The sequence below is a fragment of the Peromyscus eremicus genome, chromosome 20 (assembly GCF_949786415.1).
Source record: "Peromyscus eremicus chromosome 20, PerEre_H2_v1, whole genome shotgun sequence".
Classification (NCBI taxonomy): Eukaryota; Metazoa; Chordata; class Mammalia; order Rodentia; family Cricetidae; genus Peromyscus; species Peromyscus eremicus.
In genome coordinates this window covers 24,214,250-24,356,121 of record NC_081436.1, presented here as the reverse complement: position 1 = coordinate 24,356,121, position 141,872 = coordinate 24,214,250, and the positions used below count along the sequence as shown (strand labels likewise).

General features: G+C 54.4%; 3 protein-coding genes and 2 long non-coding RNA genes across 5 annotated transcripts in view; 2 read left to right on the top strand and 3 right to left on the bottom strand.

The window, feature by feature from the left end:
- Positions 1–1,410, bottom strand: part of Rac2 (Rac family small GTPase 2) — a 13,879-nt gene extending 12,469 nt beyond the window's left edge. The window contains exon 1 of the mRNA XM_059247418.1: positions 1,266–1,410. Coding sequence (XP_059103401.1) covers positions 1,266–1,300 — 35 coding nt within the window. The 5' untranslated portion in view covers positions 1,301–1,410. The remainder of the gene's footprint in view (positions 1–1,265) is intronic.
- A 22,976-nt stretch (positions 1,411–24,386) lies between these two features.
- Positions 24,387–51,507, top strand: Cyth4 (cytohesin 4). The gene is made up of 13 exons (XM_059247171.1): positions 24,387–24,485; positions 30,180–30,262; positions 32,177–32,241; positions 33,343–33,409; positions 34,734–34,852; positions 35,788–35,868; positions 37,354–37,466; positions 38,969–39,117; positions 44,822–44,933; positions 47,589–47,665; positions 48,778–48,849; positions 49,217–49,371; positions 50,037–51,507. Exons 1-13 carry the CDS (start codon positions 24,467–24,469, stop codon positions 50,107–50,109), a joined length of 1,185 nt encoding a protein of 394 aa, XP_059103154.1. The 5' UTR covers positions 24,387–24,466; the 3' UTR covers positions 50,110–51,507.
- Positions 51,508–91,522: 40,015 nt separating this feature from the next.
- Positions 91,523–97,617, bottom strand: LOC131896282 (uncharacterized). Its single transcript, XR_009375427.1, has 3 exons — positions 97,107–97,617; positions 96,772–96,833; positions 91,523–94,802 (listed from the first exon to the last, which is right to left on the bottom strand). It is a non-coding gene; the product is annotated as an uncharacterized LOC131896282 (long non-coding RNA).
- Positions 97,618–102,312: 4,695 nt separating this feature from the next.
- LOC131896281 (uncharacterized) lies at positions 102,313–107,109 on the top strand. Its single transcript, XR_009375426.1, has 2 exons — positions 102,313–102,591; positions 106,474–107,109. It is a non-coding gene; the product is annotated as an uncharacterized LOC131896281 (long non-coding RNA).
- On the bottom strand, positions 103,679–106,174 carry Elfn2 (extracellular leucine rich repeat and fibronectin type III domain containing 2). Its single transcript, XM_059246849.1, has one exon. It carries the CDS (start codon positions 106,172–106,174, stop codon positions 103,679–103,681), a length of 2,496 nt encoding a protein of 831 aa, XP_059102832.1.
- Positions 107,110–141,872: the final 34,763 nt, after the last annotated feature.

Genomic DNA, 141,872 nt, shown 5'->3' with positions numbered 1-141,872 from the left:
CCATCTGTCTCCCTGCCAATCCAGGAGGCCACCAGGTCACTCAGCAGGAAGCTGAGAGGCCAGAGGGACAGCTCTGGGCCTTCCCCAGCTCTGTTCCGTTAGGTCACTTCCCACTGCCTTGCCTTCCTTCCCCTACACGGCTGCCCTCAGGCCCCAGGCTGCCACCAAGGTAACTTTGAATGAGTAGGACCACTGACTTCCGGCCACCCCCCCTCCTCCCCTCCCCCCCAGAGCAGACACAAAGCAGAAGTGAGCAAGGCAGCTGCGGGCAGATAACGGCTGTCAGCCACACACAGCGATAAAGTCAGCTGAGCAGGAGATGATAGCCTTTGCCCCCAGCGAGACCAGCAGAGCCCAAGAGTGGCCTTGGGACCCAGGTCAGGAACGGCCTCAAGGCCTCAGCCACTCCCCCTTTCGAACTGAAGCTGTGCATCTTGAACATGTCAGGGTGGACCTGGCAGGACCCCAAGATGTACCTGAGGACTGCCCCCGAATGTGCTGGAATATATGAGAAACTGACCCACTCACGGCACAAGGAGGAGACTGAGTCCCTGGGTCACGGTAGCCTGTGGTCCCAAGATCTGACGGTGTACGTGAACCCTCAGCTGGGGTGCAGCCAGTCTGCCCCCTGGAAGTCCCCACAATGCTATTTCACTTTCCTCCTTCCCTTACACTGGCCTCCGCGTTCCCCCTTGCTCCTCACTGACATCCCCTCACATCCTCCGCGCCACATGGAGTGGAGTCACACACTAGAGGCAGGACAGCCAGGAACCTGTCTCAAGCGACCCCAGCCCACCCCCTGGGGGCAGAGAGTTTGGCCCAGATGGCTAGATAAGAGTCAGAAAGAGTGGACATTCTCAGGAGTCCCCCAGCAGCAGCAAGTCGGTCAGGTCAGCCTGGAGAACAAAGGTCCAAAGGTCAAGTTGCTGGGTTTTTGGGTTTTTTTTTCCCACCTCACACCTGCACCCTGAATGGGAACCTGATTCCAGGGACCTCCAATGGAAGCCTTGCCCCAGCTCTCAGGGTACAGGCAAGGAGCAGCACCCCACCCACAGTCCCAAGCCCTCTACCCAGGTGGCTTCCGGGGTAGGGGTGGGCTGAGGACAGAAGAGCAGTCCAGGCCCACCCCAAATGCTCCTTGTGAGCCCTAGGAGAGGAAGTGACTATCCCAGGACCTTCTGGGAGCCCTGAACCTATGAGTATGCCAGGGAGGGTCTCGGCGACATCCTGGTAGGGGGTGGGAGACAGTTCAGCCCAGCACTTACCCATCACCCACCACCACACACTTGATGGCCTGCATCGCATCCGAGACCCAGCAGCCAGGGATGACACTTGGGGGCCAGGAGCGTTGCTGTGGACACCAGCGGTACGGAGTGGCTGGGAGGTGCCCCGCAGTGAGGAGCAACACCCCAGCTCAGGAGGCAGGAGAAAACGGAAGAGGAACTTACCCAAGCTGCTGCCCCACAGCCTTGAGGGGGTGGAGCATGCGGTCTGGAAGAGGACCTGGGGCCCCTCAGGTGCTAGGTTGGGCCCTGGCCACCCATGGGCACCTGACCCAGGCTCCAACAGGAACCCGGGCACCCTCTGGGCTTGGAGGTTCACTTTCTGACCTAGGGCAGGGCCAGAATGGATCTCTAAGAATCTGCATCCTCCCAGAAGTCAGTCGGCCTAAATCCTAAGTGTAAGCACTTAATGAGTACCTACTACATGTCAGACATTGTGTTGGGAGCTGGTGGAGGAGGAGGAGGAGGGAGAGGAGGAGGGGGGAGGAGGAGGGGGGGAGGAGGAGGAGGAGGAGGAGGAGGAGGAGGAGGAGGAGGAGGGCTCAGATGCAGCAAGCTCAAAGAAACTGGGCAAGCCATCTGTCAAAACCTACTCACAACATGGAGGTTCACACCTGCACTCCAAAGAAGCTGAGACAGCAGGATTGCTGTGAGGCTGAGTCTGGGATACAGAGTGAGTTCCAAGCCAGTCAGATCTATATAGCGAGATCCTAGCTGGAAAACTATCCCAAATCAAAATCCCTACCTACAAACTGATGTAGGCGTCTTACCATTTTGATTATATCAGCCGATTGCTAGGGATACTGAGACACTTGCCATGTGTTTAACATTTGTGTTTGAGGTTTTTTTGGGGCATTTGTGTTTGGGGTGTTTGTTGAGCATTTGTGTTTGCAGGTTTTTTTTTTTCCTGGGCATTTGTGTTTGTAATTGTTCATTGGACTTCTGAGTTTCCTATTGCATAAGTTGCCTATTTATGTCTTTGTCAATTTCTCTGCTGGGATTTTTTTCCCCTCTCTTATATTTATTTGGAGAAGTTCGGTGTTTGATTTTCAAGTGTGGATTGCTATAAGCTTTGCCTCGCTCATTCCCAGTCTTGGGATTATTTTGTATAAGCTATGATATTTATAAATGTTTATTTATACGTGGTCAATTTTGAATTTTCTTCCCTAATGACTTATACTCTGTGAGTCTTTCTTCAGCATGCCCACCCAATTTCACAAAGATATTCTATGAAGTGTGTAAGGCTTCTGTCACAGATGGTGGCCTTTACACGTGGAGTGGAATTTAGATAACACAAGGACTGCTTGTAGTTTTTGTGGGGTGTTGATCTCTCTAGTGCTTTCTAAGTTTCTTTTTCTATCCCTGTGAGAAAAATACTCTGACCAAAGCGGCTTCAGGGAGAAAGGGTTTATTCCAGTTCAAGGTTATAATCCATCGTGGAGGGGAAGCCAAAGCTGCAGGAGCTTGAAGCACCTGGTCACCCACAGTCAGGAAACAGTGAACACATACTGCCACTCAGGTCCTTTTCTCCATTAACACAGTCTAGGATTCCAGCCCACAGGATGGTGCCACCCACAGTGGGCTGATCTTCTCACCTCAATCAACATCATCATGATAAACTCCCGTAAACCCGTTCAGAGGCCCTTCTCCCGGCTGATTCTAGAGTCTGTCACGTTGGACATTAACATTGGCCATCACAAAGTGCCATCTATTAAACAAATTCCACCTATCTTTTCTCAGTGAGTGGCCATCAAGCCATCTCCTGTGCCAAGACTGTTACCTGCAAGCTAAAAACCCTGGCCTCTCCATCTGCTGGTCCACATGCCTACCCGGGAGCAGCACAAGCCTGTCTCAGTCACCCCAGCTCCAAGCCTTTACATGCAATGGGGAACCCGCCTCTTCTAAAACTCCCTCAGGATTGTTCTCGTTGTTGATGAACCTCTGCTCTCCCATCTACGTTATGGGACAAGCGTAAGCCGATGGCATCAGAATCCTGGGCAATGGCGCATTAGCTACAGCCGCGAGTGGGGACCTGACATCTTTGTAACATCCGATCTGCCTGCCTATCAGTATCCTCTCTCTCTCCTTTATATCCTTCAATAAAATGTTGCCATTTCCTCCCAGAAAGGTCATGCACATTTTTCAAAGGATTTATTTCTTGATTCCTTATTACTGTCAGCACTATTGTAGCTAATAATTCTCAAACTGAATTTCCTATCTGCTCCCTGTGTGTAAGGGAAATGTCAGCCTTTGCATATTGGATCTATGCATGTGGGAAACGCAGGGGAAAGTCTCATGACAGCTTTTTAAACTTTTTTAAAAAAACAATTATTTGTGTGTGTGCGCCCACGCAGGCATCTGCCAGAGGACAACGTGTGGGAGTTGGTTCTCTCCTTCTACCGTGTCAGATCCTGGGGATCAAACTCAGGTTATCAGGCTTGGCAGCAAACCCCTCTACCCTCTGAACCCTCTCGCCAGCCCTTTTACAGCTTAATCTGAGATTTGCTAACAAGCCTGACAGTGGTTTGCAGACATTTTATCACTAGTAAAGAGTGACAGTGTGTTTCTCCCTCCCAGTTTTACAATATTCATTCCTTGGCTCGTCTGGGCTCTTCATAGACAGCCCGTGAAAGCCCGCATAAGCCTACAGTGCCAAGTGTGGAGCCTCAGCCCCGGCTTAAAGGAGATGCTTCTGATGTCTTAACATGAAACACAGGAGACCTGTTGCCCACTAAAGATATGCGCTGCTGTTCTCCAAAACAGCGGCTTTGGGTTTTATTCTCTTTAATTTTACTGAACACTTTTCCATATGAACAGAGATGTTATAGATGATGGTGATGTCTTTTCTGATATCCTGTCATCCTGATTAGTCAGTCCTGACAGTTTGCTAGACTGTCCCCAGCCATTCTCCAGTCCATGCAACACTCTTGCTCGGCCTCTGTGTGTGCTCACAGGGGGAATGTGAACACACACTCACAACTGCATGCACACATACATATACATACGTGTACACACACTCACACATGCATGCACATGCATGTATACACACTCGCATGTATGTGCGCACACATATACATGGTGTACACACTCATGTCTGCACAACTCACGCATGTAAACACACGTGTACACACACGTGCATGCACATGCACACACATGCATATACATACTCACACGTGTAAGCACACACACTTGTACACACACTCACACATGTAAGCACACACATATGTACACACATACACATTTTGATATTTTTATATGTTTGTGACTTTCTTTTTCATAATGTGCCATTTGAAAGTGTATCATGCATGTCCACGAGTCCAGGAAAGGCTGCTGCCACACTGCGACACTTTTCTCACGAAAGACCATGCACCACATCCTGCTGACTCCTATTGGTGGGACAGGCTTGAGAGCCTGGCTTGTGGGGTTTAATAGACAGATGTGAGTTGATTCCATTCCGTCTACCATCAGAGACGCGTGCCGAGGCTGCCTGGTCTTTTGTAACGGCACAAAGAAGACTGTCTGGCTAGAACTTGCTACCAAGGCCAGGTGTGGAATCTCCACTATGGCGGTAGCTCCGGCTGAACGCCTGTCCAGTCTTTGCTTTCTAAGCCCCGAGGCTGTATCGTCAGGCACACACAACTTTAAAACTGTAATAGCTCCCTAAAAATGTTCACCTTAAACAGCCAAGTCTTTATCCCACAGCTAGTCAGAGCTGATGCTTAAATTGTTGTGGAAATAAGAGGTTTAAAACCATCACCTGGGGCAGAGGAGACCACTCGGCAGGAAGAATCCTTGCCACACGGCCTGAGAACCTGAACTCCAATCTTCTGAACGCACATAAAAGCCGGGCGGAGTAAGGTGATTTCGCAATACGGATGCTCCTACTGTGAGATGGGAGGTGGGGGCAGGAAGACCCTGATGCTCGCTGCCAGCCAGCCTGGCACAGGAGCAGTAGACAAGAGACTCCACCTCCAGACAAGGGGGAGATGAGGGCTGACTGACTCCTGAGCTTGTCTTCTGCCCTCCACATGGTCACCCTGACACACACACACATGCACACACACACACACACACACACACACACACACACACACAGAAACTAAAAAAATAATAAATAGGGCTGGCAAGACGGCTCAGTGGCTGAAGGTGATTGCTGCCAAGCCTGATGATCTGAGTTCAATCCCCAGAACCCACACTGACTCCCAAAAGTTGTCCTCTGACCTCCAGACTTGCACATGGTATGCACAGGTACATATACACATAACAAATACATAATTTTAATTTTTCCATTTTTATGTATTTTTGCCTGCATGTATGCCTGTGTGAGAGTGTCAGATCCCTTGGAACTGGACAATTGTGAGCTGCCGTGTGGGTGCTGGGAATTGAACCCAGGTCCTCTGGAAGAGCAGCCAGTGTTCTTAACTATTGAGCCATCTCTCTAACCCCACAAATAAGTAATTTAAATAAATCATTTTAAATATAGTAATTTAAAAAGTCCAGGTGGTGGTGGCACACACTTTTAATCCTAGAACTCAAGAGGCAGAGGCAGGAGGATCTCTGTGAGTTCAAGGCCAGCCTGGTCTACAGAGCAAGTTCCAGGACAGCCAAAGCTACACAGAGAAACCCTGTCTAGAAAAACCAATAAGTAAATAAATAAACTTTTAAAAAATGGAAAGCTAACCTACTTACCTAACTTCCCCTAACCGTGATGCGTGTGTGATAGAGTTAGGGCTGGGTGGTATATGGATTAGAGTCCCTCTACCTTGAATGATCAATTCAGAGGATTAGAAAAGAGGGCAGGCACCAGCCTGGCAGGATCTTCCCCAGAGTGCCTGAGCTGTTCCTCCTCACCCCCTACAGCATCATCGGCCTCCCTCAGCCACTCTGCCGCTCCAGTCACTCTTCCCATCTGCAGATGAGCAAGAGACCCCACCTGGGAGGCTCCACGAGGTACAACCAGGGCTCGGTGAGGGGACTTCCTCCAAGGAGATCCCCCCCCCCAGAAGAATTCAGGCCCTTCTCTTCATCAGGGACTTTCCTGACCAGAAACCTAGACATGTAGCAGAGCCAGGATTTTATATCCTGGTCTCAGGGCCCTCTTGGCAGTTAGGTCCCCTAGCCCATCTCAGGTGGATGGATATGAATGGACTTATAGATACACAGATAGATAGATAGATAGATAGATAGATAGATAGATAGATAGATAGATAGGTGATAGATAGATACACAGGTAGATGGATGCATGAATGGATGGATAGATGGATTTACAGATGGATAGGTTGCATTATGGTGTGTATGGATGGATGGGTGCATGCATGCATGCATGATGGACCAGATAGATGATGCACAGATGAATGAATACATGTATGGATGGATGGATAAAGGGATGGATGAATGGATAGACTGATGTATAGATGAATGGATGTGTGAATGAATGGACAAGTGGATACACAGGTGGATGCATGGATGGCTAGATGGATATATAGATGTATGGATGAATGGATAGATGCATGGATGGATGGACAGATGAATGCACAAGTGGATGGATACACATACGTATGTTTATATGTATATATGAATGGATGGATTCATTCATGGATGGATGAATGATACAGAGATGGATAAATGGATGGATGCCTACATGGGTGGCTGAATGAATGGGTGGATACACAGAGATATGAATGGATGGATGGATGGATGGATGGATGGATGGATGGACAGACGGATGGGTGGGTAAGGGAAGCTCCCCTCTTCCAGATACATCCCCTCTCTATTGGCTGCATCTGCTGCTCTAGAGGTCCCAAGCTCTTCCCACTCTCTGAGACTGGTTCAATGTGGGGCTCTGAGACCTCTCCTCACTCAACCTTAGGCACCCCATTGGCCCTTCACACTAGCCTTCGGCTCATCCATCCTGTTAAGGACACAGTCATCCCAGTACCCTAGCCACCCCTAAGCAGCACGTTTAAAGCTTTTGAAGCTTTAGGTAACGTTCTGATACTTCCCTATTACATTTGAATGGGAAATATGTTCGCACAGTCCAAACTCTAAAGTACTTAAAGGGCTTGTGTTAAGAATGCTTTCTGGGATCTGGAGAACAGCTCAGGGGTTTAGAGGGAATACTGACCCTGCAGAGGACCGGAGTTCAGTTTCCAGCGCCATCAAGTGACTCACAACCACCTGTAACTCCAGTTCCAGGGGGTCTCACCCTCTTCTGGCCTCCAGAGGCAACTGCATTCATGTACGCGTACTCGGCCCCACATACACATAACTTAAAAGTAATAAAATAAAATCTTTTCAAAAGAATACCTCCGGCTAGTGTCCCTGCTATCTGGGTCCCATCTTCAGGTGGCCTCCATAGCTGATTCCTCTTGTTCCCATCTAGACTAATACAGGAGAATAAAGCACTCTTTACTTCCTCTCCACATTATCCTCTGAACCTCCTTGGTTTCCATTAATTATTCACCCCTGAACTTTGTTCCCTATTTGTGAATAGCTTCCTCTCTTCCCATCCCCAAGTACCAGCAAGGGAATGTCTGAGGGGTTCCCGCTGGGCGAGGAGGTGGGTCCCCGCCTCTCCCAGCTGCAGGGCTACAGCTGTGCGCATGTGCATTCTGGCAGGCGGGGCTTCTGGAGGCGGCTTTCCCCCATCTTCTGGGTCATTGGATCGGGCCTAGGCCCTTGTTCTTAACTGCCCTCCGAGACTCATTCAGGTTCCCGCAGGCAGTGCCTTAGCCAGCCCCTCCTCTTCCCTCTCACCAATTCAGAGGTCCAGGCACGACTGTTTTTGACAGTCGGGCAGGCAAAAAAGAAAGAAAGAAAATGCGAGTGGGTTGATTGTGATTTGCATTCGGCTTCCTCTCAGCTAGCATCTTTCCAGCCGGCTTGGAGCTCACCCAGTTTCCGCCCCCATCCCACCCCCCTAGCAGTGTTTTCTTATGCTCTGCCCTTTATATTCTTCACGTTGGCCTTTCCTACTGATTTCCTTCCTTACCAGGGAGACTCGCTCTTTTTTATCGCGAAGTGCAGGCACGGTTCTAGCTTCATGGAGTCTGGGCTGGTTAACCTATCTCTTCCTTCATGGTTTCTGGGTGGGAGCTTCCCGGAAAAGCTTCTGCCGTTCTGGGCCATGTTTTAGAAACATCCTTCTGTGATTGCTTCTCCCAGGTTCCTGGTTTAACATTTCACACTCGCTTGCCTGGGACAGCTCATATCATCCATCCGTGTGGAGCGCATCCTACGTCCTATTTTTCCAGATGGCCACCCATTAGCCAGCCGTTCAACCTGGTGATGTGTGTCTCCACAGTGACACGCTTCCTGCCTCCCACTAAACCACACTTAAAGTCAGGCTGGCCTGGGCTGTCTTTCTTCATAGTCTTCCCTCTGAGTCCCAGCACCCAGGGCTCTCGGGGCCCTTAAAATGTCTCTTCTTAAAACATTTCATTTCATTTCTTTCTTTCTTTTTTTTTTTGAAGGGGGGTGAAGTGGAGGTAGGGAGCAAGGTGTCCCCATGAAGTCCAGGCTAGCGTCAAACTCATGACTCTCTCACTCAGTATCCCAAGCGTTGGGGTTATAGATGTGCACCACCATACCCAGATATAAATATTTTGGAAAATCCTCACTGTGCCCCTCAAAACGTGGTGGGGGACAGGAGAGGTGTCATCAGGTAAGAGCAAGTATTACTCTTGCAGAGTACCTGAGTTGGGTTCCCAGAATCCACATCAGATGACAACCATCTTAACTCCCTCTCTGGGGGATACAGTGCCCTCTTCTGGCCGGCACCAGTACCTTCATGCATATGCACACACACACACACACACACACACACACACACACACACACACACCCGCACCCAGGCACCATTTAAAAACAAACAAAACCCCTTTAATCTGGAATAAAGCTTTTCTGCGAGGAATGTGACTTGGCGCTGAGGAGAACGAGCGTTGAGTCTTCTGGGTGGCGGTGACCCTGCCTGTGAAGGCTGCCCTACTGTGGCCCCATCAAGTCTCCCAACTGACTGCCTCTGGCTTCCCTCCCCTGGCCTTAGCCAGACCCTGGGACAGGCCCTTATCCAACACCCGGCCTCTTCCCAGCACCATGTCCCTACTTCCTGCCTAGTTCTCCAAGATTGTTTCTAATGCCCTCTCTCACTCTCACTTTTACTCCAGCCTCAGCCAGAAGGTGACCCCCCGGGGAGCAGCAGCCTCACTCCTAATCTGTCTAGCCACCTGGAAGCCCACACAAGAGCTACAGGAACACACTGAACCCAGGGACCGTCTGGATTTGCCTGTGTGCAGTGGAAAGCCTGGTGCCCGCATGGTCTCCAGTGCACCCCTCCTTCCCTCCATCCGAGGGAGGTCTCGGGTACTCTCCCCCGCCCTGTGTCCCTCCCTGGGGATGGGGGGGGGGGGCTTCAAAGGCTGGAGGGGAAGGGACCTGAAAGGAGAGCATGGATTGGTCCCCTACCAGCAAATCCCACATGCACTCTATACCTAACATGCTGTGTGTCTCCTGAAACATATTTAAACAGGCTTGCGCAGGCTCCATTTGGACAAAGCGACGTCCCTGTCCCAGGGAGCTCTCTGAGAGACAGACAGAAATTACATAGGTCCATCTAAGGAACCTCCCTGGGAAGGAGAGATGGGAGAGCTGGCAAAGGGATATGAGGATTCAGCTGGAGGTCTCACGGTGTCTCCAGGTCCACCAAGAATGCAGTGGGGCTGGAATGAATCACTCAGGGTGCACAGCACCAGGTCCCAGAAGCACGCACTTAAGGCTTCTTTGTATTCTTTTCTGGCGCAAAGTGAAAAACCACAGGATGCGAATTCCACTGGCGCCCTCTGGTGGTCATATGAGGAGTAGGCCAGGGTGGGTGGGGCAGAAATCAAGGGAAAGGCTGGGGCTGCTACAGGATGGGTAGGGATGAGCTGCGACCAAGGAAGAGATGTGGAGGATGGGTGATGTGGACAGACTGGAAATATGGATTCTAGAGTCTGTGGGACTTGATAGTGGTAGAATCTCCTATCTGGTGTCCCAAATGCCAGGCTCTCACTGGGTAACGGCACTCACTGCCAAGCCTGACTACCTAAGTTCCATGCCCAGGACCCACACAGTGGAAGGAAGGAACTGACTCCTGCACAGTGCACCCACACACAAACACAATAAATAAATAAAATTTGAAGTGTAATATAAATTTTTTAGTGCCAGGCTCATCATCCTTAGCAACGAGTCAGGTGTGGCGTCATTTAGCTCTGCGAGGGTAACCAGAAGGGAAGGGTTGGACCCCAGAAGAGCTCTTCTTTCCTGGACATTTCAGCTGAGAAACCTGTCAGACAGATAAGTCTAGAGAAGGAGGAAGGTCCAAGCCAGAGATGCAGTGTGGACCCGCCCCTTGCCATTCTCTAGGGACTGAGAGTGAGGACCCGAACTCACGTCCTGAACCTGAGCCCAGTGTGACGGCATTTGGAGGCAGTCCTTAGGAGGTGGCGAGGTCTCAAGGGTGGTGTCCTCATGGGTGGAAGTAAATTTTTATGGTACAGTCCCCTCCACCACATGGGGACACAGCAGGAGGATGGTCTCCATGAGCCAGGAAGCAGCCCTCCCCCCAGATCCTGACCTGGCAGAGCCCGGACTTCCAGCCTCCAGAAACACAAGCTGAGTTTCTATTGTTTATAAGTCATTCAGTCTGCAGCACTTTGTCATAGTGACCAAAAGAAACAGATTGAGGACCGACTGGCTCTTTGGCTGACAGGTTGTTTGATTGGTTGACAATTGATTGATTGATTAGTATAGTATAGTGTAGTGTAGTATATTATCATATCGTATCGTATCGTATAGTATACTGGTATAGTGCTCAGATTTACTTTAACGCACACAGTTACAGTAAGGTATGATCAAATAAGAATTATATACACTTACCCAGCCTGTTGGGGTACATGTATGCATTGTGGCATGATGAAATCAAATTAATGAACATGCCCATCACCCACATGGTGTTTTGTTTTGTTTTGTTTGCAGGGGTGAGAACACTTCAGCTCTTGGCAAGTTCCAGATACACAATGCATGCTGCAGAGCACACTCTTCCGCTTCAAAGGCCTCACCCCGCTCACCCCGAGCATCTGTTCCCAGCTCTCAGCTCTGTCTTGGCTGCAGTGAACGGTGCCGTGGTGCCTGGTTCCTGACTGCAGATCTGCGACCAGCTGTCTTGTGTCCCTTGCGAGCCTCTGAAGACGTGAATATTGCTGGATCATACGGTTCCGTTTTTAAGTTTTGAGGAAGCCCCGGGCTGTTCTCCACGATGGCTGCTCATTTGCATTCTCACCAGTACTTCGGGGCAACCTTCCTCTCATCCTCCACCACAGATCTTCCACAGGCTGCCCTCCCAGTCTGATGGTGGGGGGCTGCCTTCCCAGGCTGATGGCGGAGTCCCCTTGCAGCTCTCATTTGGATTCCCCTGGTGACTTATGGAAATGAGCTTTGTGTTCACGTGTCTGGGACCACTCTTGTTTTGTTTGGAGACGTGTCTGCTCAAGCCTTTACCAGCTTTAAGATTAGATTCTCCTCCTGCTATTGAGTTGGGTTTGCTCTTTATATATTCTGGATAGCAGCCATCTGACAGATGTGTGCCTTGCGAATCTATCTGGCTGCGTGCACTCTCTCCATTCGGTTGATTGCTGGCTCTGGCACCTTCCGATCTGATGCATCCTGTATGTCTTTCTTGCCATTGTTTGCTGTCCCTTCAGGACCACATTTTAAAAACATCACTGTACGAGGCAATGCCAAGAACTCTCTCCGCTTTTCTCCTACCACATTTACAGTCCCACATTCGTGGCTTTTATCCATTTTGAGTCCATGATGAAATGTTGTGTGAAATATGGGTTCATTTATATGCTCTTTATTATTATTTTATGTGCACTGGTGTTTTGCCTGTATCTGTGTCTGTGTGAGGATGGAACATCACCTGGAACTGGAATTAAATTACAGACAGTTGTGAGCCACCATGTGGGTGCTGGGAATTGAACCTGGATCCTCTGGAAGAGCAGCCAGTGCTCTTAGCCTCTGAGCCATCTCTCCAGCCCCTACTCTACACATGTGAATGTCCAGCATTCCCAGGACTGTGTAGTCAAGAGACTGCCCCGACCTCCTCACATGTTCCTGAAAGCCGATTGGCTATAGATATGTGTACACTGATTTCTGAGCTCGCTGCTGTGTCCTGTTGGTCTGTATGTCTGCTTTTAAGCCAGCACCATGCTGTTTTGACTACAATAGCTTTGTAGTATATTTTGCAATCAGGTATTTTGATGTCTCCAGTTCTTGCTGCTCAAGATTGCAGCATGAGGTACAGGCCTGTAATCCTAACACTGAGGAGCTGAAGCAGGAGGATCACAAATTGAGGGCCATTCTAAACTACATAGTGGAAATGAAACTCTATCGTGTGTGTGTGAGAGAGAGGTTGCTTAGATAGTCTGCTCTTCAGGCTGTTTCATGATTCTATACATATTTTAACAATTTTCGTTCCTGTGAAAGATAACACGTAAATTTTGACAGGATCACTACCAATTCTATAGAGTGCTTTGGTTAGCGGGGGCATCTTTGTTTGATTGATTTTTGAGACAGGGTCTCGCATAGCCCAGACTGACCTCAAATTTCCTATATAGTCAATGAACTTGACCTTCTGCCTTCCTTGCCAAGTGCTGGGATTGCAGATATGTGCCACCATGACCGGTTTATGGAGGCTAGGGATGGAACCTAGGTCCTTGAGCATATCCAGAGAATTACTCCAGCAACTGAGCCACATCCCCAGGTCAGCATGGGCATTTTAACAGCAGGAGAACTGAGTCACAAACTCAGCGGTGATCATAGGCTAGCTCTCCAGTTACTGTGTCTTCTTCCATTTCTTTCCTGACTCCAGAGGCTAAGATCTGCAGAACTCCCAGGTGGCTCCACCTCTTAAAGGTGCCTAATGTGGGCCTAGGAAGAACCAAGCTTCCAACACACCTCACACATCTTACAGAGAATCAGCTGAGGCCTCATTTCCAGATCACTGGCTGGAAGTGGGGGCAGGGTTGAGGTCAGTAGGGTTGGCCCTGACCCAACTTGACGAGTGTCTTATGAAAGGAGATAGGAACACAGACAAGCACAGAGAGAAAAGTCATGAGATTTGGCCATGATGGCTTATACCTGTTGTGCTAGCATTCAGGAGATAGAGGCAGAGGATCCAGAGTTCAAGGCCAGCCTTAGCTAGGTACATGAGACTTGTCTCGGGCTCGGGGGGGGGGGGAGGGGCAGGCATATAGAGAGACAAAGAGACCAAGTTGTAAGCATGTGAAGATCCAGGGGGGAAATCTGCCGTGAGCCACAGAGATGCCTAAAACAATCCAGGGCTGGTGAAATGACTTAGTGGGTTAGGTGACTGCCACCAAGCCTGATGACCTGAATTCAGTCTCTAGGAACCATGTGGTAGAAGAAGAAAACCGATTCCCAAAAGTTATTTGACCCTTGACTTCCATATGTGTGTGCTGTGACACACCTGCACACACACAGAAACACACACACACACACACACACACACACACACACACACTACACTTGGGGGAAGGCTCCGGGGCAGTCCTCCAGGAAAGCTTCCGGAAAACCGTAGGATGGACCAAGGGAACTACTGCCAAGACATAACCAGGAAAGGAAGGAACCAGGGTCAAGCCGCCACTGCAGCTGCCACCAGAGGTCGGACACTGCCACCACCACTGTTTCTGTCACTCATCCCTCAGAAAGCATGTGACACAGTGCCCAGTGCTGCCACCTACTGTCACCTCTTTTCCACAGTCACAGACCCCGCTGGCTGGCGGCTGCCACCAAGAGCAGCCAGAGCACCCCTGTGCATGACACAACTTACTGACAGGATAGCTGCAAGGGATCCAGGACACAGCATTGTGACTGCCTATCAAGGCCTTGGCCACACAAGTCAGGGTGCTCCCCCACCATCACTCTCTGGCTGTGTGATTCAGGGAGACTCACAGAACCTCTTTCAGGCTCAGCCCCACTCACAGGCTGGACGGGGTTCCTGCAGGGTCTCAAAGGGCTTTGGAGACAAAGGTGTGAAAGCCTTCACCCCACTGAGGATCTGGCTCGAGAGAGGTTTCTCCACAAGGCAGGTCCTTCTTTGTCTGTCAGGGGAAACAAGAGGTGTAGATGGGTCCTAGTGCCTGGCCTCTTAGCCCACTTCCTTTTGAGACTCATTCCTCCCCCTGCCCCTGAGGCCACAGGCACACACTGACCTACATGCACGTGTACACCGAGGTCACAACTTTACCACATGGCTTGCACAGGTTGTTCCCACCCACTCTTCCCCCTCCCCAAAAGGCCCTCAGACCCCCTCCAGCCCATAGCCCCTTCCTAGGTTCTCCCCAGGGAACTGTTGATGTTGTCCCCTGATACTGTCCCATGTGGTAGTGGATTAACCCAAGGACTGTCTGCTCCCAGGGTAGGGTGGACCTCACTACACCCCAGGTGAGGCAGGGACACTGTCTCTCATGTGACTCAGATCAGCATCACTCCCACAGAACCTGAACACAAAGTTTTGTTCTCTGGTAACAAAGAGAATCTCTGGCTACAGACAGTTGTGAGGACTAGAGAGGAAGAGCAAGTGGGCGGGCTGATGGTTGTCCATTGTGTCCAGAAGCACAGGGACACTGCCCAAGTGACTTGTACCCCCATGGGGCATGTTCTCACAGGTGAAGTAAGGGGCAGTTGGCCACAGAGGACAAGCCTAGAGCCACTGTGGCCTGTGGACAGACGGACAGAGAGGCAACAATGGATGGTTGGGGGATGGTCAGAGGTGAGGGAGGGAGGGATGAGAGAAGATAGAGGGATGAACAAAGGTGGATGGAAGGAGGGAAGAGGATGGAAGGGAGGAGAGGAAGGAGCTAGGGTGAGCAGATGTGCACACTGGAGGACTATCCCAAGACTCCCTGTGAGAGCTTTGCATTTTTACTATACCCACCATTCCTACCTCCCTCTATGGGGCATGGGGGGGGGTGAGTGACCCCAAGGGGAAGCTAAAAACTCACAGACAGTGATAAACAGTGCCCATGCCATATCACTAACTATCAGAAGTAGTGAGGGGAGGGGAAATGTCAAGACACATAAAATTCTGAGTAGAGAGTGATAGGATCTGACCCAGAACATCAAAGGCCTACATCATCAGCTCTAGTCAGACCTAGCCTCCACCCCTGCAGCTCCTGACTCCACACAGCCCTCGGGCCCTAAGGCCCTGGCACCCTTCACTCTGAGACCAGCGATGGAGATTCAGGAGGATTCATGGAGAAAGCAAGACAGAGGTGGAGCCCAACCCCAGGGTCCCTTGGGTGAAGGGTGAAGGTTAGCATGAACCTGGAACCCAGCAGTATTTCTGTGTGTGGTCCCCACTTCAGCCACACGAGGGCGCCAGCATGCCAGTGTGCTCAGAGTAGATTAACTGCCTCCCTGGCTTCCTTCCCTGTGGCCTACCTAGACTCATAGGTGCCCACAGAGCCCAGGCCTAGCCCTCCCACTGCAGCTGGCCGTGTTGGCTAGCTGCTAACTCTATTCCATGTACATTGTTCACAAGATCCTCCAAATGCCCCTTGTTAAAATAATCACCTCCCCTTGTGGGGCTATTGTCAATCATTACTCTCATTCTCACAGAACAGGAAGCTGGTACCTGTCCTTGGAAGCTGGAGGAATCAAGGGAAGAGCTAGCAAAGGAAGAGGACCCCAGTTCTCAGTTTCCATAGCACCCCCATCCCCACCCCAAGACCACAGAGCACCCTGAACCTGTACAGGGGATAAATGAGTGATTGTTTCCACATTACAACAGCTCCATTTTTTTTTCTCCTTTTTTTGGAGGCAGGGTCTCATGTAGCCCAGGCTAGCCTCAGACTCACTATGTAGCCAAGCATGACCTCCGATGATCTTCCTGCTTCTACTTCCCAAATGCTGGCATTACAGGGTGCACCTCCACACCCCAGTTTCTGGGGTGCTGGGGATGAAACAAGGGCTTTGTTCCTTCAAGATAATCACCCTACCTCAGAGCCACGTCGGCAGCCTACAGTACCTCCACTTTGTGCAACATGATTAACAAGCTCGGCTTTCACCTTGCTGCTAGGGCAGAGGCCTGGTGGAGGCCTGGGATGTCTGACCCCAGTCCCCCGGCCTCACGTTCCTTTCTGGAGTCCTTGTCCCATACCTGTGAGGCCCACAGTCTCCTGAGGGCCAAGTAAGGATGGCTTCCGTCCGTAGATAGGTCATAAGTTCTCATCCCCTTTGATGCTGAGTGGGCAAGATGTCCCCCATGTCTGTGCCAAGGCTGTGGTGGACCCTGTTAGCCCAGGAAGTGTTTCTCAACCCGACGCCTTTGGAGGTCACACATTAGATATTTAACATCATGATTCATCACAGCAGCAAAATTATAGTTATGAAGTAGCAATGAAATAGTTTTATGGTTGGAGGTCACCACAATATGAGGAACCGTATTAAAGAGTCACAGCGTTAGGAAGGTCGGGAACCACTGGCCTAGGTTGACACTGAAGAGCTGGGTAACTGTGGTCCTCAGTGTTCTGACAGTCTGGCGGGCCCAGAGACAAAGGGCAAGGACCGCACTGAGCAAATAAACCTCGAAGTGGTGCAGAGCCCGGGGCCACAGAGGAGGACATGAAACTGGCCGGGGCTGGCAGTGCTGGGCCGAGCCCCCGACCTCGCTTCCTCTTCTGTAGTTATAGAGGAGACACTTGGGCAGCTGTCAGGGCTCCTCCTGTGGGCTGCCCTGCCTTCAGAGGATTACAAACTCATTGCCTGCACATGGTCTTAGTTATTTTCCAGCTGCTGTAATAAAATACAAAAGCAATTAGATCACAGTTTGAGGGCGCAGTCCACGGTCGTGGAGGATCAAAGAGACCAGAGCTTGGTGTATCTGTTCACACAGCATGCACAGCTGAGAAGCAGAGAGCAAGCAACACTTACACCCTGTTCTCTTTCTCCTTTTTGTACGGTCCAGGATCCCAAGCCAGGGAATGGTGCCACCCACAGTGGGCAGACCTTCTCCTCACTTCAATTTACCTCATCAAGGTAATCTCCCACAGGCACACCCAGTGGCCGTCTCCCATATGATTCTAGAGATCATCAAGTTGAACGTAGATATCAACCTTCACAAGCTACCTTCTCGCCGCCGCTGAGTGGGACTTCCTCCACCCAGCCCAGGCAAAGAGGCAGGCTTTTCAGCAAGCAAGAGCTGTGGAACTAGCGGCCTCGGAGTGAGGGCATAGAACCCCACCTCACACCAGGAAGTACGAAACCTGTGGCTTAGCCCAGGGCCTTGTTGGGAGGGAGTGTCACCACCTCCAAGTGACTAGGGAAGAGATCCCAACCTTTTGAAGTCACTCCTTGCCTTTTGCTGGGGTGGAATGTGGCAGCTGTGGGCTGTGGGAAACCCAGGGCCAAACGGCCTCAGAGCCATGGGCTCATTCAATAGACACTCCACATCCCACAGGCAATGAGCTAGCCAGACGGTCCCAGAGCCCACAGCGAGGAGTGTGGAGAGAGCAGAGAGTCTTGTAGGGGGTGTGGGAGCCACTGAAGGGATTTTGTTCTGTTCCCTTTCAGGAGGCTTATTGGAGTTTTGTTTGTTTAGGGCCAGCAAGAGGGCTCAGCAGGTAAGGGTGCTTGCTGCCAACCCGGACGGCCTGAGTTCGATCCTCAGGACCCACGTGGTAGAAGAAGAGAACTAAGTCTTGCAGTTGTCCTCTGACCAGGTACCCACATGTTCCTCAACACACATGCACACAAGTAATTTTAAATGTAATAGAGTTGTGTTTGTTTAAATTGTAGTAAAATAGGCATAAAGTTTACCATTTTTACCAGTTTGAAATGTGTGCTTCCTCATCAGGAGCATCCACAAAGGCAACCAGCATTTCCAGCCCTCTCTAGAAGGTCCTCATCTTTCAGAACTGGAATTGCATTCATTAAATAGCAACTCCAACCCCTCCCCTGAGGCAACCATGGATCCCGGGTCTCTGGATCTGATGCCATAGGGATATCCTTTAGTGGAACCCTGCCGTTCTGTCCTCTGCGGCTGCCTTACTTCCCCAGCTTAGTGTCCGCATGACTGATCCGTACCATAACCCGTGACAGGATGCCTTCCTTTTGAGGGGTGAATAATATTCCACTGAATATGTGCGTACCACCTACCGCAGTCCATACATGCACTCATTTAGCCGTGGACACTTGACTCCACCTTCTAGCTACTGTTAACATCGATGGCCGGATAGCCGTTGGAGTCTTCCTCTGGTTTCAAGTCTAAATCATCAGATTTGAGTTTTAGACAAACACTTCAGACACTATGGAAGTGGGTGGGGGGCGAGGTAGGATTGGAGGGGCCAAGGCTAGGAGCCAAAGGGCTGCCACGGCTGGGAAGGTGGCAGTGGCCCTCGGAGGTGGCGTGGCAGTAATGGCAATCAAATTGTGTCCTGGGCCACTCAGTTTTATTTTTGTTTAAGGTTTATGTTTATTTGTGTGTATGTGTTTGTGCGAATATGGAAATATGTATGCGGTGCCTGCAGAGGCCAGAAGGGGGCATCGCGTCCCCCAAACTTTCAGAGGGTTGTTAGCTGCCACGTGGGTTTGGGAATCAAACTCGGGTCCTCTGGGTGCTCTTAAGCACTGAGCCGCTGCTCAGACTGCGTGGCCAATGCATTCTGCACACACCGCCCTTGTGTGGTGAATCTTCGTCTTCTCATTTTCTCTCCACCCTGTGTCGTCAATTCTGAGGAGAAATTATCTGAACGGCCAAAGACACTAAGCGCTGGAACTGCTGATTCCAGGGTAAGCAGCCAATGAGCTCTGCCCCAAGCCTCTCTGCCAGTCATCTGTCCCTGTCGCCTCTCACAGCCCGGTTCATCCGATGGTCTCCAGATGACATTGAAGTGTGGCCCAAGGGCTCCCTAATCTTGTTCTTTAATTAAGAGTAGATGACGCGCATTGCAGAGGGATGGTGTGTGGGTCTGGAGAGTTCTAGGGGACTGGCCTAGGAGCTGAGAGTTGATTGCATCCCAAGGACACTCCAGATTAAGGACAAAAAAGATACCGGCCCTGAATAATAATGACCCGCTCAGACTTGCTGCCCAAGGTCTCCGGCACCCCCTTCTCCCCAAGAGAACCTCCTGCAGACCCAGGCCCTCTTAGATGCTCTTTGTTTCTGGGGGCAGCCTCTTTTGTTCCCATCTTCTGGGGCCATTGAGTAAATGGGATTTCCCCCCACACACCCCGACTTCATAGATATGTGTTGGGTGATCACAGGGCCCAAGAATACACAGCATGTCGATGCCTGGAATTTAGGTCTGGCTTCCTTTGCTGTCACCGCCATACTTCATCTAGCCAATTTTTCTTCCTCTTTCCTTCCTTTTGAAACCGAGAATCTGCCTCCCTAGGACCACACTGCCTACATCCACAGAAACCAGCCACAGGAAACTTGGAGGGAGCTATGCCACACTGTGGGGGGTGCTGCAGCTGACCTTCAGATTTGCCTGAGCTTCCTGGCAGCTGAGGCAAAAAGGGAAACAGAGCAAGGGCCTCAGTTCTCCTCGCTGCAAAAGGAGAAGCATGCCAGAGCCTTGGTGAAGCCCATCTTCCAGACAGCCCACTACTCTGAAGAGAGTCCTGGTGTGTGCGGTTCCGGGTGATGTCATACCTCTAGCACAGCACAGACGCGGCTTCCTCATGTCTTCCAGTAATTTCATTGCTGAAGGCTACAGCCCAGAGTGTGTGTTGGCACCTCCACGGGGACAGGAGGACATTTTGTCGCTTGAGTCCCAAGCATCCCAGCATATGGGTGAAGGGGCCCCAGACCACCTCACAGGGTCCCCATGGGATCCAGCTGCAGCTGTGGAGAGTCCTCTGCCCTGACCAACCTTCCTAAATCCCAGCAAAGGCAAGCAAGACCCTACCTATGCCCAGGCTGGAGCAGCCTGGGAGCCCAAGGAGGGGACAGTGGCGGCAAGGAGCCAGCATCGTGTTCCCACCACTCCCCCACCCCCAAGCTTCAATGAGATACTGCTGTGTCCCATTTTAGAGAGAGGTATGCTGGGCCTGGAGGCAGTCACCATGGCTCAGAAGCGGGGACACTGAGGCTGGAGCATGGGAAGTCCTCAGGGTCCCATGAGCTGCAGCTGCCACCCTAGTTGTCCCTCCCCACCAGCCACCACATTCTCGACCCTCCACAGACAACCTGAGCTTCGTTCCTCCCAAAAGCAAGTGTTGGGAACACGATGCTGGTTCCTTGCTGCTACTGTACCCTCCTTGGGCTCCCAGGCTGCTCAGCAAGTGAAGGCCAGAGGTATTTTCCTCAGTCTCTCTCTACCTTATTTTTTTTTGAGGCAGTCTCTCTCTCTCTCTCTCTCTCTCTCTCTCTCTCTCTCTCTCTCTCTCTCTCTCTCTCACTAAACCCCACACTCACTGATTCAGCTAGGCTGGCTCATGAGCTCTGTCTCCACTGCCCAGTGCTGGAGTCACAGATGTGCATCACCATGCCTAGCTTTCACATGGTGCGATGGATTGGCAAGAACGGCCCCATAGGCACATATGTTTGAATATTTAGTCTCCAGTGGGTGGAAAACTGGTACCATTCCCAGTCTCTCTGTCTTGCTCTCTCTTTTTCTCTCTCACCTTTGATATTTGGGGATGAAGATGTGAGCTCCCTGCCGCTCCAGAGCCACACCTGCCTGCCTGCCGCCATATTCTTCACCACGATGGGGATGAACTGGAACCCTAAGCCCAATAGATACTTTCTAAGTTACCTTAGTCTTTTCTCCCAGCAATAAAGAAGTAACACAAACACATGGGATTGAACTTGGGTCCTTATGCTTGTGTCAAAAGCTCTTTACTGACTGAGATGTCTCCTCACATACCTAGTTGTTCACAGGCCATGGTTCCTTCATCTCTGGGCCTAACATGTCTGAAGGAAAGAAAAGTCCTGGGCACATCCTAACACAACACTGTCCTCAGAGCCTGCAGACCCAGTGTGTGCAGTTGATTTTGAAGCAGAGGTCTTAGAAGTCCAACACTGCCCTGAGGCAGGGTGGTGGCCCAAAGCAAGGCCCTGAACCCAGGATGGGCGGCTAGGCAGCCCTAGCTTTCCCAAGATTCAGGGGGTACAACAGACACTGAAGTGTGAATCCACAAAGGCCATGGGGGCAGCAGGAGCGGGCACACATGTAAGAACCACTATTCTGAAGGCTCTACCATAGGGTTTCCCACTGTGGCCTGAGACTCCAGCTGACAAGTGTCACTGACTAGACCCCGTGTCTGGACAGGTGGCTCCACGGAGAACAGCAGTTGGTAGGTGAATGTCAACAAGAAGGTCCCTAAACCTCACTCTCTGGGTCCATGAAATGGGAGCTTCAGGACCTCAGCTCCCAACATCCTGGCCCCATGATGGTCCTCTGTCTGCCCATTAAAGCCACTTCCTCCTCCAAATCCTCTCTGTGAGAAATACCCTGGTGACACGCAATAGCAATGGGATAGCTGTGGCTTCTTTCCGACCACTCCCTCCTTTTTTTTTTTTTTCTTTTTCTTTTCTTGAGACAGGACAGCCCAAGCTGCCCTCAAACTCACCGGTATAGCCAAGAATGACTCTGAACTCCTAATCCTCCTGCGTTTACCCCCTAAGTGTTAGGATTCCAGGTGTGGGCCTCAGTGCTCAGCTCTTCAGCTCTGGTACCGATAGTCCCCCGTCCAAACCCAGCCCTGACCCTCTAAGATTGAGCCAATCACTTCCCCCTTGAGGCCGGGTTTGGTATCAGGGCCGGGAGATGGCTGAGTTGTAGTTCACCACCATCAATGTCTTAGACTCTGTCCTAGGGTTGGTTTGTTTTCCTGTTGCTGTGACAAAGCACTCTGACCAAAGCAGCCCAAGAGAAAGGGTCCGTTCCGCTCACAGCTCCACGGTCCAGTCCACCATGACAGGGAAATCGAGGCAGCAGGAGTTTGAAACAGCCAGTCAAATCCCACCCACAACCAGGAAGCCGAGGAATATGAACACATGCTGTCCCTCATCTCCCTTTCTCTGTTTTTACACAGGATCCCCAGGATCCCAGCCAGGGAGTGGTGCCACCCACAGTGGGCAGGTCTTCCCACCTCAATGAACAAAATCAAGGTGACCCCCCGCAGGTATGTCCGGAGACCTGTCTCCCATGTAGCTCTGGACTCTGTCAAGTTGACAGTTAACAGTAGGCATCCTGATATTATCACCCTAGCCACAGTCCCTTTAATGTCAGGCACTGACTCCTCCTACACAATGTAACTGGTCTGCATTGCCCTATCGACAAACCTTCTGATGTGTCCCACATTAGCTAATGGCCAGTGATGCTGGGAGGAGTCTCAGGGGCAGGGGCAATTCCTAAGAGTTAACTTAGACACAGCAGTGGGACCTTTGACCCCTGACCTCTGCTCCTCCTGCAGCTCCTGAGTCACCCCACCCCCCAGCTCTCAGCTCCCAGCTTCCTGCTATCTATGGTCCTAATCCCGCAAAGTCCTGTGGCCAAATTTGGAAGTGGCAGGTATGGAAGACACAGGGCATCTGGGAAACCAGAGTGCTGCAGAGCCCAGCCTGCTCTACTCCACAGGCCAGTTGAGTCCAGGCCCCCAGGGCACCCCCTGCTGTTGATCCACGGGACTGTACCATCCCCTCTGCTAGGTTCTGTGGGTTAAGAGCTCAGACTCCAGAAGAGCAGACCCCACCTCCCTACCTCCTTTCATTTTTAAAATTTTTATTTATTTATTTATTTATTTATTTATTATTTAGTGCAGGGCCTTGGATATGCTAAAAAAAACTCGCCACCCATGAGCTATGTCCCCAACCCTCTTTTTGCTTCTCCTTTAAAGATAGGTTTTCCACTAAGCTGCCTGGATTGGCCTTGAATTTTCAGTCCTCTGCCTCAGTCTCCCAAGAAGCCAGGATGACAGGTCTATGCCACCAGAAATGTCTGCATCACTGGAGGAGGGAACTGCATGTGGGCTCTGTATCTTCCGCACCACCTCCCCTCAGTTCGTTCGTTATTCATTCATTCATTCATTCATTCATTCATTCACCCTCACTTAAATACTCCCATTCTCCTCACATTTTAAGAGCTACTAGGACACAAAGGTGACCTGGCCCTCAGATCAGTAAGCCAAATTGTGGCCTGAATTCCAAGGAGTAAGCGTTCATCTGATGGAAGTTTCTTTGTGCCACCCTGCTTCCTCTGTGGGATTTAAACCAACACACCAGAAAAGATCTAAGCAACGGTGTTGTGGCTTTCAACCAACAATGGGAAAAAAAAAAAAAAAGCTAAAGCCAGAGAGAAAAGCATTTCTTGAGCACCTACTATGTTCCAGGAATCTCACGCTGCCCTTTCTACATTCCCAAGATGGAGTGTGGCCACTCCCTTCACAGGCAAGCAAAGTGAGACTCAGTGCCGATGCACAACTAGCCCAGAGTCACATGAGTCCTGAGTGGAGGAGCTGACAGAGTCACACCACTGAATCTGGCCCCAAAGTCACACGGAATAATTGAACAGATTTGATGGTGAGTTTCCCAGCAGCCTGGGGAGAAAGGGAAATTAGATACTTCATGAGATGGGGCCGGGGGAGGGAGGGCGAGGGTGCACATTTCTTTGAAGGGAGGAAGCCCTGCCCATCACTGAATGAATTTGTCTTTTCTCAGGTAAGAATTGATTAAGAGTTCAGGGATGACCCTGGAAGCAGGAAATCCTTTGGCTTGTATATAGGGTGGTGGCTGGGTAAAAACACACACACTCCCAGAGAAGGTCTATCCTCAGCACTGTGTGTGTGTGTGTGTGTGTGTGTGTGTGTGTGTGTGTGTGTGTGTGTGTGTTTCTTTACCAGCTCCCACCCCAGGTCTGTCTTTTTTCCACTTCCCCGCCTTCCGAGTACTCAGATGCCAGGGTCTTGGCTAGCTGGAGAAACACAACTGTCTCTAGGAAGTGTGTGCTGTGTTAGGAGCCTGCGCACAGACCCCTGTGGCCAGGGCTGGCTTCCTCCCACAGGGTCTGGGCGGGGCGGGCAGGAAGGTGCGGTGACCAGCCCTGTCGGCCACCCACCAGAGCAGCAGCTGGGCTAGCAAGACAAACAGCTGGACCACCTTCCCCCAGGGCTTCAGAATGGACCTGTGTCGTGCAGGTAAGTGAATGGAGCCCAGCCATGGGCCTCAGCGTTTCCTCCTGCAGAACAGGGAAGCAGTGAGAGCCTTGAAGGGAGGGCCCTGGACGGCCCAGAAGTAAAACTGGTTTGAACCAGTCCCAAACATCAAATCTTGTGTGCAGAGGCAGGCACCAGGCTGGGCTACTGGTCCCAGGGTCTCACAGGGATCGGAGTGGCCGCTGACCTCCTGGGTCAGCTACGGGATGGACGGTGATGTAACAAGTGGGCTTAAGAACAAGACAGGACATGGACGAGGGAGGAAGGTATCGAGAGGCCTCCAGGGGACACAGCTTGAGCGCAGAGAGGATCCTTGGGAGTTCTGAGCAAGAGTATTCAGGCAGAGGGAAGAGCCTCCGCAAGGGCCCAGAGGCAGCTGGAAAGAATGGCTTCTGATGAAGGTGAATACTGTTGGTGGTGACGTGCATCTGGATGGTGCAAGGGCCCTATAGCACTTTTTCTGCTCTTGGGTCTGGTGGCCTTTGATGGGGGCTGGGGACATTGTCTGAAGGAGTAACATGTACAGTGAGGCCCTGATGTGGTAGGCGTCATTCACTCAGTGGCCAGGGTGGTGGGTCTGAGGGCCAACAAAAGGAGGCTGCCAAGTTGATACAGGAGGGACAAGCTGGTGTGGTTCTCCAGGGGCAGAGAGCAGGGCTGTGGAAGGAGCCATGCCCCTGTACCCTCGGCCTCAGAAAGTCGCCCTGGAGCTCTAGGCTCTGAGGGACAGTGGCAGCTATCTGAATCCCCAGGTCTATGTAACTCTGAGGTGGTCCAGACTGATGTCTTTCTCCAAATGAAACCTAACTCTGAGCAGCCTGGCCCCACCCACAGGCACCGGGCACCCCCAGAGGCTATGTATGCCTAGTGCTCGGGATCCCAGAAACCCGGAGACCCATCAGGCTCTTTCAGCAGCCATTCATTTATGGACCAGACACAGGAAGCTGTGAGGGATGTGATATAAGGGGAGGCTGGGGCTTCGGTCCCCTTACCCGAGGATCTCCTTAACCTAGACTCTCTCTGTCTCTCTGCGGGTTCGTGGGGGAGGGGAAGGTGAGTCCAGTCCCTCAGAGACTGAGTGACTAGGCTGAGGTTCAGGGCCACTGAGAAGGCAAAGGGTGACAGTTGACAGGCGGGTCCCACCCCAGGTCACTCGGGGGCAAAGGGAAAGACAGAGTCCTTTACTCATTGAGGTCCTGACATCATGGGGTTACAGGACAGTCCACACCTGTGTAGAGAAGGAAATTGAGACTCTCAGAAGTTAAGGGTGAGACCTGACTAGGCTCAGGTCATAAGGCCAATAAACAATCTAGCAAGAAGAGCCTAAAAGAAGGGCCCACCTTAGGCAGGGGCTGCAGAAGGTGGGATGTACTTCAGGCCAGCCTAGGACAGACGGATGGACAAGGGCCAATCTGTGGAAGGTTTGGCGTCTCCACGGACTGGTTTGTCTTTCGGTTCCATTTATTCGGTCACTTTACAAACAGCTTCAAAACACAGGAGCTGAACGGGAGCAAACACTCCAGGGTGTTGGGTGGAAGGAAAGGGGACTGTGACCCACACCTGACCACACCCGCCTCTGGCACAAACGGGGAGAGGGGGCTGGGACTTCCTGGAGGAGGCGGCTGGGAAGGGTCCCGCAGAAGTCCATGGTGGCGGGGGACTCCCCTCAGATTCACTGTCTGTGAATGGCTGGCCTTTGGTCCTCCTGGCCTGCCTCTGAGAATGTGGAAGTCTGTCCTGCAATGCTGGACTTCCTCCTTCAGCGGGCCTCAGTCTCCTTGGGATGTTTACGGATGGGGATGGTGACAAAGACTCTCCCAAGCTGTCCCACCCCACCCCAGCTCCTGCCATGGGCCTGGAGGGCAGGGCAGCAGGTCTGAAGCAGGTCACCCTCTGAAGGTGAGCCCTGAGCACAAGAAAGGCCGGCCTGATGAAGGCCAGCGGTGGACAGAAGGAGGGGGTGGGTTAAACACAGGGGCCTCTGGGGGGGGGGGAGGAAGCTGCACTCGTGGCCCCCACTTGCTGCCCCGTTTCCCTAGTGTCCCTCAGAAGAACCCTCCCTGTATGCCCAGCGGTACCCCCTCCGCCGAGAAAGGGGAAGTGGAGCCAGCTGTCCTGGAAGCAGGGCGGCAGGCACTAAAAATAAGATGGAAAAGAGGAAGGGCAAGGGGGAAGTGGTGAGGAGCGGGGGCGGGGGCTCCAGGGCACTAGGCACGGGGCACTCACTGGCCGAGACTGGAGCACAAAGGTAGAGCGGGCAGGGGTGAAGGGTGACGGGAGGCTGGGCAGCACAGAAGGTAGAACGGGCAGGGGTGAAGGGTGACGGGAGGCTGGGCAGCACAGAAGGTAGAGCGGGCAGGGGTGAAGGGTGACGGGAGGCTGGGAGCACAGAAGGTAGAGTGGCAGGGGTGAAGGGTGACGGGAGGCTGGGAGCACAGAAGGTAGAGTGGGCAGGGGTGAAGGGTGATGGGAGGCTGGGGAGGCTGGGATGCTCATGCTATGGTGGTATGTCTTTATGTTTCCAGTGTTTAAACAGCTTCAAAACAGCCCCTCCCAGGACCCTAACCAGTGCCTGAACCCCACGCTTGGTGGGTCCCGTCAGAGGTGGCCACTGCCTGGCAGTGTCTTCATCGCCCTCTGATCTTAGATCTTAGATCCTTAGATCTGGAGCGGGGGGGGGGGGGGGGGGGGGAGGGGAGAGAGGGGGAACCTCCGCTTTTTGACAAGCAGCTTGACAGTCAGAGGGTCCTTGTGGCCCCCACGACCTGTGGAGATCATGGCCTGCTGTCTTTGGGGTTCAGATGTACGTGTACAGCCGAAACCCACTGACGTCAGGGCTTGGGGAGAAGGGGACAGTTTCCTCTGAGGGTCTCTGAATACTTGGCCACCGCAGAGCCTGAGAACAGCTGAGCGGGGAAGGTTCAGGCCACACCTCACAGCCCCTGCACTGTCCACTCCCCTAGGAACCCTATTTTGTTGTATCTATTTCCAGCCACTCCTGTGCCTCAGTTTCCCCAGATGTCCACTGACTTGTAGGACAAAAGGAGGTCCTGCTGCTGGCACCTTCCTGCAGCTTCCTCCTCCTCACACTGTTGTGGTTGGCGCAGGGTCGGAACACCCGGGCTTGTGGGGTTCACAAGGTTACAGAAGGGTTGTAGGCTCTGGCCCCAGGTGGGTGGAGTGTGAATCCCAGCTCCACCACCATCCAGCTGTGCTGGCTGAGGGAGGTCATCGAACCTCTCTGAACCCCAAGAGTATCACATATAGGAGGAAGTTAGAAATCCCTTCTTCAAAGCAGTGGGGATTGAGAGACAGAAGAAGTGCACACAGTGGGTCCTCAGCTGAGCACTCGGGAGCACTCGGGGCTGGCACACGCAGGGAGGCAGGGTGGCACTGGAAAGCCCAGCTTCCACCGTGGTAGTTGGATGACGATCGGGGCCATGAAAATGGAAGAGTGACCGGACCTGGTGATGGCGGGCGGGGTCTAAGGGTTAGAGGGAGGTGGCGTCAAGGTGCTTGGGGTCAGGGTGCCACCCCTAGAGCTTAGGAAGAGGTTGAGTGGAGGGGAATTCCCAGAGTTGTTTGGGACCCAGGTGGGGCTTGCCAGTCTGGGTTTGGTGAGAGACGCTGTCTCAACAAAGGAAGATAGACAGTGATAGAAGAACATGCATGCTGTCAGCCTCTGTTCTCTACATAGGTGAACATGCATGCGCATTCACTCTCACAACACACACATGCATGTGCGCGTGCATGCACACACACACACACACACACACACACACACACACACACACACACACATGTTGGAATCCCACACTGCCTCTTCCCAGCTGTGCGACCTGGGATATGTCACCTCATCTTCCTGAGTCCCTGTGTCTTAAACTGAAAACAATCCCTATTAAAAAGAAATCACAAGGACTAAATGACTTGGTTTCCTCGGGTGTTTGGGGGCTTGGACCTCAATGAGACTTGTGTCTCAGCCCTTTCTGGCCCACCTTGAACAAGACCTCTAGCCTGGCCGGGACAAAAAGAAAGTCCCATTGAGCCACCAGGACAGCACTCCTGCTTAAGGAGCCTGCAACCAGCTGCATGCGTAATGGGGAGGGGCAACAAGTGTCCTGGAGGGGCCATCCAAGCAGGGGACCTTCTCCGCTACACCTCCCCATGAGGCTGCTCCGTTCTCCAGCAGGCCTTGGTGGTGACAAGTGCGGGGGACAAGCAGGTCCCACTGCACACAGCCTTTGCTGGGAAAGAAGCCCTTTGGTTTCACGTGGTCCCATGGTGTGTGAAAGCCCTCAGGTAAAGGAGCAGAGCTACCCATGTCTACATGAACTTCTGTAGACTCCAGCCAACATGAATAGCTGGGCCAGGATGGGGCTCAGTGGTCGAGAATCTGTTTGGCATGTTCAAAGCCTTGCGTTCTATCCTTAGCAATACAAAAATAAAAATAAAAAAGGACTGGCTAGTCTTTGCGAAAGCAAACGTTCAGGTCCATGGACCTGCCAGAGAAATCGTGGCTCAGTGCCAGTGTCTGCAGCTGGCTGGTTGGACATTGATGAGTGGTAGTCAAGGGACCCAGGAAGGAGTTCAGCTTCTCGCCACACCATGTGGCCACTTCCTTCACTGTGGCAGGGCCAAGGTGGCCCAGTAGGAGGCTGGTGACCAGGCCATTAGTGGTGTTGTTTTCACACTCTTCCTGCATGCCTGCCTGCTGGTGACCCTTGTAACTCTGTGCCCACCCTCCTCCTTAAAGCCACCCATGTCTCCTCCCAACCTGTGCCCACCATCTTTCCACTGTCCTTTTGCTTGGCCTTGGCCTCAGCTAGTCACTACTGCCAGGAACTCAGGGGCACCCTCTCTTCCTGAACCACAGGAAGTGGTGAGCCAGGTACCTTGACCGAGATCTTCAGTGTGGTCTTTCTGGGAAGGTCTGGAGTTCCTTAGCTGCCCATATTGTTGGCCATAGTTGGTTGTTTGCTTTTGCTCTTTTTTTTTTTTTTTTTTTTTTTTTTGAGACTGTGTCTTACCCTATAACCCAGGCTGGCCTCAAACTTGTAATCCTCCTGCCTCAACCTCCCGAATGTTAAGATTGCAAGTGTGAGCTGCCATGCCTGGCTCTGTGTGAGTGAGCATTGTCTTGGTGGGGGAGTCAGAGCCACACTAGCTCCAGCACCATGGGTCTCACTTTGTTTTGGGGGCCAGTGGGATGGCACAAGATTGGAAGCCTGTCCAATCCAGGGTCCCAGCAGACGCAGTGGCTTCACCCCTGTGAAACCTTAGCCAGTTTTACTCCTCTTTTCTGAGCCACAGTGTCTGAGAGCAGAGACTAATGTTCACCCCCCATTCTGTTTCCCCTTCTTACAAAGTCAGGACAACAGGATAATCTTAGTAAAGTTCATTTGCCAGCCTCCCTTGCAGCTAGGTGTGGCCAGGTGACCCCACAAAAGCCAGAGGAAATCTCTCTCCAGGGAACAAAAGGAATTATGATGGAGAAGTGGGGCTACCCTGGACAGGGATATCCAAGAGTGCCTCTCGGTGGTGGTAGCATTCAGTCAGGCCCCAGGGGTGACTGCAAGTGACTCACTAGCTCCAGCACCATGGTCCTCACTTTGTTTCAGGGGCCTCCCCGGGAGGAGCCCTGTAATGCAGAACCAAGCAATCTTCCTCTCTCTCCAGATCCAGCTGAGCTCAGCAGTGGGGAGGTCAAGGAGCTACAGCAGATCAAATGGCACCGGAAGCAACTACTGGAGGACATCCAGGTATGTGGACACACATGTGCACATTCATAGACCCACACACCCTCACATGCAATAGACTCATACATGTTCACACTCAGACCCACATCTTCCCACTCACAGACCCATACATGCTCTCTCTCTCTCTCTCTCTCTCTCTCTCTCTCTCTCTCTCTCTCTCACACACACACACACACACACACACACACACACACACACATATTTATAAATCCAAACATGCTCATACTCACAGACCCATGCACACTCATATTAATTGCCAAACTAAACACACTCACAAGCCACTAAACACTATCATATTGCCTACTCTCCTGACCAAATGCTCAGAAAGCCAGTCAGACCTTGTCTTCTCCCCCACGCAAAGGCCCAGGCACCAGTCCCCACTTCCACCCCCAAGACCCAGACATCAGCCCCCTTGCCCACCAGTCCCAGACCACCGACTCTTCTCATCTCAACTCCAGGTCCCAGAGCCCCTCACCCTAGCTCAGACCCCAGCCTTACTCCCACCTTTGGACAAGGTCACTCCCACCCTGGGCTCAGCTCTTGTGAGTTTACCAGTTTCTTAAGATGATCACTCCCATGATTATCAGGGACCTTCAGATTCCTCAACCGTGCCTTGCTCAGTCCATCCTCTGGGCCTTTGCATACACTCCTACCTCCACCTGGGGTCCCCCCTCCCAGTTCTCACATTCCTGCTCGTCTCCTTCCCAGACAAGGTTCTACCTCCTCCTCCTCCAGGCCGCCTGCCACCTAGACACACATGCACACTTGATTCCACACCAAAGCACCCACTCTGCTAGTATCTTAGTGAGCATGTGCATGTGTCAGGCTCTTTCTCTGCCACTGCTGTGGTCACTTGCTGCAAAGTTACTTCGTTCGCCCCTTAGCCACCCGCCCATGATCCCAACGTCCCCAAACTCGAACTCCATGAAAACAGAGTCTGGGCCTTGCTCACCGCTGGATCCCAGCCCCATAGCTGTAGCATATAGGTACTCATTAGCACTAGTGAGTGTGCCCCCATTATATCTGTGGGTGGAAGCCAGGCCAAGATCCCTGGGAACAGGATCTGTGTGACCCCAGAGCAAGGGGTACTGTGCCAGTTCTGATTTCCAGGAACAGCCCAGGAGTACCACATCCCAGAACCCCTCATCCTGGGGAGAGGGTGGGTGCCTCTTGGGCCACTTGCCCTGTTCATCTACTGCCTGCAGGGGGTACCAGGACATCGGCCCTCCTAGCGGTCCAGCAAATGTTGGTTGGTGGGCAAACTGGGGGCCTCCTCTGCACTGGGCAGTCCCTGGAGTCTGAGGCAGGCTGGGGTGGAATTGAGAGCAGCGCAGGCCTGGAGTCAGCACAGCAGACATGTGGTTGCTTGATCGGCCATGGCCATTTCCTCTTCCCTTTGATCCATGGAAGTGCACAGGTTCTGAGAGGCCTGTGCTGCCCAGGCCCTGAGGTACCCATAGCACCCGGCATGTGACAAGCACTTACTGACAAGTGACAGAGAAGATGTGGTGCCAGATGGGAAGTGTGTGATCTGTTCCCTAGGTGGCCATAGAGAGCCACGGAGGGATTCTGAATGAGGGAGAGCCGTGCCATGCTTCTATGGGAAGCTGCCAGCCAGGTCGAGCGAGGGCTTGTTGGTGGACATAGAAGGTAGTGGCTGGCAGTGTGGGAAGTGAGAGCAAGCTGGAAATAGGGTTAGGTGTGGGCATAGGGACTCCCACCCCTGAGGCAAGGGCCCGTGGAAGGACAAGGGCACACAGGGGCACTGAGCGCCTGCTCTGAGGGTAAAAAGGCATGGGAAGGAAAGGGTCTGAGAAGGCTGAGGGAAGCACACAGGGAGCGGCCCGAACCACAGGCCGAGTGGGGACTGCGGGGACATCCTGACCTCCAGGCTGACCCTTGAATGTGTATCCACAGAAGCTGAAGGATGAAATTGCAGACGTGTTTGCCCAAATCGACTGCTTTGAGAACACCGAGGAGAGGTGAGGGGCCCGGCCTCTGGGAAGACAATTCTTGGGTACATCTCACTCCCCCTGTGCCACGGGTGGTGGGAGGACCCAAGGAGACACCACAGCCCCATCCAGACTGTCTGGACCACTCCCCACTGACTCTCAAGCGACCCCCATTCTCTCCCTCTCCACCCCACCTCCCCACACAACCACCCTGGTCAGGGGCAGCTGGAACCAGATGAGCAAAGAAACTTCCCCTGCATGAGGGTGAAGTAACTATGGTAACTGGGGACCAGAAGCCTGGCCTGGAGTAGGCTCCACTGGCCCACTTCATCCCACATCCATCATCCCTCACACAGGAAGGGTCCTGCTGATTCTTTGCCTAGGACAAATGCCCATTCGTATAAGGAGAAGGTTAGGTTCTCACACAACCTCCTAGACCACAACCTCTCGACACTGTAAAACCAACAAAACGACATTGCAGCTACAAACTGGAAAAAAAAAATCTCAGTGTTTTAAGTAAGTTTGCCTTTGTGTTGGGTGGCATTCATAGCTCGCCTGGGCCAAATGCAGCCAGGTGTGGCCAGTAGGCTGGACGTGCTTGCTAGGACTCTAGGGCACTGAACTATACAGATCTACGCACGGTGTGCAGGTTGCCTGCCCCACCTCCAGGACCTCTGCCTCTCCAGCATCTCTTGTGCATGCACACCCATGCATGCACATGAACATACACTTACCCTGGGTGAGGGCTGCAGGTGGTTCTTGCAGAGAAGGAAACTCAGGCCTGGGAGGGATGAAGGGACTCACCTCTAGTGGCCTGGCCCAAGAGTATAGCAAGACTTATGCTCAGGAGCAGCCTACGTCCTTGCCGGCCCCATTATGTCCCAGCCTTCTGCATCCTCCCCAGTGAACTCTGCTGGGCTCCTGCGGGGCTCAGAGTTCAGTGCTCAGCTTGCAGCCCTGCCCCTCGGCACCTCCCACCCCATTCTTGCTTTCCCAGGTGGTCCAGATACAGGGGCTGGGGATACGTGTGGAGTTCCCAAGGCATGCTGACTCTCCTGAGGAGGGCCCCCTGAGGGCTTGTGGGGGACGGTGGCATCCGAAGTCACCATGTTGATATGCCCCCTTTCACAGCCGGATGGCGCAGAAAGAGAAGGAGATGTGTATCGGGCGGAAGAAATTCAACATGGACCCTGCCAAGGTACATATCCAGGGGAGGGGACTTGGATCCCACCAAAGTGGGCAACTGGGTGGCCACAGGAGGGGGGCATGGGCCTCATCAAGGTGCACAGCTGAGCTAAGGGAGGAGGCTGCCTTCTGGGTACCTTTGTAGCTGATCCCACAACCCACCCAACGGAGGAGCAAGCTGAGACCCCTCAGGGCCAATCCTTTGGTTCCCAGCTGAGCCTGGCCTTTGTCCACTCCACAGCAGTGCAGCCCAAAGATGGGAGGCTGTGGAGGTCCCCCCCCCCCCGTTCCCTTTCTTCCCTGGCCCTATGCCCTCCTCTGGAACAGGGTTGAGGCAGTCAGGCCCTTAGACAGTCAATTCTGTCCCTAGCATGTCTTCCAAGCCCAGGCTGCAGAAACCCACTCTGAAGCTTGGTTGCCCATGACCTCAGAACCAGCCTGTAGCCCTTCACTCTGCCAGGTGGCCACAGGCTCCCTCTCCAGCAGGGGCAGCCACAGGAGGAAGCCACACACTGTGTGCTAGGGCAAGGGTCCAGGCGGCCACAGGGAATGTCGAGCTCTGGCTGAGACTCCCTCGGCTGCATGTGTTCACTTGTCACAGCCACAGATCCTGGACCACGGCTCCACTTACCTCCCCTCAAACAAATGTGCACTTATGTCCCCAGCTCTGGCCGCAGGATGCCCTGCATCCTCAGCCTTCCATCTAAGAGCAGCAGGGACACAAGAACCCAGAACACCAGAGACCAGTCCATGACCCCCACACATCAGAGGGGCGATTCTTTGCGCCTGGGTAGCAATGAGAGGGGGTCATGAGCCTATGAAATGAGCAAAGCCAGCTTCAGGGTGACAGGAGGCGTGGTTTGCCCTCCCATCTCCTGGAGAAGGGGAGTGAAGGTCATCGCCATGGAAGCTGGCTACCTCCCAGGTGGGGTCTGTACAGTCTCCTCCCCTTTTGATTTAGCTGGTTTGTGCGACTTTCACACAATGGGCCTAGATTGCTAGTGTGATGAAATGAAACTATTGGAAATAATAAGAGTTTGGAGGGAACAAAAGGAGAGGCCGAATCACCAAGTCTTAGCACTGTGACTCCCAGCAGCCATGGGAGGGTGCGGTCTATGCATGCCAGACTGGAGAGACCCCGCCATGAACATACTTCACTTAGCGCTTCTCTTAGCATACCTCCAGACACGGGGAGCTCACCACCTCCCAAAGGCAGCTCGAGGGCACTGTCCCAGAACAGGCTGTGCAGAGTCCAAATACCAGCCCCCCCTTCCCCTCCTCCCCGACCAGGGGCCTATGCTATGGGGGCTGCACATGAGGCTCTGTGTTACCTCCAGGGCATCCAGTATCTCATTGAGCACAAGCTGCTGACCTCTGATGTCCAGGACATCGCCCAGTTCCTGTACAAGGGTGACGGCCTCAACAAGACGGCCATTGGCACCTACTTGGGAGAAAAGTAAGAGGACCCCAGACAGGGAGCGGGAAGCGGGGGTTGTGGGGGTGGAGGTGTCACTCAGGGTGCTTGGAAAGCCATCATGCTTGGGATTTGAGCCCTGACTCTCAGGCTGGCATATTCATTCATTCATCCACTCACTCATTCATTCATTCATTCATTCACTCATTCATTCAATATGTTGTTTGTGTCTGTTGTGCTCTGAGCTCTCTTCCAAATGCTAGCTGTATAAGACAAGACGGTCAAACTCCTATCTTCAGAGACCGGTGCTTTCTGCCCGGGACAGGGACAGAAATGAGCTCTGTCCGGTTCACAGAAGGCGGCAGAAAGGAGGCCAAAGAGCGCAGGGCTCTGAGCGGGGGCTCTGGTTTCAGTTCATGTGGAAGTGGGGGCAGTGCCCACTGGAGGGTTCCAGGCAGTGAGAACAGTCAATGCCAAAGGCCCGAAGGCAGAAGCAGCTCAACTCACAGCAGGCTGAAGAGAATGAAGGACCGTGAGGGAGGAGAGGGAGGAAGGGGGCGAGGCAGGGGGATCCGTGGAGGCTCTAGACAGGAGTGTCTGACTGGTGGAAGGGACGGGCCACAGCGGAGGAGGCTCAGTGAGTCACCCGCCCTTCTCCCACACTTTCTGAGTGAGGCGGCACACAAGCCCCTGACCTGAGAGCCGGGGAGAAGGAGGGAACAGACAACCCTGCTTCTCCTGCGGCCGATGAGGAAACTGGAGTGTGGGGGTGTTCAGGGGCTTGAGTAGGGTCACCAGGCAGGAAGTGACCAAGGGAAAACTTGACTCAGGGGCCCAAGAGGTCCAAACCCAGAGCTTACCGCCCAGGGCTGGTGTGTGTGTGTGTGTGTGTGTGTGTGTGTGTGTGTGTGTGTGTGCATGCATGCGTGCATGCATGCAAGTTGCCAAGTATCCCCCCTTCTCCTGTCCCTCTCCAGGGACCCCATCAACTTGCAGGTCCTACAGGCCTTTGTGGACTGCCACGAGTTTGCCAACCTCAACCTCGTTCAGGCCCTCAGGTGAGTGGTCCAGGCAGGAGACATGGTGGCCGTGGGGGTGGGGATCCAACCCAGGGCTGCATGCAGAGGAGGAAGCTTGAGCTGGGAGAGCACAGCCCTGCAGAGCTGAGGCAGGAGAATCCCAGGCTTGGAAGCCTGCAGCTGCCTCTCATTGCTCCACCATTTTTAAGGCCTGAGATATTTGCAACACCCTTCCTCTTGGCCGTCTGGAGACTCTAGTGCTGTGTGCTAGCACTTTCTAGACAAGCACGTGTGCACTTTATCCCCGCGTCCAGCTCCACGTAGAACATGGTTGCTATTGCTTATGATGGCCTGATTCCAAAACTGGTCACTATGTGTGTTTTCACATTCACGGGCACAGCATGGTGCCCGAGTCAGCAGCACGTGCCCCCAAACCATAATGTCCTCTCCAGACCCTAGCTTTACCATTCATTCCCCATGTGACCCAGGGCAAGGCACAAATAAGAAACCTAGGGGTTGAGGATTTAGCTCAGTGGTAGAGCGCTTGCCTAGCAAGCACAAGGCCCTGGGTTCGGTCCTCAGTTCCGGGGGTTGGGGGGGGGGTGGAACCTCAATGCTGGGTGTGGCACTTCACACCCGTAATCATGACACTTGGGCAGGAAGATTGCTGTGAGCTCCAGCCAGCTTGGAATACGTAGTAGGTTCCAGGCTAACCTGGGCTACTTCCTCTTAAAAAAGAAAAAAAGACGGGGCTGGAGAGATGGCTCAGAGGTTAAGAGCACTGTTTGTTCTTCCAAAGGTCCTGAGTTCAATTCCCAGCAACCACATGGTGGCTCACAACCATCTGTAATGAGATCTGGCACCCTCTTCTGGCCCGCAGCCATATATGCAGACAGAACACTGTATACATAATAAATAAATAAATCTTTAAAAAAAAAAAAAAAGAAAGAAAGAAAAGGAAGGAAGGAAGATTCCCTGAGCCAAATCAGCACCAAATCCAGCAGACAGAAGCACTAAACAAGGAAGGAGTTGTAACCAGCCATAGCTGGTCACTCCCATGTGTCATCTCTAAGTCTTAGTAAAACTTCATGTCGCTTAGGGAGTCTTAAAGCTGCTGCTGGACGTTTGCTCCCAAGAGAGGCATTTGAGCTGGGCTTTGAAGGATAAGTAGGAGTTTGCAAGGCAGAGGAGGAGGAGGTCACTGCCATCCATCCATCCAGGGAGTATGGACTTCCTGGGGGAAGAGCCTAGGAATCACTCATCTCCAGTCATTCATTCATTCATTCCTTTACTCATTCAATAAACTGTTGCTGAGCAGGTTTTAAGTGACCTGTGGAGACAAGAAAGCTTGGCTGACACCAAGTCACACTCTGTCCCATTCATTCACAAGGACAGAGGCAGAGCACCCCATGTTGGGGGCCTAGAGGAGGTCACGGGTTCTCATTCACAGGGACAGAGGCAGGGCACTGCCCAGTGCCACTGAGAGCCCCACCCACTTCCCTGACCATGGCCCTGTTCCCCTAGACAATTCCTGTGGAGCTTCCGGCTGCCTGGTGAGGCCCAGAAGATTGACCGAATGATGGAGGCCTTCGCTGCTCGCTACTGCCTCTGTAACCCAGGTGTCTTCCGGTCCACAGGTGACAAGCTCCTCACGCTCCATGCCTGTCTGGAGCCCGGTCCTCGGGGGAAGGAGCAGGGAAAATTGGTGCAGAGTGTGGGAGTGTGGAGTACAGGAAGGCTTCTGGGAGGAAACGAGGTCTAGCGAGGTTTTTAAGAATAACTAGGAGTTCTCTAGGAAGTTATAAGGGGAGAAGCTTTAATGTCTCACTTAAAGACCCCAGTGCATCCTTGGAAGGGCAGATATGGGGCAAGTGGCATGGCGGTGATCCACAGGTGCAGTCTCCCATACCTCCATCTCCAAGGGTCACTAAATATTGGGATAGGGACAGGATGGGGGGGGCCACCACGGCCCACCTGCCATGCCTCTTCTTTGGCTCAAGAGTTACCACACAGCAATAGCCAAGCGTGTGAGGGGGTTCCCGTGTTCCCGGCACTTCATACGCAATGTGCCTTTGGACCTTCTTGTCAGGATCATTAAATCCCAACATCACTCTCTAAGCTCAGCAGCAGATTGTCCCTGGTGAAGCAAGAGCCAGAGTCCGACGGGAAGCCACTTGTCCCAGGGCAGACTGCTCCCTCTCTGCTGTGCGGAGGACAACAGAGAGCTTTTGCCACACTTGGCCACGACCTAAGAACCGGCATTTGCTTGCCTGCAGGTTTCACGCACCTAAACACTCGATGAGGGCAGGACATCAGTTCCTCTTGGTCGCCTGCGACTTCCAGGGGTGGTGGCACACACCTATAATATCAGCATTAGGGAGGCTGAGGCAGGAGGATTGCTGCCAGTTCAAGTCTTAGCCTGGGTTTCAAGTGAGACCCTGTGTCAGGCAGTCCAGTCAGTCAGGCTAGGTTGAATGGAAGGCATTTTAGTCAGCCAATCAGTTTGTCACTGCGTGACCTGGAGCATGTGTCTCATCTTTAAGATGGCGGTGTAGCCGCCGCACCTGTCTCCCAGGATAGGCCTGGAGGTGCCGAGAGCTGAGCACAGGACGGAGCCACTGCTGTGGAAGGGAGAATCATCACCGCTTCCTATAATATCAGCTTTCGAGAGTCACGTGGGCAGGCTGAAGGTCAGGGGGTTGGAACTGCCCCCTCAAGTTCTGGATCCTCAGAAGACCCCGAATGGCAGCCACACCCCCCAAGCCTGCACACACGCACGCACGTCTGCACAATGCAGCAGACTGCTGGCAAGGAGACCCACCAGGCAGCTTAGAACAAGCCACTAACTAACGGGGCGGCTGACAATGAGCTCCTGTTCCCAGGAGGCAGAGAACAGAGTGGGCGGGCCTGGAAGGGCTGCAGCTGACGGCAAGCAGGGTCTGAAAGGGAAGGAGGGCAGAGCCGCAGGGGGCAGAGCTGCAGCTGAAGTTCGCAGGAGTGGGAGGAGAGGCTGGGCCTTGAACGTCTGCCGCCACGCTCAGCCGGGGGCGGGGCGGACCTTCAGGGCCTTGCTAGGACTGGGACAGAGGAGGGGGACAGTGACCTGGGCCAGGACTGTGACCAGTGCCAGTTTCCACAGACACCTGCTACGTGCTGTCCTTCTCCGTCATCATGCTCAACACCGGCCTACACAACCCCAACGTCCGGGACAGACCGCCCTTCGAGCGCTTCGTGTCCATGAATCGCGGTATCAACAATGGCAGTGACCTGCCTGAGGAGCAGCTGAGGGTGAGAACATAGTATCGGGCGGTGGTGGCGCACGCCTTTAATCCCAGCACTCGGGAGGCAGAGCCAGGCGGATCTCTGTGAGTTCGAGGTTAGCCTGGGCTACAGAGTGAGTTCCAGGAAAGGCGCAAAGCTACACAGAGAAACCCTGTCTTGGGGGGGAAAAAAAAAAAAAAAGAGAGAACATAGTATCTTACTGGTCCTCTGGGAGTCCCATCCCGGGCGCGAGGGTCCGCCAGGCTAGTCACTACTGTGAGGTGGGCCTCTTCAACATGGCCTCATCTCGACAAGGATGACTGCAGGTGGACCCCAGGAAGTCCTTCAGATTTAGATTTTGGGGAACCCTGGCCAGCCATTATTTACACTTCCCCCAAATAATACTTGAGGCTGGGAGTGTGGCTCAAAGGCATGCACAGGCCATAGGATCCATCCTGAGCCCCCCAGGAAAAGAGGACAGTGCCTCCTAAGCATAGAATCCCAGCTTCTCTGCAACTCAGGAGAAAATGCTTGGCTGTGGTCCTCAGAGGGAGAAAGCCAATCTCCCAAAAGTCCCCACTAGCTCTACAGCAAGGCTAGTCCCAAGTCTCTTGTCCCCTTACCCCAACACCCCATCCCCACTACACTGCACCAGTGTTCTGGGCACAGGGATCCAGGGATGACTCCATACAGGTCCTGCCTAGACCAAGTCCAAGGGATCTACACATGAATTACACCCACACTCAACCCCCGAAGCCCACTGATGTCACCCATGCTGACTGTGGGAGCTTTACTACAGAGAGGGGACAGGCAAAAGTGTCAACCAGAAGCCCGGCTGGGGCAGGTGGCTCCCATACTGGGCTTAGACAACTGGATAAGATTTGTCTTAGGGTTTCTAGTGCTGCAGTTGAACACTATGACCAAAAAGCAAGTTTGGGAGGAAAGGGTTTATCACCGAAGGGAAGCCAGGACAGGAACTCAAGCAGGGCAGGAACCTGGAGGCAGGAGCTGATGCAGAGGCCATGGAGGGGTGCTGCTTATTGGTTTGCTTGCCCTGGCTTGCTCAGCCCACCTTCTTATGGAACCCAGAACCACCAGCCCAGAGATGGCACCACCCACTTTGGGCTGGGCCCTCCCCCATTGATCAACCATTGAGAAAATGTCTTACAGCTGGATCTCATGGAGGCATTTCCTCAAGTGAGGCTCCTTCCTCTCTGATGACTCTAGCTGTATCCAGTTGACACACAAAACCAACCAGTACAAGAGTCTTCCTGGAGAAGCAAGGCAAGGGCATCCGGGAAGGAGAAAGCAGAGTGTAGCTGGGAAAGGAGTCAGCATCCAGTGTGCTGCCCTGAGATGGGGTAGACGTGGGCAGGGTGTCTGAGTGCTGAAGGCCAGCCTCAGGAGCGCACAGAAGCAGGTGGTACAAACACCAGACGCTTGGCCTGGTGAGAAACAGTCATACCATCCAACAATGACGAGAGACACCTGGTACTCAGAGCACCAAAGTCTCCCCAGGATCACGGTCATCAGAGCGGTGAGCAAGGACACAGCCCGCAGATCAGAGCTGGGCCCCTCAGAGTTGAGCACTGCATCCCCGTAGCCCACAGAACACAGGTCCTGCAGGAGCCACCTGGAGCTCTGGTCAGCCCCATCTCCTTTATGCAACTGCTGGGTGGCCTTGGGTGGTTCCCCGGGGTTCAGTCCACTGCTCCCTCCTAGAGTGGGGGTGATCAGCCTGAATCACGGCTGCTGTGAGCAGTCTTTTTTTTTTTAATGTTAAGGGCAAGGCCTGCCCTGCTCACAACCCAGGCTTAAAGGCAGCCCAATATCATCAGAAAGAATAATTAAGAACGGACTGGGGATGTGGCTCAGTTGGTAGAGTGCTTGCCATGCCTGCACAAGGCCCTGGGTTCAATCCCCAGCATAAACCAGGCATTGTAGCACACACCTATAATCCCAGTACTCAGGAGGTAGAGACAGGAGGATCAGGAGTTCAAAGGCAGCCTTAGCTACATAGCAAGTTTGAGGCTAGCTACAGAAGATGCCGTCTCAAAACAAACAAGGAAAAAAGAAGCCAAAAAAGACAAAAAAAAAAAAAAAGACAAAAACAAAGAACTGGAGCCCTCCAAGCAGACTGGAGCATTAGAGGTATGACACTTGGGGGCATCACACATTAGAGGCATCACACTTGGGGGCAGAACCACCATGCCTCCCACAGGTGCCCTGAATGTGCAGGGCCTCCCGCTGACCGATGGTTCCTGCCTTCCACCCAGAGATCCTTCCTCATGTGCCCAGGCTGGAACTTTCTTGCAGGTGACCTACTCTGTCATCTCCATGTAACTTCCACCCTGTCCAGGAGGCCTGGGAGGGGTCGGGCGCCCTGGTCGGCAGCACAGAGCCAGGCAGAGCCTCAGCCAGCTGGCTGTCTTTCAGCCTGCAGCTGGACTCCGGGACCCCTCCAGCAGGAGTTAGCAGAGCTCCTAGGCAGTGGCTGGTGAACAGAGAATCCTCCCCAACTATGTCACAGAGTGCCCAGGCCTGCTCTGAGAGCCATCCCAGGTTTTCACAGGCAGCCACCAAGATCCTCTCACCTTCTCCCTGGCTTCATTTGAATGTTTTTAAAAAGCCAGAACCCAGTGTCACGCTGTCTCTTTGCAGAAGTGAGTTCTCCATGGACCACTGTTGCTCAACTCTCTAGGAAGCCCCAAAATGCTTTAAAGTACACCAAGAGGCAGAAGTAAATTTACACAGATGTATGCCCCAAGAGAGGTCACCCCAGGGCCACACAGCCCTGGAAGGCGTTCTTGTAGCAAAGACTATGAGAGAGATACTGTGGTTATAAGGAACAAGCAGGCTGGGTGGGACACAATACTTAAAAGGTTCTAGGTGAAGAGTTAGGAGCTGGGCACAGGGATGAATCTCAGCTCCCCCAGGGCCATTCTGGACTTCCCTGTCAGAGCAGACTGTGTCCTAGGCATGCTGTCCATTGTGCCCCCCGACACACACCCTGTTCCCAGGGTCCAGCTAAGGTCACAGGGTGCCACTGGAGGTAGCTAACCCGAGACTTCATGTCTGTAATAAGAGAGTCCCAGCTTGAGCTGTGTCTGACTCCAGAGCTCCGCCCCCTGCAGAGACCAGAAAGTAAGATTTTTGAGGACAGAGGGCCTGAGCATGCTACCACCCCCTGTCACAGATGAGGAACTGAATCCAGAAGGGGTCCACTGAGGTTTCCAGGCTCTTGTGTCCCGGAGCACAGAACTGGGCCAGGGACACACGGATCGTGATAGAAATAGAGTTTATTAAGGAAGAAAAAAGCATTTCTGGGAATGGAGGTGGGCAAGAGAGCTGGGACAGGACTGAGAGTCAAGAGCTACAGGCCACCAAGTCCTCATCCTTCGGGGTCCCTCACACCTTCTCCAGCATTTGGAGATGGAGGGTCTTCTACAGGTTCTGTACATGTAGGTCAGAGGACAACTTTCAGGAATTGGTTCTCTCTCTCTCTCCAAAGAAACGAACTCAGGTCTTCAGCTAGGCAGCAATCGCCTCTACCTACTGACCCATCTTGCTGGTCCATCATATGTAATTTTTTTTAATTCTTTTTTTAAAATTTTTATGTGCATTGGTGTTGACCTGCATCTTTGTGAGGGAGTCGGATCCACTGGAACCTGAGTTACAGATGGTTGTGAGCTGCCATGTGGGTGCTGGGAATTGAACCCAGGTTCTCTGGAAGAGCAGCCAGTGCTCCTAACCACTGAGCCATCTCTCCAGCCCCATATGTAAATTTTGATGTCTCTTTCTTCATGCCTTTCTGTCCTGCCACACTGACTGGGAGAATCACAACTAATATCTCTAAGAAGAACGGGGATCCCTTTGCCTTCAGACTGTTGGCTTTGAGTGTGGCTAGATCCAGGGGCTTGGTGGCCTGAGGAGTCTGCATGTCACAGGAAGCTGGACTTGCACACTGGCTGTCTCTTAGACCCTGGCTACTACAAAGATGCCCAAGTAGCTCTAGGCTGCTAGCTTCTCCCAGAAAAATTAAACCCCTGGAATTAAGTCCTATTGACTGGTTGGGGTCACGTGTTTCTATCTAAACTAGTCCCTGTAGCACATAAGATGCAAGGCTCTAAACAGCCAAAGGGGAGTCACTGTCCCCTCCTGGCACCTGGGAGTGGAGGAGGGTGCCCAACTCACTGAACAACCTAGACAGAAAAGAGAGAAGGGATCCTGGGACAGGGCACCAGAGCCCCAGGGAAAGAAAGGCCATGCTGTACACCCAGGGCCCTGAGAGGTCTCTATGCAGTGGTTTGTTCAGTGACAGGGACTTCAGGGTGTTTTCAAGACACAGGAAGTGTGGGTGTGCTGCTGTTTCTGTGAGGCGGAATACACACGATGATACTGTGACCGCAGAAACTTCCAGGTACTCCTGTGGGTTTAGCAGAGGCTGAGGCCCCGTCTGCCACCCTGAAGCCTCCTTGGGCCTTGCTAATACTTGTCTGAGCAGACAGCTCACCTCCTGCTAGGGCCTTCCTGTCTCAGACGCTTATTCCACCAGCTAGGCCACCTGGGGATTCCCAAGGTAAAGACTGCCACCCCCACATCCATGCACCCCTACCTCCACCCCAGCCAAAAAGAAGCTGATCCCCACTTTTCTCTCACCCCCACACCACAGTGAGGTTGAGAGGGATATTAAAGGCTTGCTCCAGCCACACCTCCTTAGACTCAGGAAAACTAGCTTTAGGCCTGTACCCCATGGGGACCCCCGGACAAAGGACAGAATGGCAGTAAAAAAGGGGAGTCAGGCATCCATTCATCTACCAACCCATCCATCTGAATATCCACCCACCCATATATACATAAAGGTGTGAAATCATCCATTGCAATACTGAGAAACACTTCTGCAAAGCCAGATGCACTGATCGGTAATGGCTGCACTGCACACTGCCTTCTGGCTTTAACAAGCGGGAACACGTCAGAATGTTAGAAGTCCAATCCCAGTGCTGGGGGAGCCCAGTGCCCCAAGAAGATTCAAAACACTCTGGCGGGTCTGCACCCACTCCCTAGGGTAGGGGCTATCTCATCCTTGGCTTGCATACCTTCCTTCCCTGACAGAGAACACATCACCCTTCAGGGTCATACCTTGTGTATTTAAGCAGCTTTACCAGACAGTTATCCATGGAGGACTGAAGTCAGCTCTTGGGGGACCCTTTACATCCCAACCCCTGCAATCAGAGCCCATCCTGGATAGACACTGTAGTCAGCACTCCACTGGGGACCTCTCTTGCTGGGGCCTCTGAGCCTAAAGCAGTCAATTTCCTCCTCCCCAGGGCCTCCTCTACCCTCACCCCAGCATGTGTGATCTAGAAGGGTCTACTGTCCACCGAAGTAGAAGAGGGGCATCTCCCATCATGAGCACCGCCTGAAGCAGTCCCTACTCCAGCTGCTGTGCCCAGGGAGGGTGGGGATGTGTGTCTGTGTCCCCATGTGCAAACCTAAGGCACCTACCCTGCTCACTCTGCCCTGGGGCAACACAGTAGAAGGGTACAAGGGTATGGGTGTAGCCAGTGCAAAGGAGAGTATCAGTCACCTGAGGGGACAGGGAAACTTTCACAAGAATGGCCCAGGAGTAGGTTTACTAGGAGAGGGCTGACCTGCTCAAGGACACACAGGCCAGATGGTCCAGGGCCCAAACTCAGTGGACTAAATCCATCCTTTCCATCCTCTTGGACAGAACCTCTTTGACAGCATCAAGAGTGAACCCTTCTCCATCCCGGAGGATGATGGTGGTGACCTCACCCACACCTTCTTCAACCCTGACCGTGAAGGTTGGCTACTCAAGCTGGGTAAGACCTCTGTGCACACACTCTGATAAGCTCACTTGCACACGTGTGGCTGACACACGTGCATATACCTCAGGAGTGGACCTGCACAGTGTTTGGTCACCTGGCCCCCAGCCCAGCATCTACTTACCCTTTCCACCCTTCTTCTCACTTACCCTCTGAGCCACCATATACCCACCCATTACCCTACCCATTCATGCCTACTTATCCATCAACCTCGCCACTCATCTGTCCATCCACTCATCTCATCATCTATTCACCTATCCACTTAGCCGTCCATTCATCTATCCATCCACCCACCCCTCCACTCACACCCTTCCACTTACCCATCCATCCATCTACCTACTCTTCTGTCCACACACCCATCTCGTCATCTATCCACCTATCCACTTACACATCTATCCATTCATCCATCCATCCACCCACCCCTCCCTCCACTCATTTATCCATCCACCCATCTATCTACCCACCTACCCATCTATCTATCCACACACTCTTTTTTTTTTTTTTTTTTTTTGGTTTTACGAGACAGGGTTTCTCTGTGTAGCTTTATGCCTTTCCTGGATCTCACTCTGTAGACCAGGCTGGCCTTGAACTCACAAAGATCCGCCTGCCTCTGCCTCCCAAGTGCTGGGATTAAAGGTGTGTGCCACCACCGCCCAGCCCACACACTCCTTTATCCACCCATCCATCCTTCCACCTACCCATCACCCATTCATCTATCTACCCATCCATCAACCCATCCACCTATACATCTACCCATCCATATATCCACCCACCATGTATACATAAAAACAACTACCCTTCTATCCACCCATCCATATATCCACCCACTCATGTGTACATAAAAGCACCTACCCTTCAACCCATCCATCTGTACATCCACCCATCCATCTATCCACCCACCCATGTATATATAAAAAACGCTTACCCTTCAACCCATCCATCTGTACATCCACCCCTCCATATATCCACCCACTCATGTATATATAAAAAACGCTTACCCTTCAACCCATCCATCTGTACATCCACCCCTCCATATATCCACCCACTCATGTATACATAAAACACCTACCCTTTTACCCATCCATCTGTCTTGGGGGTGCAGGTGGCAGGGGGAGGCTAGATGTAAGGGAGCAGTAGGGGACAGAGGCTCTGTGGACAGTTCTGTTTCTCTCCCAGAGGACGGAGAGAAGAGTCTAGCAGGGTCCCTCTGTTCAGGACTATTGAACATGAGGTGCTGGTCCTTGAACAGCCCAATTTTGGGGTAGTTTATTCTCTGGAAGCCAAGACTCGGCAGGGTTAGGGCATCTTCTCAAGGTCACACAGCCAGCAAGTGTCATACTTAGGGCAGCTGAGGGCTGGATGTCCCTGAAGCAGGAGGAGGGAGAGAGGGATTGTAGCTCAGACAAAGAGCCATGATGAGTGCTCCCCATGGCTGAGGGAAGCAGCGAGCCCTGCCTCCTCCAGGAACAATCCCAGGAGCCACCCTAGCAGAACCAGCCAGCCAGGGCCTGTGGTCCTCTGAGGTAGGTGAAGAAAAAATGCCTCATCTTGGAGGAAGGGCCTCAGCTGGGCAGCCTCCATCACTTACCTAGACTGTGGCAGACTCACCCAAATCCCAGATGTCCACCAAGCCTTCTGTCTGTCACCACACCCCAGCCTCTCCTCCTACAGGCCTGTGGGCCTCCTGTACTGCCCCAGACGCCAGCTCTCAGCCCCCAGAGTATCTCCGAGTCACAAAACCAGCCAGCAGAGGGGCAGCAGAGCCTCATGGCGGAGCTCACAATCCCACTCTTCAGCACCAGTTTCTGCAGTCGGACTGTGGCGACCGTGACCCAGAGAGTACTAGCCACATAACAACATGGCAGAAAGCTTGGGCTCCAGGGCAGCAACGCTGGAGTTTGAATGCACAGGACCGCGGACACATGGTCTAGCTTTTCCCAGCCTTGGCTTCCTCATCTATAAGTATGGGGTCGCCAGTGGCCCTCCTCCTCCTGGATGGCCACAAGGATTCACTTCCTCATTTTTTTCCATGCCTGATAAAGCTGTGTTAGCTACGGTTCCCAGTGCTGCAACAACATGCCTAACAAACAAGCTTAAGGAAGGAAAGGTGTGTTTGGCTCTGAGGGAAGAGCTCCTTGTGGCGGGAGCTTGAGGTGGCCGGTCACATCGTGTCCACAGTCAGGAAGCAGAGAGCCATGAAGGCTGTTGCTCAGCTCACTCTCTCCCTTTTCATTCTGGGACTCCAGCCCCGGGACAGGACTGCCCACATTTAAACTGTGTCTTCCCACCTCAGCTGACTCAGTCTGGAAACTTCCTCGTGGACATGCCCCGAGGCTCATTTCCAGAGGACTCTGGATTCCCTCACCTTGACAGTCAATGCTAACTACCATAAACACATAAAGCAAGCCTCGGTCTGAGTGGGCTCTGGTGGGGGTCAGGTGACAGTGGCCACTGTCCCCTCTACCTAACTCTGGGAACCCAAATGCAAGGCAATGGGGTGATGGGAGCTGCTACGCTTGGCATCTAGAAAGGATGGATCTGGAGGCCTGAGGAACAGGGGATGCACACAAGGCTCCACAGCTCGCCTATGAGGGAACATGGTGGCCCGGGAGGAGGAAGGCTGACCTACCACGTTCTGCCGGCTTCTTTCAGGGGGCCGTGTGAAGACATGGAAGCGACGCTGGTTCATCCTCACAGACAACTGTCTCTACTACTTTGAGTTCACCACTGTGAGTGTGTCGGGGGTGGGACTAGACTTCCTCAGAGGTTAAGAGCACCGACTGATCTTCCAGAGGTCCTGAGTTCAATTCCTAGCAACCACATGGTGGCTCACAACCATCTGTAATGAGATCTGGTGCCCTCTTCTGGCGTGCAGGCATACATGCAGGCAGAACACTATTACACTGTATACATAATAAATACATAATCTATGTGCTGTTTAAAAAAAAAAAAAGAATATAAGCAGCCACGACAGACCAGCCCCTCCAGCCGCTGCTGCCACCACCAGAGAGTGCCGGGCCCTTTCAAAGTACTCAGCTCCTCTCTACTCCCATTTCACAGATGAGGAGAATGGAGGGCTTGCAAAGAGGAGGAGGGGCTGGGCAAGAGGGAGCACTGACTTTAAGTTGTGTTTCCTGGGCTGGGGCTATAGATCCGTGTTAGAGTGTAGACCTTACATGTGTGAGGCCCTGGTCAATTCCCAGCACTGAAAAAAAAAAATCATTGTTCAAAGATGGATGGATCGCCTAAAGGCTAGGCATAGGGGTTCATACCCATAATCCTAGGGCTTAGAAGGCAGAGGCAAGAGGGTCCTAACATGTTCAAAGCCAACCTGGGCTACACAACAAGATCCTTCCTCAGAAAATAAATAAATAGACAGACAGACAAACAGATGATAGATAGATAGATAGATAGATAGATAGATAGATAGATAGATGATAGATAGATAGATAGATAGATAGATAGATAGATAGATAGATAGATAGATAGGCTGGAGAGATGGCCCAGCAGTTAAGAGCACTGGCTCCTCTCCCAGAGGACCTGGGTTCAATTCTCAGCACCTACATGGCAGCTCATAACTATCTGCAATTCCAGTCCCGGGGGGGAATCTGACGCCCTTTTCTGGCTGTTGTGGGCACTGCACACATGTGATGCATTTACATGCATTCAGGCTAAACACCTATACACATACAATAAAAAATGGAAAAAAAAAAAGTTTAATTGGGTCTCCCAGATCCCAAACAGGGTCTAGTGGTATGTCTGTCTATGACTGGAAAGTCTAGAGATGTGATCTGGGGAGGCCCTAAGCTCACATTTCCTGTCCTTGACTTCACTTCATCAGGACAAGGAGCCTCGGGGGATCATTCCTCTGGAGAACCTCTCAGTGCAGAAGGTGGATGACCCCAAGAAGCCGGTGAGAGTCAAGCTGGGGGGTCCCAGCACAGCTGGGCCATTCTGTAGGGTCTCTCCTAGAGCTCTGGACCCAGGCTGGTCAGTGTCATTGAAAAGGGCAAGCCTCAGTTGTCTTGTGGAGCTTGGCTCTGGCACAAACCGGGGGACTTGTAAGTCACAGCTCTTTTCTGAGCCTTGGTTCCCCCACCTGTTACATGGGATTTTAGGGAGCCTGGTACATAGCAGGTGCCTGGTGTCCTCTCCCCCTGAGCTGTGGGGGAAGGGCATTCTGTGGGAGAGCTGCTCTCGCCTCGGTGTCCCCCCACACCGTGGGGAGGGGGTGGCCTAGCCTGTCCCTCAACCTTGCCCTCACCTGGCCCCTCCCACAGTTCTGCCTGGAGCTGTACAACCCGGAATGCCGGGGCCAGAAGATAAAGGCGTGCAAGACTGACGGGGATGGCAAGGTGGTGGAGGGGAAACACGAGTCCTACCGCATCTCAGCCGCCAACGCCGAGGAGCGCGATCAGTGGATTGAGGCCATTAGGTGAGAGCGGCCGGGACCCTGGACGCCTCCTGTCACCTTCCTGCTTCTTTGGGGTCTTCTTTCCTCGTCTGTAAAGACTCGAACTCCAGGTCTCCCTCCTATTGGTGGCCTTTGGTGGGCAGGTTCTTGAGCCAGGCGCCACATCAAGCCTAGTTAATACAGAAGGAAGAAACCAACTTCACGGGCTCAGTGGGAGGGCCCGGGAACTTGCAAGGAGCTCAGCCCCAGGGGAGACATGGGCAAGTGGAAGACCTGTCAGCTAGAAGGCATGTGTGGCCACTGGACAAGGACCATGTCCTAGAAACTTGAAGAATTAGAGAGGCCCAGAGATGGCAGAGCCTTGGCCAGAGCCCCCCAGCAGTGAGGGGCCCAGCTGGCTCTTCCACGAGCTCTCTTGCTTCCCCTGCTTCTCTAAAGGGGCTGGAAAAGGAATCTGGAGTGGGGCGGTCTCTGCTGGGCTCCCACCTCCTAACCTGAGGGCTTGTCCTTGCTGGGCCTGCCTGAGACGAGGCTCACAGAGCAGGATTTCCCTCTATCAGTCCCTGGCCTTTTCTGTGCAGCGGGGTGAGCCAACACCTCCCTGGGAGTCGCACCCCCCAAATCACAAGTCCGGAAGTCCTACATTCCAGCAAGCCCTGAAGTCTCATTTCCTCCCGTACCCCCAGGGCCAGCATCACCCGTGTCCCCTTCTATGACCTGCTGTCTGCTCGGAAAAAGAAGATCGCCAGCAAGCAGTGAGCTTCCGGGAAGCGGCTCTGGCAACCCCGTAGGACCTGTGGTAGCTGGACAGACACCTCTCACCCACTGCACCTGTTCCTGCTCACAAACCTACTCCTCCCCATCACTGGAACTGGCTACGGGGGATGTGGAACCTTGGAGGGCACAGAGCTCACAGGGAAACCCCTGATACCTGCGCTGCTTGACAATAAGAACCTCAGCCGAGGGTGAGGACGGGAAGACGAGCCAGCCCAGAGCCCACTACCAGTGTGTCCCACCCTCTCCTTCCCCAGCAGGAGGAGCATGGGTTCCCTGGAAGCTTCCAGTTCAGAGGCACCCAGGCCCTCAGACCGGGCCAGGCCCTCCCTGCCAGCACCAGGTACCAGCATACACACCAGCTCCGAGCCTGAAGCTTCGAACACAGCCCTCTGCTGAATCACAGCCCTTCTCTGGGTCTTACAAAATGGGGTGTTTGGACAGGAAACATCTTGGCCCCGGCTGCCTTTGGTCAGCTTGGCTTCCGGGGGGACCTGGGACACCAGGTGACTGAACCAGACAGACTGTGCTGGGAGGTTCTGAGGACATTGCTGGCACCATTTTCAAGGGTGTTGACATGTGAAGAGGAGCAGGGGGGACCCTCGAGGCAGCGGTGGTATCTGCGGCTGGCAGATCTGAGCTACAGCTGAGAGAAAACGCTCCAGGCTCTGCCCACCAGGAGGGCTGCCTGGAGGCCACAGTGAGCCAGCTGGTAGCATAGGAATGATGCTTGGACAGACTCTTGCAAGCCATGGCACCACTACTAGATGCCCGGCTGGCAAAGCTAGGGTAGCGAAGGGCTACAGAATGGTTCCTTGTTCCTGCCTCCTGCCAGAACAAAGCCAGCTTTCCATACACGGCACGCCCCTGTGTCCCCAGGGAGGCCTCACCTGGAGACTTCTCCCCTAGAGAGCGCTTGTACCTTCTCTCCTGCCTGAGGAGCCCCCCCCCCCAGAAAACTCCTCAGCAAGGCTGCAAGAAACGGGGCTCCCTGTGTCCTGGGCCAACCCGGGCCCTAAGCAGAAGCAGCAGGTGACCAGGCTGCCTCATCCTCCGCAGGAGCCCACATGTGCACACTTCCTCAAGGTCAGGAAGAGAAGTGTGGTAGGGGGGGTAAGACTCCTGTCTCTGGACGGACATACTCCTGGGAGCTGGGGCACCGACAGACAGAGCCCTTGCTGGACAGTTGGGGACTTGAGCTGAGCCCACCTCAGCTGCCCCCGTTTAGGAGTTAAATGACCCTTAAATGTTCCTCTGCCTCCGGCATGTGTGTGTGTACAGAGGCTGTGGGACCTTTGCCGCCCCCTCCTCTTCTTCCCCAGCACCAAGGTGGGGGGGGGGCATCAGTTTATTTCCTGTTCTGACACTTGGAAGCAAGAATAAAGCTCATGATCCAACGTGTGGCCAGAAAGCTGTCCTTCTGTGATTGTGTCTACCACTCCTAACCCCTCCCTGGACCTCTCCCCCTCATCCAGGAAGAGTGAGCACTCAGTGGTCCCTAGAACCTTATCTTCAGGACACTGGGGGAGGTACCATGCTGGTCAGAAGTTCCCCCAGGAGCTGGGCTTTCTCTGGGATTCTTTGGGGCAGGGGTAGCGGCTAGGCTGAGTTGATTCTACTACACCCAGGGGAAGACAGAATTTTCTAGAAGCCAGCTCTATCTACAGATAGAGCGGCTGACATAGAAGAGAGAGGTAGTGATCCCACTGCCTCTGGAGGGATGCAAGCACAGGCTGGCTCAGGGACCAGTATGGAGCAGGATGGTGTAACCTTTGCTGACAGCCTTCCCACAGATGTTTATAAAGTGTCCCTGCTGAACCAGGCGCTGGCAGGCCAAGCCAGAATCCCTGCCACCTGGGCTCGTGGTCCAGTGCTCCTGAGTCCTAAGGCCACTTCCTGCCTCCATTACCCAGGCCCCTGCCTAAAATCCCACCTTTATGGCCTTCCTTGAGGATCCTTGTGGCTGCACCAGCTCAGCTTGCCTATACTTTCCTTCTTTTGGTCCATGTACTAAGTGCTTACTGTGTACCAAGGTCTCTGTAACAGAGCAGGGGGCCAAGGAGCCCTGTGACCACGGTCACAGCCTTGCTCTCAAAACAAGTCTGGAGGCTGGAGAGATGGCTCAGCAATTAAGAGCACTTGCTGCTCTTCCCGGAGGACCCAAGTCTGGTTCCCAGCACCCACATCAGGCAGCTCACACTACCTGTAACTCGGGGGACCAATCTCTTCTTCTGGCCTCTACAGGTGTACAGTAAACACACACATACACAAGCACGCACACACGTGCATGAATGTGCACACACATACATATAATAAATAATAAAAATAATTTTTAAAAATAGCATGCTGAGTGTAGTGGTACACACGTTTAGTTCCAGCACTTGGGAGGCAGAGGCAGAGGCAGGTGGATTTCTGTGAGTTCAAGGCCAACCTGATCTACACAGCAAGTTTCAGTCCAGCCAGAACTACATAGTAAGACTGTCAAACAAACAAAAAACAAACAAACAAACAAAAGCAACAACAACAACAAAAAAAAAAACCTTCCTTTCTAATGGGCGAGACAGGTGAGACCCAGCCCAGACTGGCATATTCAGGGGTCGTGCAGAACTGGGCTGAGCCGATGAACAGTCCAGGAGGAGGGTTTCTATGCCAGGCAGCCAGGCCTGTGCTACAGTCACCTCATCCTGCCAGACTGTGAGATCCATGCAGGTCTGACTGTTCACTTACTGAGCACCTGGCACACGCTGGGTTCATAATAATTGTTAGTTTGAAGTTACCTGATTAAAAAACAAAACGAAAACAACAAATCCCACAAAACTCCAGGCCTCAGCATCAATAGGTTCCAGGGTCTGGTGGCCTCTGAGACTGTGAGACCAAGAAGACAGATATTTCGAGGGGCAGGAGAGGGTCCAGGACCACATCCCTCCAGTACTTTGGGAGGTCCCTCTGACTTTGGTCCCGACCTCCCTCCTGGGTGGGTGGCTTTCACCCCTTTCTGCTTTTTTGTAAATCTGGCCAGCAGGGGGCGCTCACCACACACAGATGAGCACTTTCCCCCGCATGGAGAGACAGAGCCTGGACCCATGACCAGCACAGAACCTGGGGTGGGCATCGTGGATCGGGGAGACCCCTGGTTGACTGGGGCCTGTGGCCGTAAGCAGCCCTGTAAGGGCCTCCTCCTCCCTTACAGGGACCACACGCTCCTGCCTCTCCCACCATCTATCTGGCTGTGTACCTCAGAACAGGCTGCAGCCTCTTTGGATTAGATTTTCCTCCCTGAGAATGCTTTTAATGGCACTAACCTTTAGTGGAGATGTCTACAGGCAAGGGGGTCTCAGGCATGGACCTGGTGCAGCTCCTGCCCTAGGCTGGAGCGGCGGGAGCAGGGTGACAGCAGATCTCCACGTGCCATTTACTGTGAGAGGGGCAGCCACGAGAGCCACTCAGGAGGAGGCCTGGGTTCAAGGGCTGACTCTCTCCGTGTTAGAGCCTCAGACTGCCCACCTGTAAAATGGGAATAACTAAGTATATATGAAATGCTTAGGCCCGTGGGGCCAGCAAAGTGGCTTCACGGGTAAAAGCACTTGCCACTGAGCCTGAGGATCTGAGTTAGATCCCGGGGACCCACACTGTGGAAGGACAGAGCCAACTCCTGAAAGTTATCCTCTGACGGCCGTATCTGTGCTGTGACACACATACGTGCATACGTGTGCAAGTACACACACACGTGCCTACGTGTGCAAGTGCACACACACATGCACACACACACACGTGCACACACAGACACAGAAAGCTGAAGACAATGGTGTGCAGTTCCTTAGGGCTCTATTACATGCTGTTTATTGCAGGATCCTCACAAGGCACACTGCCCAGATGCTGTCACAGGGGGACAAAGGGTCCCTGGGGGAGGGGAGACTCACCAAGGGAGGGAAGGAGGTCACCCGGGGAGGCTTCCTGAGAGAGGTGCCGTGAAATACAAGCCCAGGAAAGGCCTGGGGTCCTCCAGACACCCTGGCCTGTGAGAGACGGGATGAGGTAAGGTGTTTGGGGAACTTCCCTGGGCCCCAACGCAAGCCCCTGTGGGCCGAGAGGGCGCTGAGGTGGTGGTCAGGGTCAGGGCTGAGCTGGGGCGGATGTTGCTAATCCCTGCCACCTCCATGCCAGGCAGCTCCTAGCTGCAGGAAGCTCTGAAGGACTCCAGGGCCGCAGCTGTTGAATGCAGGCCAGCCCAGCACGAGGAGGCCTCGCCTGGCCCAGAACGCCTGGGGAGAGAGAGGAAACGGCCAGGGGACCACTGCCAGGAACCTGGGGGCTGGAAGTCTCTGCAGTGCCCAGATGTCAGGCGACAGGAGATGGGGGCAGGCAGCCTGGAGTCGGAGGCAGGTATGAGAGAACTGGAGAAGTTGATTTATTAGGGACGATGAAAGAAGCTAAATGTGTTTGCCGCTCAGCGATGACTCAGGCATTCCCCAGGGGTTCCAGAGAAAGAGCATCAAAGAACCAAAGGCAAGCGGCCTCCTACCAGAGCAGGGCCAAGTCCCTCCCCCCAAAGCAACACAAAACAGCCACGCTAGCCCACTAGGCCCAGGCACCAGCTGACCTCACCCAGAATGGCTGAAGAAAAGACCCCTCAGAGAGAGGCAGGTCCAATCCTGGATTTTCTCCAAACTTCTATGTGATCTTAGTCCGGTGGCTGACCCTCTCTGTACCCACACTCACCGGAAAGCACTCATCTGCAACGGACCGGGTCCCACCCCCTTCTCTCATCCCATTGGCTTCTCCCAGAGGCTGAGGGATTTTTTCCTTTACCAGAAAAGCTCCCAACGGCTCTCCAGGAGAGAAGCCAGACTCCACAGAACCTGGGAAAGAGAGGGCAGCTTTCTGTGCCAAGCTGCAGGCCTGGCGCTGGGACCCGGGTCGAACTGTGTGCAGCTAGAGGTCACAGAGATGACGGGACAAGAAGGGAGCAGGGAGTGTGGGGGGGGACATCCCTGCCTGCAGGAGTACTCTGGGAGGTGTGGGAACCCCCCCGAACAGCAGCTAGACACATGTGAGAAGTGGAGATCTGGTTTGGTGGACAGCAGGGACCAACCTTGGAACAACGGGATATGGAAAGCAATGGAGAGACCCGTCCAGGCAAGCATGCACAGCCTCAGACCGTGGGGTGGTGTCTGGAGCCTCTCTAAGGATACTCCATAAGGACGGATTAAGGAAGACATGGGGGAGGGTGGGGAGGAGGGGACTGGCAGGTACGGAAGGAAGATGGCGGCGGGGTAGCAGCAGCCTGAATGTCAGGGGGCCTCCAGTCTCCCCCACAGCCTGGTACAGGGCCAGGCTCAGGATGAACGTGTCACAGTCTGTGGAGGGGGCTGCAGGACCCCCTATTGGGACCGTCATCTAGGCTAGACAGGAAGCCCTCCCCTTCCTTTCCTATAACCCCTCCCCCTTGTCCTCCAAGTAGTCCCCTCCTGATCCTGTCCTGTCTCCCTTTCTTGGCCACCCTGCCCTGGCCCGATGGCATATTGTAAGTAATTGCAGACCTGGTCTCCAACCCTGGCTTCCCAATGGCCAACGGCGTGACTCTGGGCCATGTCAACTCATCTGCTGCCCCTGGAAGCCGGGGATTCCCAGCTGTAATCCTGGGACTTAGTCTACAGCTGACCTGCTGCCTCAGGACAGCCCCAAGGAAGAAGTAGAATTTCCATGGGTCTCAGAAGTCCCTGGCCCCTCCCAAGCCCACTTGCTTCTCTCAACTTAAAGGCTGTGGTGGAGTAGCCTTAACAACCCTGTCACTAACGACCCTAGAAAGGTCCCTTGATTTTTTGAGGATTGTTTTGTGGTTTGGGTTGCTTGAAACAGTTCTAGGCTGGTCTAGAACTCATGGGCAGTCCTCCTGCCTCGGCTTCTTGAATACTGAGATCACAGCTTTCTGAGATAGGGTCGCACGCTGTAACCCAGGCTAGCCTCAACTCACGGCGATCCCCCTCCTCGGCCTCTGAAATTCTACGGTTCCCAGTATGCACCTCCTCACTCAGCCTCCCCTTCGTTTCTGGGAGATCCAGTGTTCCTCCACATCAGGCACAGACAGCCCAGTCCACCCAACCTTGGCCAGCACTGATGCTGCAGCCCAAGATGCCACCACATATCAGCCACCCCGCCAGGGCCTCTGCCAGTATGTCCCATTCCTCCTGCATCCTCCAATGCAGGGACAGTTACCCTGTGCCATAGAGTGCCAGCCCAGCTGGTCCCAAAGACTCCATCCTTTCTCTTGCCCCAATAATGTGGGCACAGCTCAGCTTCTGGTGAGACAGCCTGGAGGTCTGGGGCTTCCCTCAGGGAGGGTCAAGTGCTGTGCACCTGGCTCCAAGATGCTCCATCCCATCTCCGATTTAACCAAGCCCCATCCAAGGATGTCTTAGCCAGTAACAACAGCCTGCCATCCTTCCTTCCTTCCTTCCTCCCTCCCTCCCTCCCTCCCTTCCTTCCTTCCTTCCTTCCTCCCTTCCAGAGGAAACAAAAGTTCACCGTTGTTAAGGCACCAACACACAGGCCCCTTGAGGAAGCCAAAGGAAGAAGATTCCTCCATCTTGTGAACATATCGTTTCCTCCCAGCAGCCACCAGGGAGACAGGACCACTCCCATCCAATAGATGAGTGTCGGGAACAGATTGCTTATCACAACGGTACCAGCAAAGTACGGGCTGGGAGGAAGCTGAGGGTCAGATCCACAACCTCCACAGCCTGCCCATCCTCCGAGGCTAGTCTAGCCATCCCATCTCCCTAAAGCAGTGGTTCTCAACCTTTCCAATGCAGTCCCTCATGTTGTGGTGACCCCCCCAACCATATAATTATTTTCATTGCTACTTCATAACTATGATTTTGCCACTGTTATGAGTCCTAATGTAAATATCTGTGTTTTCCGATGCTCTTACGTGACCCTTGTAAAAGGGCTAATCGACCCCCCCATAGGGGTCGTGACACTGCCGTAGAGTAAAGGCCCAGAAAGGACCCATCTCTGCTGCAAAAAAATTATTTTTTAAATAAAACATCCACCATCCAAAAAAAAATTATAAGACATTCTCCATGTAGAAAATTGGACACTGTAATAGAGAAGAAAATAAAAGTCAGATTTCCTTTACTATACCTGATATTGCCAGCATTTCCCAACCTGTCCAGCACACCCACACATGTAATGAGTTAGGTCTCGGCTGTAGTGCTGCGGATACAATTTGGTGGTCTGCATCTGCCTTCGTCCTGTGGATCCCCACGTCCCACAGGACCAACCAGTCAGAGGAAGTGAGGGCATCCTGAAGTAACAAGTCCCAGTCACTTGCTGTTGTGGAGCAATTTCCTGCGAGATAAAATGTTCCATCCTGGAGGGAAGCTTCTTAAGACACAGGCTATTCTAAAGAGAGACGAAAGGTTCCATCCTGCCAGGCAGCCCCCTTAAGTTCAGAAGCAAACCACTCAAAGGCTTCAGGGACTACTCCAAAAGCTTCAGGAAGTCCCTGAAACTGACTGGTGTCTCTAGGCCCCTCCTTTAGTATCTACTAGCAGTAAGACCTGCCCTCCAAGCTGAGCCACCTAAAAGAGGCAGAGACCAGATGAGTGACCTGGAAGAGGCTTGGACCAACTGAGCTACCTGGAAAGGACGCTCTCGAGCCCAACCAGCTGCCCACAGGCTGTGCAGTGAGCTCCAGGTTTCCAGCTGTGTGAGCTGTCACCCGTGCTGGGGTGGGCTTTGGTGATGCAGCTGTCTTTGGGTCATTTCTGTCCCTGTCAGTAACTCTTCACCCACACCCCTGTAAGTAACCCCAATAAATGCATTGGCCCACCAACTAGACTAGGCTTTGGTGGCATTCATTCTTTGTCATTGGTTCCCTGTCTGGGATAAGTAGACCTTTGTCCACACCTTCCCAGGAAGAGTGTCGCACAACACTTGTAACGAAGGGTGTGCCTTATGCTACCATGGAGGGAGCTGAATAAGGGTCCCTGTCACAGGAATTCAGGGACCCAGCCATCTTGGTAGGTGCCATCTTGGCACAGACCACCAGGAGCGCTGTCTGGGAAGGACAGTCATTTCCCCTCAGGTTTCAAAGTCATATGGTCACCTAGCTTCAAGAGAAGTGAAGTACCATGCTACTCCCTGCCCAGAGAGAGGACAGAGCAGAACAATTCTGCGTGCAGCATTAACAGCAGTTACACCTCGGGTGGCCATGTGTCCCCATTTGCTCAGGGCTGAGGTGGTTCTAGGATCAGGATGCCTCATGCTAACCCTGGGGAAAGCCTTGGGCGGAACCAAAACCCATTGTGCCATGCCGTACATGCTTCACAAGCCACCTTTTTACAACATAGCAGCCATGCTGCACGACCCCATAGCTCTCACGGCTGGAGGTTCAGGTCGCTTCCGGTTTTACACATTTCTAAACCCATTGCCAGGCTTGGCAGGTCAAGGTGCCCGCAGGAGAAAGGGAACTAAAGCAGCCAGATGGGCATCGTTTATCCCCCGAAGCCAGAGGGAGCCGTCCCAACCACACCATCCCAAGGAGCACTTGAACAAATAGATGTGTGGTCCCCAGGGTATCGGCTGAGTCTTGGATGGAGCTTACTAATGTGGTTTCCGGCGTGTGCCTAGGCCATGTTGATGGTTCTGGGTCTGAGATCACACTTTCGAGCTCCACCGACCCAGCCATTCTGTGCCACCTGCTTGCCACCTGACAGCCGACAACGATGAGGTGACTCATCCCTTCTCAGTTTCTTCACCTGTGAGTTGGGGCCTGTACCCACATGGCAGGCTTTGAGGGGACGCCCAGGCTTGTGACGAGCTGTTGCAGACAGTGAGTGTTCTTCAGTGGTAGATTAAATAACTTCATGTTTTAAAATATTTGTTCATTTGAATGGAATTGCATTTATTAAAATTTCCATGGCTTTCAGAGCTGAGTGGGAATGAATTATCTTTGTGCCGTGGCTAGGCGCATGTGTTTCCTCTCGCGCGCGCGTGAATCACCAGCTCCTGCCTTTTGCCCGATAAGCTGCAGGGCCCCTGCCCTTCCCCACCTGCTCCATCCAGAGCAGACAACCCACCCCCTGCTTGCTGAGAAGATGTGCACAGCACAGGAAGCCAAATCCACTCACTCTCTTTCAGTGTTTTTTTCCCCCCAGTCAAGGTCAAGCTTAGTGGATGACTGGTCCAGAATGTGACAAACAGAAAGTGGGTCTGAAGGATGGGTGCTGTGGATTCTGTATGCTGTGAAGGTGTTGCTCTGATTGATTGATAAATAAAATGCTGATTGGCCAGTAGCCAGGCAGGAAGTATAGTGTAGGCGGGATAAGGAGAGAGGAGAATGCTGGGAAGTAGAAGGCTGAGTCAGGAGATGCTGCCAGCCGCCGCCGCTGCCACCATGAGAAGCAAGATGTGAAGGCAGAACTGAGGAAAGGTACTGAGCCACGTGGCTAAACATAAATAAGAATTATGGGTTAATTTAAGTGTAAGATCTAGCTAGCAAGAAGCCTGAGCCATTAGGCGAAACAGTTTTAATTAATATAAGTCTGTGTGTTTATTTGGGTCTGAGCAGCTGCAAACTGGGTGGGACCAGGAAACTTCTGGCAACAGATGGGACTTCCTGCCTCATGATGGCTGCAAGAGAAAAGGTGTGTGCTCCTGGCTCACCCCAAAGTCTGGTCAGGAATTGGGGTCTCTCTGTCCTGCACCTACCACCACCATGGGCTCTGCCGTACGCTGCCATGTCCTATCTCTCTCTCCCCACCTGCAGGTTCCTTCCAGAAAGGCTCCTGGGAGGTTCCATTGCCCACTACCAGCTGGAAGCAGGGGCATGGGCTTTAAGAACCATCCCCATAGCCCTGCACTCAGAAGACAGAAGCACGTGGATCTCCGGGAGTTCTGGTCAACATAATGAGTTCCAGACCAGCCAGAGCTACATAGTGAGACTCAGTCAAAACAAACAAACAAAAAGAGAAAGGCCTCATAACCCAGCATGGTGCCACATGCCTGTCATCCCAGGAGTCAGGAGATGGAGGAGAATCAGAAGTTCAAGGTCATACTTAGCTACATATCAAGTTCCAGGACAGCCTGGGCTAGAGGAAATCCTACCTCAGAATAAACAAGAACAGCCCCAGTTTTAGACAAGGCAGTTGAGTTAGCTGAGTCCCATGAGCCTTGACTCTCCAGGTCCCTGTTCTCCTGTATATACTATGTCCAGGGGGCTGGAGAGATGGACGGCTCAGTGGTTAAGATCACTGGATGCTCTTCCAGAGGACATAGGTTCGATTCTCAGCACTCATGTGACATCTCACAACCATTTTTGTAATTCTAGTTCAAAGGAATGGGATCCAGCACCCTCTCTGGCCTCTGCAGGCACCAGGCAGATAAGCATACAGGAAAATCACCCATACAAATAAAATAAAATAAAATAAAATAAAATAAAATAAAATAAAATAAAATAAAATAAAATAACAAAATAAAACAATACAGTGCCAAAGTCAGCGGAAGGAGTTAAATTGATCCACAGCTACCACATTAGCTAAGTGGGATATGCCGTTCTGTCTAGTTCTGTTCCCAGGGTGATGGCCTTTTCCTCTATTTGAACTAATAATGGCCAGCTCTCCAGGCAAGCTCCCCCAGGGGCCCCTGCCATACTGCCACCGAGGGAGTCCTGTGTTTAAAAGCATTTGAAGCACCACCCAGAGGCTACAGAGATGGTAGTATGTCATTCTTTAGTCATTAAGGAAGGTAATTGAAAAGATGGGGGACTGAGGCACTTGGGAACCGGGCACCTTCCAAGGCACACCCCTGGTGAGACCTCCCAATGACCCGACAGGTGGAGGAGTCTTGGAGATCTCAGGTCTCCCCACTGGGGAGTGGCTGGAGAAAGACCCTCTTCTAGGTGGTGGGCTCAGGACTGGTTTTCTTCACGCTGCCTCCTAATTGAGCTGGGTGTTTGTTTTGAGACAGGGTGTCTGTCACTCTATAGCTCAGGCTGGCCCTGAACTCGCTACATAGCCCAGCCTGAGCTCAAATTCAAAGCAATCTCCTATTGCCTCAGCCTCCCAAGTTATTTCTTTCATTTTTATTACGTCTATTTGGAGGGGCCCCACAACCCAAGGCCATGCTTTGCTTTCTGTTTTTTTTTCTTTTCTTTCCCTTTTTCTTTTTAGACTGGATCTCACTATGTAGCCCGGGTTGGCCTCTATTTCTCTGTAATTCTCCTGCCTCAGCCTGTGTGTGTTGGGATTACAGGCATGCACTGTTATGTTTGCACGAACATTTGTAAAGGGAAAGAAAATGAACATTTCCTGCCTTGTGAAATTTGTAGGAGCTTGGACTTTCTGTGTTCGTGTCAGTACACAGAGTAATTGCTTTGCATGCAGAGGGTGGAGATCAGGGCCTCCGTGGTGCTAGGCTGGCACTGCCCACTGGGCTTCACCCCTGCTCCACAGCTGTGTTTAAACACAGCCCTTTTGGTGGTGGTGTTTCCATGACAATAGCCAAGCTGGGTAGTTCTGCCCACAAGGTATAACTCCAAAACCAAGAATAAGGACCGTCCAGTCCTTTCCAGAATCTGGCTGCCGTCCCTCACTAATGAGACAAGTGGCATGCTCCCAGCCTCAGTTTCTCATTTGAGCAAATGGGAATGCTGGTCAATGAGGGGTAAGTATGAAGTCTGGGTAAGCTCCCAAGACTGAGCCCCGTGCCCTTTCTGCATCTCCAATTTAAACACCTGTGGTGTGTAATGGGTGCCCCCACTCTTGGGTGGCCCTCACTCCTGACCACTGCATTGGGGTGAATATTCTTGGGAGACAAAGCATCTGGCTCGCACTTGTTCTCTGGATCCCTGCTCCCTAGCTGAGCCTCCATCGTGGCAAACCCAGTCTATGCCCAAGTCTAGCTGGCCTCATCTCCAGCATCCAGAGCACACATTTCCTGGGCGGTGGGGTTGTGAGAGGCCTGACTGGCTGCCCTTGTCTCTGCTCTCTGCTCTTCGTGTGTGTGTGTGTGTGTGTGTGTGTGTGTGTGTGTGTGTGTGTGTGTGTGTCTTTTGTTGGAGGTGGTTGGTTGGTGTTATTTTTGCCGTTATTGTTTTGGTGGGACGGACAGAGTCCCATGTAACCCAGGCTGGCCTCGAACTCACTGTGTAGCCAAAGATGGCTTTGCACTTCTTGTTGATGTGGTGCTGAGAATTGAACCCACGGCTTCATGCACGCTAGGCAAGCACTCTACCAACTGAGCCAATTCCTCCAGCCACTTTCTTTTTCATCTCAGACTCTCAAGACGGGTGGTCTGCACCCCTCTGGCTCCTCACTGCCCTGCCACTGGAGGCCATAGCCTCAGTCAGTACCTAAATACTGTGAAATACTGTCTTTCTCTGATCTCACCACGACAGCCTGCTCTTCCTGCGCCAACGGATGGGTCTTTGTCCTGGAATTCTCTTCCTTATCCAAAGTCCAGTGTGGACCCACATCCTCTGTTTGCCCCCCCCCCGCAGTCTCAAAGCAAGCCCTAAGTCTAGGACACCTCTACAGATCTGTCCTCAACCTCCCGGCTGCCCCTGGTGAGATCTTGCTATCCTTATGAATATGCATGAGCGTATCCTGTTGCCCTTATGAATATTCATGAGTATCTCCTGGTGCTCCCATTAATCCAGGGAGCACCAGGACTCGGATTGGTATTTCTGAACCTTCAGTCCCAGCAAAAGTGTGGACCAGACTTAGCTAAATGTGTAATAGATGAAAGCCAGGTGGGGCGGCACGTACTTGTAACGCAGCATTCGGGAGCTGAAGAAAAATTGTGACTTTGAGGCCAGCCTGGGCTACTGAGACAAGGCAAACACTCTACCAAATGAGCTATAGCTCCAGCCACTTTCTTTTTCACCCCAGACTCTCAAGACAGGTGGCCTGCACCCTGTCTCAAAAAGAAAACATAAATGAAATAAGCCATTCATACAGCTAGGACTCCCACTCCCCTTTTGCTCAACAACCTTCCAAAGCTCCTGGTTCCTGCTCTGAAGGCCTCAAGCTCTCCTCAATGAAAGGGCATGGGTCCCCTCTCTGCTTATCTTCCTTGTTCACCCCCCCCCGTTTTATTTGTGGGTCCTCTGGCCATCCTTGAAGGCTTCACGGGACTTCAGGAACCCAGGAACATCAGAGAGTTCAGGGAGCTGGGACCCCGATGTCAGGATGTCTAGCTGGGTGAATCCTGCCCTCTGCCCCTCTGGGGAAGGGCCTCACCTCCCAGAAGAAGACCCAAGGCCTCCCTAGCTGCCGGGGTTAACGAGTCGAGGTTTGAAGTTCCAGATCTGCAGTGCTCAGTGGTGAATGTGATTGGCCCTCTGGCCAGACCTGGCCTAACCTGTCCTGCTCAGACCCCAGACTGAGGTTCAGGCAGCCACCCCAGAGCACCCCCACAGTCTCCTCCCAGTCCTCAGCCCAACCCCTCTACCTTGCTCCTTCACCGGAATAGCTCGGGCAGCTAGTGTACAACTAAGGCTGCTGTGTCGAATGTCAATGAGGCCAGGCCTAAGGAGTCCATCTGGGGACCAGAGACCAGGCAGAGGTTTAGAATGAAGAGGATGAGGAGTGGGGGGGTGGGGAGTGCAGGACAGAAGGCAGGGTTGGAGCAGGAACCACAGTCAACGAAGCAGGTTGGGACCGGGGCCAGGCTCACTGTAAAACTGCCCCCAAGGGCAGGAAAGGAGACAGGGGAGAGAGGGGGCTGTCCCAGAACAGAGAGGAGGGAGTTTTAGAGGTTGAGGAGATGGAGGGATGCAGTGCCTGGGGACTCCAGCCTTCTTCACCTGTGGTTAGGGACGCTAGAGATTCTGCAGGCCTAGGCAGAGAAACCCCCGTGTCCAGACCTGGGGGAAGCAGGGCAGAGGACAGGGTCGTTCAGAAAGCAGATGTGGCCCGAGCTGGCAAATCAGAAAGACCCCAGCCTGCCATGCCTACTGGTGACCTCATCACAGCTTGAGGACAGACCCCTGCCCAGAGCCTGCTGGTCACCCACCCTTCCTTTGCCTACCCGGTGCCCTGCCTGATCCCCTTCATTCCCACCCCACCGTTCGCTCAGCTAAGCTTTACCCGGCCGACTCACCCATCGCTCCAGCCTGGCCTCCCTCAGCAGGGACTCTCTCCAACCCTCAGAGTCCCATGCTGCGGGACTCCCAACCCTTATGTCCTGCTGGCCCCGGGGGTGCAAGCTGTCCCTACTAACTGCTCTAGGTCCTCACAGTGCCACAGAGAAGCCTCTGGGCCTGGTGGCTAAGCTCCCAGGCTTGGGATGTGCCTGGGCCAGGTTCAGCGCAGGGCCCTGGAACTCCAGTTGCACACAGTAGGGGCTTCTTCATACATGCTGAGGCCTTCCTCCCGCTACATCATCACGTGTGCACACAGCAGGTGCCAGCGACGGCTCTTGAGCTGAGGTGACTTCACTGGGGAGGCATAGGTGTGCCACCTCTGTTGGTGGCCTCCCAGGCAGCCCAGCTTGGGAGAAAGCTCATTCTCCTTGAGTCTGCAGCTGGGGCAATCAATCGGTTGCCGTGGAAACCAGGCACGAATCAGAGGCAGGCACTTCTTGGCTAAGCCAGCGCCACCTACCCACCCACTCAGGCCTGGCTGTGAAGGTCCCTCACTTAGAGCTGTTGGGGAAGGTACAGAGAGAGGAGGGGGAGGCTCTGATATGACTCGGAACATCAGTCTGCACCCCCATTCTCTGAGGTCCCCAGTGACTAGGTGGTATCTTGCGGGAACTGACCCTCCCAAGTAGTCCCCTCTCCTCAGGTTTTTACAAGGCTCACCCCTTACATTATAGCAGTGGTTTTCAACCTGTGGGTCGTGGGGGTTGTCGAATGACCCCTTTTTATAGGGGTTGCCTAAGACTATCTGCATATCAGGTATTTACAGTATGATTCATAACAGTATCAATAATAAATTTTATTGTGGGGGGGTCACCACAACATGAGGAACTGTGTTAAGGGGTCGCAGCATTAGGAAGGTTGAGAACCACTGCATTATAGCCTTACCCCTTGGTACTTAGAGCAAGACCTGAGGGGAGGGGTCATGGGCCCATTGGGCAGAAGGGAAAACTGAGGCACAGCCCGGGAGTCCCTGGCAATGCAGGTCTAAGCCCTCTCCCTGAGCCCCATCTCCCAGTCTCTCCTCCCCAGCCTGAGAGATGAAGGCAGGGGAGGAAGAGTGGACAGAGGAACTCTGCCTTCCCACCAGATGAGAACTTGAACTTAGCACTTCCTGTTCCCATTCATGACAGGCCTACCGAGGGCCATTAGCCAAGCCTATGGGCCTGCTCCCTCCTGCCCACCCACGCAGCTGCAGGCTCTGACTCCTGCAGAGCCGCCAGAACTGGACAGAGCCCTGGCTCCACATCAACCCAGCCAAGCCCATCACTAGGCTCCTCACTGGGAGAAGCCTGAGTTTCTCAGTTTGGAAAATGGGAGTGATTGTCTCTGCCTCACCGAGTAGTAATGAGAAGCCAGCCCAAGGGCAGGGAAAACTTAACACAGTATCTGATACTTCATGTATACTCTGCAGACATGAGCATGAGGCCAGTTCACCCACTCTGAACCCAAAACTGTCCCTGGGAGCTGACCCTCCCCAAGGCACCCAATTTGCTGGGGGGAGGGGGCAAGAGGATGAACGCTACCAGCATGCACGACCAGCCAGGGACAAAGAGAATTGCAGGTGCCATGTAGAGATGCCCCAACAGGACTCCAGGCTAGCAAGGGGTCTGACACCATCCCAGGTCTGCCCGGTTGCTGCCAATGCCGAGCTGTGGCACAGGAGGGAAGTTGAGTGGGTGCCAGATGCTGAGGAAGGGAGAAGCTAGCCGGACACCTAGAGAGCTGCAGAGGTGCCCTGCCACCCAGGAGTGGGCTGTTGCCTTCTGACCCCAGCTCTGTCTGCTGGCATCCAGAGTGTGTGGTCCCAGAGCCATCTGGCACTTTGGTCCAAGCCCTGCTCAGCACGGGGCCCAGCCCCACCCTGGCTAACTCCCCCTTCCTCTCTTCCTCAGTGTGGACCTTCTACAATCCAAAACAGTCAGAGGCACGTTTACAGAGCACAGCGCAGCCTCGCTTGGGGTTGTCCCCTTCTTAGACATGGGGCTGGCACAGAGATCTGTGGATGTCTCGCGGTCACGCGGCTGGTAAATACATGGCAGAGGCAGGGTTTGACCCCAGGTGTGAGAGGTTCCCAAGCCAGTCTCTAAGGAAGATGGTGGGGTCTCCCTCGGGGGGCTTCACTCTCCCTATTCCTCTCCATGGCTCCCATAGAGCAGGATGGAGCAACAGGACCCCGCTATCCTCTCTCCTTTCCTTCAGAAAGCAAATGGATGCACCAATTAGACTTTAGTCTTTGGGGGGGGGGGGTGTAGCGGGGCGGTGTTGACTGGCACTCTGGCAGGAAGCAGGTCTGTAATCAGCCTCAGGGCCAGGTGCCCTCCCCAGCCAGGGCACTTTTGCACATTCTAGAACCTCCCGTGATTAAAACACTAATTGCTGCCACGCTCTCAAATTGAAGACTTTAATTTTCCCCCGAAACGAAAAGTACATTTCAATCAGTTCCTCTCCCGAACCATTCCTCCTCGGGAGCCAGGGTGGAACACAAGCCCCTGGGGACTGGGGAGGAAGCAGCTCACCCTGCCACACACACACACACACACACACACACACACACACACACACACACACACACCAGTCCCTCTCCCCCCCCCAACTCCCCCTCTCCCCTGCCTACAGCAGGATCCTGGGCACTTGGAGTGTGGGAGGAACACTTGAGAGACCTGGGGAACCATTTGAGGTAGCACACACCTGTGACTCCAGCATTCGGGAGGAGGATGCAGGAAGGTTGCCTTGAGTTCTAGACCAGCCTGGACTACACTGGCAGAATCATCACCCCTGGCCACCGAGAGTAAAGCTGGGCAAGAGAACCAGTAGAGCAGAGAGGCCTGGGCCCAGGGTCCTCATCTGTCAGAGGCCAAAGCCGGACCCTGACTCAGTAGCCAGAGGTCTTTCGGTCTGCGCTTCACAGGAGCAGTTTCTGGGCCTGCCGATTCCCTCAGGAGAACAAGGGTTCCAACTCACATGGGGTCTGAGGGGGGGTCAGGAATGGGCAGGGTACTGACATGCAGCTAGGGTTTGGTTGTGAGCCTAGCCTTTAACAGCTGAGCTATCCCTCCAGCCTGCAGCTAGGGTCTGAAAACTGTTGAGTGACAGGTGTGAGTGAATGTGGACCCAGAGAGGGCGAGTGTACATCCCAAGGTCACACAGCAAATCACAAGGTCAGTGACAAGGACTAACAATCTCTTCCTTCTTTTGGACATTTTCAGAGACGTGGGTGAGCAGAATGACTGGGCACAATGACATATGCCCGATCCCAGCTGTTCCAGAGGATGAGGCAGGAGGATGCCTGGAGCCAGGAAGTTTGGGAATCCCTCTGGTTTTATATGGTGTGGGAGTCATGAAATCTAGAGGGAGCTGGGAATTCCTAGTGGTCTCTCAGACAGACTCCGGGGTCTCCAGCATCAACCGCAGTAGCTACCGACTGGGCCCCTGCTAAGGCCAGGAGCCGGGCTGGAGGGCCATAGGTCAGGGTTACTTCCTCCCAGACACTTCACCTCAGTCCTCATCGGTTCTCCTGCTCCTGCCCAGCTCACAAAGGGGAAAAACAGCCCTGTGTGGGTCCACACCTGCAGCGACTCTGCGAGACCACACGCTAGGACCCAGAGTGGGTGTGCCCAGGACCCAGCACTCAAAAGCTGTGACCTCAAGCTGCAGTGAAGCCAGACCAGGGTCAAGGGGTCCTGGGACCTTCCCAGGGAAGGACAGAACCTTCACGGGACGAGGGAGCGGGTGACACCTCCACTTTCATATCCTGACACTTGCCTGCCCCCACTGTGCGCCCATTTACCGGATGGCACTTGCCAGCTCCAGTGGCCTGCAGGGGGACTTGAGCAGGGACGGGGCAGGGCGGGTGGGAGGTGTGGTCAGCCCTGCGCCCTACTCCCAGGAGGAGAGATGAGAGCCCACCCTAAACCACTGCCCACCCACCCACCTCCCCACCCTCAGCCACCCCTCTTTCCTTTTTCACCCCTTGCCTCTTTCTGGAAAATTATCCCGACTCGGCTAGCCCACATCATAGGTGTACTGTGGTGGTTGGACATCCTGCCACCAAGCTGTGTGACTCCAGACCAATGTCTTAACCTCTCTGGACTTTTAGTAGTGTTCTTAGCTATTAACTGGATGCTGGTGGGAAACCGCCATGGAAGCCCCCAGTGATAGAAGCCTGCGTCTGAGTTAAGGGGGAGAACAGAAGGTCCTGTTTGCTTTTCTGTGTCTGTGTTTGTTCCTCGACGCAGACACCTTGGAGGGGAAGTCGTTGGCAAAGCAGGCTGCCTCCAGGGAGGGAGTCTGGTCCCTGGGGGAGGGGAGGGGAAGCTTCCGTATGTCACACACTTACCTTTTAAATATTGAAGGCGTAAATGCACCGGTAATTCCAGCGAATAAACAAATAAAGCACAAACGTTTACAAAACGGAACTTTAAAAATAACACCAGCGACAGGAGGGTGTGAGGACGAAGCCAGGGAAAGGCATCCTGTGGAAGGGACGACAAAGACGGGGGTGCGGCCCTCACCACACCGTCTCCTGCTCCCTGTGCCCCACCCTGGGGTGCAGCCCCTCCACTTCCTTGGAGGATGGCAGAATCCATCACAGAGAGCGTTAGTCCCAGGACTTGAGAGGGGATTCCCAGTCCAGCTTCAGGGGTCTGCAGGTACAGCTCCCAGAGGACCTCGGGACCCTGTCCATTACCCAGCAGGCCTCTGGTGTACACACAGTATGTCCCAACATCACTGGAATGATCAAGGGACTCTCGAACACTCACCGGCTGCTCCCTCTCTCACCTCAGTGGCCCCTCCCTCCAGCTCTCCCTTCTTGTCTGGAGTTGTCCTCAGAACCCAGTGCCCGCCATCAGCCTGAGAGTGGCAGGCGGGGCAGGCAAGCCCCTGCCTTAAACATCTCCCAGGACTCTGGATAGGGAGTTCCAAGGTGGGCCTGGGGGCACTCAGGGACCCCAGAAAGCCTGCCCGACGGCTAGGGCTAGCTGGAACCCCAGCACCTCCAGCCCTCCGTCCAGGCCCTGTCTCTGATGATTGCGAGTGGCCTGTTGCAAGTTCTCCAGGGCCTGGCCTTTTAGTCCCAGGAACCATTCCTCTCAGGCTGGAGAGATGGCTAACAGTTAAGAGTGAACACTGCTCTCCTAGAGGGCCTGAGTTCAATTCCCAGCACCCATGCCAGGGGGCTCACACTCACCTGTAACTCCAGCTCCAAGAGAGAGAAGACACTTCTAACCTCCACAGATGACCCCACTCACACATACACATATATAAAAAAAATTTTTTTTTAATCTCTCTCAAAGTCTTAAGTTTCAAGTCACAGCTTAGGTTGACACTCAGGCCTATTGGCCCCGGTGGGCATCCTTGCACTGTGCACGAATTCTGTCTACAAGATTCTGTGCCCACAATAGCTCTTAGAACCTGCCCGATGCTTTCTCTGCCTCTCTGGCTTGGAAGGTTCTTGAAGGTCCAACCTCCCCCATGCCTGCTCTCCTCTCCCAGCTGGGGCTGAGTGCCAAGCCTTTGGAAGAGTCTATGCAGTCTGCAACTCCAGTTCAACACCCAGTTGGGACCTAAAGGCTAGAGAGATCCTTGAAGAGTGAACAATCAAACCTCAGGCTGAAGAGGGCCTTGCAGGGGCCAGACCACACTCGGAGCCGTGGACAGCATCCAGCAGAGAACACCAGCCCTCGGGCTGTCCCTGACAGGACTGGTCTGCCCAGCAGCTGAAGATGCCTGGGCTCGGGAAACAGTTTCTTCGGGCTCCATGTCAATGGTTTCCTGTGCGGTTGGCGTGATGGGCAAGCAGGAGGCCCTGGAATGGGCTCTTGAGGGAAGCTGGGAATCTCCCATGTGTTTGCCCCAGATGAAGCTTGGCCCAAGACTACCGCTGCTGCTCCCTCCAATTGCGCCCTGAGGTTCCATGGTCTTAGACTGTAGTGATGCCACCTGTTCCTTCCCAGGACCTCGGCTCCCAACTCTCCTGTGTTGTCAGGTTCCTTGGCTTTTTCCGGTGGTCTCCGTTTCCTAGGACGACCCCAAATGCTGCTCCTGTGGAGAAGGATCTTCCTGAAGCACGGTGTGGTGGCGCTGTCCACGTCTCGTCTGCGGCTTCCTAAGACAGCTCCCTTGAGGGCCCTCTGCAGGTGGTGACCTGTCCTTCGGAGAGCCCTGCATGTGGCTGGCGCACTCAGCCTGCCACTCTGCACACTGGACTGTGTGGAATCCCAGAAAGAGCAGCTGGGTGAGTTGGCCTGCCTTGCAGCTTGGCAAATCTGTCCAGCACTGTTCCTGGGTACAGCTACCCTTGGCCTTCAGTCTGTCCTCACTGAAGGGACAGGTCTGCAGAGGTGTCACAATGGCAGGACCTGCTTGTGAGTGGACAGACACACACACACACACACACACACACACACACACACACACACACACACACACTCCTGTGTCTGGGAAAGAAACCTTTCCCCTCCTTCCCTGGTCAGAGGCCTGACTTGTTAGATCTCTCGGCTCACACTGCTGGCACAGTGAGCGCTCTGTCATGTCCTGAATGATTCCAACCCCCTACACACACACACACACACACACACGCACGCACGCACGCACGCACGCACGCACGCTCGCACTCCCACATGCACACAGACACAGACACACATGCACAAACCATGCACACACACTCTGAGCCACAGAGGCCCAGACACGGGAGTGGGGGTGGGGGCTGTCAGGCAGTGGAGGTCACCTGGAGGCCAGGGCCATATCAGACTCTTTTTTGCCTGAGGTGTCCCCTCGGGCCATGTTGCTGACTACCAGCCTGTCCCCTCCCTTAACCACACAGCCCAGGAGAAATGATGTCAGCACAGCCTGGGGCAACCTGCAGGGCCTGATCTCAGGGTCGGCCTCAGGGAAAGAGACACTGGGACCAGCAAAGAGGCAAGACCATCCTCGTACCTGTCATACTCCACCTGCGGAGGAGGGCTAAGCAACTCCTCCAGTATCTAGTTAGCCCGGACTCAGAGCATGCCCCTCCTCACAGGTTCGTCTCAGCAAGGTGGGGCATGGCAGGTACACACGGGAGCAGAAGAAAAGGTACAGGAGAGACATACAGCTTGAGCACCAGAGCCTCTCTGTGCCTCGGTTTACCTATCTGTTAAAAGAGGTCATTGGAACATTCACTGAAGGACAGAGTCTGTGATTCTACTTTTGGGGATGGGGTTGCTAGAGAGGAGTGTTGTTTTTGGTGAGTACAGGGCTTGGCTGGTAGTCAAGGAGGTCTCCAGGAACATGGCAGATGGCTGCCCAATACAGTGAATGTGTGCCACGCTGCTGAAAAAGCTCAAGGGGGCACTTTTATGATCTCTCTCTTACACACACACACACACACACACACACACACACACACACACTCCTCTTCTGCCCTTCCAGGGATGGCTGGGTCGCTTGTCACATCAGGGAAGAATGGATGGGGTTCAGGGGCCGGCTGGAATAAACCTTGGCCTTCCTTGACAAGTGTCTGGGTACAGATGGGGCATTAAGGGGGAGCCAGGACCCAGTGTGACACCAGAGGAGTGTTGGGAGCTCTTGCCCCTCCTCTCACTTCCCCCAGACCTCCTCCTGAAGCCAGCCAGCAAAGCTCCCCTCCCTCAGGATCCTGTCCCCCGTGAGGTCCTGTGGTCACATGGCCATCCCATGGAGGAATCAAGCCGCCTGGCCCCTGGAACTGTCCTGGGAAGCACACTGCCCCATCCCTAGGTGCCTTCCATTAGAAGATGCCTCTGTCCCTCTCTGTCACAACCACACAAGAATATCCACCCAGGAAAGCCAGACAGAGGCGACTTCTAAAAGGCCAGACATCCAGGTGAGACACTATTAACCTGGGGATCTCAAGCAGGAGAACAGCATGGGCAGGAGGGTGGCTGAGCCTCCTGGCCTGCAGAAGGCAGAGTCAGGGTGGTGGCAGGGTGAAGAGTGCTGGGGTCCCAGGGGTCCCAGGGGTCCCAGGATTGCCACCTCTCTGGAAGGCATGAACACCTGCAGGCTCTCAGCAGGTGTACAAGACCCTGAGGTTCAGAACCATGGGTGTGAACTCAACTGAGATACGGCAAGGGATCACGGGCAAGGTCACTACCCTGAAAAGGGCTGGGGAGGGGGGGGCTTGAAATGTCAGTGTGGAGCTAGTCTACAAGGAGAGGGAGAGACAGAGGCAGAGACACAAAGGGGGAATGACAAGGACAGACCCCCAGCCATGCTGGGCAGCGTTGTTGGCAGAAGCAGGGATCATATGACTGTGGAGAGAGGCTTGAAGCTGAGGCCTTGAAGGCTTGGGTCCTCCAAGGATGCTCTGGTTGCTCAGTAGTGGGGATGGAGAGCCCCAAGAGCTTAAGGGGGCTCAGCCCCTCCTGCCCCACTGACACCCATTTTGTATTGCTGTCCAGGACAGTGGCAGGTTGTCACGGTACCGGGCTTCCATCCCTGCCCATCTGGGTCCTGCCATGCAGCCGTGGAATCAGGGAGACTTCAGCCCAGCTGGGCACTCTGCTCTATTCACACTCTGCATCCATGGGACCCAACTAAGTGAAAAAGTCCAGAGGTTTGGTACTGACACCTAAAGCGGGACAGCCATGCAGCCTTGTTCAAGGCAGTTTCCCACACATGAGCTGTATTTCCAAAGGGGATGATTCCGTCTCTGAGGATCTTGCTGTTTAGCCAGGAAAACCTCAACCACTCACCCCATCCCTGCACTGAGCGCTGTCCGGTGCCCAGCACTGACTCAGAGGCCAGGGATGCTGATTTCTTGGTGGCTTCCTCATCTGAAAAATGCATCAGTGCAGACAGATCCCCTGCCTCAGAATAAGGAAGAGGCACAAAATGAGACCATTAGGGGGAAATTCTGCCCACCCCTACCCCCGACCCCCAGGTCAGAGTTCCTGCCAGGCTCGGGCTCTCCCACTCATCTGTGAGATCGCCTATCCAGAGAGTGGCACACCGGTCCCACTTCTAGCCCTCTTCACATCCTTCACCCATGACGGGATGAGGGCTTGGGACCCCAGAGGCTGGCCAGATCTACCCTGGAAGCCCCGTGCTGCGGAGACAGAGAGACAAGGAGGGAAACTGGATTTCTTCCCATTCGTCCTCAGCTTACAAGTATTTGATGGCTCCTTGTTGTCCTCTTCAGGATAGGTCCCTCTTCCTGGTACCTGGCACCCTGCTTCTTCAGAGCATCCTGAAGAATGAGGAGGGAGGGGATTTCTGGGCAGACTACGAGGATGACAAATGGGCCCCTCCCGATGCACCTGCTGGGTGTGGCAGTCCCTCCAGGCCCCACCCCCAGAGCCCCTGGGTTTTTTCCACTTCGATCTACTTGGATTCCGCCAGAGCCAGGGAGCCACTGGACTTCAGTGTTGATTTGTCACAGGAGATTATTGGCAGCAAGGTCTGTCACCTGCACAATGAAAGGAAAATGAACCTCTCATCAGAGCAGCCCTCCAGGGTTCTGGGAGCCAGGGTCAGGGAGCGGGGGAACAGAGTACAGGGAGGAGAGAAGTAGGGAGGCACAGCACCCCGCTACCCTGTGCCAGCATGGCCCAGGAAGACCTGGGATCCCATGCAGGAGGGAAACTGAGGCACAGACTGTGTGAGAGTAACCAGAGGTCCAAAAGCTAAGAGGTAGTTTTTCTGGGGCCCCTCCATTTCCTCTGAGTGCTGGAACCTCGGGGTTCATCACCAAAGATGAAAGCATTGACAGGTAGCCCGAGGCTGTCTCCATTTCACTGAGAAGTAGACTGAGGCCCCAGGGCAGCAGAGACTAAGCTTGTTCTCCTGCTCCTCGGGTATCCTCCCTTCCTGTCTGAGGGTTCTCTGGGGATGGGGCAGATGGGGGTCCCCAGCTTCAAGGACCTGTCATATTATCCCCTGCTGCCCTCTTCCAATGCTGGGCTCTGGAACCCCAGCTCTGACTACCTAGCTTCTGGACAGCCTGCTTTCCTGAGCCTCAGTTTCCCCATATGGGTGGGCAGCCTGCCAGCCCATTTCTTGGTGTCCTATGACGATGGCCTGCACAGAGAAGGGGCGGGCTACCTATGCCTGCTCCAGGCCACCTCCAGTATGCTGCTCTGCCTCTCTCAACTGGGCCCCGAGGCCCTGTTTCCAAAGCTGCCTCCTCTGCCCCCACCTCGTCCCCTGCCACCTCCTGCTGCCATCACTGCTGACACCCCTGCACCACCCCCGCGCCACCCCTGCACTGCGCACCCATCCACCCATGGAGCTGTCTTGCTCCTTCCCCAGTGCTCGATGCTCAGCTGAGCTGTATTCAACACCCACGGCTGCCAGCCAGAGCTGAGCCAGACAGGGAGCAGGAGGGGCCTCCCCAACTGCTCCCCCCACCCCCGGCTCAAAAGCCACCAGCCACAGCCCACCTACCTCCCCTAGGGTCACCCTCTCCAGCCCGGGCCCCTTCTATTCCTCTCCTCCCAGCTGCCGTAGCCACCAAGTCTTCCCCAGCCTGCTCTGGCCTTTTCCTCTCCAACCTGTTTCTTGGGCTGTCCAGTATCAGCGGCCGGGGGGGGGGGGGGGGGGGCAGCAGGCAGCGTTGTTTAGTGAGGGAGGGGCCAGCAGAATGGACCTCCCACCTGGCAGGGCTGAGAGTGTCATTCAACTCCTATAATACAGCAACACATCAGTGACAAGTCCAAACCCCCGCACAGCCCTGCCCCCAGACCTTGTGTGACACCCTCCCAGGACAGACACCTTTCTACACTGGGCTGGCTGCCCCACATCTATCACACACACACACACACACACACACACACACACACACACACACACAAACACACACACCCTGTTCAGGACCGGCTGCCCCACATCCATCACACACACACACACACATACATACATACATACATACACACACACACACACACACACACACACACAAACACACACACCCTGTTCAGGACCGGCTGCCCCACATCCATCACACACACACACACACACACATACATACATACATACATACACACACACACACACACACACAAACACACACACCCTGTTCAGGACCAGCTGCCCCACATCCATCACACACACACACACACACACACACACACACATACACACACACACACACACACACACACACACAAACACACACACCCTGTTCAGGACCGGCTGCCCCACATCCATCACACACACACACACACACACACACACACACACATACACATACACACACACACGCGCACACACACACACACACACATACACATACACACACACACACACACACACACACACACACACACACACACCGAGATGCTGAAAGCAGACAGGAAGGAGAGGAGGCTGTGCACACTAAAGGTCCTGGGAAGTCCTTCCTGAGAGCTCACTTCCAACAGCCCTCAATCACCTCTGCACCCACTGTGGCCACAGGTCAGTCACTGTGACTCTGCAGAGGACTCCTGACGCCTCCTACCATCCAGGAAAGACCAGCACCAGGCCCGCCTCAGGCCCTCCCCTCCCCTTCCCCTGCCCCCCCAGACCTTTCGTTCCCTCTCCCCCCCAACCGCCCCCCAGGCCCTCTGCGCGCCCCCCTACCCTCCGTCCCTCCCCTCCCCCTTCCTCCTCTCATTTCTCTTTGGAATCGCTTCACCAAAAGTTCATTTTGAAAGAAATCGATTTCCAAGCTCTCGGAGATGCAATTTGGTTTTTCATTTTGAAGATATGATGGTTAAGGAAAAGTTTGGAGAGTTTTAATCACCGTGTAAGGCTTGGGAGATAAAGGATCCTCTGCCCCCAGCCAGGGTGATGGGCAGCAGGCATCTTTTGCTATGACAGCAGAACACAGGTATGCCAGGCAACTGCCGCCATGTGATACAAATGGTCACACTGTACGCTCATACAGCTACAAACATACACATACATATCACACATGTCTACCCATGCTCTCACATGACCATGTATAACATGCATATACATATATGTAAGCACACTCATGCTCTTACAGCCACACATGCACACATGAGATGCACACATAGGCATACACACATGCATGCATACCCATGTGTTCACACAATGACAAATATGTGTTACACATGCTCGCACATGTACATATGCATGTACACCCATGCACTCCCACAACCACAACACACATCTGCACACATATTCATACATACGTGTGTGTATACCACACATACCCACAGAAATGTACATGTGATACATTTATGTGCGCACACACACACACACATACACACACACAGAGCCCTTACTCAGCACAGTACACTTTGGCAGCCCCTTCCCTCAATAGCCCAGACAGAGGACTGTGAAAAAAATTGCCCTCATCGCCTAGTCGACTCCGCCTCCAGTCTCCACTCAGTCTTGCTCTTGAGCCAATCCCCACTGTTTCTAGGCCAGTTATTCCAACAGTCCTTTGTAGATCTCACCCTGCAAGGACTCAAGACTCAGCATTGTTACCTCACTTAAGAACATTCATAGGCCAGGCAGTGGTGGTGCACGCCTTTAATCCCAGAACTCGGGAGGCAGAGCCAGGGGGATCTCTATGAGTTTGAGGCCAGCCTGGTCTACAGAGAGAGTCCCAGGACAGCCAGGGTTACACAGAGAAACCCTGTCTCAAAAAACCAAAAACAAAACAAATATTCATTGGCTCCCTATGGCTGGCTAGCTGACAATCACATGCAAACCATGGCCGCAGTAACCCACGCACACATGTGCATACACACACCCCACCTCCACCCACCTACTCTTTAGCATCGGGAAGATTGCAGGTGTCCATGTGAAGGTAGATATTCCCTTGGGAAACTGCTATCAGACACTCTAAGACGGGAGCCCACAATTCCTGGATCATGGAGCCACAAGAGGCCCTAAACCCCATTCAGTCTCAACCTCTAGCCCGCTCTTGCACACCCCCAGGGCTGGGGAGCTCACCTCCGCCCACCTACCTACCTGGTCTCTTGTGAAGTTGGAGTCCCGCTCTGTGCTGAGTGCAGCGCTGGCCCCAGGACTTCTGCACTGAGGTCATGACCTGGGACCCCTCTGCCAGCCACTCAGACTCACAAGTCCTGTCAGGTGCTGTCCCCATCCCAGGCTTCTTGACCCAAGTCTGTAGCATTGTGTCAGGCTTGGTAAGTGGCAGACATTCACGCGTGAGACATGTAGCCTCAGAGGAAGGATGGGGGCAGAGAGTGAGAGGTACGGGGCACCATAGTCCCTTCCACGAATGCAGGAAATCTTGGGGAGATGGGCGTGGTAACAGGAGTCCAAGAGCAGTGTGTCAAAGGTGAAGTGGATGCAGGGCTTGCTGCGACTGGAGATGAGAGGAGGAAATGATGTAGATCAGCCCTGAGTTTCTCCAAGGTGTAGTGGGTAGCCATTCCAGCTTTGGTCTGGAAGTTCCAACCCCCATTGAGGCTTCGGTAACTGTCACGCCTACAAGGCGGGGCCAAGGGAGGGCCCTGAAGACCCAAGGAAGCACTGCGCTCTCTTGGTTCCTGGACCCTGGACGGTGGCGGGGTGGAGGTTGACCCAGGAGAGTTCTCCAGAGAACACCGCCGGACTGCTCTGCGTCTTTCCCAGAACCCACAACCTACCTATCCCTTCATTTGTAAGTTACGCCACTAAATAAATCTCCCTTTTAACTACGTGGAGTGGCCTTAATAATTTCACCAATACCAAGGTGGTCGACCTAAGATCTGTTCGGTGAGTGAGGCCCAGACCCGCACGACTCTGCCACGGCAACCATGCTCTCCTAGGCGCAGGATGAAAGCCTTGTCTAAGGTCCTAGTTGCCAGCCTTCCTCCTGACTCCAGGACAACCTGTGAGCAGAAAGGCCCAGGAGTAGACGTCCTCGCAGACATCAGACAGGACCTTTTCTTGGTGGGGTGGCATCAGAAGGTTTCGTGGGGGAGGTAGGGTGTGAAATGGAGCCCAGAGGGGAAAGGGAGGCCAGCCAGGTCATCGATATGGCCCCTAGAGACTTGGGTCACTCTCAGGCACCCCTTTTCTTTTCCTGGGCATGTGACCTGAGCTGGAAGAGTCACATCACTGCACTCGGGGTCACCCAGCTGCTCTGGCCCTGCAGCTTCCACACACAAGGAAGAGCCTTAACTCTAGTATCAGGGAGGCTGGGCACGAACCCCAGCCCGGCTCTTTGCTCTTTAACCAGAATCCAGTAAAGGGCTGTGTGTGGCTCAGGACAGACGGGCAGTGGTGGACTTCCGGCCTGCCCAACTCCCCTCCCCGGGGGCAGGTGGAAGAAAGATGCAGGAACACGTGGCGTTACCCCAGGGACCAGTCAGGTCCTCGGCCCAGATTCCTCGCTCCTGCCCCAGTTTGGGGCCACTGCACTGGCAGGGCCACATCCGGCCTACTTCTCCAGGAGGCCTGGGGATTCCTGGCAGGTCCCGGGCCTTGCCCACCACCACATTTAGCCTCCACTCCACACTGAACTCACATAAGGGCCATCAGCTTGGCACAGGATGAGTTCAGCACAAGGACCCTGCTTCCTCCCCGGGCAATGCCATCCCTTTGATATCTAGGATGGACTACCTCCGAGGGCACAGAAGCCAAACATACTGTTTCTCAGATTCCACTCTCACCACCAACCTGCAGCCCACTCCCTCCAGCCCAGAACGTTCCAACTCATTGCCTTTAGGTCGAGCAGTGGCCAGGGAGGTGGAGTCTCAACTATTTGTCGGGGTTTTTGTTTGTTTGCTTTTTTCGAGACAGGGTTTCTCCATGTTGTTTTGGTGCCTGTCCTGGATCTCGCTCTGTAGACCAGGCTGGCCTCGAACTCAGAGATCTGCCTGCCTCTGCCTCCTAAGTGCTGGGATTAAAGGCATGTGCCACCACAGCCTGGCTATTTGTCTGTTTTGAAACAGTCTCCCTAGATAGGCCAGGTTGGCTTTGAACTTCCTTCCCATGGTCCTCTTCCCTCTATCTCCTAAAGGCTGGGTTTACAGGTACATACCACCAAGCCCAGTGAAATACAGCTCTTGAGATTTTTGTTTGTCTCAATGCTGGGGATGGAGCCCCAGGCTGTGTGTATGTTTGGCGAGTGCTCTGCCACCCAAGCCCCTCCCAACCCCAGTCCAGATCTTGAGATTTTTGTTTCCCCCACCTTTTTTTTCTTAAGTGAGGAATGTGAGGGGGCCAGAAACAAGGTCTCACATTATATTTTAGGAACTTAGGCTGGCCCTGAACTCCAGCAATCCTCCTGCCTCAACCCTCCAGAGGGCTGGGATCACACAAGCATGCTACAAGACTCATTCAAAACTCGAATCAGAGCGTGCAGCTCCTAGCAGTGGTGCCCACCTTTAATCTCAGCACTTAGGGGGCTGAGGCAGGAGGGTCATGAGTATAAAGCCAACCTGAGCTACATAGCAAGACCCTGCCGGGGGCAGGGTACTTTAAAGAGCAAGGAAGCTGCCACAGGGGTGTGTATGCATTTCCTGAAAACAGCAGGTTTGGTGGGTGCATCTCTGGAGCCCTGGGAGACACCAGAGAGTCCTTGAGCTCAAGGACAGTGCCCACCACAGGCTCAGAGGCAGCATCTGGGGGGTCAGGGGGACAAGCGTGGAGGCTGCCTGGGCTGTGGACTGAGGATGCTGCTCTCAGGACAGATGCAGCATCTAGAGGTACCCTTGCTAGTGAAGGGACACCCAAACCCTTGCAGATAGAAACAGGGGCCTTGGGAGCAGTGGCAGAAGGATCTCTGTGTGAGCAAAAGCAGGACTAAGTCTATGGAGCTTGGTTCCTCAGTATTAGTTACATCTCTACCACCCGAGTTCCCAGTCTGGATGAGGTCCCTCTTGTCATAAAGCACACTTTACCGTGAGGGGACAGTGTCCAGTGGCTACAAGGGACACGGTTGGCCTAGGTGAGTTCTGAGCCCTGGAGACTGAGAAACGCACCTCCATGGAGAATCTTGAGCAGACCCAGCCGCCGCCTCCCCCCCCCCCCGCTTCCTCTCGGCTCCCTCCCTGGGCTATCTGCCAACCCCTTCCCACCTCCTGGGCCCTGGGCCCCAGGAGGGCTGAGAGTGTATGTTAACACAGCCCCCAATCCTATCATTAGTGTTAATGACTCCAGTCAGCACCACGGGTGGGTGGGTAGGTGGGGGGTGACACATGGCCCACCCCAGCCACACAGACAGTATCAGAAATGGCAGATACTGGCTGGGGGAAAGGTTCAGTCACCACACTCACTGCTTGCTGTGAACGTGAGCATCTGAATTATAAGGCGCGTAGCACCTAGCGCCTGTTATCCCGGAGTGGGGACACAGAGCCAGGAGGATCCCCGGGGCTTGTGGGCCAGCCAGTCTAGTCAAGTAGTGGGCTCCAGACTGAGAAACCACGGCTCAAAAAAAAAAAAAAAAAAAAAGAGTGAGTGTAGGCTGGAGAGATGGCTCAGTGTTAAGAACCTACTTCCCTTGAGGAGAACTCGAGTTTGACTCCCAGGACCTATGTTGGGTGCCTCACAGCCATCTGTAACTCCAGTTCCAGTGTGTCTGACACCCTCTTCGGGCTTCTTTGGGTACCTTCACTTGTGTGTACATACCCCTACACACACACACACTCACACACACACACACACACACACACACACACACACACTCACACCACAGATCGTTAAAAATAAAACAAAACTTTCTTTAAAGTTTAATGTGAAGAGCCAGCAAGATGGCTCAGCAGAAAGACACTGGCCACCAGGCCTGATGACCTGAGTTTGAGCCTTGGGACTCAGCTAATAAAGGGGCAGAACTGATTCCCACAAGTTGTCCTCTGACCTCTACACTCATGCAACAATAAACAAACAAAAAGATTTATTTTACGTTTTCAAAAAATGTTTATTTATTTATTATTTTATTTTTGTTTTTTCAAGACAGGGTTTCTCTGTGTAGTTTTGGTGCCTGTCCTGGATCTCACTCTGTAGACCAGGCTGGCCTCGAACTCACAGAGATCCACCTGCCTCTCTCTCCCGAGTGCTGAGATTAAAGGCGTGCGTGCACCGCCCGGCTTTATTATTTTTTAAACGTGTAAACATGTATAATGTTTTGCCTGCACGTATGTATGTGTGCCACATGAACCTACTGCCTGAGGAGTCCAGAAGAGGGTGTCAGATCCCCTAGAACTGGAGTTACAAATGGCTGTGATCTGCCATGTGTGTGCTAAGAATCAAACCTGGGTTCTCTGTAAGAGCACCAAGTGCTCTTAACCACTGAGCCAACTCCCCAGCCTTTACTTTACTTACATGTGTGGACATGTGCACATACATGCGGGTGCCCTCTGAGGCCACAAGAGAACATCGGGTACCCTAGAGTTATTATAGGTAGTTGTGAGCTGCCAGGCATGGGTGTTGGGAACTAAACTCAGGTCCTCTGCAAGAGTAGTATGTGCTCTTAATCCACTAAGCCACCCCTCTATTATAAAAAAAAAAAAAAATAGTAATAAAGCAATGAAACATTCAGGAAAACATGTGATTTCAACCTCTGGCCTCCATAAGCACATACATGTGCATACACCCACACATTAGTATGAATGCCAGTTGCCCTGCTCTGTGCTCCTGTGGGCACAGAACGGAGATGGGCAAACAAGGTGGCATCCGGTACTGTCTATGACCAGGGAGCTCTTTAGACATGTGCCTTTTGTGCCTCGTGTGTGCCCTTTGCTCTCATGCCCACCCTGAAGTCAGGAAACACAGCTCTCCCCTCTGATCCTGCCTTCCTTTCTGGTGTGTGTGTCCCCAAACAAGCCGCTGATCTCTCTGGGCCTGTGTTCTCCTCTAAAGGAGCAGTGGCTTTTCTTGGTCCCCTTCCAGCCTTCCCATCGCAGCCACCAAGGTCCTCCCCATCTCCTTCCTCTCTCCCTCCCTCCTTTCCCTCCCTTCCTCCACTTCTCCCTCCCTTTTCTTCTGGTCCTCCCTCCATCTCCTCACCCTCCCTCCTCTCTTCTTCCTCCCCTCCTCTTCCTCTCCTCCAGTTCTCCCTTCCTCCCACCTCCTCCTTCTCCTGCCTCTGTCCCAACTCCAGCAGCCTCCTCTCCCTGTCAATTAGCTGGCTCTGGCAGCAGGCGCTGAAAGCCAGCTAGAGCACCCAGCTGGAAAATTGGGTGTCGGCAGCAGTCAGGAATACTAATGCCCCACCCTGCTGGCTGAGCCTAGGTCTCCCTCAGAGACAAACTGGATGCTGGTGCCGACACTCCCCCATCTTCTTCCCATCGTGCCCAGGGACAACTCCTGACCACCCCAGGTCCAGGTCCTCACCTGTTCCTTGAGCTCATCAGCCAGGCTCCTTCTGTGGGTCTCCTTGGCTGCCTGGCCCTTCCAGCCCTGTTCTGGTGGCTGGTCCCACTTGACCATCTTCAGGTCTGCTGGTCTCCTCATCTTCAGATCCTCCTCCCTCCCTCCTTCTGGGCAGTACCTGCCTCTCCTTCGTCCATCTGGTCCATGGCCAAAGTCAGCCAGCATTTCTACTCTTGGGGTATCTTAGCTTGCTATTGCTGTAGGAAACACTATAACCAAAAGGAAACTGGGGAGGAAATGGGTTTTATCCATGTCCTGATCATACTCCATCACTGAGGGATGTCAGGGCAGGAACTCAAGGCAGAAACCTGGAGGCAGGAACTGAAGCAGAGGCCATGGAGGGGTGCTGCTTACTGGCTTGCTCCTCATGGCTCCTTTAGCCTGCTTTCTTATAGAACCCAGGACCACCCAATCAGGGCTGACACTGTCCATAGTGAGCTGGACCCTCTCATAGAAATCACTAATCAAGCAAATGACCTACAGACTTCCCTCCAGGCCAATATGATGGAGGTAATTCCTCAGTTGTGGTTCCCTCTTCCTACATGACTTTAGCCTGTGTTGACAAAAACAAAATGAACCAGCCCAGAGTCCTTGGGTAGCTTCACTCTGAATAGATGGCCACCCAGTGCCAGTGGGTCTTCTAGGTCCCCAGGCCAGCATCCCTCCTAACAATGCTCTGGACTGCCTAGCCCCCATTCCCAGAAAGGGAAAGCTTGTCTACCCAAGCCCGGGGCCACCTAATCCCACTTCAAGGATCCCGAGCTGGCCACAAGAGAGGACATGTGTAGGCCGGACTGAAAACAGGCCCAGTGGCTGCCTGTGCAGTTTTCTGCCCGTAATTCTGGCTCATTTCATTCTTGACTTGGTGTCCTGAATATACCATCTCCAATAGGTGGAGCCCACAGGGTCCCAGCAGTGACTCCAACACCTTCAGGTACCCTCAGCACCCACTGTGCATCAGGTGTGGGCTCTGGAGACACAGCAGGGGACCTCACTCTAACCTCCTCCCTCACTGCCTACAAACAAGTGGATAGAGACTTCTAGAGTGACTGTCCTTAGGCAGTGAAGCCACAGGTTACAGCGGGGATGGGAGCTCTGGAAGGGAAGCTGGGCAAGGGGACATGGCGAGCAGGCCCAAAAGACCCCTATGTGAAAGAGGGAGGGGCTCACACCTGAAAGGGCCCTGAGGCTGTGTCTTAGTTAGGGTTTTTATTGCTGTGACAAGACACCATGACCTGGTAACTCTTATAGAGAAAACATTTCATTGAAGGTGGCTCACTTACAGTTTCAGAGGTTCAGTCCATTATCATCATGGCAGGGAGCATGGCAGCGTGCAGGCAGACGTGGTGCTGGAGCTGAGAGTGCTACATCTTGCAGGCAGCAGGAAGTTGACTGACTGTCCACTGAGGGAAGCTTGAGAAAAAGACTGCAAAGCCCGCCCCCACAGCGACACACTCCCAGCAGAAGGTGAGGCCCAGACGAAAGGTGTGCCCTCCAGCCTCAAAGTCTGGATTAAAGGTGTGTGTCATCCAGCCTCCTCCAACAAGACCACACTTCCTCCAACAAGGCCACACCTCCTAACGGCACCGCTTCCTGTGAGCTGATGGGGGCCAAATAAATTCAAACTGCCACAGATGGAAGACCTACAGTTGTTTTAGAGACAGATGACCGTCGTGGCTGGGACTATTCTCTAAGCCACGTCCCTGTGAGCTTCCTGAGGGGGCTGACAGACCTCCAAGGGCAGGAAAACCTACTGGCGGCTTTGAGGGTTCATGCAGATTTTATTTGAGAAACAACATCACCGTGTAGCCCAGGCTGACCTTGAACTCACAGTCGTCCTGCCTCTTCAGCTCTTCTAGTGCTGGGGTTAGAGGCAGGCGAGGGCCACACCTCCATTTTAGTTTTGGTGGGTTCTGTTTTGGTGTGTGTGTGTTTTCTCTTCTGAGGAGGGCCTCACTGTGTAGTGGGGGATGGATGCTCCTGGCAGCAATCTCAGCTCCCTACAAGGAAACAGGTCCCAGTTTTGGTTTTTTTTTAGGGGAGGAGGGGCTCTTTTTTGTTTTGGGTTTTTTTTGTTTGTTCGTTCGTTTGCTTGTTTTTTGTTGTTTTTTTTTCAGGACAGGGTCTCACTATGTCGCTCTGACTGTCCTGGAACTCACTACATAGACCAGGCTGAGTTCAAACTCACCCATATGAGCGCTGGGATTAAAGACGTGCCCCACTGTGCCAGGCCCAATTCACCTTGATGCTCTGGCTGCCAGCTTGGGGGCGTGGTGGTAGTTGGGATAGGGTGCAAGGCACAATGGACATGGCTCTTGGTTCTCCTCAGCTCTGAGGAGTCTTGAGACCCGCCAGGTTGGGAAAGGGATTCGAAAAGGGTGTGGTTCTGGGAGAGGTGGAATTTGAAAAGGGTGGGGCTGGGTTTAGGGAAGGTCAGGATTAGACTCAGGAACCAGGTTGGGCTCTGTGGGAGGCAGGGCTTGGGAAGGAGTGGAGCTTGGGATGAAACAGGGAGGGGCAAACACCCTCACAGGTCTGTCTCAGGGTAGTACAGCCCACCCCTCCCCTCCAAGATTAACCTTCCGCTGCTTTTTTTTTTTTTTTTTTCTGTTCCTTATGCAAAGAGTATTCACTTCTCAGGTGGCTTGTTCTTTGTTGTTGTTTTTTTTTTCAGGACAGGGTCTCACTATGTCGCTCTGACTGTCCTGGAACCCACTACACAGACCAGACTGAGTTCAAACTCACCCTTATGAGTGCTGGGACTAAAGGCATGCACCTTTACAGAAAGCTCTTTCCGGGCTCAGCAGGTAAACTTCTCACAGCCAGGCAGGATGACCTTTGATATCCAAGACCTGCAGACTTGGGGTGCAGACTCCCACAAGTTGCTCTGACCTCCACAGGTGTGCCATGGCATATGCATGCCCATGGGCACATAAACAGCGTAAACAATTTGTAATCATGTAAATCTCACACACAGATGCCACTCCTTCTTGTGTCACCTGAGCCTGGATGTCACCAGGGCCCGGGAAAGCTTGACGGGAGATGGGCCTCTGGGGGGTTATATTGATCGTGTTAACCGGTTTAGCAAGATGCCTCTTAATTGTGGGTAGGACCGTTTCCCTGGCAGGGCACCCTGAACTGTGCGGGCAGACAGCATTTGCTGCTCTCTTTAGACTGCAAACACTATGCTCCTGCTGCCTTGACCACGCCCACCCAGACCTATGCTCTAAACGCAGCCCTCTCTCCCTTAAGCTGCTTCTGTCAGAGTACTTTGTCACAGCAACAGGAAAAGTAAGGCCAGGCAATTTACTCAGAAGGCCACGCAGGAAGCAGCCATCAGGGAACAGGAGGAAGACCTGGAGGACCAGGGTACAGAGAGGAACATGAGATACCAACGCAAAGGTCGTTGTGGAGGGCACTTCAGAGAACACTGGCTGGAGAGCTGCCTGCTCCTCTGGGGACTCGGGAACTGCAGCATGCTTCCTAGGGACTGTGGGCTCCTGGGCGCTTACCACCTACCCAGGTCTCTCCATGACAAGGGTCGGGTGCTTACTTCCAGACTACCCAGGCGAAAAACTCCGTGGTATCTGCTGCAGGAGCGCCTCAGAGTGGGAGAGAGACTCCAAGGGTGCGAATGCACCAGCGACAGTCCTCATTCCCTGAGGACGTCAGGTCCCCGGGGTGCAATTACTGCATTAAACACTCTCATGGAGCCCGCCAGAGCTCTCTGAACTAGCAGTCACACAGGGACCGTGTACTGGCCACATCCACAACAGTGTCACCCAGTGTCACCCCGTTGACAGGTACCTGGTCTCTCTGGGCCACTTTGTCTGTCTTTCATAGTGACTCTGGGCGACTTCCCTTTTTCTGCCTTCATCTTTTGGATGAGGAAACTGATGAACAGACACCACACTCTCCAGGGCAAAGGCGAGGCATGAACCACCCCGACACGCTGTCTCCAGACACAGTCCTTTTTATTTTTGCCAGTCTCGTGAGTTAAAGTAACAGTTCGTGGTCTTCTGAAATCCTCTGCCAGTCAAGACAAGACACGGGCACAACTAGCTCACCCCTGATCAGGAAAGGTGTTCCATTGCTCCAATCAGCTTGCTGGAATTTAGGACCAGACTGAGCTTAGCTCTAAAATGAGTTTCTAGATGAGGTTAATTGGGATAGGAAGACCCACCCTACAGGTGGACAGCACCATTCTGTGAGTCGAGGTCCCAAACTGAATAAAAAGGAACCTGAGCAGCGGGAATCTCCCACTCCCTGCTCCCGCACTGCATACGTAAGGCAACCAAATCTCTTATGCTCCTTCTGCCCTTACCTCTCTGCCATGGTGGAATGCAGCCCCCCACACTGTGAACTAAGATCCTTTCTCCCACTTGTATCTTGTCAGGCAGGCATCTTGTCACACCAGTGAGAAATGTGTCACAGAAAATTGGTTCCAAGGGTTGGATGGTAGTTGGAATGTCCCTGTGCTGAAGAGCTGGTTGGCTGGGCGGTTAAGAGCACTTACTGCACCAGGTGTGGTGCCGCACGCCTTTAGTCCCAGCACTCGGGGAGGCAAAGGCAGGCGGATCTCTGTGAGTTCGAGGACAGCCTGGTCTGCGGAGTGAGTTCCAGGACAGCCAGGGCTACACAGAGAAACCCTGTCTCAAAAAAGCCAAAACCCAAAAACAAAAAGCAGCACTTGCTGCTCTTGCAGAGGACCCGAGTTTGATTTCCAAAACCTACAGGACGGCTCGTCTGGGAGATGCTCGCCATGCACATTCATACCTGCAGGCAAAACACCGCACTTTTAAAATAAATGTCTCCCATCGTCTCCAACATTTGAATACTTGGTCCCCAGTTGGTGGCACTGTTAGGGGAGGTTCAGGAGGTGTGGCCTTCGTGAAGGAAGTATGTCACTAGGGGCAGGCTTTAAGAGTAAAAAGCCTCACCTACACTGTTTTCTTTCTTGCTCAGTTTCCTGCACCTGCTGCCCTGACTGCTCCTTGCTACCATGCCTCCCAAGACCATGGATCTTCATCCCTCTGGATCCCTAAGACAAAGTAAAACACTCTTCCTTAGATTGCCTTTGGCTATGGTGTTTTATCACAGCAACAGAAAGGTAATGCATACAGGACAAGACTGCTGTGATAAATCACTTGTGGCTCGTAGGCTTTGGGAACTGGTTTGTGGGAGGAATGTGGAAGAGTTTGGAAGTTTGGGCGAAAAATGCCCATGAATACTGTAAGCAGAGCTCTGGGGGAGCTAGGGAAACTAGAATTCAGAAGAAACACAGGCAATGAAGGCCTGGCTCATGAGGCTTCAGAGGGGAACAAGGCCTCCATCAGGAACTCAAATGGGGCCATTTGTGCGATACTCAGGCAGAGAATCTAGATGCATTCTGCCCATGTCCTGAAACTCCAAATGAAGTTGAATTTAAACACTTATATTTATTATATGTGTGTGGCGCGGGGGGGGGGGGGGGGAGAGTGCCCACAAGAGGCCAGAGGCATCAGAATCCCTGGCAGCTTGAGCTAAAGGAGATGGTGAGACACCCAGTGAGGCCGCTGGAAACTCAATTTGGATCCTCCGCAAGAGAAGTACATGCCCTCAACTGCTGAGCTGTGTCTCCAGCCCCTGGCGTTGAATTTAAAGCTAATGGATGCCACAGCCATGTCTCCAAAGGATTACCCTGTGGTAAAGCCAGAGGCTTTGGTGCCCAGGTACTTCTCCTTCATCGTGACCATCTACCTCACACACACTCATCAGACCATCACGTGAGTACCCGCCAGCGTCGTAACCTCCTCCTTCTCGGTTTCACTCATACCTGCTGCCTTGACTAACACTGACAGTGATAGTGTTTCTGTCCAGGAAGTTGCAGTATTTTACAAGTGGAGTGAGGGAAACTCTTGTGAACTTAAAGCCAAGCTTTGTCGCCCCAAGGAAATGTCACTATCTGTGCTCTTTGAAGTAGAATCTGATTCATTAGAATCTGAGGACGCAGCCCACTGGCAGGAGAGATCAGGCCACCATGACAACATACAGAACTATTTAAGTCTTCCTTGCTGGGGACAGAGATCCCTCAGATCGGAATGTGCTCCCTCCGTCTCTCTAACCTGACCTCTATAGCATCTACCTGGAATGGCTCCACAGAGCTCATTTCCAGAGTCAATTCTTCCATACAGAGTCTACTAAAAGACACACCGTCGTCTCCATCTTAGGTGGGGCTGGGTGGGTGGTAGATTCATTGGGCAGAGGTAATGTTGACAGACACAGGCTCTGCTGCTCCCGTCCAGGTTCACAGTGTCAGAGAAAAGAGCTGGCGAGGAAAGATGGGTACCCAGATTTACAGTTTCAACAAGGGAGTGCAAATGTCAAAGTATCTGTAATTGTTAAAGAAGTTAGTGTCATTAAAAATCTGGTTCTGGAAACCGTGCAACAGGAGAGGTACCCTGAGGGCAAAGCTCTGCCCATCAAAGAGTCTGTCTTGTGAAAATGAAAATTAAAAAAAAAAAAAAAAACCCTAAACTGAGAACACAACTGAAGAGTTTCCTGCCCCTCAAGGGAAGTGTTTCTCCAGCATCAGTACGCAGGATCTGATAATAGATGACGCCGGTCCAAGAGATCCAGCCTGCCCCAAACTGGCATCAGAACATGGCAGTATAGTCCACGTGATACCTGTTTTGCAGGCATTAAATATAAAATGCAAGATTGAGGCGGCCAAAATGTCTAGTACTGCAGTTCCAGAGAGTCACTCAGACAGTGTGTGACAGGGTGCCAAAGTCCCTGCACAGAAACCCTGAAAGGCCACTGCATGAAGCTGTGAAGGTGATACCCAAGTGGTAACGAAGACTGCGGGACGTTGGGAAACACCAGGACCACGAGACATCCACGGAGAGAAACTGCAGCCATGGATGGTGCTTGCCCAAGAGAGAGGCCACGTTTGCTTAAGCGTCAGAGCTGAAGAGGTGGGGCTACTCAGGCCCTTTGCAGCCCAGGTGATTCCACTGTGAGTCCCAGATACTGGACATGGAGCTGCAAGATCTGATGTTTTCCCCACTGGGTTTTAGTCTTGCTTTTATCTAATTATTCCTCAATGTGCCCTATTCATCCCATTCGGAATGGGAATGTGCATTCTGTCCCATTGTATATTAGATACATGTAACTTGTATTTTATCTCATAATTAAAAGATTGCCTTGAACTCCCGATGAGACTTGGGCTTTGGTGTTTTAAACAAATGTTGGAACTGTTAAAGGCTGTGGAACGTTTTACTGAATGCATTTGTATTAGGCAACGGCCATGAGCCTTATAGAAACAGGGGGTGGGAGGTTATAGCTTAAATGTGACCTGTTTGGGTGTCAGGTTGACAAGGATCAATTTGTGAAGGCTAATCTTGTCAACTTGATGGGATTTAGAATTACAATAGTGTGGAGGAGGAACCCTCTGGGCATGTCTATGAGAAAATTTTCTGATGAGGCTGAGCTGGGAAGAGCAGGCCCTAAATGCGGGCTGCACCAGCTCAGGAGCTGGGTCCTGGACTGCATAGAACCGAGGGACCTGAACAGTAACCATTCGGGGCTCTCTGTTTCCTGACTGTGGATACAATGTGACCAGAGAAGTGTCTCACCCTCCTGCGGCTACACTCTCTCCGCCATAGCCAACTCTATCCTCAAAATGGGCACCAGAACCCTTCTTTTCTTGCGTGTCTCCAGTCAGCTACTCAGTCACGTCTGTGAAGGCAGCCAATACGGATACACTCCTCTCTCTTCTCTCTCTCCTCATACTCTCAGCAATCCTCCTGCCTCAGCCTCTAGAGTACTGGGATCACAGGCCTGAGCCGCCAGGCCTGGCCAGAAACGTGCTCTCAAGGAAAAGCTGGAGGGTGACATCAGAGCTGCTTCATTGTGTCAGTCACCAAGACAACTGTCCTGTTGCTTTGCAGTGAACCAGCTCCGCTCCTGTCTCCTCTATCCAATGTAGCTGCTGAGAATCCAACCATTACCTCCTAGTCATGGGAGGAAAGAAGGAATAAAGAAAAGAAAACATAATACCTACCAACCATTCAACCATTAAGGAAGGTTTCTGGAAGCTTCCCGTTGAACTTGGACACAACCCCCCAGACTGGAGGCTGGAAAATCAGATATTTTTCCCTATGATGAAAAGAAAGTAGCTTTTGGCGGGACACATGTGACATGTTTGCATGGGTTTCTTGGCCATTTTTATCTTTGCCTAAATTCTTTTCTTAGTCGTCTTCCCTCTTCCTCTTGCACAGTGTCCTCTGCATTTCAAACATTCTCAAGGAGAACCCTCTACCGGCCTCAGCAATCTGTGAGACCAGTCCTTGGCCCTAGGCGTCTGTCCGTAAGTGAGCACACAGAGGCAGCTCAGGTCAGGCCCTGTGCACGCCTTGTGTGGGCTGAGTCAGGGGTAGCCTGCCCCTGACACGCCTCAGACCCTGATGGGCACTGAGAGCTCAGGTCTCATTCCCGGCTGACTCAGGGCAAAGGCCAGAGCTTCTGTGCTCCACCAAGTACCCTTAGGAAAAACAAGACCTGCTGGCTCATAACCTCACCCTCCTTGGTCAGCATGCTATCACCCGCCTTCCTCCAGACAGAGTGTCACACGTGGCCACTCATCTCTTCATTCAGCAGCCCCATATGTAACTCCAAAGACTAGTGAGATCTCCTGGAGTCTCCTCTGAGCCGGGCCAAATGGCTCCTCCCATTTTCTTCACAAGTCCTTTGTGCAGCAGGGTTTCCCAGTCCTTTAAAATGGCATAGTTCTCCAGAAAGTCAACTTGCCTTCTGGGAAGTCGCTCCAAGTGGACCCGCCTCCCTAGGTGGAGTCTGGACATCCCAGGGGAGTGCAGACCTCTCACCTCCCCCATCTGAGTCCTGTGTTTCTTATATTTTTGGTTGTGAGCCTAGCCTTTAACGGCTGAGCCATCTCTCCAGCCCGAGTCCTGTGCTTCTATTGACGTGCCCTGTGGCTGCATCAGACCTAGAAACAGAGCTCTTACTCTGGGACCCCACACTGAGCCCCAATCTTCCACTGTCTTCAGGAGTGGGGAATGACATGCAGATGGCGTGGTGATGAAACATGGCTGTAAGTCACACAAGATCCACCAAGTGAGTTCCAAGAGATGCTGTCAGGGACATCCTTGGCTTTATTTTACTCTGTGGTGGTAGTTTACTTGTACTGAAATGTGATTTTTAATTGTATGTTAATAAATAAAGTTGCCTGGGGGTCAGAGCTATTAGAGCCATAGCAAGTGCGTGGCGGTGGTGGCGCACGCCTTTAAGGACCCGGAGGGTGGTACATACAGGCAGTGACAAGGCAGTCACGTGTTTAGGTTTACAACCAATGAGAAGGCAGAACAGTTAGACTATTTAAAGACATACACACAGGAAGTAGGCCCCTTTTTTCAGAGAGCTCTCTTGGCTGAAGCAGGATAGCTGAAGCAGGAAGGGTAAAGCTCTTAGTTCTGACCTCTTAGCTTTCTTCTCTGAATCGGCTCTGTGTTTCTTATTTAATAAGACAGTAGGTTACATCTACATTTGGCGCCCAACGTGACAAGAATCCGTTAAAAACCGTTTAATGGCAGGTCCGGTTTCCCGCCAGGGTGGCCGGCTCCCTAGCCCGGGCCCAGGTCGGCTTGGCCTCAGGCCGGACCAACCTTGAGCTACTTGCTTAAAGCCAGTGCTACAAACAACTCAGGCCTGCCCTGCCGAACAGGGCCCCTGCCTGTAAAGCCAACGCACATGGTTGGAGTTTAAAGTAGTCAGAGCCAAGGCTTGACTAAGCTCAAGCGGGAACACGTGGCTGGATTCAAGCTCTTAGGCAGAACTTGTGGCTACGCTTTCTCTCTCTCTCTCTCTCTCTCTCTCTCTCTCTTTCTCTCTCTCTCTCTCTCTCTCTCTGGACTCACACCTCGGACACTAGGTGGCTGTTTTGAAATTCCCTCGGATTGGTACTGTTCTACGAGGACTTGGTAAGTCACTTAACATATCAGATATTTTAAAGGAAACTATTTAAAAGAAAAAATTTTTTTTCCACATTAAAAAAAAAATGGGTTTTCTGTGTACATTGGAAGAAAATTGGGCTTTGTTTGCAATTTTAGACAGTCTGACAATGGAACACCTATATGGGAAGATTAATGTTGATCGAATTATGCATTTTATTACTATGCTTATCCTCATTTTACTATTTAAAAAGATAGTCAATTTAAGTGCCAGGGTGACAGCTTTAGAAAAACATGTTAAACCTGTAAAAACTCCACCAAGTGAGTTCCAAGAGATGCTGTCAGGGACATCCTTGGCTTTATTTTACTCTTATCCCTTAGCCACCCCAGCAAGTCAGGAGCCTCCCAGAGAGTACTACAGGGAAGGCTAGGAGTTCCTGCATCTCAAGGACATACAAGGGCATCTAGGGGAAGCCCTGGTCCGCTCCCCTCAGTACCCCCCACTTCCATACTTTGATGGGACCTGAGTCATGCAGCAATTCCTAAACCAATCACTAGCAAGGTGGGGTGGAGCCACCATGTGGGCCTTGGCCCAATTCAGATGCCACAAATGCCACAGCAGTGTGTTGCTGGGACGTACAGGGAGAAACAGAGGTTCAGGGAACCCCCCCCCCCCGGGAGAAGAACAGGTACCCTGAGGCTATGAAGACAAGCAGATGAAGAATATAGCCAAGCCATGCCCGGTAGTGCCCACTGGGCCATGGAGACTGACTTAGTGTTTGGGATGGTTCAGAAGACAGTTGGGGGCTGTCACAGCCACCTAGGGAAAGGTGGTGTGGTTTGTAGCCTGGGGCCAGGGGTTCCCAGAGGGGTCACAGGTGGACCCTAGAGGGGTCACTCTTCTGGGAGAATTTCCTGGGAGGTGCTGCAGCATAAGATTTGGGGAACAAAAACAGAGACAAGGATGGCCCTCAGCAGCTGCTGAACTTCTGATAGGGAAGCACGCAGAGGCTGAAGACCGCTCTGGTCTGGCGACCTGAGGGCTGTCAGCCTATGGGTGGTATTTAGAACCCAGAGACTTTAGAAAGCCAAAGAGTGGCGGCAGCTCCTGCAGGCATCCTAATGCCAGCTGCACGGAGGCCGTGAAAGCAAACAGTGCAACTACCATGCCCGAGCCATGCAGGAGGAGGAAGGGAGTCCATTGGGTTCAGAGCTCAGAAAGGACAGGTGGGAGCAGGGATGTCCTTCCAGGACACCTCCCTGACCAGGCAACAGAGTCCCCTCCCCATCTCCCTGTATTACTCGGTAGTACTTTGTTTCATTCTGGCAAGCAAGCCTAACCCTAACGTGGGCAGTGCCCTCGGCCGACTTTTGGAACTGCCTGGCGAGCCGTGCCTAGGGGACAGGCACCTCGGCTCTCAGGTCTTCACTTCCACACTACAACTTGGCCAGAGGATGTAGCTGGCTCCATTTCACAGATGTGCAAACAGAGGCTCTGGAGCTCAAATGGGCAATCCCAATCCTCACCCTTCCCTTTTCAGGTCATCCTAGTGGGTCAGCCAAACCCTTGGTTCATAAACCAGTGGGCGGCTCCATCTGTTTATGGAAGTGGATACAGGAGGGGCAGTCAGGCCTGAAGAGGTCTAGTGTGGTGGAAGTCAGGAAACCCAGCACTCTGCTTGGACCCTCAGCCAGCATGGCTAAGCCCTGGGTCCCTAGGGAAGAATCAAAGAGTGAAGTGCCCTGGAGACACTGCAGGGAGCCTGGTAGCTACCAACACAGGGCCCCGCCTCAGGAGCCCCATTGCAAGCTGAGCCCTCCAAGCAACCAGCATTGGGCCTGAGTGGAGAAGCTTTTATTTTATTTTATTTTATTTTATTTTATCTTTCAGTTGTAGCCCCAAAAAGGTCCCAGCTCCACAGAGGCTGGGAGACCAGGGCGACGGTGGAGGTGACAGACTGGGGTGGAGGGTTGGGTGTGGGGAAAGAGGAGTGGAATAAAAGAGGCCTAGGCCGGCCCAAAGGTGTCCCGAATCCTGCTCTAACCCAGATTTCCTATGGTTCCCAGGAGACTGGGCTGTGTGTCCCCCGATGGCATTCTCAGCAGAGCCCGGGCCACAAGAGGCCTGCTCGGGGCTCCAGGCACCAATCTTGAAGTGTGTGGGAGGGCTTGACAGAGAGCTCAGAGGTGGCCACAGAAAAGCCATTCCTGGGGCTGGGGAGGCAAAGTCCCGCCTGTTTCCTTTAGGTTTCTCCATTTCAGAGGTCAGCTAGGATGGACGCCTGGAGAGCACACAGAACAAGGTTCAGTCTCATCTTAGAGAGCCAAGGAGCCTCTGAGCTGTGTAACTACCTCACCTTAGCAGGAGGTCGTGCTCTTTATTCCACTGGGAAAGGCAGGGGGAAGGTGTCTCACAGGCTAAGGGACTGCCTACGTGGGCTTCCCACTCTCTCACCCCTCCACGACTCCTGGACTCAGAGGCTGGTCTCATCCAGCTCCTGGGTCCTAGTACTATCCGTTCTGCTAGGAACCCACTCTCCTCCACCTGGGGCATGGCCTTGAAAGCCATCTGCTCCTGACCAGACATCTAAAGGCAAAAGGAGGCTCCCAGCCTATGGCCATATCCACTTCCAATGTGTGGACCACCCACTTCATCCCACTGAAGTCTCCTCACCCCAGGTCTAGCCCCAAGGTGGCTACATATCATGGTAGAAAGTATTGAGACGATAGAAACCACACTAACAGATAGCGCCCGCCGTCGTCGTCCCCACCCCCACCCCACCCCACCCTCTTGATAAATACACCTCGGCAGGGCCTGACAGACCTCAAGTTCAAATTGGCAGACTCCCTGATGCAGTGGTCAGGGGAAGGTAAGCCCCATTCCTTAGCCTGTAGCATACCCCTTTTCTGCTCTCCGGACACATCCCACAACTTAGGGGACAAGTGTTTGCACACACATAGTGCTAAGTTCTGTCTGCAGCTCTCTGTGCAGCTGCCCCGGGCCATTACACCCGCTGAGGACACCCCACACACATGGGCACAGGCCATCCTCGGGAGGATAGACCCTGGATGTGGACCTGAGGCCAACTGAGAGACTGTCCTGGGGTCCTGGGTCTTTCAAGAATGGTCAAGTGTGGAGGCTCTGAGAACACGCATGTTAGTGCCGTGGTGAAGAGCTGGGGTGGGATTGGGCCCATGCAATCCCTTTTTGTGTACACAGCCTGGGTGAGGGCCATGCTTGACCCAGGAGACCCGATGCCCCCTGCTTTTCCCATCTCAGGATCATGGTGCCATGTCTGGACACATTGAAAACAGAAGAAGCCACCTACCTCCTTGTGGTGCTTTCTAGAACCCAGGGTGGACCTCCCAACCCATAGTTCTCTGCCTCATTCTTTTCTTCTTTGGATGAAGAACTTATCCCAAGAGTTTAATCTTAGAAAAATTTTAAGCAGCTTGAATCAAGGTCCAGAATCCAAGACCCAGGGCTGTCATAGACTAGTACTCCTCGACTTGTTGCTGGCCTCCAGATTGGCGCATTCTGTAAGGACGTCCCCACTGAAGGGATGTCAGAATGAAATTATATAGAAGAACAAAAAAGCCTTGGGGTCAGATGAGGTGGGCTAGCTCAAGGAAGCAACCTCTGACCTTGTGTAGCCTCTCCTCTCCCCCTCTCAAGGCACAGCAGAGCTGAAGGACAAGAGGCCTTGCCCCACCCTGCAAGGGCCCCTGGTAGGCCCAAAGCAGGTCCAAAAACTTGCTCAAACCTGTCATATTCCTCATAAGGCCAGGGTTGGGGCTTCTTGTCTATAGATCAGGTAGCCTTTGAAAGACCTGCACTGTTTGGTTCTACCCTAGGTCTCTAAGCCACGTAGCTTCCAGACCCTGGCCATCCAGGCAGTGTCAGGCATGGACTCCCTCTTGAGTTTGGGCCTCAAGTTAGACCAGTCATTGGTTGGCCACTCCCACCAGCTCTGAGCCACCAATGTCCCAGTGCATCTTGCAGGCAAAACAGGAAAACATGGCCCACAGAATTAACTAAGCAGGGCTCACAGGGGCAACCACGAAGCCTGTATGGCCCTCTGCGTATGTGATGTGGTTGTTCCGCTTGGGGTTTTTTGTTGGACTCCAAACAGTGGGAGTGTGTGTGGGGGGGGGGGGGGTGTCTCTGACCCTTCTGCCTGCTCGTGGGACCCTTTTCCTCCTACTGGAGGAACCTCCAACCTCCAGTCTAACCTTGATACGAGTTTGTACCTAGTCTTATTGCATCTTGTGATGTCATGTTCAGTTGATATCCCTGGGATATCTGTTCTTTTCTGAAAAGGAGAGAAATGGAGGAGTAGTGGATTTGGGGAAGAGGGGGCAGCGACTAGGAGAAGGGGAGGGAGAGGAGGCTGTGGTCCGGATGTACTGTATGAGAGAAGAGTTGTTTTTTTTTTTTTTAAAAAAGTATCCTCTTCTGAAATGCAAGGCCCAAGGACACATGAGTGAGAGTGAGCCAGGAGTTGGGGGGGAGGGACTAGAGGACAACCCACCCACAAAGGCAGGGGTGGAAGTCCAGATCCTTCCTCGTTCTGGCCCAGGCTCACCTTCCTGTGGTTAAAGGGCCTAGGAGGAACCGGGTGCTACCTCCAAGAGAGCAGGCCTCAGGAGCTGCAGACAAGGAAGGAGGGAGGGGGCAGGGCCTGAAATTCCCAGAGGCCCAGGAGATGGGCCAGACCCCACAATGAGGAAGAATCTGAAGAAAATGTGAACTGGCAGGTCACCCACAAAGCCATTGTGGAGGAGCAAAATGCTAGGCCCTTTCCTGAAGGAGAGAGCCTTTGGACCCCTGCTCATGGATGGGCCAGAAGGAACCCCAAGGCATTCAACAGGGCAGGCAGCTTGCAGCTGGAGAAAGCTAGGCCCAGGGGGGAGTTCCCAGGACCATGGACTTTGGCAGGACCCCAGCAACTCGAGGGCCAGGAAGCAGAGATGGTCAGACCAAGATCTTACCATAACCACCTAAGAACGGCTTCCCCAGGATATGTGAGGTTGCTCAGAGGGGAATATGAGCCGGCAGGGCTCAGGGCCCTGAGGCAGGAAAGGCAGGTGAGATGGATAAAGGATATTCAAAAAAGAAAGGGGACCCTCGCCCTCTGAGTGAAGTCTTTTACCAGCTGAAACAGGAATTTGACACAATAAAATTTACTGTGAGGCTCGCCCATATAGAGACGATGTTGCTCTCACATACACTTCAAATAAAAACTCTTAGAACAGGCACGCACGTGGTGCACAGACATATATGCAGACAAGCACCCACACACGAAATGATCCTAACACAGGAGCAAGCCGCGCGTGAGGCCAAAGGCCCCCCCTCTCCCCACTCAAGCCATGTCAGCTTCCTCGTGAACTAGCCTGGTAAGGGTTCCCTTGACCCTCGCGACCTATGGCTTCACCGTATCAGCCTTCTGTCCTATACAGCGTCCCTCAGAAACCACCCCAGGACCTCATTTACTAAGAGAAGAGAGGTCCTTAGAAACCCCTTGAACAATGTAACTCCAGAACTCACCAAAACCGTATCCGTGGTTACTGTTAAGACTTTAAGTGGGACTGTTGTCGGAAGCTCAGAATGTATGTACTCTCCTTTTCTGGACTCTCTCCCTCAGTGCCCATGCTTAAATTGATACTAAAACCTTTTTCTTTTTCTTCTTTGATCTCATCTATCCCAGGCTGGCCTTGAACTTCCCAGATGGCCAAGGCCTCCCCCTACAGAGTGCTGGGATTACAGGCATGCGCTGTCACGCCCGGTGTGTGCAATTGAACCCAGGGATTCGTGTGTGCTAGGCAAGCACTCTACCAACTGAGCCACATCCCCAGCCCTTACCACCTTAATAAACTCCAGCTCCGCTTTGTACTGACACACCCTGAAGTTCTTTTCTGCAGTGAAGTCGAGAATCTGGGCCGCACCTGAGTGGAGGTCTCTAAGAGGAAACGTCGCAGCCTCTGGGCAGCAATTCTGGACTGTCCTGGACATCCCTCCACAGGAACTAGCTCAGTCCCAGGAGCCCACTTAAAAAGGTCTTTGATGATCCAGCCCAAGTGGGGTGGGGCACACTTCTGACAGGGGGAGTCAGAAGTGCCTCTGGGAGGCAGGGGCTTGAGCGGTGGTACCCTGGCCCCAAAGGTTTCACAGGTGAGCCTGAGGCTCCACCGAGCACGGTAACCCAGGTTCTGCCTGGCCACAGGAACCCTTAGGAAGTCTTAGTTCTTCAAGGCAGGGATGGTCCACAGCTATTAGTGAAAAGCAGCAAATGGTAAAAGACATCAGGGTCCAGGGATGGGTGGCCAGGCCAGGTCCAGAGGCAGTCCTCTAGAGGTCCCATCTTGGCAGGAGCAAGGAAAGTGGCCTGGAACAAAGCGGGCTCTATGACCACTGTCTAGGGCAATCTTCCTTCTGCTGCCCACGTGCCTCCCCAGGGGTGTGCACGAGGGAGGCCAGAACCACAGGGAAGGCACCAGGTCACCGTGCTGAGTGACCTTCCAGGTCCTTGTGACAGGGTGGGGTGGTGGGAATGCATGGCATCCCGACATTCCCTGCTAGGCACTCGATGATGACACTACCACTCAGCTCTGTTAGCCAGGAAAAGAGGACGTGAGCAAGGGACACCAGGAACTTGAGACGCTGGGGATGCATTCAATGCAAAGCTTGGCCCTGTTGTTTTAAATAAGAAATTTATTGCAAATATAGAAATTGATTCTCTCCATACAGGAATCTCCAAGGTGAGGAAAACGATTTCGTGCCATTCGATTTAAAACAGGAAGATTGGGGGAGAGGCAGATGGAAGGAGGAGAAATAAATGAAGTTACCCCCTAAAAGAAGAAAAGGAGAGGGTCCAAGGCCCCCAGGAGGAGGCAAGTTCCGTACACAGCGAGGGGTCACAGGTTCAGAGTCCAGGGCCCCGAGCCCAGCTCCGCAGGGCTCAAACCAGGTGCCAGGCTGCCGTGCCCCCGGGGGGCTGGCAGCTCCTGAGGAGGGTGGAGGGTGGGGGGCAGGGAGGGTGGTCATCATTGCCTGGACCTCTACCACAGCCCTGTGCTTGCCTGGCAGAAGAGGAAGGAACAGGAGGACACCCCTGTGGATACCTCTATTCTCCCTGCTGTTCAGCAGAGGGCAGCTGGCATCTGGGGGGAGGGGCACACTGAGGCAAGTAGGGGGAGACACTGGTTCTTAGAGGTGGATGTAGGTCATGGAAGATGTCAGCGTGTGACATGAGCGGGATGACTGGGAAAGATACCGTCTCCTGGGCCTGAGGGGGATCCCAGAGAGCAAGCCTTATCAAGAGGGACAAACATCTAAGGGATGAGGTCACCCTACAGGTAGCTAGACACCCCATAGCGCCCCCCCCATACCTTTTCCCACCCACCCACACCCTGGACAAGAGGCCCCCAGCCGTGTCAGGACTTGCTGGGGGCTGAGTGATAGGGTGGCCAGTGAAGAGGCTTGGGGACAGCCAGCAGGTCCAGCACCTCTCCCTCCTAGTTCATTTTCAAAGCATTGGCTCTTCTTGTCTGTCGCCTGTCCTCTCCTTGGAGGGACGAAAGACCACCTGCCCTCCGCCCCCTTCCCCTCCTCCCCATCCCTCATTTCATTCTCTGCAGGGGCCTAGCACTCCTGGGAAGCCTGCAACTTCTCCTCAGCTTCAGGGCCCCCCTCATGAACTGGGAGGGTGGGAGAGCTGTCGCTTCTGTCCCAGTCTGTCCCCCTCTGGGCCTGTCTAGAGGTTTCCCTGTGCTTCTGCCCGTGTCAGCTCCTTACATTTTCTGGATTGTGGGCACAGGTGACTTCTAATCAGGACCACGAGAGCCGTGCACCAGCCCCAGGCATCACTAGCTGCCTCCCCTGCGCCGCCCAAGGCCTCCTGAGGCGGCCAGGGCTTTCCTTGACAGGCCCTCCGGCCCTGCATTGTGCTCGAGGGAGTACAGCGTGGAAGGGCCCTTTCCTAGGAAGCGGCCTGCTGACATAGGCTCCCTGAACCTCCTAAGACGACGCTTTTTCTTTCTGGGAGGCCACACACTCCGAGAAAGGAGGCTTCACAGTTTGTTCTCTACCAGGACTGGAAAAGCCCGTTGTGACTTCCAACTGTGTCCCCCCCAGATGACTCCATGAGACCCCTGAGTTCCTCCTCTCTCTGTGCCCCTAATCATGGCCTGCCCTCAAGCTTCAGCCCAAACCCCATTGTTATTACAAAGCCAGGGGATTTGCTTGGACCCAGGGAGTAAGTATGCATTGGTCTTTCTCCACTACTCTGCTTCTGCCCAGGGACAAGCCGTCCTAGATAGTACACAGGACATGCCAGAGGGAAACTCCAAGGGCCTACCCTGGAGGACTGGCCAGGGCAGCTGGAGGGCCGGACCGTGGAAGTGCCTATGCCTTGGACCCTTGCTCTGTCTCTAAGATCCCTGTGGCCTGGGCCCCACTGTTGAAATGGACCCTCTCTTCTTTAAAGTCCCCCTGAGTGGCCTCTGAGGTTTATAAGTTATCTTCAATGAGGAATGATGGCCAATTGTGAGGACAGAGCCCAGCCCACTGTGGGGATCCTCCCTGGGCACGGCAAGGTCCACTCCCCTCCTGCAGGGCCCCAAGCTTCTCCACGAAGCTCCAAGCTCTTGGCCTCCTGGACTCAGTATGGCGGACAACCTTCCCCATCCCGGGGGGCTGGCTGAGCCGCCTGCCAGACAAGGTGCCTCTTCAGAGGGCCCCAGCTTCATTTCCAAAGGGGAACAGGTCGACAAGGATCCTCCCACAGCCCCTTCTACGAGAACATGGCCTTGAGAACACTCTTCTGAGACCTGCCTTGCCTGGTGGAGAGGAGGGAAAAGGACCAGCAGGGGCGGAATGGGACAGAGATAGGAAGGGGCGGGGAAGGCGGACGGAGGGCAGCCCTCGCCGGCCCGGTGCCCAGAAAGATGGGAGAAGGGGGCGGGGGCGGAGAGGGCAGGGCTATGTTGGTGGCACCTGTTTTGGGTCTTCTGCAGAGCTGGCCCTCCCTGGGTTTCAAGAGCTGCTCGGATCACATGGAGGGGCTAGGGGTGGGCAGGGGAGTCTGGACAAACTGGCACATACACGACAGATGTTTGCTCAGAAAAATACAGTAAAATCGTCATGCAAAGAAAACAGAGGTCTGCTTGCTCACACCCCTGGCCTCTCGGCCTGCCTGCTGTTCTCGGGGTGGTGGGTATAGGGTGGGGTGAGGGCAGGTTTGTGGCTGGGGGAGCTCTGCTCTTCACATCCAGGCTGGCCAGTCCCCTCTTCTCCCCCAGGAGAACGGTCTTTTTTTTTTTTTTTTTTTTGCAAATGTCACCCCTGAGTGAGCCCTGGGCTCGGCCCACCCCAAAAGTCGATGTGATAGAGGCGTTCAGTCAAGTCTCCCCACCCCAGTCCTTCCCTGTACCCCACCCCCAAGGATAGCCCTAGCTTTCCTGGTCAGAGCCCTCACAGGTGGACTGAGACGCCACCCCCATTCCCGCCTGCCCCTCACTCCACAGTTGCGCGTTCCCATCTCAAGAAGCCCAGAAGAGTGGCAGGAGTGAGGGGTCTCTGGAAGGGTTGGAGTAGAGCCAGGAAGGTTCCAAAGGGCAACACAGGCAGAGAGCAGAACTGCCTAGAACAGCTGTCCCCGTGGCCCACAGGCCCACTGCCTACTCAAAGGCAAAGACAATGCCTTAGCCTAGTCTTAGGACTCCAGAATAACCTCCAGAGCTTGTCCCTGGAAGCTCCTGGCTCTTAAGAGAGCTGCCGCCTGGCCAGGCCTCCTTCACCACCCTCTGCTGCCAACCACACTGAGAGAACTCCAGAGCCCAACGGTTGGTCAGTTGGTCGCTCTGGGCACCAACTGCCAGGCACTGGGTTGCCGTGGCAACAAACTGGCTAGGGAAGAGGAGGGGCCAGGAACCTGGCCCGCTCTCTGACCAGGGCAGTAGGGGGGCACCTCACTGTTTGTGCTTTGATTGGTGTTGGGAGTGGGTCAGAAAGAGGACTGTGGCCATCTCCATGGAAACACGAGAGCCCCTCTAGCCAAGGGGTGAGACAGGGTGGGGTGGGGCAGATGCCCTCCTGGGCAGGCCAAGATGCTGCACACAGCAGGGGCCAAGCAAGTGTGAGCGCAGGATGCAGGGAGGACTCCCTACATTCCATATCATCTCCACACCAGCCCCAGGCCTTGACATTCACTTTTGCCTCTCTGTCGTGGGTAGGGGACCCGGAGACCCAGAGAAACTAGGGGCTGTGGCTTGGGGGCCTGCACCTGAGATACCAGTGGGGAGCAGGTCTACCCACCACCCCACCCCCAGGCAGCTCCCCGGGGCTACTTGGAAGACACTTGAAGGGGGTTGGTGGCACCCTTGCCTCTGCTACTCTCTGGTCAGCAGGACATTCCTCACTCCTGACCACCCAGGGCTAGGGACCATAGCCTTTCACCTTGTGGGTGCCCATGGACTTGCTAGAGAAGAGAAGCACCTGCCTACCTCAGTCCCTAGACCCCTGAGACCACAGCTTTGGAAGGGGTAGTGGACGGAGGGGGTGGGGCCCAGAGGAGCAGCTGGAGGCGGGGCCAGCGCTGGGCCAGGAAGCTGGGAGACAGAGCTGTAACCTGTTGGGTGATACCCCCGGGGGCTTCTTTTCCTCCTCCTGGGCCATCCATAAAGTGGGAGGAGAGGATTGCCCAATGTCCACATGTTGCCAGATCGCCAAGGGAAATGTCCCCCAGCTTGGAGGATACCCTCTCTGAACAAGAGGGCTCTCTATGGTTTGCTTCTATTCCAGTGAGTCCCAGGCCCCACACCCTCTCTGGCCTCTTTCCCCAGCCCAGTGAGTCCCTTGGGCAGCACAGTAGAAGACAAACTGGTTTCGGTAGCAGGTTGTAAACTTTAAGGAAAATGTTCGTTTTCCTGTCCGTTATTGTTGGGTGTTGGTTGCTTCACAGTCAGGTGGTGGTCAAGTGTGTGTGTGTGGGTGTGTGTGTGCGGGTGTGCATGTACGTCCACTCCTAGGCCCGGGCCCCTTGGGCCCGGACCCCTTGGCCTGTCCCCCGCCTCCCGGCCACCCTTGGCGGGGCCCGGTCCCCCCTCCCCCAAGGGCCCCTGCCCCTCCCCCTCACCTCACCGGTGGGGGAGGAGAGGGTCACAGCTTCTGCTGGGCTGAGACCCCCTTCCAGTAATCAAGGATGTCATGCAGGTCCTCATCCTTGGCGAACTGGACCTTCTTGCGCAGGGCGTGGCCGGCAGCCATGTACACCTCCTCGCGGTGGTGCTTCTTGTAGGGCCGGAAGCGCTCCCAGATCTTATGTGTGCTCTCAGACGAGTACTCAGGGCTGGAGGAATACCCTGAGTAGTAATGTCTTGGGGAGAGCTGCGAATAGGCGGAGTCGCGCTTGGAACGGGTCAGTGGCTTGAGGAAGGACACGCGCTGGCTCAGGCTGTCGGTGCCCTCCTCATAGTAGAGAGCAGGGAAGCTGTGCCGGTGTTCGCTGCAGTGGTAGGCCGGCTTCACCTCCAGGTGGTGAATGCCACCACCACCACCACCACCACCAACACTACCACCACCACCACCACCACTGCTACCACTGCTGCTTGTGGGCACCAGTGGAAGCCGGTCCAGCGGGCTGTTGAGGGGGCTGCCTTTCTCTATGTACTTGGAGTCGCCCTTGGCCAGCCCGGTGGGGGTTGGATGGTCTGGCACGTCCAGGCTGAAGACCTTGGCGCTCTTGATGGAACCACTGGATGACACACTGCAGGTCTTGCGGGTTACCGCAGCATCCGCGCTCAGCTGGCGCTGTAGCGGGTGGTGGGAACTCTCCTTGAAGGGGGGTGACAGGAAGCTGGGCAGCTCTAGCGCCCCAGGGGTGGCAGCTGAGGAGGCGGCAGTAGCTGCAGGGAGGGACTGGCACTCGAAGGCCAGCTCAGAGTCCCCGCCCCCACTGCCACCCCCTAGGAAAGAGGCCGAGTCTAGCTTGAGGGCATCGATACAGTTGTTAATGATCTGGTTGACCTTGTCCACTTCCTTGGCAATGGTGGAGATCTCTGCAGCCGAGCCCTGGCCGTTTTCGATGTCTGGGAGCTCTTCCTCGGGCCGGGCCAGGCCGTCCCCTGCAGCACCTGTGCGCACCTCGATATAGTTGCCTTTGGTAGCAACCTTGGGCGTGTCTAGCCCCGCCTCCAGCCCCTTGGAGGCCGGCAGCTTCTCCCCGATTATGGAGGGAATCGAGGACATGCGGGCCACAGGCAGTACAGGAGGCTCGACCAACTTCTGGGCGGCGTGCACCATGGAACCGGCATCCACATCGGCACCATAGCGCATCTCCAAGATAGTCTTCTTGACATTGACGGACTTCTGCTTCTCCTCTTGCATGCGCCGCTTGCGCAGGCAGTAGTAGACGGCCCCCAGCACAATGACCATGCCAAACAGGCAGCCCAGGATGGTCATGATGTAGTGCGTGGTGGTGGAGGTGCTGGGGGCCAGGTCCCCGGGCACAGGGTCCCTCGTGGTGAAGGTCAGGCAGGTGTGGTTGAAGCGGCGGCTGTTACGTAGCGAGGTGACACAGAAGGTGTACTCGGTGTGCGCCCGCAGCTTGTCCAGCGTCACGATCTCCTTCTTGTTCTTGAGTGTCATGACGTCGGAGAAGTAGCTGTTGTTGTACTGGACCAGCACGTACATCTTGCTGTAAGGGTGCGGAATGATGACAACCAGGGTGGCTGAGGTGAAGGTGACCTGGTGCAGCTTGATGGCAGGTCCCGCAGACGCATCTGTGGTAGATGAGGCCGGCGGCTCCACCGAGAGGATCTCGTCAGGATTGAAGCCTGAGTTCTCGTCAGGCTCCCTCTGGGCATCCGTGGAGTAGGGTGTAGGGTGACTCACGGGCCGGGCAGGCATCGAGCCATTGCGGCACTTGGCCTGCAGGACGGTGATGGCGTTGAGGCTATGGTAAGGTCGGGGCACAAGCAATGGGTAACCAGCGAACTCCCTCGGTGACTCACACTGCAGGCGGTCGTAGTTCTTGGTGACGTTGTTGAAGACCACGAGCCAGGCGAGGAAGCCGAAGAGGTCACACTCACAGTTGAAGGGGTTGCCGGCCAGCTCGCACACCATGAGGCTGGCGAGGCTGGCAAAGGTGGAGCCATCAAGACGGCTGAGGCGGTTGGAGGACAGGTCGATGCTGATGAGGCTGGGGCACTCTGAGAAGGCGGTGGGCGTCACCACCTCGATGAGGTTGTGCTGGACAAAGAGGAACTGCAGGCGGCTCATGCCACGCAGCATGCCCTCCGTCAGGTTGCTGAGCCGGTTGTAGCCCAGTTGAAGGACCTGCAGGCTCGTCTGGCCCAGGAAGGCACCGTCCTCGATGTAGGAGATCTCGTTCTTGGTGAGGTTGAGGTCCGTTAGGTTCCCGAAGCGATTGAGCGAGGAGTAGAGGACAGCCTTGAGCTTGTTCTCATTGAGCCGCAGGTCGTGCACAGTGCTGTTGATGTGCTGGGGGATGGTCTCATAGGGTGGCTGGTTCTGGCTGCAGATGGCCAGCCACACGTAGCCCTTGTCTCCCTCAATGAGCCAGCAGTCAGCATACACAGCGCCCGGCTGGCACACACACAGCAGCGCGGCCGCGCACAGCCCCAGGCGCAGCATGGCCCAGGCTTCGACCCCTTGTGGACCCAGCTGGGGTGAAGGGCCAAAGAACGGAGGGACCTAGCAGCCAGAGGATGGGGCCGGTAGCACAGTCCTCCCTGGAGCCATCACCATCTTGGGGGGTGACCTCCAGCACGGGGGGGCCCTGGGCAGGATGGATACAGCTGGCGCCTGCTGTTCTGAAGGGCTACAAGCAGGCACTAGGCGTTGCTGCGGCTCTAGGTTCCTGCCGGAAGTGCAGGTTCCCAGGCTTTGACTTCTTGCTCTTCTCCCTCCTTCCCCTCGGGTTCCAGGATCAGAGCTTCAAGCAGTTCCCAGGAGCGCAACACGGCGGGACGGTGAGCGAGCTGGAGACAGGAAGGAAGAAGCCCATCTGCCACCTAGTTCCTGAAAGGTGGTATCAAGAGAAGTGAGAGATCAGTGTGAGGGCCCCGACTCACCCCTTCAGATCCAGTGTAGGCCCCCCCACCCCTCTTTTACGCCCCTTTGGAACCAGGGACTCTGCACCAGCAAGCACCCCAGGGCCCCTGCTTCCTTAAAGCAAGGGAGGGCTGGGGTGGCAAGGCAGGAAAGAGAGAACCAGGGAAGAGTTACAGTGGGGGCGGGGGTAGTCTGAGCACCAAGACAGAGAAGGAAACCCAGCAAGGAATGGGTGGGCACAAGTGCGTGGACACCCTCCAGGGCACACCCGGCACACTGTGTCCACAGGCCACTGCCGGCCTGCACAAAGCTCACAAAACCAAAAAAAGCTCCATGGGATGCACATGGGAGGGACACACACACACACACACACGCACACACCCCTAACATCTGTGTACATGACAGACATGTCCACACATCCAAGTGGGCACCCCCAAATCCGGATGAGAACTAAGAAGCCCGGCAAAATGCCTCATTCTCCATGCCCAAAGATAAATAATTCATTTGTTGTGTAACTGCTCTTGTTCCAAAAATAATTCCCTTGTCTCAGCTTCCATGGGGGAGGGGAGCAAAACAGGCTGGCAGTGGGCCTCCCTTGTGGTGGAGCACAAGGGCCAGGGTCTCTGCAGAAGGAGGGCTGGTCCTATGGGCATAACTAAGCTCAAAGAGAAGGGCCAGGAGTTAGGGACTCTAGACAAATTCCCTAGTAGAGTTCTCCCAAGGACAGCGTGCTGCCCAAAGGAGGCTCAGGACTTGGGACCAACATGGTTAAATCCTTATATCCTCTTCCAGAGTCAGAGGCTCAGAGAAGGACAGGGCTTTGCCCCAAGTAACACAGCAAAGCCTGGGCCAGGATCAAGGTTCCTGAGACACTCAGAGTCCCCCCCATGGAGTCAGGAATCAGGAGGCCCTTCCTGCACAGCCTGACTAGCTGGGTAAATCATGGTGTCTCTTAGCTACTTCACTTCTGTGCAGAGTGGGGGAATCCAGCCCTTTCCTGGGCCATTTGATGGGAAGTAGCAAGGTGACTTGGCTGCTCACCCTGAGACACAGAGGACAGGACAGCAGCAGGGGGCCACAGCCCACAGCCCATCTGATTCATCCTTCACTTTCCCACGAGGAAACCAGGCCCCAAAGTTTGCCCTGGGGAGATTTGGCTGGGTCCCCTACAAGCTGCATACTGCCAGTCCTGGCTCAGGCTCACACCCTGTGCTCCAGGCTCCAGAAACCATAAGGGCCCTAGACAGTTGTGTTCCGACAAGGACACAAGATGGTCAGAGAAATCCACATTTGTCCAAAGAAAGCCGGAACAGTGTCCACAAGTGCCACCTCCACCCCTGCCCCTCCCCTGGGGGAAGACTCCAGGAAAGAGCACTTTGAAAAAAAAAATGTCTAGACTGTGTTAAAGGGAAGCCAATTTAAAGCTGTGAGCGGCAGAGGAGAAGAGGGAGGGAGCCAGGGGGACACACCGAGAGGAAGCTCTGGTGGCACGCGCTGAGGGTGCCTGGTGATGAGGTCCAACCTGGGTCAAAGGCAGGATGGAGATCTTTGAGGTCAGACTTTCTCCCCACTGCAGGGCCAGTGTGGGTGTCACAAGGCTGCCTAGGCAGCTGACAGCTCTTCCGTCCTCACCTGCACCACACAAAGCTGTCACAGCTGGAGAGTTTGGCTCCTGTGACCCATGGCCTCAGTTTCCCCTCCCACGGGCAGACAGACCGTCCCGGAGGGGGTAAAGTCCTTCCGCTGGCTGTCTTGAGAAGTGGGCACCAGCCCGGCCGAGAGCCCTCAGCCTGTAACGCAGGCCCTCCTCAGTCTGGGGACCACATTGGTATGCAGGTGCACGCACAGGTGTGTGGCTGGCTCAGTGCACAGATACAAGGGCTCTGACACCTTCCCCAAGACGACATGCAGGCAGGCACATAAGCACGAGCGTGTGTGCACAGGACAGGTGCAGCTATGATCAGCCACAGGGACCCATGCCGAGGGGTGGCAGGCATGCACGTCTGGGGCCTTGGAAAGGAAGGCAATCACCCACCCCCTCTGTGACGCTTAAGCACATGTGTGTTGCTCGCACGTGTGTGTGTGAGCGCACACACACAACCAGCCACACAGAGTCGCTTTCCCCTGCTCAGATCTGAGCTAAATCAGTATCACCTTAGCCAGGAGCAGGCTGGCCGGAGCTGTGGAGGACACTGTCAGGCAGGGGATGGGAAGAGGCCAAGGGAGGGGGTGGAAGGGGGCCCTGGTTTGGAGAGGTGCCGATCCCACCTGGTCTTGCCCTTTCAAGATAGGCCAACATAGGTAGAGGCCCCGTGGTTCCCCCAAACCCACAAGGTGACCCCTCTCCTCTGCTCCCCGGGACAGCTTGGGCCGAGGCCCAGCTCCTACTCTCCTTGTGACGCACAGTGGGGCGGAGACTCCCATCACTGTGTCCCGCATGCATGCGTCAGTTGCCCTGTCCCCACGCTGGGCTGTCTGCCCACCACCCGTGGAGGCCCAGTACTGGCAGGGAGAGGACAAGGCCACAGAGATGCTGACAGTAGCACTCCCCCCCACCCCCGCCCAGCTGCTCTCCCGACCAAGGTGCAGGTGTGCAGGGGGTGGGTGTGAGGGTCTCAGGGGTCAAACAGACAGGCCCCCCTCCCCTGCTCCCACGAGGGTGCTACACACACACACACACACACACACACACACACACACACACACACACCTGGGACGAAGGAGAAATAAAACCACGGTGACAGGTGAGCAGGGAGACAAAACGGAGAGTGCCTCCGCCAGAGGACCGACCACAGGGAGAGAGGGGACAGGCTCGGGTATGACAGTGTGGCACAGGTACCTGCTGCCTACCCCCAAGGCCCAAAGGAGACACACGAGCCTGGACTCAGCTAAGCCCTGAAACACATCCTGCAGCATGTCAGAGGGAAGACGGAAGCGTGCAGGGCAGCTGGCCAGAGCCTGAGATGGTGATAGTGCCACCATCTTGGGAGCCATGCAGCAAAACGGGCAGGGAACGCATTCCAGACCTGGGCAGCACTAGCAAAGGGCAGTCTAGCCGGCTACAGGCCGTATGATGTCCCTTCCCACGAGTCCTCGGACAGAAAGGAGGAAGAGCCAGCAACACCAGTGGGCACAGGCTACTGGGGAGTAGAGAGGGTAGGTCAGAGCTGGAGAGAGAGAGACTTAGCCACCTGGGCAGTGTCCTTCTTCTGTCTCAGGCTTGGCTGCAATGGCCAGGTTAACCCAGCTGGGGTTATGCCCCTGCCCTTTCTCTCATGGACTCAGAATCCTAGCATCCCCCAAATGAAAAGATGAGCCCAGGCTCAGCTGGATTCCAGGCTTCCCGTGAGGAAAATGGGGGCCACGACAAAAGCGGGAGCGTGGTCCGGGTCCCGCGCAGCACTGGAGCAGGTCAGAAGTGCAGGCGTTGGCCTGAACCCTGGTTCCCTCACACATGAAGCTGAAGGGATGCACCCCACAGGCCTGACAGGGGCAGCAGCGGGTTCCCACAGCGGGCAACCCAGGCCTAGTGTTACGGTTGGTGTGGCTTCTAGCATGACATCAGCCTGTGGCGGTCTGGATGAGAATGGCCCACTCTGAGACTCTTGGTGAGCCACAGGCCTTCTCTGAGCCTCAGTTTCCCCTCTTATGTGGCAAGATGACCAGTGCCCGGGCTTCCAGGAACCTCCAGGACACAGCGGGGGGCATACCAGTCCTGTACGGAGCGAAGAGTTGTCTCAGCTGTGCTGACCCAGGCTTCCACCCCCATGGGGACACTGCTCAGCTCAAGGGACAGGGACAGGACATGGAAACATGTGGCTGGCGTCACGGCCACCCATGAGCGACGAGGAAATCAGCAGGGACACATTGCTTGCAGCGGCTGAGCCCTGGCAGACTCTTTTTCGGGGCCAGGCTGGCCAAGCCTCCCCCAGCATAACCACTTGTGTCCATGGCGTTGCCCCGGATTAGAAAGACAGGGTGCCTCAGGCCCAGCCAGAGCTCTCAGCCCTCACGGCAACATCACCATTCCTCTCCAGACGCTAGCACAGGGCCACCCGGCCACTGCCCATCCGTTCACCTTGAGGGACAAAGCTGGCTACCTCCTGGGGCCAAGGGACTGGACACTAGAGCTTACTGCTGCCTTCACCTTCCAGGGTCTTCTGGGGCACACTGCTTCCCCGGGGCCTCTGTTCCTCCTCGGGGAAGCGGAGCATTGTGCCCCTGCCGCTAGACCACCCAGTAAGTTGATAAGTTACCTGGGTTTCGGGGGTGACGTGTCTGCCCCAAGGGAGACAGGCAAAAGTGCAGGCACTGGAAATAAGAGGTTCTGGGATCAAACACAGGGCTGCGTGACACAGGCAGGCTCACCACCCTCTGGGCTCCAGTCTCCTCCCCTCAATCCTGTGTGACTAATGCCTCCGTCGGCAGATGACAAGACTGGAAGGCTGGACTCATGGTAGTGGGACACACACACACACACACACACACACACACACACACACTCTGACCATCTTATGGGTGTTCTGACCCTGGTATACCCCCACCTGACAGAAGGAGCTGTCCCCAACCCCCGGGAGGCTAACTTATCTATCAGTCAAGAAGTCACCAGTTGTGCGTCTCAACCCCAGGACCTTTGCACATGATTCTGCCTGGTGTGTATTTCCTCAGCACCTCCACAGCCCACTGCTTCACCTTAGGTCTCCTAAACTGCTCCCTACCTTCACCCCTGCTTTATCCCCAAACCTGAGAGAACCCGCTTGTCGCCCAACCTAGCTTTTGTCCCCTCGCTGTGCTCAACCATGACATCTGACTCTCCCCTGCCGCCCACTCCCTCACTCCAGCACCCAGCACAGCACAGTGGGGCTCTATCCTGTTCACTGGTGTAGCCCCCACGCTTGCGGCAGGCTCAGACACACCGGATGCTGGGGCTGCCGTGTGCAGGAGAGATGGGGGGGGTAGCAGCAGGAAGAGGGTCTTCTCAGGGCCTAAGTATCAGAGGTCAGAACTCACTGCCAGTGGGGGCTCACAATGTGGCAGGAAATGCCCTGAGCCTCCTGGCCTCATAACCCCTTACACTTCTCATTCCAGACAAAGAGACAGAGAGACTCAGAGAGGCGTAGCCCTCTGCCCAAGGTCACACAGCCAGGAACGGAGGCCAGCCCGAGTGCTTGCTAGGGTCTCTGCAGGTACTGCTTCCCACGCTTGCATGCGTCCACCACAGGACTCTCAGTGGGTGCCTGCTGCTGTATCATCTCCATCTCTCCCTCATCCGTGGTGCCGGCTCCTTCCTGCCCTGGGTTCAGCCACCCCAGGTCACTCCTACCATCGGGCGACCCGGAACCCAGCACCAAGACCAATGTTGTCTCTGAGCCGCCGCTTCCACCAGGCTTGGCTTCCTGCTTCCTGCCCGTGCAGCGGCGGGAGCGTGTGTCCGTTGTCCTCACCTTGTCCTAGATGTCACCCGGGGCCCCGGGGCCCCATGTGCACACTGTCAGACACCCTCAGAACGTCCAGGACACCTGGGGGCCGTTCTGTCTCTGTCTCACCCGAGGTGCTGGGTTTCATCCACCCCATTCAATCACGTCTCATTAATCTCAGCCCACATGCCAGCTGCTCTGCGTCCCCGGGGAGCTGGCCTCTGCCCTCTGCCTCGGCACCCGTGAGTTACCCCGTGCTGGGAGCCGCCATGCCTGTGCATGGCACAGGGAGGAGAGAGCAGGCCTGGGTGAGGAAGACGCCATCCCTCCAGCCACACTCAGGCACCACACCTCCAACACCCCCTGCCGGGGGCTCCTCTTGTACCTGCTCTGCCGCGCGGTAGACACAGCTTGCCATCTCTGAGCTTTGGTCAGCCTCCAGAGCCTAAGAAGACCCACACACATCTGGAACATGGAACTCTTGGCCAGAGACACAACCAAGAAGGGCCTGCCATAGGCAGAGCCTTGGCATGGAAGAGCACCAGCTTTGAGGCAATGAGGCCTGCCAGGCTGGTTCCTCATGTGATCCCTACAATCCAGGGCGTTTTGTCTCTGGGCCTCAGTTCCTCCTGGGTTCAGAGAACAGCAGCGTGCACGGGTCTCCCAGTCTCTGCCCGCCGTATCAACCTTCCCAGCTCATGGGTCCTCTACATCCCTGTCCCCAAGGCACCCCAGCACTAACCACAACTAATCCTCCACGCAGGAAGTCAAGGACCCCAATAAGGCCTTGAACCTGGCTACTGCCCACAGCCTGCCAGGGAGGCCCAGCCCTGGTTTTGTAAACAGTTCTGCAATGCCTGGCCTGGCCCAGCTCCTGCCCGCCCCAGCCCCAACCAACCTAAGACACCAGGCACAGGGGCCCTTGGGGGGCCCACCTCAAGGAGGCTCTGAAAGGAGGTCCATCTTAGCACCACTGACTCTTGCAGAGCCCCCCCTGCTCAGGGAACTGTCTTCCTCCCCTCCCTCACAGAATCTCTCCTCCCCTGGAACCCGTATCTAGTACCTGACTCTCCTCCCCCCGCCCCCGCCGCCCCCACTGTATAATACCCTCTCCCCTCCTGACCTCTCCTCCCCCCACCTGACCCTGTCCTTTCTCTGCCTGGCCTCTCCCCCTCCGGCCTCCTCTCCCCTTCCACCTGGTCTCTTCCCCTCTATGACTCCTGCCCTCTCCTGCCTGGCCTCTCCTCCCCCTCTTGGCTCAGCGGCAGCCCCTGGACGCTACTCACCGTCTCCACTGGACCCGCTCTTGCACTGTGCCTGCGCGCGCACGCTGCCTCTGCCTGCATGGCCTCCATTCATTCATTCAATAAACATTTATGGAACACCTACTATGTACCAGGCACCGGCTAGGCCCACCCTCTTGGTTCTGCCTGCTCCTCTTCCAGGGTCCCAAGGGTGGGCATTTTCCTGCCTTCCAGTATCCTTAAGGGTCATCCCCAGGCAGGGCAGTGTGTCAGGGGGCCTCTGGGGAGAAGCGGAAGCTCCAGGTCAGAGCATGCAGCCCACTGGAGCAGCCTGGCCTGTCGGGGGGGGATACATGGGGCAGAAAAGGCATCAGTTGGGCCTGGCGGCTTCCTGGGAAGCAGCCTTTGAGCCTGTGGCCTTCTGATCACTACTATACACAGGGAGGGACTAGTCTCCAGCCGCTCCGCAGTGGCTTTCTCCTCCTCGGCCTCCGGCTCTGACTCATGCAATGCCAAGGGACCCTGCTTCATCTGGACAGTAATTAAATTTTTGTTTTTAGCTAGCTGGCAATGTGGAAAGCTTGGGAGCTTTTATCTTTAAAGCATCCCTGTTTCTGGAACCCAGTAGCACCCGCAGACAACGGGGTAGCCGTGGTACTGCCCTCCCTGACTGTCTCCCTGACCCCTGGGCAGCGAAGTTTATGAGGCAAACAAGACAGGGACTCTCGTGGTGGGGGGGGGGCAGTGATGCCAGCTTGCGTGGAGACCCACCAACAGGCTGCTCCTGGCCCACATACTCAACCCTTGCCTCCAGCCACACCCCACACCACCCTGCCCTGTACTGGTTCTGGGTCTCAGAATGCTAGGACATTAGCAGCATGGGTCTGTCCGTTTTGGAGTTTCCAATGATGAATCTAGGATTGTGGCTCTTTGGTCCCATCAGTCTGCAGTTTCTAGGCCTGGGCTAGGAGTCATCCACTCTCCAGGACTTTAAACTCCTCCCCTGGCTTCTCCTTGGCTTTTAGCAGGGGAATCCTCATAGAGTTCTTCCCACCCCGTACCTGCTGCTCCTCTGAGGACCCCCAACTTCTCGCCTGCCCTCCAACTGTGCTACCTGGATCTCTGGGTCACACTGGGAGTTCCAGCTGAATTTTCAGAATAAGCATCCTACCCTGCCAGCTGGCCTCTGCTGAATTCCTAGTCCAGGTTGCGTGGACATTAGGCCTAAGTCTGACTCCAAGTTTGGACCAAACGTATGTGGGGTCCTGGGCAGCCAGACTTCAGGGTACTGTCCCATGACTTACTGCCTCCCACCTGCCTCTCCCAGGCCCCAGCACCCAAGGTTCCTGCTACAAAGCATCCCCCCCAAGGCTGGGCTGAGAATTCCTCCCAGGACAGAGCTAGCTGTCTGTATCCTTCCTACCTCCAAGCAGGCGGTCGCAAAGACCAGCATGGGTGCCACCAGAGATAGTATGCAACGCCCTCTCCTGGCCCTGAGGGCAGTTGTTCTGGGGGTTGGGGGCCAGACTGAAGGCTGCCTTGGAGGCCGCGGGGGGGCCTGCAGCTGCAGCCCAGAGAACAAGGAGGCTCTGTCCGCACCCAGGGCCCCGGAAACGCCACTGGGGGAGGGCCACCCGTGACCGCGGTGATGGCATGCCTTAAACCATGGAAGCTCCTGTGTCTACCCCACTCAGTGGGTCTTGTCCCTCAGGCTACCCTGGAAGTTCAGAGCCATACTCAGATCACATGGGACTCTGCCAACTGCCTACCCGGTGGTCCTGGTAAGCTTCCTTCCCGGGTGTTTCCTCTTGTGAAAAGGACTCTGGCTATAGGTAGCAGCTAGAGGAAGCAGGGTCTGGCACATAGTAACTGCTCAATAAAGTTAACTGCTCTAGAAGGTTCCGGCAACCGGCTCCAGGAGCACAGTGCCAGCTGGCCTTGTCACCTCCATGCTGACGGTGCTGTGCAGAGGCTGCGGCCTGGTCCCTGCCCTGCTCTTCCCTCTAGTCCTGAGAGCCCAGCACCCCTCTCGGTCTCTCTCCCTGCCCCCTCTCTGAGGTCCTGGGCCCTCAAAGGGCCACCCCACCCCAGCCTCAGCCTGTACCCAGCCTCGGTTTCTCTCCCATTGCCAAAGCACAATGGCTGTTATAATTAACGGATTATCTCAGCGCGACAGCTGTGCCCCTTTGAAAATTAGGTTGAATAACAAGATCCTGATGTATGGTAATTTCCTCTCCTCGCCCAGCCCTGTTACGCATGCAAATATTTTACTCCATTCCCAAACACCTTCCCTTGTACTGCAGCCTCCCCTTCCTAGGGCCGGGAGCTAGGCTTCTGCCTTCCCTGCCTCCTCAGGGCCCTCCTGCCACCCAAGACTTGACATCCACTATCTCACTCTGGGAAAACACCGTGGGCGGAAGGAAACACAGCCTTCCCAGCCTGAGGAACCGCATGGCTGGCTTTCCTCCCCTGTCCCTGTTCCTCAGAAGCCTTCCCGGGGTCCCATTCCAGCTCTCCGCTCCCCTTAAGCCTACTTCCTGCCCCAGGGCACATCTTGGTCCTCTCCGTGGTTCCTAAGAGATGGCTTTGTCCTGACCACCACCACCCACGCCCTCTAGCCCTGTCCCAGCTGCCTGTCCCCTCCCTGGCACCTAGAAGGACACTCTTGCCCACCTTACCCCCTGCCTGGCTTCTCTCCAGCTCCCCACCCTAGGGATATCCTGCCCAGCAGCCCCATTGGTCCTTCTCCTTCAGCATCCTCTCTGGTCTGCCTCCAGGTTTACTAACCTATCACATCTCTCCTCCACCCAGCAGAGGGAGAACTTGCTAGATAGAACATCTATCTGAGAATGGCTTCTTCCCTAACAGAAAGGCTTCCCTGGCTCCTGGCTGATCCGGGGAAATTCCAGCACACCCAGAGCCCAGCCCCTGTGGTCCTTTGGGAGCTGGAACCCTACTCTCCTCACCTGGTTATGGGTCCCTACAGCCCCTGCCTGGGCTTTGTCCTTCTCCGTCCCTACCAGAATCCTAACCGCCACTGGCCTTTCCCTTAGACTCAGTTCCCCAGGGAAGGCCCAATTCTGAGCCTCCCCACCAACCCAGCCGGCACCAGGCCTCAGTAGGTGCTCAATAAACATCTACCACTGCTAAATGGATAGGAAAGCCAGCCCTCCCAGAAACGAATAAAGAAACCGAGGCTCAGCGTGGCTAACGGTCTCTCACCATCACAGTCATGCAAGGCAACACCAGGACCTGAACCCAGATCTGAGCTCTGAGTCCTTGGCACTCCCTGACGAGGCTGTCTGGGAGCAGCTCCTGCACAGTCGGGGTGGGGCAGCTTCACCATCCCCAAGGCCTCCGCTGCCGCTAAAGAGACAGGATCTTAGCCCAGGCTGTCCCTCCCTGTGTCTAACCTCGGACCCGAGCCTCAGGCTGCTCACACGTGAAGCCAGGAAGGAGCCCCCTCTGGGCTGGTCTCTAAGGATGGCTGCCAAGCCCACAGTCTAACTAAGTGGCTTCTGGGTGTCTTCCTGCCATGACTCTTGGGAATCCCTCGGGACACTGGGATAGACAAGATGGGAGAGGCCACACAGAGCACAGACCCCCTCAGTGAGAGGTAACAGTAGGAGCATTGGGGTCAGATCGCACCTCGGACAAGAGGTCTGTCTCCCTCTCTAGGCCTGGTGTGCTCCCCTGTGACCTGGGCCCACGAATACCCACCTCCGGGGGCAGCAGTAAAGACTGCCAGTGGCATGCCCAGCACAACACAGATGCCACACTAACTACATGACTGCTGGGTCTGTGGAAGTTCCAAGGACAGAAGGAGGAGAAGGGTGAGGCAAAACAAGACGTGTCCCTGACTCCCTCAACAGCCCATCACGGCTGCCACTGCCTCCCCCCCCCCGAACAGCTCATGCCCTCAAGCCTTCTCGCCTTCTCTGAGCTCACACCGTACCGTGTCCTTTTCTAGACCCGAAGAGCGTCTGGGATGCCCACCCTCACCGCCCCCTTCCCCCACCGTGTCCTCCAGGTCTTTGTTCATGGTGTTCCTGAGTCTGGGGAACCGTTTCCCCCGCCCCCAACACACCCTAGGGCCCAGAACTTTGCCCCTTCTCTGAGGAGCCTGCAGGAGAGGGGTGGCCTCCCTGCTCTACCCCACCCTCAAGGAGTGGCCCATGGAATCCTGGAAAAGCCTCACCCCACCTTGCCCTCCCATGTTACAGGTGGGGAAACTGAGGCATGGATAAACAGTAGCCCTCCTGTGATGCACTTGAACCCCGGGCTCTGCTGCTCCAACCCTCCACAAGGCTTCTCTCTTGGTACCAGAACTATCTGAGAATGAAACCCCCCACTCTCCTCTCTGTGCTCCCCAGTGCCTAGCCTAAGGCCTGGCGCATAGTAGGCACTCAGTAAATGTCTGTTGAATTGAATTGCACTCAGGGCGGCCAGTCGTCTCTGCTCTGGAAGAGAAGCATAGAGTTAGTGGAGCTGTTTCCATGGCAACCAGGGGGCCGGACCACGCTGTTGGGGGAGGAGTTCAGTCACCCCCCACCACACACACACACACCAAGGACCCCACGGGCCCTGGAGAGGGAGCCTGGGTAGAGGGAACATTCAGACTTAGGTGAGTCTGAGTTCAAGTCATGCTGCCCCTAGGTTCTCACAGGTTCCATCTAGAGGCGACACTTTGGTTCCTCTGAGCACGTGACAAGGCCTGCAAGAGACGCAGGAGGCATGCACATAGTGGCCTCCAGCTTAGGAGCTGTGACTGCTGGGCACCTGATGCCTGGGAACTGCCTGGGAATCATGCCCATTCTACAGCTGTGAGGACTGAGGCTTGGGCCAGGGGCAGGGCTGCCCTGGATCCCATGCTGTACAGGCAGTCTCTCCCCTCCGCAGAACTGGAAGGAAGGAGCAAGGCACGACAGACAATCCTCAGGCGAAGATACCAACCCCACCCCCACCCCGCCGCCGAGGGTGGCCCCAGTCCAGCCCAAGCAGCGAAAGACTGTGCAAGCCAAGTCCCCAGCAGGAACCCCCAGCCACAGAAGGGGAAGGTGAGAAGGGGGCTCACCCCTGTTCGCCTCTCCCCAGGGGATGAGCTCAGATACAGCAGCCCCCCCAGAGGGTTCAAAGCAGCCCTCAGATCCCAGGCTACCAAAGCCTGAGCAGGCCCAGAGTTAATATAGATCAGTGGGGTCTATAAATACACAGCCCGCAGGGCCCCAACCCCAGCCCTGCCCCATAGCCGCCTTCCTTCTGGGCCTTGGTTTCCTTGGATGTCACAGCAAGCTATATCAGGACAGGGACCACCAAGCTCAACAGAGTTCTACCCCAGCAGGGCTGGCTGGCAGAGGCCCTCGGGGCGCAGGCCAGAGCCCCAGGAAGCACAAAGAGAGAAATGAGGTTTCCCTGAAGCCAAAGGTATCCAGGCAGTGACCCGCTCATTGCCTAGGAGTGTGGAGCCAGAGTCGAAGAGACCTAGCGGCCAGAGCTCTGGAGCTCACTCTGACAGCCTCTACAGCCAGGAGCTGGTAGTCCCAAGAGCTAGCCTGGGTGGGCCAAGCCCTGGGCACGCTTTGTCCTCTGGGTCCATCCTAGCTTCATGAGAAGGAGGCGGGGCTTTATTGGGAATGAAGCTGCGGGGACAGTCTGAACCACCCTGCAAAACCCAGAATGCAACAGTGCCCAACGTGGCCGCCATGCCCCCCTCTGGATCCGAAGGACGAAAAAGGCACCACACCACGGGCTCATTCCAAGGGTGCTGTGCCCACAGCCAGACGTGGGTCAGAGAAGGAGACATGCCCCCTGGCACCTCACTAGCACCGGGCGGCCCTGAATGCTTAGGATATCACCATACTGGCAGGAAGGGTAAGACAAGCAAGGCTGAGAAGGGATTGTGAGGCCCGGCGCCCACTGCTCCTGGGATCTAAGACAAGCGCCCACGAACTCATAAACCCAGTTCTGAGCAGCAATGGCTGCAGAGTCCAGGAGCCACGCCTGGGGAAGGAGCAGGGTCTCGTGAAAATCTCAACTCAGACAGACTCACACAACAGGCAGAGGAGCTGAGGAGCCCAAAGGCAACCGCACCCCCCACCCCACCATCCCACCCCCCCACCCCCCGCCACCCCCTAGGGGCTCTGTCTTCATATACTCTGAGTGAGTCACAGGATGAGAGCAGCAAGCCTGCTTCTCACTCGCTACCCCTCACTGCCTGGACAGTCACCAGACCTCCCTGAGCCTAGGCATTGCGGCATCCCCCAGGGCACCTTCTCAACTCCATGCAGCTGCTACAAGAAGCTAAGGGTAGATGGAGGGCCCCTGCCCACTTATAAACTGTAAAGTGCTGTTCTTCACTGGTTTCTATAATCCAGCCTTTTCCAGTCTTTTCTTTTCTCATCTACATCTCAACTCTCTTTTCTAGCTTCCCCTCGCTCAGGTTTGAACCCAGGGCCTCACAAGTGCCCGCCTAGCTCCCCTCACAAAATCCTGCACCAGTTTGGACCAGCTGGGCCCCCTGAGTCTGCCTCCAGCCCACAAGGCTTGCGCACTTGCTCTTCTGGGTCCCGGGAGCCAGCCACGAGTCTGTCTGTGTCCTCCTGCTTCGAGGGCACGGAGGCCCCCCAAAAGTTAACTAACTTGCTCAAGACAGCTATGCAAGAACGTGAGACTGCTTGGTCATGACCCGGAGGATCTGCCTGGGCGTCTCCAGTGCTCTGGCCACTGTGGTCCCCCCAGTTCGTTCATGCCCACCTGCTCCCAGTCTATACAGCTTCCCAGATGTATGCAATATTCATGTTTCCACCAGCAACAGCTCAACACCTCCTCTCCAAGGCCTTTGGGAGCCCCATTAATCATTCAGACACACCTGCATATTCATTAACTTCTGAATTAATACAGGGTCCTTTATTACCTCGGGCCTGCTGCCTGCATTAGAGACACTTCGACTTCATTCATTATTAAACTCCCCTGATAAACGATCGCATCTCTTCTTCACAAAGGAGGGGGACAAAGCACCCCGAACCCCCCCCCCCCCGTGTCCCCTCCCCACAAGCCAACAGGTCGGTTCCTATCACCAGCTGCTGTGTGACCTTGAACAAAACCCTTACCCTCTCTGGGCTTCCCACATGTTGACCTGGTAAAATCAGACAGAGGTCAGCTCTGTCAAGGTGGGGTTGCCCCACAATTTGTCCCTGCTCTGTCGGTTTGGACACACTCATTTCTTGTCCTCGAGAAATGAAGTGACCCCACAGACCACCCCTAAGTGGGCTCTGTCACATAATAATAATAACGGCAGAACTGATGATCACCCCCAGCACCTCCTGAGCCCTTCCCAGCCCCAAGTCTTGTGCTAAACCCAGCACCCAGTCCCTATTCTCGCAACAGTGTATATACTTTGTTTTGTCGTGGGGAGGCAGATGTGGAGTGACAGAGGCCAGCGAGGTCACGGTCATCTCCCCAGAAAGGTTAGAGCTGGCTGTGAGCTCAGGTAGCCACAGAACACCTGGTGCAGGCCGGCTCAGTCCAGCACCCCCCCTCCCTCCCTCCCCAGCCCAGCCCTTCCCCAGCGGAGCCCTTCCTTCCACATCCATGCTTGCCTGCTGGAGCTGCACGTCCACCGGTTCCTCGGCAGACATCACATTAGTCTCCATTATACCTGGTACCCAGAGAGCCCTCGAATGAAGCATGAGGATGCCTCCCTCGGGCAGCGTCTCCCCCGCCCCACATCCCACTGGCTGCAACCCGCTCTCTGCCTCCACAGTGCTCCCCAGGCAGCTCCAGGCCGAGGGCCACCAACATCAGCAGGGCCAGCTGCCCTCGTCCTCCCAACCCCCCACCCGGCTCCGCCACCCCTGCCCAAACTGAGATGCAGCCTGAAGCTTCACACTCACCCTCTGATTGTATCACCTTGGGCTCCTTCCCAAACCTCTGGGTGCCTCTGCTCCATCGTCATCCTCATGCCTGACGCTGGCCTCTCCCTCATCCCTCATCTCCAATCTATCTTGACACCTGTCCAGGCCTCACACCTGCTGTCCCGCTGTTCAAACCAGAAGCAGCTCTTTTGTGGACAGCAGCAGGACCTCTAGCATCCCCTGCTTCCTCCTCTCCCTCTGCTGGGCTGCCCAAGGACCACCCTTCAGGGCTCCAGAGACCATCAGGAGCTGTCTCAGGTCTCAGGTTGAGGCCAGAAGCCATCCTGAAGGTACTATCCCCAACCCCCAAGGGCCTGGCTGTATCTTCTGTTCCCCTGGATGACTCTACCCACCTTGTCTGAGTATGGGTTCCTCACAGGCCTGTAGGGTCACATGGCTAGCAGCCCCAACCCACAGCCCTGGTAATAGGCAGTGATGCACCTGGTACCCCATAAAGAAGCTTCCTGTGGTCAGGCAGCAGTGGTGCATGCCTTTAATCCCAGCACTTGGGAGGCAGAGCCAGGTGGATCTCTGTGAGTTCGAGGCCAGCCTGGTCTACAGAGTAAGATGCAGGATTGGCACCAAAACTACACAGAGAAACCTTGTCTCGAAAAAGCAAAAAAAAAAAAAAAAAAAAAAAAGAAAGAAAGAAAAGAAAGAAAGAAAAAGAAGCTTCCTGTGGAGTCCCTGGGGCCACTCAGTGGGCCATCCACTGCCAACAGGACCCCTGCTTAACCAGACCACTTCTCAGATGAGATCAAGGCCCAAGACAAAGTGGCCTAGCCAGAACCAAGAATCTGGTTAGAATCTGGTTAGAATCTGGTTACGGCAAGATCAAAACCAGGCCCCGACCACACGCCAGATGGTTCAGTCACTCGCACCCTAAGGGGTAGGCCTGGCTGCCCTACCCATTGGAGAGATGAGGAAATAGGCCCAGAGCAGGGAAGCCACTTGCCCAATGACACACAGCTAAGAACAGGAATGAGATTCCCGAGCTGGACCTCTACCCACCAGCTCTGCTCAGATTGCTGGTGTGCTTGGTGGTGGTGGTGGTGGTGGTGGTGTGTGTGTGTGTGTGAAGCATCCAGCAGCAGGGACCTGAGCATGGCCCTGCCTCAGCAGACATCAGCTTCCTTCTTCATCAAAGAGACCTTCTCCTCCCACAGCCACAGACCCTGAGCGACAAAGACACGGGGAAGAAATGGCGGAAGCATACCGGCCATCACCAAGGGATGGGAGACCTAGGGGACCAGTGACTAGGAGCTCGTGGGGCAGGCAAGGCACCGGCCCGGCACCACAGGGCCACCAGGAGGCTAGAAAGACAGGCGGAAGCCGGTGAGTCTGGGAAGCCAGGCACCTCAGAGGCCTGCGCTCCACCAAGCAGACCACCATCCACACATCACGGCACCTGCCGAGCTCAGTAGCTGCCTGGCCTAGGACACGGACAAACAGAAGAGAGGACAAGGAGACAGGAGCTCTGGACACCCGTGAGGCCCAGGCAAACCAAAACCCTCGCAAACGCGCCCAAGCTCTGGAGTCTAAAGATACCTTCCTGGAAGTTATTTTGTAAAGTAACTAGCTCCCAACTCCTCTTAGGAAAAGCCACATTTTCAGACTGGGCTTGCATAAAGCAATGTGGCCCTCCTGGCCCTCTGGGTGCATCTGTGTCGTACACCCGCTGTGAGCACCGCAGGGGTGGGGGGGGGCTCAGCTGCAGTTCCCCACCCCCCAGCACAAGGCAGGTATACAGTAGGTGATCAGTAAATGCAGCAGCCAACGCCAACTGTCAGTGCTCATGTCCCCAGGTCTGTGATCAGGCAGCAGGCACCGGCAGCAGCCATCTTCAGACCTTCTGAGGAACCTCCTCGGTGAAGGTCAGAGCCATCGGTGGCCACAGCCCTGAGGGGGGAAAACTGAAGCCAAAGAAGGCAAAGGCGTGGACCGAGGCCTCAGCACACGCCACCGCCTTCTAGAGTGCCCCTTCTATCCAGACTCATTGACTGCTGCAGGTTCCCAGGCCCCTCATCAGGTTGCCATCCTCTGCCCCCTTCTCTCCATGGTCCGACATGTGCTAGTCTCCTAGTTCAGTGGTTCTCAACCTTCCTATCGCTGCAACCCCTTAATACAGTTCCTCATGTTGTGGTGACCCCCCCAACCATAAAATCATTTTCATCGCTACTCCATAACTGTAATTTCAACACAGTTATGAATCGTAACTCAAACATCTGATATGTGACCCCTGTGAAAGGGTCATTTGACCCCTCCCTCCCCCGAAGAGATCGCGACCCACAGGTTGAGAACCACTGCCCCGGGTGCTGGCACTTCAGGCATCGGCTTGCTAGGTGCTACCATAGGCTGTCCAAACATGCTTCCAGCTCAGCAAGCCCACGCGGCTGCTCCTCCTCAAGCACCCCCACATGTCAAGGTCACCATCGCCTGCCATCTGCTTAGCTTTATCGACAATGCTGCCTCTCCCACCGGATGATGAGACCCACTTCACGGTCCAGCCCCTTGCTCTCCACCTGCAACCTCTCCACACTGCCTGCAAGACAGAGCCTTCCAGAAGGCTGCTCTGGGGCTGCCTGAGCCTCTCAAAATCAACTGGGAGTTCTGCAGTCCTGGGGATGGACCCTTGCTCCTTGAAGTGATAGGAAGCATCTGTGATAAGAGCCTATGTCTTCCTCCGACCTCTGCTGTGAACCTCCCCAGCACCGGCCCCGTCACCGCCTCCAGGATGTGTTTCCCCAGCCCAGGTTTCTCTACTGAATTGTTCCGCACTTGGCAGTTCAGCACCCAAGGCCCATGGTTTCCCCTCTAGAGGGCCAGGGCAGCATGGGTGTGACTCTGTGTCGCAGCATGAAGCCAACACAGAGAAGGAACCCTGGAGGGGAAAGTGAGAAAGCAAAAGGACACGGCAGGTCCCCACCAGTCCCACCCTCAGCACGGTGGGCCTTCTCACTTCTGCACCCGACAACAAGCTCCATGTGGTTCTTAGCACAACTCTAGGGCCTTGACCAGCATGCTGATCACATGCCAGCCCGGCTTGGACCTGCTCAGGACGGACGGTCAGGCCAGGTGGGTGCCAAGGGACAGGGAAAAGAGAAGGACATGGAGAGAGCTTCTGAGATGAGCTTTGTCTGCAATGTGCAGCTGACACAGCTGTCCTCTCGTCCGTGGGCCCCCACTCACACGCGGGCAGGCAGAGGCTCTGACGGCAAGGCAGGCAGCTGTCCCGGAGCTAACCCCTGCCTGCATCTGCCCCTGAGAGGCACAAGGGCCTCTGAACAGAAGAGAGAAAGAACATCGGATTGCATCCCAGGAGCCACAGGCTCCGAGGCAAGGACAGCAAACAGGCACCTGCAACCTGGACCCACACTCTCGCTCCGAAACCTCCAGCTGCGTGACCTTGGGCAGCCTGGGCAGCTTCTCTGGGCCGGCTTCCTCGTGGGTCTCTAGGGACACAATGTTAGATGAAATCAGAGCAGCGCACACTGCCGAGCACCTCGTGAATCAGGCCCTTTCAGGGTCCTCCTCACAAAAGCCTGCTCAGAGCCCTGCAGCCGTAAACTAGGGCACCAGACCTGTTAGCAAGTGCAGTGCCCTGCATGGCGACCTCAAGCCTTGCACAATGACCTCACGCTACAGGTTCCCCCTGGCTCTGCCCTTGCCTTTCACCCTTCAAAGGCAGCTGGGCTGCTCGGCTTCTAGTCCAGCTGTTTCTGCACGTGAGTCTGTCCAACCAGCAGCAGCAGCTCCAGACTGCAGCTTTCCCTTCTACCCAGAGAGCAAGCCCTCACCCTGGATCCGACCCACCCTTCCCTCCCCGTGTGCTGCCACCTAACAGCTCCATGGACTGCTGCAGCAGCTGCCCCCAGGAAGCCCCCTCCTGACCGCCAACCTCAGCCTATCCCCACCCCCATCAGTTGCCTGGTACCATCCTGGGCTCCAGAGTCACCTGGCACCTCCCCAGCTCCCTGGGGATTTGACAAGCCCCCGTGGCTGGAACCTGGATGAACTACATCCTCTCAGCATAAACTACCTCTCACCACACACATACACATATGCTTATGTGCCATGTTATGCATGTACACGTGCCACATCAACATATACATGGAAGCCTGTGTGTGCTGTGCACATACATATGCTATCCATGTACACATACATGCCATACATATGTACACGTATGCCACATACACTTGTGCTCACCTATACATACATATACACCATCCCCCCCCCCCCTTGCTCGTGCTGGGCCCTCTGGATATGGCCCTTGTTTTGACCCCTCTCTTGACCCTGCCCCTCCCTACCACTCTCCCTCACTCCAGAACTCTCCAGAATGGCGTCAAGCCCCCTTTCCATCCCGCTCCTCTTCTCCTCTGCTCTCCCCTCTGCATTGGTGTTTGGTTCCGAAGTGCCACACCCACACCACAGCTCTCGCATACCCAGCATGTTCCCTACGGCTAGAAGACACGAAATCCTGGCTTCTCCTCAGGGCCTTCCTCACGCTCCCCTCCAGACCTCCCCAGTGCTGCTGCCCTGTAAACATCTCGCTGTCTAACGCTAGCGTCTGCTCACACCTCTTGGCCTACCCAGAGATTCCCACAGCCCAGTGGGCTGGCAACTGCTGTTTCTCACCAGAGACTCCAAGCTGCCTCCTACAGGAAGTCCTCCAGCCCAGCAGGCACCAGTCATCCCAGAAGGCTTGGTCTCTGAGTCTGCCCTCCTCCTTGGCCTTGGGAATCCTGGTCTCAGAGGCTGTGTCTTTCGGCCTCTGGACCCAGCTCCCTGCACGATCTCCTTCCATATAGGGCCCAGAGCTGTCTCTCCCATGCTGTCCCAGCTTTGAGGGGGCTGCTCAGTCTACAGTGACCCTCTTAGCCATCACTTCTTCCATCCCCGTGAGCACTCAGAGTCACACTCCTGAGCTCCTGCCCCGTCCTCAGAGCCCCTGACTCCCATTGGTTAAAATGAAAACGCACATCTACCTGGATTCATTACCTCACCTCTCCCTGGTCCCAGCCACCCCGCAAGGCCTTCCTCGGTGAAGCAAAAATATAAGGGTTTAAAGACACCACTGAAACCTCAAAGAAGCCCCAAGGTACAGAGAGGGGAAACTGAGGCAGAGAGGTGCTCCTCCAAGCCACTGAGGACAGAGCTTATGACCTGGACTGCCTCCCTGCCTACTAAAGCTAGATCCTGGGGGCAGGGGCAAAACCCACATGGAAGGGGGGGGCAGTGATGGTAAGAGAGGTGGGTCATTAGCCTCCCTGGCCAGCAGCCTTGACCTACCCCCCCTCCAGAGCCCCCATGTGGAAACCCAGAGGAAGGTCCGTGGTTGGCTGGCACAGATTCCACCCACACCTGGGGACAAGTGCATCTGCCTTCTCCCTCCCTAGGGACCTGGGCTCCTGGGACTGAACCACCTGAACAGGCCAGGGCCTCTGAGCAGGTCCCTGGAGACGAAGTGTGAGCGGCCCACAGCCCAGAGACACAAGGAGAGACTCTCTGAGTAGCTGTCTATTCCACAGACAGGAAACTGAGGCCCACAGGCCTGTCACATCTCCCCAAAGTGGCCCAGTGTCCCGATCCTCTGGGGTTACCCCTGGAAGAAAGAATACCCACTCTTCCCATGAGCCCCACACTTAACCAGAGCAGACAGCAGTGAAGGTCGGCTTCCAAACCACAAGCTCCCACACCCTGCCCGTCTCTAGGCCTGTCAACATGGCTCCCAGACCCTGCCTTTCTTCTTCCTGTCTTGGGGAGACCCAGTGAGGTTTGCTAAGCCAGAATCACTCTCAACTCACAAATCGCCATACTTGCAAGGGACTTCCGGTTCCAAAGCGGAAAGCCACCACGGTAAGTCACTCATACTTTCATTCTGCTCCTCCAGGCCCTAGTCCATGCCTTGGGGGAGGAGTGGGGGACCCATAGAGAGCAGACGGGCATGGCACTGCCCTGAGGAAGCTCACGGCTTCTGGGGAGACCCGCAGGAGACCAGACGTTTGTCTGTGAGACATGGTGCGTGGGGGTGGGGCTATGGGGCTTCGGGACAGCATCCTAGAGCAGGCCAGAACGAGACTCCAGAGCAAGGATCACCTCCTTCTCCAGCTCATGGAAGACAAGGAGCTCAGAAGACATGACTCACCCAGCAAAGGGGGGCGTGGCGGCCTGACAAGCCAGGGCCATCCCTGTGTTCTTCACAGAGCTAGGAGGTGGGACTGTCACTGTCTCCGCTCTAAAAGTGAGGGACCTGAGTCCCAGAGGTCGGAAGCAACCGGCCTCAGACCCTCTCGCTCTCAGGCAGCAAAGCTGGTGGTCTGTAGGCTTTCCTATACGTCCCGGGGTCTCTGAAGTGGCGGATGGCAGTTGCTAGAACACACGCCCTCTGATCTAAGGGCCGAGTCACCGCTGATGGCATTGAAGCCAGAGGCTCCCAGAACCAGCAGAGCCAGAGGAGGCCCAGCCACAGTGAGGGAGATCCGAGCCCAGGAGACACTCGGGAGCCATGGCCACAGCTGGGTCACAAACTCACCTGGAATCAGCCACCGCAAGCCAGGACTGGGCAGGAGCAAAGGCCAACCTTACCCAGAGGCACAGGGAGGGTATTTCTGTGTCACCGGGCAGAGCCCACCTCAGCCCTCCCCGTAACACATGCCAACGAGGGGTATGAATTTCTGCATCCTTAACTTCCCAAATGTTAACAGGCTCATAAACATTAAGATATTCTTCCTCAGCCCCACGACACCCTGCATTTGTTTAATTTTGGTTTTCCTTCCTGCCTCCCTCCCCCAGCATCCATCCACGAGCGATGGTGAGAGACATGAAAAGCTGCAGACTCCAGTGTCTGCCTGCCAAGTGGGTCTACCAATCCCTCCCCACCCCCTGCCCTGGGTGGGGGTACAGGGGAGAGCCCCCAACACACTCATACACACACACACACACGCATGCACACATACACACACGTGTGCATGCATGCATACACACACACACACGTGTGCATGCATTCATACACACACACACACACACACACACACACACACACACACACATACACACACAGAAAATCAAAAGACCCAGGGGCAGGTGCTACTACCTCCCTGCTGCTGTGTGACCTCAGGCCCTAGACTTAACCTCTCTGTGGTATAATTGCCTCCACAACAAAGTAAGAACAGTGATTGCACCCAGCCCGCCTCAGGGTGGGTGTGAGGATCAAGGCAGATAATCCCAGTAAAGTGCTTAGTAGTCTCCTGGCACAGAGCAAGCCCTCGATAAATGTTAGCCCTTGTTATTATGTAAAGGAGGGCTAAATACCTCCCCCAGTTAATCCATTTGTAGAGTTCGCCTTCTGGGGCAGGCTGGCAGTTCCAAACACAGCCCAGCGCGCAGTTTGGTTGTGTTGGCTAGCTCTATGGATTTAAACTCCAGCTTCCACGCCATCAGGCAGAGCTGGCTGACTGCTGGAGCTGGCCACAAGCCCCACCACACCCTACTGCCTGACTCAGACCCCATGGGCATGGCGCAGCCCCTATGGACAGCAGTATTTGTCACTCACTGACAATCTCAAAAGCTTTTTCAGAACCAGGCACAACAGTGCATGCATGTAATCCCAGAACATGGGTGTAGAAACAGGAGGATCAGGAGTTCAAGGCTAGCATTGGCTACATAGCAAGTTCAAGGTCAGCCTGGGCTACGTGAAACCTCTTACTTTAGGGGAAAAAAATTAAAAGATCATCATGGTGACCCACACTTGTAATGAATGTCAGCACTCAAGATGCTGAGGCAGGAGGATTGACAAAGTTTGAGGCTAGCCTGGGCCATGGTGTAAGACTGTCAGAGAGAGAAGGGAAAAAGGGAGGGAGGGAGGGAGGGAGGGGGGAAGGAGGGAGGGAGGGAGGGAGAGTGGTGTGTGTGTTCATATTGGTAATTTGGTTGCCACAGAAGGCAGGCTAACAGCTGAACTTGGTAGTCTGCTCTGTGGTCCTAGCACTCAGGAAGCTGAGGCAGAAGAATTGCCAGAAGTTCAAGACTACATAAGGAGTTTTAAGTCAGAAAAGCAAAACCAAAAACCACAGGCAGGCCCAGCTGAAGGGTGAGGAAAGCAGTCTCAGAAAGGGTGACGGTAACCAACCCACGGGTCCCAAGGGAGGGGACCAAGGGGAGGGTGTGGTCACCAGACTTGGCTCATTTTCTCCCTGTCCCCCCAGGCCAGGTGGAGAGGTGCTGCCCTGTACCCAGAGGAGCTGGGCAGGCAACAAGGATGTGGTCTGCAGCCTCCAGCAGCTCAGAGTATTTGAGGCCAGGAAGGTGGCTAAGCAGAAGCTGGTACTGCCAACTCAAGGTGGCACTCCTGTGTGCCCTGCCCATCACTGGGCACTTAGGAGATAAGAGCAGGGGGTAAAGGTGGCCTCTTCTCCTTGGAGTCCCCATATCCTCGGCGCTGAGTGTACTTCCACAAACAGCCCAAGGCAGTAACCGTCCACAGTGCCTGCCTCCATGGACCAAAACTAAACCTCACAGTCCGGGTCTGTTTCGGTTACTACAACACCCTCCTCCAACTCCCAGCCCTCAGGAGAAGCTACAGATCCAGGCAGTAGATTGTCACGGAGTCACTGAGAAGCCCCAGGAGCCTGGCCCTCAAAACCCTGGCTGTGTACTTCAAACCAACACCTTCCAGCAAGAGGCAGGACACGACATCCAGACCCGTTCAGGCAATCGCTTGTCTCACAGCTCTCCTCCCAGGCCAGGACCCCTCTCATGGAGTACCCACCCCTTGGCTAAGCACAAGAAATAGTCAGTGTCAGCCAGGCAGCAGTGGCGCACGCCTTTAATCCCAGCACTCAGGAGGCAGAGCCAGGAGGATCTCTGTGAGTTCAAGGCCAGCCTGGTCTACAGAGCGAGATCCAGGACAGGAACCAAACTACACGGAGAAATCCTGTCTCAAAAAAACAAAAAAAGAAAAAAAAGAAAAGAAAAAAAAAGAAAAAGAAAAGAAAAGAAAGAAAGAAAGAAAGAAAGAAAGAAAGAAAGAAAGAAAGAAAGAAAGGGAGAGAGAGAGAGAAATAAAAGAAATATCCAGTGTCTCTACTAGGGACTAAGGTCAGGGCTGGGTGGCTCATTGCGACCCTGCAAGGTGACCAGTGGTATACCATGTGTCAAGAAGTCAAACATCTTCCCCGGAGGGAGAATCAGAGCTGGACACACCCCTGGGCAGAGATGAAGAACACAGCTTGATGACCAGAATCCAGCGAGGCTCCGGGGGGAGGGAGGAAAGAGAAAAGAGGTGGGCTCCTCGGAGAAGTAGCAAGGTCAGGACGAGCCTATGGGTAGGGATAAGGGCATCCCAGAATTGTCACAGATCACGGAGATGCTAGCTACTTAGAGGGACCCATCACGGCCCACTGCCTGGGTGTCACTGTGGAACCTACTGTATCCCGTGACACCTCAGGCTTATGTCACTTCCGCTACCCCCTCCATCCCTCAGTGCCCTGATACTTGCCACCCCAGGCAGGTTCGCCTCTCCATTCATAGAGCCTACCAAACCAAATATGGCTGACAGCTGTCCGTAAATTTGCCCAGGGTCCCACCAAGCCAAGAGTATCCAAGCAGGGACTCCAAGCCTGCTCACAGACACCCTCATCATTGCCTCCATGACTTTGAAAGAGGTCCCTAGGCCACCCCAGCTACCGCAGGGGTGAGCCAAGGCCACAAGGGGTAGAAACATGAGAAGGGTCGGGGGGGGGGGGGTGAGGAGGGAGGGGCGGGCCCAGGAAGAAAACTGGATCCCAGTCCAGGTCCCCGTTGCCTTGGCAACAGGACTAATTAATTCCAACTTGGGCTCCATCTGTGCCTTGGCTGGATGGGCGGTTTGGGCTGGCGGGTGTTTGTTTTGAAGAGAAGGAGAGAGAAGGGAGAGAAGCTGGGAGGCTGTGGTCCCAGGGGCTGATGGGGGGCTGTGGCACTCCCCCAGGTTCTCACATAGCATCCCCACCAACCACAGCACAGGCAGGCTCAGCCCCCAGAGACAGCCTCCACTGTCCTTTCCCGGAGGAGGCTCAGCAATCCAGCCCAAACATGGCCTTGTGAAGACAGCAGCCAGAACGTCCCCACCACCACCACCACCACCACCACCACGTGTGTGCGCATGTGCGCACACCAAAGAGAGCACAGGACAGAATGGCAAAGGCTGGGGTCCCAGGGCTGAGATACCTGAGCCTCAGTCTCTCCATCTGCAGTGTGGGCAGATACCACCTGCTAAGGGAAGCCCTCTTCAGGGTCACTTGTGGACATTGTCCATCCTAGGGTCAGAGAGGGTGTCACCCAGGAGGAATCTGGCCAGGGAACCACGGGTATAGCAATATCCAGAAGGTATTTTTGAAGAGCTAGGCCTAGACCACAACTGGATACGTCATGCATACGAGAGAGAGAGAAAGGGCCCTGAGGAAGTCACAAGGCTGGGCCAAGTCCTGGCAGGTCTCAGGAGCTGCAGCAAGACATCTGGGTCTTGGCCCAGAAACAGTCAAAAGCCAGTGAAGTGCTGGAGAGCTGGCGCTGAGGAAGGGTGCAGGGGCAGTGGGGGGCTGCTGTGAGGATACAGGCGAGGATGGGGTGAAGTGCCAGCAAGGGCGGCAGAGGGGACAGACGCACGGAGATGAGAGGGCAGGGACTGGTGGTCTGTAGGATGGAAGCCCAGAGTAGGATTCAAGGATGCTGACGAGGCTGCAGGCCAGAAGCTGCAGGCCCAGCCTGGAGCAGGGGGCCTCAGGAAGGGGCAAAGGGCAGGGTGCGGAGGGCAAGGCCAGCAAGAGATGTGTTTTTAGGAGTCAGAGGTCATGTTCAATCAGCAGGTGGCCACAACTGATGCCTGACAGCCAGAGGCAGGTCCCGGGGTAGAGGATAGAGATTTGGGTGCCCCCAGAACTCTGCTCTAAGAAACTCTAGGGGCATGGAGCATGGAGCACTGCCTAGGCCGTGGCTGAGGATGGGGACTAGGCTAAGGGAGTGCTCTTAGAGACAGGCATAGTGACAGTATACGCACGCTGGTGCCCTGGTGCCTGTTACGTAACGGTTCTTAGAGCCAGACCCCTCAGGTTCAAGTCCCCAGCCTCCCCCCAACCCTTGCAGAACAGCTTGATCCTGAGCCTCGCCTTTCCCGGTGTCCCTGGCAAGTACAAGCAACACCGGGGGGCTGGGATGTCGCACAGGTTCTGTCCCACAGCTCCCCAGGCTCCAGGTGCTATGTGCTCAGGGAGCCGGCAAGACACAGAGCTTTGGTGAGCATCTACTGTGTGCCAGGGACCCACTATGTGCTGAGCACCTGCCACGTACTGGGCACCTGCCATGTGCTGAACAACCACCATGTGCTCAACACCTACGATGTGCCAGGACCCTCACCTGTGTTATAGACCTGACTACGGAGAGCACAGTGGGGAGGGAAGGGCAGGGCTCCTCAGTTACCCCCTCACCACCACTCCTTAAACACCAGATGGAGAAAGCAAAGGCATGGAGCACATGGCTCACAGGGTCACTGCAAGCATGAAATAAAGCATGTGAGTCAGGGGTGGTGGTGAGCCGTGGTGATCTCAGCACTCGGGAGGCAGAGGCAAGAGGAAGGCTGTAAATTCAAGGCCAGCCTGGGCTACATAATGAGTTCCAGACCATGGTCTCAAAAAAAAAAACCAAAAAAAAAAAAAACTGAAAAGACAAAGACAGAGAGAGAGAGAGAGAGAGAGGAGAAAGGGAGAGGGGAAGCCTGTCCCCTGTCTGCATACAGCAAGTGCTAACTCATTGAACTCTACAGTCATTGTTAGTTCCGTCTTCATCTCTCCTCCCAGCAGCTCACAGGATGGGACTACGAGGCCGCAGAGATCTGGGCTCTGCCCTGCCTCTTAGCTGTGTGACTTGGACAAGGCACCTTCCCTCTCTGAGTCCCACACCATTGTCCTGAAGGCTGGATGATACCCAAAATCCTGCTCAGTGCACACAGTAAGAACTCAATAAACGATGGCAGTGATAATCAGTGATGGGCTACGGAGACAGCAAGAGGGAACAAATGAATTCACAACGGAGGAGGCGCTGACGGTGCCCCCCTGACTCAGGATCTCCCACCCAGGGAAAGGGCACATGGCTTGGGGTCCTGGAATCACACCCCCATCCATGCCTGCCCTCCCCTGACTCCCGTCAGGCAGCACCCAGCCACGCTCACCACCCCCCAGCCCCGGTTTTCCTAGTCCAGTGACCAGCCACAGTCCTTCCTTCACCCCTCTGCATCTGCTCAGGGGACTGGGGACGGGAGGGAATCGGAGACTTGATTCTGTCTTCTCTCCCTGTTACCATCCTCCCTGGCATCAGGGATGGTGTCCTCGGGCACAGTGAGGGGATACCGGTCCTGGGAAAGGTCACCCCCCCCCAAAAAAAAAAGAAAGCTTGTGAGGGTCAGAAGTGGCAGGGTGGAGGTGAAGAGCAAGCAGTGAGTCTGAACTAGTGGGATCTCTGGAAAATGTGACCAGAGGCAGGACGGAAGCTGCCAGGCACCGAACAGTTTGTAGGTGAGGTTGAGGGTTCCTCTGCTCCACTTTCCCGGGACCCTCTCAGGATTCCTGCCCCATCCTGAGACGGCCACAGGCTGGGGGGCGGGGAGCAGGAGGCAGTTTACCACAGCTGGTACCCGGCCCATGGACTTGGCAGAGAGATGGATACTTTTAGACTAATAAAACGGGGAAGCCCTCCCATCGGCATAGTGCGTGAGCATTCTCATGTACACGGGCACACTCATGTTTGTATTGAACAAAGATGAGGGACAGGTCCTAGGCCAACCCTTGCTGGCACTCTGGGAAACCCTTGGGATAGGTCCTAGGTCAGTCCCTGCTGGCACTCTGGGAAACCCCTGGGACAGGTCCTAGGTCAGTCCCTGCTGGCACTCTGGGAAACCCCTGGGACAGGTCCTAGGTCAGTCCCTGCTGGCACTCTGGGAAACCCCTGGGACAGGTCCTAGGTCAGTCCCTGCTGGCACTCTGGGAAACCCCTGGGACAGGTCCTAGGCCAACCCCTGCTGGCACTCTGGGAAACCCCTGAGACAGGTCCTAGGTCAACCCCTGCTGGCACTCTGGGAAACCCCTGCTCTTCAGAACCAGCTCTGCCAGGAGGGAGTCTAAGGCAAAAATCACCTGACAAGTGGCCGCAGAGTACTGTTTGTTTGCTTATTTATTTGGAGACGGCTAGCCTGGAACTTTCTATGTAGCGGAGAGTGACCTTGAACTTTTGATCTTCCTGCCTTACCTCCCAAGTTCTGGGGTTAGAGGCCTCCCCTCACCATACCTGGTCTATGCACTGCTGGGGACAGAACCCAGGGATTTGTGTGTTCTAGGCAAGCACTCTACCAACTGAGCCATATCCCCGACCCTGGGTCATTTCTTTATCTACAAATGCTGGTGGATTTCCTTACATCACGAACAGCAGGCTACAGTCCAGGCCAAGCCCTGGCCTCACGGCAGAGGCACAGGTGGGCATGTGGGCAGCCCCGAGGAGAAGTTGCCAGGTGTCCACTAGACTCCCTCCACCCCTAGCTACAGCCCTGTGTCGAACACTGCCGCGCATGCTCAGTTCTACTGTGTCCCTCTCCTCCTGTCAAAGAACCATCACAGTGCCCACTACGTGCTGAACACCTACTGTGTGCCTAGGGCCTCACACAGGCCTCTTTGTGCCAGATTCACATAACAACCCTACTAAAGGACCACTGTTATCCCATTTTACACATGGGGAAACTAAGGCTCCACTAAGTTGGTAAATGGTAAACTAAGGACTCAGACATAATCTGGTTGCAAGCTGCAACTCCCACCCATGGTATGGCCTTCTTCCCAGACACTTAAAGCCGGGGTCATGGGCTGGACTGACCTCTCAGCTCTCAAGAGCACCAAGGGTACTTAGAACACAAAGTGGTCCAAATCCTAATTCCACCATTGATTCACTGTGTGATGATGGGCAGGGTCCTTAACCACTCTGTGCCTTGGTTTTCCCTTCTGTAAAGTGGGCCTGTAATAGTGTCTATTTTGTTGGGATACTGAGTGACCTTCTTAGAATAGCGCCCAGCGCAGGAGTTACTGACGCAATTTTAATAAAAATAAATGATTGCCCCTGATTCCTGGGTGGCCCAAACATTGGGTCCTACAGGGGGTAAGATCCTACAACTCAAACCCTGGCTCTGGCCTCCCTGCCCAGAGCAAATTCCCAGGTTAACCTAGTAAACAAAAATTTCTAAGACCCACCCAGTTCAGACCCCAAGAAGAAAGGAAAGACGACGGGGGGGGGGGGGCGGGGGGGATGGCGGGGGGGACAGCATGGGGCTAAATCCCTAGACCCTCTCCAGCCTCCTGTCCCCCCTTGGGACTACCACTCATCTTCCCTACCCCATCTCAACTGTGGGAGACCACAGTAAATCTCTAGGTACACCCCGTCACCGCCACCACCACCCAAAAGTCCCCTGGGCACCCATGAGCCTATGTGAGAGCAGGCAGGGACTGCAAAGGGACATCCAGCACTCAGGAGCTCTGCCTCCATGGCACCCTTCTGCAGGAGCAGACAGCTCAGAACCCCATCTAGAACGGGGTTCTGCACGTGCTCAAAAAGCACCAGGGGAGCCCAGATGCCCATACTCGGACCTGGAAGCAGATCTCCACCTTGGTCTCAGGGTGCACCCGGGAAGCCTGCCCTAGGAAGGAGGCAACGATTGGCTGCTACCCGCAGCAGAGAGAGAAACAGGGCACAGGGAAGTCAGGGCATGGGGCAGCTCTTGCTGTGCCTGAGGGGAACAGGAACAGGGACTCCCAGCCAGCTTTGTGGAGAATCCCAACCAGGAAAAAAAAAGTTGCTGTGCGTGGGTTTGGAGAGACTGAAGACGGGTCCAGTGGCAGGTTTTGGGGGTCTTGGAGACAGCAGCCTAGTGCTTTCTATTCACAGTCTAGGAGCAGGTATCAATCCTCAAAAGGGGTTGTAAACCCATACATTCTTTGACCAGGATACCCTCCAACCCAAGCCCACCCCACGGCAAAACTGCCCGGGCCACACATGCATCACAGTCCAAGAGCGAGACAGAAGGCTGTGGGACCCAGCTGGGACGAGGCGTAGATCTGGGGACCAGACAGAGCAGAAAGGAGAACCCAGGAGACGGCAGCAAGAAAGTTCTGCTCAGGCCCCTGTAGCCCAGCTCAGAAGCTGCTCAAGGCTGCGGCCATCACCCAATCAGAAAGGCCAGACGCAGACAGTCACAGGGAACGGCTGGACAGGTGGGTGTCCAGCATGTGCCTGGTGGACAAGACGGAGGCCACATTCCTATTTTATCTGCCCAGTCCTCCCAACAGCACTGGCCCCCTTTACAAATGGAGAAACTGAGGCTGGGAGTATGATCTTCCCCGAGCCTCAGAAGGGCAAAGAGCTGGAATAGAGCCCACACTTCTATTCCAAAGGCAGAGCCTTTGCAGGCCCCTTCTCCACAGGCAGTGAGCAGGGGGGGAGGGGCCACAGAGGCAGACATGCCCACATTTCCTGGCCCTGGCCACCAGAGGCCACGCCGAGCTTCCAACCGCCTCGGAACATGAAGGCTGGAGCCTCACTTATATTCTCCTCAACAGGAATCTAGGTACAGAGCTGGTGTTCAGGAGCCCTTACTGGGTCAGGGGTGGGGCTGGGCACTGAAGAGCACCACCTCAGGCTGTTGAGGAATGGAGCCAGGAAATTGGCATGTGGGCCTACGTGCCTGACTCCTCCTCCATCACCACACGTCGTCATAGCCCAGGAGTTTCTCAGCTCTAATCTGTCACCCCTGCCAGCCCTCCCGAGTGTCTGGCAGAACAGAGAAGACTCGCCCGTGGAGGTTCTGCTTAGATCCGGGGCTCCTGAGCCAACACCCCTCTCCTCCTGCGACCATCCCTTCGCATCCATGCCAGGAGAGCTCTGCCTCCCCACCCCATCCTCAGAGCCGAGCCCCTGGGTAAGAGGGGAAGGTCCGTGTCTGCCCATTAACTTCAGTCGCTGTTCTCAAGGGCAGGAGCTGGGTCTCATCCTGAGGTCCAGAGACAGTGTGGGACTAGCCAGTGTCACACCATAAGGTGGAAGGCAGGAAGGAGGCCTACAGCCCCTCCCCACTCTCTCCACGCCTATGACCATTAACGCAGAGTTAATTGGGCTGTGACTCAGTGTGGACACAGGTGGGTGAGACGGTGGGTCTGCAGCAGCTTCTAGAAGTCGTCAGATGCAGGTCTTGGCAGCCCTGTGGATCTAGTCTGTGAGTGTGCGTGTGTGTGTGTGTGTGTGTGTGTGTGTGTGCGCGCGTGCACACGCGCTCCTCTGCCTCCTTTCATCCCCTTCCAGGGCAAGTCAGGCCCCCATTTCACAGATGAACAAACTAAGATAAGACTGTGACAACTCTAAAATGGATCTAATGTACAGTGTCTTACTTTCGACGGCAGAAAACCTGCCTGCGGCCTCCCTTCCACCACCCCCTTCCAGTCCCTAGGGGCCGCCTCTTGCAAGGAGTCTCCCCAGAACTCAGCAAGACTACAAGCAAGGGGACCAGCCTCTCCTACACATGCAGAGCAGGCCTAGCACAGAACACCCCCAGCACCTCCGCCCTCAGACTAGGGATCCTAGAAGAGGAAGCCCTACCCCCTCACACCGGGAACTCCCTTTCCTCAGACGAGAAAGCCAGAGTGGGACGCCCACCTCTTGCCTGGGCTCTCTGTGCACATGGCCCCCTCCTTGAGTGCAGTACGCCACACCCAGTTCCCTCCTCTCTCGGCCTCCCTACTGGCGTACCTCCAGGCCGGGCCAGTACCAGGCAGGCCACCCTCCTTGCGGCCCTATCCATGAATCCCACCTCTGTTGGGTACCACAGACCCCCCTTTCTCCTCCCCAAACAAATGGGGTCTTGAGCAAGACATTGGGACACTGCACACAAGGCCTGATCTATTCCCTGACTGGTGTGGCTGCCAGTGGTGTGGGCAGCCAAGCCAGGGAGCCATCTGTCTGCTTCACCACCCCTTGTCCAGGCTCTAAAATGGGGCTGGGTACTCAACAACCCATACTAGCAGCACTAAACCCACAGCCCATGGCCTGGGTGACCAGGCTAGACCTCTCCACAGCCTGAGTGACCAGGATAGACCTTTCCATGGCCCAGGTGACCAGGATAGACCTCTCCACAGCCTGAGTGACCAGGATAGACCTTTCCATGGCCCAGGTGACCAGGATAGACCTCTCCACAGCCCAGGTGACCAGGATAGACCTTTCCATGCCCAGGTGACCAGGCTAGACCTCTCCACAGCCTGAGTGACCAGGATAGACCTTTCCATGGCCCAGGTAACCAGGCTAGACCTCTCCATAGCCCGGGTGACCAGGATAGACCTTTCCATGGCCCAGATGACAAGGAAAGACCTCTCTCACACCTGGACTGTTCTCTTCTCTTCCTATAGGAAGCTCTGAGCTTTGCTTAACCCCCTCCATGCCCTAGTAAAGAACTGCTCAGACCTCGATGCTCTCAGATGCATCCCTATGCTGTCTGGACTGCAATAGCCATGGGAAGGACTCAGGCGGGAAAGTCTCTGGCATACAGTAGGAGTTCAATTAAACCAATCTCCTGCCTGGTGGTGGTGCACGCCTTTAATCCCAGCACTCAGGAGGCAGAAGCAGGTGGAGCTCTGTGAGTTCCAGGCCAACTGGTCTACAGAGCCGGTTCCAGGATAGCCAGGACTACACAGAGAAACTGTCTCAATAATAATAACAATAATAATAATAAAAATAATCAACAACCATCTTCCTTCTCTCTCTTCTTTGAAATTCTCTCATTCTCTCACCTCCTCCCCATCCTGAGATAACGAGGCACAACCAAACCCAAGCTGGTAGGGTGGAGTGTGGCCTATCCCATACACTTAAAATGTCCCTTTTCAGAAACCAGCACCTCGGGCTGGGGGGATAGTTCAGTTGGTAACATGCTTGCTGCATGGGGACCTGAGTTCAATGCCTCATAAAAAGCCCTGCATGGCGTCTCTGACTTATGATTTCAGGACTGGGAAGGGGGAGACAGGCAGATCTCTGGGGCTCCTTTCTGATCAACCTAGCCAAATTGGTGAACTACAGGTAAAAGTGAGAGAACCCATCTAAAAACCAAGGTAGATGGCACCTGAGGAATAACACATGATATTGACTTCTGGCATCCACATGCTTTCTCTCTCTCTCTCTCTCTCTCTCTCTCTCTCTCTCACTCTCTCTCTCTCTCTCTCTTGCTTTTGCACACAGACACACACACAAGAACTCATGCATGCACAAGAAAGCAAAATTTCAGTTCCATGCAGGGCAGCTGTGAGGACTGTTGGGTGGGTAGCTCACAGGCATTATTTTTCCACTCTGGGGAGGGGTGTGGTGTTCTCAAAGCCAAACTTGTACATCAAAACCAAAAGTTGCTGTACCCTGAGACAGGATCCCCATTTTACAATCACATAAACTGAGGGCACAGAATGATTCCATATGCCTAAGGTCACCCAGCTAATGAACTGCTGACTTGATTGCTTTTGACAGCTCCGATTGCTAACACAAACTCTTGTCCTAAGCCTTCCTCACCCAAGAGCTCTCTGTGATCTTGCCTCTGGAGCCGGGGTCAAGTCCTAACCCTCCAGCCTGGGACACACAGGCTCCCAGCAAGACTCTGCTGTGCAGCAGAAAAGCCCCGGATCTAGAGTCCATCAGCCCAGGGCTCAAATGCAGGGCCTGTCACCAATTGCCCAGGCCCAGCTAGCCTCACTCTTCCCCTGTGTGAAATGGGATTACAAAGACCGACCTGCTGGGTTGACGTCAAGGTCACCCTCCCTCAGGCTCATCACATAGTTAATGAAGCTCTGTGTGCCAGGGCCCCATGCAGGCACTGGGACAGAACAGTGATGACCCAGAGACTTGCTCTGGGGAGCTCATACACCACAGCGTCAGGAGAGCAGAGAGTAAACAGACAAATAAAAAGGTATCAGTGGGGGTGGGAGAGATGGCTCAGTGGTTAAAAGCACTGGCTGCTCTTCCAGAGGACCTGGGTTCAATTCCCAGCACCCACATGGCAGTCCACAACTGTCTGTAACTCCAGTTCCAGGGGATCTAACACCCTAATGCAGACATACATGCAAGCAAAACACCAATGCACATAAAATAACAATAAATAAGTCATTTTTTAAAAAAAAAGATATCAAAGCCAGGTAGCACACACCTGTGTTCCCAGGACGCAGGAGATGATGGCAGGGGGATCGGGAGCTCAAGGTCACCCTCACCTTCATGGTGAGCCTGGGCTACATGAGACCCTACTTCAAATAGTGTCTTAGGATAGAGAGATAACTCACAGGGAGGCATTTGCCTCCAAGCAGAAAGACCTAAGTTCGATCCCCAGGACATACATTCAAAAAAAAAAAAAATTCAGATGTGGTAATTAATTGCTGTTAAAGACAGGAGGGTGCCTGGACCTCACGGGCCAGCCAGTTTAGCCTACATGATGAGTTCTAGGCCAGTGAGAGACTCTATCTTGAAAGAAAGAGGAAGGGAGAAGGAAAGTTGAACAGTGTCTGAGAAATGACATCCTCTGTTGATAAATGATATCCTCTGTTGTCTACGCACATCGACACACCAGAACACACGTGTGTACACACACACACGCAAACACATACTTAAAAGGTAAATAAACAGGGCCTGGAGAGATGGTTCAGCAGTTATGAGTACCATTTGCTTTTCCAGAGGATCAGAGATCAATTCTCAGCGCCACCAGTTATAGATGGTGGCTCACAACCATCTATAATTCCAATTCCAGGTGATCCAACACCCTCTTCTGGTCTCCTCGGGCATCAGGCACACATGTGGTGCACATACATACAGGCAGGCAAAACACCCCTACCCATAAAAATGACGATTTTAAACAGTAAAGCATTGTTGGTTGTGTTCACGGTCGTAAGGAGAGAGAGCTAGGAGGTTCAGAGAGGGTCGTAGGGAGAGCTTTCCCAAAGAAGTGACAACTGGAACAGCCAGCCACAAGGCAGAAGCGACAGAAGAAACAGCCATTGCAACGTCCAGGGAGTGAGCTGAGACTCGGAACCCAGAGACACACCTGGGGACAGGAGGTACTCAACACCCAGGAGCTAAGTCACCTGCCTCCGGGCAGTGTCCCGACAACTAGAGATGTCGTCCTCGTACCGTGGTGCATTCAAAGTCCGCCTCGCTGCACTATTTTAACTCCCATTTTACAGGCATTGCAGCTCCCCAGATCCCACGGAGGAGGACCACCTAAGCCTGGCCATCCCCAGCTCTGGGCTCCTGCCAGCTCCCCCGCCCACCTCACATCTGCTTAACCCTGTCCAAGTCCGGCATTGTGCCCAACTAAAGTCTGGGGGTCTTTGGTCCATCTTAACACCACTTGAGGTCATCCAGCCTTCTGCCCCCTCCCCAGGCCAACCTGAAACGCGAAGAAGGCTGAGGGGGTGGGAGGGTCGGGGCGAGGGACTCTCCACTGTCGTGGGGAAGCTGGACATCTCACCGTTCTAGACCAGAACCTGAACCAAGATCCTTGTCACCTGCAGACAGTCATCTCGGCTGTGACTCCAGAGTACCCTTCCGTCACCCCTCTCAGTCCCTTGGGTGCCATAAAAGTAGAAAGGATAGACATTCCCTAAGTCAATTAGGGGGGCAGTGCCCC

Bases quoted from the DNA above. Each gene is read 5' to 3' on its own strand.
- Cyth4 (XM_059247171.1), top strand. The intron at 34,853-35,787 runs GTAAGAGGACCC...GTCCCTCTCCAG, and splicing joins GGCACCTACTTGGGAGAAAA to GGACCCCATCAACTTGCAGG. The intron at 44,934-47,588 runs GTAAGACCTCTG...GGCTTCTTTCAG, and splicing joins AGGTTGGCTACTCAAGCTGG to GGGGCCGTGTGAAGACATGG.
- Elfn2 (XM_059246849.1), bottom strand. From the start codon at position 106,174: ATGCTGCGCCTGGGGCTGTGCGCGGCCGCGCTGCTGTGTGTGTGCCAG.